The 126,131-nt window shown below is 39.7% G+C and overlaps 1 protein-coding gene and 1 long non-coding RNA gene across 5 annotated transcripts; both read right to left on the bottom strand.

Moving 5' to 3' along the window:
* Positions 1 to 4,592: 4,592 nt before the first annotated feature.
* On the bottom strand, positions 4,593 to 99,521 carry EPSTI1 (epithelial stromal interaction 1). 4 transcript variants are annotated; one of them, XM_028103650.2, is made up of 11 exons: positions 99,222 to 99,519; positions 81,847 to 81,905; positions 79,991 to 80,074; positions 76,677 to 76,750; positions 75,934 to 76,017; positions 65,863 to 65,936; positions 41,644 to 41,737; positions 30,434 to 30,517; positions 15,768 to 15,841; positions 11,567 to 11,666; positions 4,593 to 5,116 (listed from the first exon to the last, which is right to left on the bottom strand). In XM_028103650.2, exons 1-11 carry the CDS (start codon positions 99,398 to 99,400, stop codon positions 5,108 to 5,110), a joined length of 915 nt encoding a protein of 304 aa, XP_027959451.1. In that variant the 5' UTR covers positions 99,401 to 99,519; the 3' UTR covers positions 4,593 to 5,107. The 4 variants fall into 4 exon arrangements, with proteins under 4 accessions (XP_027959451.1, XP_027959467.1, XP_027959473.1 ...); XM_028103666.2 differs by lacking the exon at positions 30,434 to 30,517 and having other exon boundaries at positions 99,222 to 99,520; XM_028103672.2 differs by lacking the exon at positions 75,934 to 76,017 and having other exon boundaries at positions 99,222 to 99,520.
* Positions 88,285 to 90,514, bottom strand: LOC114209583 (uncharacterized). Its single transcript, XR_003609365.2, has 2 exons — positions 90,048 to 90,514; positions 88,285 to 88,479 (listed from the first exon to the last, which is right to left on the bottom strand). It is a non-coding gene; the product is annotated as an uncharacterized LOC114209583 (long non-coding RNA).
* Positions 99,522 to 126,131: the final 26,610 nt, after the last annotated feature.

Raw genomic sequence — 126,131 nt, 5'->3', positions numbered from 1 at the left:
GGAAAAAAGAAGGGTTAAGATCTCAAATGACACTTTTTGCTCAGCATATAAACAGTGATTTACAAACCACAGACAGTATTAAGGATAGGGTATGCTTCTGGTGGTAATAAATATTTGTGCCACCTTTTGGGAAAGTAATTTGACTATATATATATATATATATTAAAACCTCTATAAATTCTAATTCAAGGTGTTTGTCCTAATCCAATCATTAGACAAGTAACTATAAGGATTTCTATTGCGGGGACTTTGATATACGTACAGATAGAGAAATATCTGGAAGGGTGCATACCAAAATAATAACTGTGGCTGTCTATAAATAATACCTGAAAAATCACTGTTTTTTTTCCTTTTTATTACTCATCTGTATGTCTAAAGTTTCTATAACAAAGACCTATTTTGTAACAATTTGTCTCATTTTTATTCTCTTTTTTAGAAGAAAAAAGCACTTCAAAAGCATAGAAATTGTGATGGAAACTTTGAGATTCCTATCCAAAGTTATCCACAAGTCAAAATTGTATTCCAATTGATTCAACAGGGCAGATTAAATGTGCAAAGCAAACAGTAGGCTCCCTTACACAGCAACTCTTGCTTCTTTTCTGCTTACTTCCACCTACATAGAGAATTGTTCAAGAAGATGTTTACAACACCATACATATTCTAGATAATTTTGGCCATGAAGTCACAATTTTCCATACCTGCACAATGATTTTTTTTCCTTTTTTAATGAGACCAGGTACTTGAACAAAATCTTTGTTTTGGGGAGGCAGGATACGGCAGGCAGTTGGAAGGAAATTAATGCCAACTGTCCTGAGATCCACTAATGTAAAAAGGCATCCCTTTCCCCTATATCAGCTCTTGATTACACACTGGGAAATAGCAGCAAGTGAGGAATGCTGAGCCTAGACACGACAACCAGAACACAACTGTGGACTTTGAGGTAGCTAGGCTGGCAGGTGTAAGGCTGAAAGGGCTTCATGCCACAGCAGTAAAATGCCTGCAACATTCACACATTTAGTCATTCTGGTGATGTTTCCAATCCGGGCGGAGGGATTTCGTTTTCCTCATATTAGGCAACGACAAAGATTTCCAATGGACCAAACATTTTATGTTAGTGTCAATAGCACTAACGCAGCTTCAGCTGGCAGAAGAGCGGAAAACCAAGCGTATCGGCATTGTTTACTCCAGAGAAGCTAGCTGAGTGCCATCTGTTCTCAGCCACCCACCCCCACCCAGTGCAGCCCTATCTACACTACACCTTTGTCCTGCTTCTGTGAGACCCTTCAGTCTTGGCCCCGGAACCTCAAGTCCCAAGGCTTCCCTGAATACACATTGGGAAAGTTCATTTCAACAGAATGACTGGTAACACAGAAGATCTCTTAATGCTGCAAAGTGTTATTAGTTTGGGGGAGATTTCCACAAGATGGTAGCATAGGGAAGTCCTGAACTCACTTCCTCCCAAGGACACACCTACATGTGGATCGTTTTTCTCTGAAAAAGACCTGAGAACTAGATGAACTACTTCTCCACAACAAGGGATTAAAAGACCAATATTGAGATGGGTGGAAGTAGAGGCACAGTCTCACCAAAAACCCCACCCCCAGCCTGGGACACACAACAGGGATCTCACCAGTCTGGCCCTTCTGCTGGAGAGAGGGGTTGGTGCCCACGCCAGTCACCCCAACCCCTGGGACCTGCACCAGAGTGATGAGCCTCCCAAACATCCGACTTAGAAAGTCCACAGGGCTGACACCCAAGGGACCCAAAGTGCTGTAGGAAACTGAGACTCCCCTTTCAAAGGACTTGATATAGTCTCATTTGTCCCAAGACCCAGCAGAAAAGCAGCAGTTTGATAAGCACCTAAACTGTATGTGAAAGAGATTCATTTACTAATCTAAAAGCAGCAGCTAAAGGGGTAGGGGACAGCCGAAACTACCCCCCATCCCAGAGATGGAGGTACTAGCCGTGCCATTTTTGGACACTCCATCTAACCTGCTAGCACAGGTGGGTGCGCCTGGACACAGAGCCCTCCCACCACTTTGCTAAGACAGTCAGGGGCCAGTGGTAGCAGCACCGTCTTGCTGCCTCGCTGAAGCCAGCAGCACACAGGTGGCAGGAGCATTCCCCTACTTCCCGGCTGGGGCAGGCAAACTTCAACAGTGGCAGCATTCTCCTGCTCCCTAGCTAAAATCCATGAAGTGTGGAAGGCTGCAACACTCCCCCATTCCCTGGCTAGGGCTAGCAAGTGTAGCGGTCATGGCATTCTTCCACTCCCAACATAAAGCTGGTACACTCTGCTGCTGCATTTTTGAAGCTCCTGGGCACGTTCGGTCAAGATATTTTCCTGCTGCCTTTCTGAAGCCAGAGAGTGTGCCCCAACCCCTACACTTTCTGCCCTGGCTAAAGCCAGTGGGGACACACAGGAAAGCCCCTTAATCACCTGGCCCTGGTAGCCAAGGGGGCTAGCATTTGTGAGCTCCATAGGAATGTAACAATCAGAAAGACAGTTCTTGGAAGGCCACCAACCCCAGGGCACTACATAGACAGAAGATGAAAACACAACCGCAGTCTTCCTGTGAAAAGGTTAATTTTCTTAACCTGGAGCTTCAGCCCGAGGGACAGGCTTCCAAAAAAAATTCGAGAGAATACTTCCAAACTCATTTTATGAGGCCAGCATTCTCCCGATGCCCAAACCAGACAAGGACACCACAAAAAAGCAAAATTACAGGCCAACATCCCTGATGAACACAGATGTAAAAATTAACAACAAAATATTAGCAAACCGAATCCAACAATACATTAAAAGGATCATATGCAATTAACTGGGATTTATTGCAGCATACAAGGATGGCTCAACATCCACAAATCAATTGCAATATACCACATTAATAAAATGTAAGATTAAAATATGATCATCTCAGTAGATGCAGACAAAGCATTTGATGCAATTCAACATCCATTCATGATAAAACTCATTAAAGTGGGGAGAGAGGTAACATACATAACCCACAGTTAATATCATACTCAGTGGTGAAAAGCTTAAAGCTTTTCCTCTAAGACCTAGAACAGGAAAAGGATGCTCACTCTCCCCACTTTTATTCAACATAATATTGAAGTCCTAGCCAGAGCAACTAGGCAAGAAAAAGAAAGAAAAGGCATCCAAATTGCAAAGGAAAAAGTAAAACTGTTACTATTTGCAGATGATTTGATACTATAAATGGAAAACCCTAAAGATGTTGCCAAAAAACTATTAGTATAAATGAATTCAGTAAAGTTGCAGGAATAAAATTAATATATAAAAATCTGTTGCATTTCCATATACTAATAATGAACTATAAGAAAGAGAAATCAAAAAAAGCAATTCTGAAAAAAAAAAAGCAATCCTGTTTACAATTGCATAAAAAAGAATAAAATACCTAGGTATAAATTTAACCAAGGAAGTGAAAGACCTGTACACTGAAAACTATAAGACATTGATGAAAGAAATTGAAGGTAATACAAATAATTAGAAAGATATTCTGTGCTCAGGGCTTAGAAGAATTAATATTATTAAAGTCATACTACCCAAAGCAATCTACAGATTCAGTGCAATCCCTATAGAAATCCCAATGGAATTTTTCACAGAAAACAAATAATCCTTATATGGAATACTACTCAGCCACAAAAAAGAATGAAATCTCGTCATTTTTGATAAAATGGATGAAACTTGAGGGTAATATTCTAAGAGAAATAAGTCAGACAGAGAAAGACAAATACTGCATGGTTTCACTTATATGTGGAATCTAAAACAAAACAAACAAAACCCAAGCACACAGATACAGAAAACAAATTAGTGGTTGCCAGAGAGGTTTTAGAGAAGTAGGGGACTGGGTGAAGGGGATGAAGAAACACAAACTTCCAGTTATAAAATGAGCAAGTTATGGGGATATAACGTACAGCATGGGGAATATACCAAATAATATTATATTAACTTTGCAAGGTGATAGATGGTAACTAGACAGCGGTGGTGAGTTTGCAATGTATACAAATGTCAAATCACTATATTATACACCTGAAACTAATATAACATTGCATGTCAATTACATGTCATTAAAAAAATAGTATTAGTTTCCCAGCTGCAAAAACTATTTACTCTTCCAACCTTCATTCTAAGACGAAATGCAGTGCTCTCCTATATAACATGGAGTTGGGACTAGAGCATAAAGCATGGAAAACCAATATTCTTGCACTCTAAGGTCTATGACCTGGTTAAAGGGCATAAAAGTAGGACAGGAAAGCCTACCGAATTAACTATAGAACATTTTTCTCTATTGTATAGAGAAAAGACAAGTTTCCAAAACACCTAAAAACCACACATTGTATCCATATTTGTATCTAGTTGACTTTTATATAAACAATGGCCTTTCAGGCAATTAACTGGCCCACTATGAAAAACCAGAGGAACAGTATTAGTAGGTAAATCAATACCAAAGGCAGATCCAATAGTGATTGCAGTCCTACATTTGATCTACATGGACTATAAAGAATATAAAAATGAGACCCATCAAAAGAGAAAAACTTCAGAGATTTTCATTAAAAATAAAAACAAACCATTTATACAGAAGTATTTCAAAATTTATTCATAAATGCATTTAAAAGAGTATAAAAGATTTTTTCTTTTGCTCAGGTTTGTACCCCAGATTAAGTAGAGCTTAAAATTTAAAAAAAAGCTTCCCCAGATGTGATCTGAGACTTACATAAGAATTAGCTGCTTTGAGAGACAAGCATGCAGCACCCATAGGTCTTGCACACCTGAAAATATCAAATGATTCCCTCCTTTTTCATCTTACTAACATTGCTGTAATTAGGCTTCCAATAAGATGTGAAACCAATGAGAGAAATAGTGTAACATTCCAATGGCAGTAGAAATTAAATATGAGCTCAGCAATCAGCTCCTACAAACATGCATAAATGACAGGGAAAAACCGGTCATCCCCAGTTGTTCAGAGAAGTGGGTGGGCAATTGAAATCAAGGTAAAAACCGTGAGGATAAACAAAGGAGCGTTAAGGAAAATCATCAAGTGAGGTTCTTCAAGATCAGTTGACAAAGGACAGATGTAAGTATTTCTCATACATCCTGGAAGAAAAAGAAAACAAAAATGAATATAAGCAGCAAAACAAAATTCAGGGCCTCCGTTAAGTACAAAATGAAGTTCCCTGAAAGAACACTATTATATTGGGCTTAAATGCCTATTCTTTATTTAATGATTTGTCCCAGTGACGTGTTTTAATTTTCAAGTCCCATTGCATTTGACTCAGAAAATACTCTCTATCAACAATGTAATGGCTTCTTGAGTGACAGCTCATCAGCTGTGTTCTTAGAAATAGGTTAACATAGGTCACAAATAATAGTGTTCACAAATACTGTCATCCACCTCCATAGTTATGGCAAGGACAGGACCAACACAGTGTGAAGCAGAGCAATTTAAATGGAAATGTATGGAGTAGAATGGCATTGTATTATGCAGCAGAAAGTTGACTTCTAAGGGGACCTCCAGGAGGGGAGCTAGACTAAATGAGTCCCTCCACCACCCCCCCCCCCCGACCCTGCGCAAAAGGTCAAGAAGTCTCCATCAAGCCTCCCAGAATGCTGGGCAACGTTGCACTTGGGATTCAGACCATTGCTGTTCTAACATTCTGGGAAACTAAAATCTCAGGTTGCCTCATAGGTCTTGGCAAACGTGCAACTGCCCTTGAAGACACAGGATTTAGAGTTTCCACAACATGTCAAAGAGTCACACCTACTGGTATCAGAGAAAACAGAGCTTGAAGTGATTCTTTCAAAGTCCTACCCTAGTCACATCATGAAAAGTAGTAGGGGTCTAGAAAACCAAAAAAATTTTAATGTAAAAGTAATTTTAATTTTTCAAAGAATGTATCTATATATAGATAGATATAAAGGAATATGAGACTAATGTGATTTAAATTTAAAAAGATTGAAAGATAAAGATCAATCTAATTTGTCTACCCAAAATACACTTATCAAAGACCTATTACTTAAGTGTTCATATGATGTTGCAAGAAACAAGTTTTTCTCTCTTTGGCTTTCATCATTGTTTTGTTGTATTTTCTGCCCTCCTTCTTTTCTTCTTCCTCAGCTTTTTATTGATTCCAGTAGTTCCTCCAAGCCCCATCTGTGAACTCTTCCCTCTCATTCCTGGGGGAGCTCAGCTGTTATCTATCAACTTCTAAATAAATGACACAGTTTAAATACATTCTGTATACTAAACTTTTGTCCACTTGTTATTTACAAAACATGTCCAGGATAAAAATTTTCATATATGGCTTCTCCTCTTTTTTTTGTATGGTGTTCTTTGATGAACAGATGTTTCATTTTAATGTATATTTATCATTTCTTTTTGGTTTATACTTTGGGTCTTACAAAATCTGCCCTAGTTCAATTTTATAAATAGTCTATTTTCTTCTAAAATTTGAAAAGTCTTCTTTTCTACTTATAAGCCTTAATCTACCTTAATCCACCAATCCATGTGGGTATTCAATTGTCCCAATAGTATTTGTTAAAGAGTACACTTTCCCCCAACGATGTACTTTGCCTTCTGTCATATGTCAGAATTCCAGAAAATGGTTGGGTCTGCCTGTGCCAATTCCAGGCTGTATTAAATGTTTAATCAAGTCTCCATACACACTTTTTATTTTATTTTTAGTAGTGAATTGGTTATTCTTGGTTCTTTGCTTTGACTATAATTTAATTAAATCTATAGATTATTTGAGAGCTCCTTCCTATTCCTGTCTATTAACAAGGTATAACTTCATTTATTCCTTAAGATTTTTCTATAAAAAATTTTTTTAAAGGTTATGTCCATTTTTGGTTTTGTCTTTTTATTAAATTTTTATTTGCAATTTATAGAAATGAAGTTTTTATAGATTGATCCTACACCTACCAACATTGTTGTCCTCTTATTTAATAACTTAAATATTAATTCTTTTGGATTTTCTGAGTAGATAATTATATCATCTGTGATTTATAAATGTTTCTTTTCCTTTCAACCCTTGCATATGATTTAAAGGAAATGCTTTTGATGTATTTCTATTATAGATTTTTGCTCCCTTTATTAGCTAAAGAAATTTCCTAGCAGCTTTGAGCACAAACGAGTATTGAAATATATCAAATGTTTTCTCTGGATCTACTAAGATGATCACACGGTGTTTCTCCTATAATTTATGAGGTAAATCATCTCAGTTTTTCTGTTTTGTTTTGTTTATTCATTTGTGATAAATCAAGCTTGCATCTGGGATAAATCCAATTTGATAAGGATATATTATGCTTTTTAAAGAAATTTATTATTGAATCTGTCAAAATTTTGTTTGTGATTTTTTTAAATCTGTGTTTATGAGTGAGCCTATATTCATATTTTTTTTTCTGTATAGTCTGTGTGTGATCTTGATTCAAGTTATATTCACTTGCTTAATTCTTTGGAGATTATCTTCTCTTTTTTTATTTATCTGGAAAACTTTGTAGACTTCCGGAATAATCTGTTTTTTGAATATTTAGTAGAGCTTTTCTGCAATCTGTCTAGGCCTGGTTTTTATTTTATGCAAAGGGACAGTGACAAATTAATTTAGATAGTGTTTGTATCATTTTGAATTCCCACCAACGATGTGTGAATGAACCCTTTCCCCACAGTCTTGCCAAAAGAGTATATTGCTGATCTTTTGTTCTTTTGCCAAAATAGATGAGAAATGGTATTTTTATTTAGTTCTTAATTTGTGTTCCTTTTATTGTGATGAATTCATTGAGTGCTTTGATTCCAAAGATTGTTTCTTTATTCCTAGAAGTTCTATTTTGTTCTTTTTCAAATCTTCTTGGTTGTCTTTGTCTCTTGTTTTTGCTCACTGCTTCAAATCCAATATTTGTTCCATCAAATGTTTTATACATAGCTATTTTAAATTTAGTATCTCAGCATTTCAGTATATCAAATCATTTGGTTCTAAATCTTTGTTGTTTTGCCAACCGTCAATCACAGCCACCTGTTTCCTTGTGCCTGTGCTAAGTTCCAATCACTGTCTTATGCTTGGGATAGATCAGTGAACAAAACAATCAAAGGGCCCTGATTGATGCAATATGGAACATACATTACCTCAGGGAGACACTAAGAGAAAACAGTAAATAATACATATAAATAAATAATGTTAGAAAGGTATGTTAGAAGTTGCAGAGTGCCATGGGAAAAAAAAAAAAAGTGAAGCCCAGAAAAAGGATGGCTAGAGCCAGGGATAAGGGCACAAGTGACGGCATTAAATAGATGGCCAAGGAAACCTCACTGAGGTGGGATTCAGGAAAAGGCTTGGAGAACAAATCATATGGAGAAGAGTAGAGAGGGAACAGCCAGTGCAAAGGCCATAAGGTGCAAGAAGCCAGTTCCTTAAATTTTCAAAGAGCAACAAGAAAGCTGGTGTGGCTGGGAGGAATGAGGAAGAAGGGAAGGGCAGTGGTAGGAGAGCACCAGAGGGGTAAAGTGGGGTCTAGAGCAGGAAGCACCTGGTGGGCTACTGTACGGACTTTGGCTTTTACTCCACGTGATCTGGACAGTCATGGGAGCCACTGAAAGATTTTTTTTTTAAAGATTTTATTTATTTATTTGACAGAGAGAGAGACACAGCGGGAGAGGGAACACAAGCAGCGGGAGTGGGAGAGGGAGAAGCAGGCTTCCCGCGGAGCAGGGAGCCCGATGTGGGGCTCGATTCCAGGACCCCGGGATCACGACCTGAGCCGAAGGCTTAGGTCTTAATGATTGAGCCACCCTGGCGCCCTGCCACTGAAAGATTTCAAGGAGGAAAGTGACAGGATCTGGCTTCTGTTTCAAAGGGATAACTCATATTGAGAATAAGTTGTATGTGGCTAAGTGTGGAAGCAAGGAAACCATCTAGGAGACTATTTCAAGAATCTAGCTGAGCACTAACGGAGGTTAGGATGATGGTGGTGGAGGTAGCGAGAAGCTGCTGGTTTGTATATATTTGGAGGAGAAGTCAAGAAGATTTGCTGATAGATCAATTGTGAGTGACGTGAGATGGGTTGTACCAATATATGAAAGGATAAAGTGCAAATGGAGCACTCGGGTAGAAGGAATGAAAGGTTAACTTTTAGACATGTTAAGGTTGAAATGTCCACTAGAGATGCAAGTAGAGATGTTGAGTGGATAAATGGATATGCAAGTCTGGAGTCCAGAGGTCAAGGCTGGAATTAGAAATGTGGGAGTAATAAACACATAAATGGTATTTAAATTCATGAGAATGAATGAGGCCACCAAGGTGTTAAGTGAACATAAAGTTCAGAAGGTGATCCAAGGTGGAACTCTGAGGTGCTCCAATGTTGAGAGGACAGCAAGATACAGGGGACCCAGCAAAGGGGAATGAAAAGGAGTAGCCACTAGGACTGGTGGAAACCCAGGAGAGTATAATGCCCCAGAAGCCAAGTAAAGGGCTTCAGGGAGGAAGGGATGATTCACCATGACAAATGATGCCAATAGGTCAAAAGAGGAAGACTGGAAAATAACCACTGGACTTTGTAATGTGGACAACATTAGTGGCCATGGCAAGAGCATTATGGTTGGACTGATAAAGTCTAAATCATGGTGCTCGCTTTGGCAGCACATATACTAAAGTCTAAATCATGATTGAAATGAGTTTAAGAGAAATGGGAAGAAAGAAATTACAGACAGCTAAAGGATAGATACCTCTTGAAGTTTTGCTTGAAAAGGGAACCAAGAAACAGAACAGTAGCAAGAGGGAGAAGGGTATCAATATAATTTATATGTTTTATGCTGATGGGAATTTTCTAGTTCAGATGAACATTTGACCATTCAGGAGAGAGGGGAGTATCATTAGAATAAAGTCCCCTGGTAGGTGGATGAGAAAGAATCTGGTCCCCAAGGAGAAGCAGACATAGAGGGAAGGATGTCTGTAGGGAGGCGGAGGTGGGGCCCTGAGGAAGCTCTCGCCTTTCTGTCACTGCTTCTTTCAAGTAGGGGAAGAGCCGATAACCACCTTGGACTTGACCAAGACTATCCTACTAAGGAAACTTTAATAACCTTCACACATATCAAAAGAAAATGATGTTCTTTTCTTTTTATCCATGAAGAATCCAAGCAGAGATTTATAGCTCACTTCCGTAAAGCCTACCAGTAGTCAGTGGTGAGCTAGATTTCCAAATCCTCATTCCCTTAACAGCAGCCCACATGGTATTCATTTACTCTCTCCCACCATCTTCCCCTCCATTCCAGGTATTTTTCTAAGTACTTTCTAAATTTTGAGAGTTGGTAAGTGGAGGAGAAAATGTGCAGTTTCCAAGTCTTGTCCAAAATCCGAGTTTCAAACATGTCTCACAACTTATAAATTCCATGAACTTGGATAATGTCTTCAGTCACAATGCCCCATTTTCCACAGGACTCCTACTCATCTATTCTTATGAATAAATCAATAATTCGTAAATTATAACTCTTGATACAAAAATATGTGTTTTCTTTTCTCTCTCTTCCATGTTGTCCCTATTCTGAATGCCACAGTGATACACATGAACGTACATTATGGATACACATCCAGCATCATTCCTTGCAAATTTGCCTACATTCAATTATCTTCTATATATGTATATAGAAGATAGTTGAATATATATATATTTGTGAAATCTATTCATGAATTTTAACTACTAAATGCCTTTCAAGAAAACATGCATAAGATTTCCAACAGATTGTCTTCTCAAAAATTATCTTTTGTCCATCAAGTATTTATTAAAGGGTGATCTGTAGAGTTTCCAGCAAGCACTTGATTATTTTGTTGTATTTTACCAGTTTAAAGATTTCTATCTGCTCCATTTTTTTTAGTAGGTACATATGCGCTTGGGCTTCAATTAAATTATAAAACCGAGTGTAGTTTTGATTCTATACACATTGCAAAGCCTACAATTATACACATTGCAAAGATTCAGTGCTGGTTCAATGATATATTGTGCACACAAAACACATTAAACACATATTACAACACAGTTACAAGGTTTTCTTCACAGAAATCCATAAGGACATTTCATTTCCAAAAAGTGCCTTTTGCTGTAGGGTTTTTTAAAAAAATCATTTTGTAGTGAAAAATTAAATACTGGCTTCTTTGATGTGCTAGTTTCACTGAAAGAATATATTACTAGAGAATGCTTACTATTTTTATAACCATATTGCGCTGAAAATCCTCTTGAAAAAAAATTTAATTTGTTTTTGTTGTAGGTCTGGGCAAGGAGTGATAAAAAATCTTTACAGTCTAGGCAATCACACTGAGAACAAAGGGCAGGTGTCATTTTTTATTTTGATTGGCCAGCACTGAAACCAGGACTTTCTCCTCTCTAGAAACTATTGTGGAATTTACAGTAATCACCCTGGCTGACTGCCCATCACACAGCTGAACAGCACACCCAAAAAATAGTATCTTGGGGAGAAAGCCACAACATATTTTTAAAATTCTCATTGTTTTTACTCTTCAACTTTGAAAGCTTTTTTTTTAAGAGAAAAGAAAAAAAACTCACCCAGCTGTTACCACTATTCATATTCCAATGGCCTCCAACGTGCTCAAAGCCACCTGGTTGACTTTTGCCTTGGAGCCGGTCCAGAAAAATATTATTTACCCTTTAAACAATGAAAAATGTGTGTAAGTGGAAGGCTTGCTACAGGGCTGAGAGATTTTTGAGAACCTAACATGCTGTATGAACTGACTGTGAGGATTGCTTTCCCCCCTCAGCTTAGAAGTAATCTATAGAAAACTTCTTTTCACATTAGCCACATGACATGCTGTTAACAACCCTTTGCTGGAACTGGGGCCATTTATGGCCCCAGCCAGAGGGGGCACAATTCTGAACTTCAGAGCTTCAGTCCTTCATCTTCTACCAGTTCAGCAAGAGCCTTATTGCCCAGCAACCATACCCCTCCAGGCCATGCCAGGTGTGAACTCTAGAGGCTGAGGGGGGATGAAAGCTTCAGCAAGACCTGAAACATGAAGGGAACCAAAAATAGCTCTGTGGCACTATTGTTGCAACGGAAATGTCCCTCCCATATGCCCTGTACCCCTCTGCCAGTCTTGCTAAAGTAAATCCCATAAGTGCAAAGTAGAAGGAAAATAGGAAGAGAGTATAAGAAATGGGAAATATCAGAAAAGGGAAACTCAAACTTTCAAAAGAAAGAATGGGTATATCTTTTCCCGATGTTTGGTCATAATTGCAGCAATCAATTTCAGAAATTAAGGTTAACACATAGAAGGTAAAACCTTAAGGAAAGGCAAGAAAATGATTATCATAGAGGTCAGAATAAGGGTTAACTGTAGGGTGGTGGTTATATTCTATTTCTGGAGCTGGCTACTTGGATGTTCACTCTGTAATTAATCACTCTAAATACTTGTTTCATGGATTTTCCTGTGTGTTATAGATTATAAAAAAACAAAAACAAAACTTCCCATGGCCACCATTCTAGTCTAAATCACTATGCTCTCTCATGTTGCTTTTGCTTCCACTCCCACCCTCTGTAATTCATTCTCCACACAACCACCTTACTAAATTATAAAAGGGATCATGCCTTCCTTTTGTTTAAAACCTTCCTATGATTTTCCATTAGTCTTTTTCATTTATTTAAATTCAACTTAATTAAAATACAGCATATTATTAGTTTCAGAGGTAGAATTCCGTGATTCATCAGTTGCATATAACCACCAGTGCTCATTCCATCAAGTGCCCTCCTTAACGCCCATCATCGAGTTACCCCATACCCCCACCCCCTTCCCTCCAGCAACCTCCAGTTTGTTTCCTAGAGTGAAGAGTCTCTTATGATTTCCCATTAGTCCTAGAATAAAATCACTGGCTTACAAAATCTTGTATTTTCTGGCTTCTGCCAACCTCATTTCATCTTATTCTCTTCCTCACCATCTATAATCCAACCACTTGAGACTCAAAAAGTCCAAACTCATTCCCACTTGAGGGCCTTTGCATTTTTTTTCCTACACCTAATAATAGGGGACATCTAAGTGTATGATTTTGACCCCAATCTCTATGTGACTGGCTCTTGTCCTTTGATGTTATCTCTTCATGGAGGAACTGTCACCTCCAGTCTCTCCCCACACATACATGTCATTGTCTGAAGTACTCCTGGTGTTAACTTGTTGACTTCTATTTCTTTTCTCCAGATTGTAATTTCCATGCAGTCAGGGATGTTCTCTGCTATCTTATGCCTATTCCCAGTGCCTAGAACAAATCCTTCACGGAGTGTGTCCTGATAGGTAAAAAGTGAATAAATGAATAATCCAGGTGTACGGTGCCCACATCTGCCTACTTCTGTGACTGCAGCTGCATAATGAAACCACCAGTGATGGTGAGTATAGGCTGCAAAACAGCCCAATGTCCACAGCTGTCAGTTTGTTCACACACTGTGAAGACTGATGGCTTGTCATGTACACAGGTGATATGATTCACTTTTGAGCATCAGTTACTAAGAGGACAGCACAGTGGGTCAACGAGATCATAGGTGGTAAAGAGATTGTTTTTTCTCAATTCCTATTGCGAATTCAAAGGGAAGAAAGAGTACCAGTTTATAGATTTGTTTACTAGTCTTAGAAAGTGCATACATTTTATTGCTGTCAAACCACTGCTCTGGATTTCCTTCTAAGGGTTAATATGGATAAAAACTATTTGAGGATGGTTCAAGTTTCAATAAATCAATTCAGTTCACTCCAGTTTTCAGCTCATAGAGCAGATCTTTTCAAGTCCTTGATGCCCATGCTTTGTCTTTTCTCTTTGAAGTTTCAACTGTCTTCTCTTACTTGGAAAGTTACCATGGGTCAGGTTCAGGTGCAGCCAGGCTCAATCAATATAGGAGGCATTGGAAAAGCTTGTGAGGAATTCCACAAGCTTTCAATTATAAAACAGAGTTGAGTTGTCTGCTATGTCAACTTCTAAATAGTAAAAAGCATGTTGTCTTTTTGACTCTAATAAAATTATGTCCCTGGAGAAAACCTAACTTATGGCCTCTACACATACACACCCACAAACCCCCCCCCCCCGCACACACACACACACACAGCTAGTGCTATTGCCCTCAGCAGGAACAGTCACAGTGATTTTATTCATTAAGAGACTACTGAATGAGTATTTTCATTTAACATGCGAAAGCCCACTGTAAACTCTAAAGGACAATACAAACATATGCTCTCCTCAAAAACCGAGTGAGAACATAAAATATGTGTTCAAAAACTTGATCAGTTACCTCAAAACTGGTTACTGAGGGTTTTTACCCAGAGAGATTTCCTCTTAGATTAAATTTGCATCTATATTTAACTAGAATCAGTAAAAAGAGAAAATAAGGTGTAGAAAATAAATAGCCCCACCAATATTTAGGTATCCAGTATTATGGAAATAAAGAATGAGGGTCAAGTTTCCTACAACAAGAAATTAATCCTTTCCACCTCTAATCAAATAACTTTCATTTTTATTGGATGCCCACCGAACATGAATTTCTTAGCAAGAGGGCCTATTAATGTAACATATCACACTATCTTTAAGATGCTTAAAGCTTTACAATCTAATCAATCCTCAGAAATTCAGAGAAATAACTGGCTACTTACTAACAACCAGTGTTAAAGAAATGCACTATCAGGTTTTTTAGTAGAAATAATTTTAAAGAGAAAAACCAATAAGAGACTAAACTATTTTATATCCTACATTATTTAAAAAAAAATAGCAATAACTGTTACCACTTACCCAAAAAAATAGCCTACCCAGTGTATCAGAATTTTGATGTTGTCTTTTAGTCAGAGAAAACCACATAAATTTGACAGTTTAAAACTATTTTGACTGGACTATGGAAGCAGAATAATCCAGTCCCCCCCGCAAAAAAAATATATGAGTACCCATCCATAGTTCACAGCTCCAGCAGAATTGGGAGCTTCCATTAACACTTTGTAAAGTCTCAATTACAAAATGAAACCACCACAACTAAAAAATACACATTAGCAATAGGGAAATGTTAAACATATAAGTGAAACCACTCAGCTTCAAAAGAATTTGCTCTTTTAGATCAGGAAAGCCTTTACATTAAATTCTTCTGAGATCCTCAAGCACACTTCAATAAACTCAGATAACCCCAGCGCCCCCAGGAAAATCCTAGAATAATGATAGATATGGAGGTAATTAGCACTGGCCCAACATCAATATGGTATTTTACTGGGTACTCTCAGTGTCTGATACTAGGGATAAGAGAGTATTTACAATGTTAAAAATTGTTTAATGGTTCTATCTTAAGATATTTTTCCTAATATGTTAGTCAATATAAAATAGTTCTTGTCTGACCTTTCATATTCAAGTATGAGTATCTCACCATCTGTACGAGTTCAATTATTCTAAAGTTGTCTACAAATAGTAAAAGATTATCTCAAAGTAATAAGATTCTTTGTCCCATGGGAGGCAAATTAAGTATCTCCTAAATAAACAAATAGCTTGACAGCATGATTCCGTTTTCTAGTGTGAATTTATACCACCTATCCAGAAAAATTGGATATTGCATGTGTATGTGTGTATGTATGTAGCAGTTGGCATCCTCACATACATACCATACCCCAATAATATAGAGATTAAAAAGGTAATATAGATTCCAAAACCATGTTCAATATGACTATAGTGTTTTCTTAAAACATTGCAAAAACTGGTAGTTATTTTAATCAAGGATGCTTATCTTATTAGCCATTTATACCTCCTGTGTTCAGCTTGGTGGGTTTTGGTTCTTTCTTCCTCCTGTTGTTGTCGGTTAAATTCCAGTAATTCACTCTAAGAACAATAATAGTTTTAAAATATGGCTTTCAGTTAACATGGTTGTACAGAAGATCCCCAAATCAATTACATATTTAGCCTGAGCTGGTATAATATTTTATTTTTGAAACTTCTACTTAAGTACCATTTCCATGTGAAATTATTTTCTTATATAATTAGGTAGCAAAAATAATTGTGCCTGAGTCAAACAATAGCTCTGGGAGTATAAAAGTGTAAGATTAAAACTCCAATGTGCATGCTCAAGATATTAGACTAATAGGTACAACATACACAGAGGAAAATACAGTATGAGTCAAACTCACCTGTGTCTTCCAAAGAAAAATCACATCAGTTGTTCAAGAAATGTCACACAATACTACTTCCTGGTATTTCTCTAACATTTCTTTCCCAACAAATTTATAGCAGCTTACAAATAAATGTTGGACTCAATTCTGTAGTGCAATTCCATTAGGAAAACATTCTGCATCCTGGAGAATAATCAACTTACCTATTATTGACTAATTACTTCTAATACCAGCAGAACTTCGGACTCCCTAGAGGGGATACTTTGCTTCGGGTAGGAGATCGAGTTACTACAACTAAATCTCTGCTGCGGACATTCTTTTTTTTTTTTTTTTTAAGATTTTATTTATTTGACAGAGAGAGAAACAGCGAGAGAGGGAACACAAGCGGGGGGAGCGGGAGAGGGAGAAGCAGGCTTCCCGCGGAGCGGGGAACCCGATGCGGGGCTCGATCCCAGGACTCTGGGATCACGACCTGAGCCGAAGGCAAACGCTTAACGGGTGAGCCACCCAGGCGCCCCGCTGCTGTGGACCTTCTGATTATTTTCCTAGAAGAGGTAACTTCCAAACTTAGTTACTCTGCTTATGGTATTAAGCCAAAGAACTAGGTGCCAGGATTTCTCTAGTAGTCAAGTGCCTTCCTTGAGGCCGACTGATTTTTAACCCCTTTTCAAAGATAGGAAAAGGCAAAGGATGAGAGTTATCAGGACCGTGTCCTAAGTTAGCGCGCGGGTCAGAGGATTTTCTGGTAGGGAGAATGCTGACATATCTGGATTAAACACATGCCAACACATGTATTTTTTAACCACAAAATGTCCTGGATGCAAAATATAAAATAAATTCAAAGTTCAGGTTGACATTTTATTTTTTAACTTTATTCAAAGGTCTTCTAACATTACATCATCCCCAAAACAAAGAGGCTGGTTTAATATACTGTGATATCCCAAATATATCATCAATCCTTAAAGCACATTATTTAATTCTAATTGCTATCCAGCACCACCACCAGGAGAAAAAAATCGGAGAGTTTTCTAAATAATTGAACAATATTCACTCAACCGTTCTACAGGCATTCATGCACTAGATGCCAGGCCTTGTGCTAGAGACTCACTTTCCTGCAATGACAAAGTCATTTATTTCATTTTATTTTTTGTCACTATAATGTATGAACATAGTTAAAAGTCTACCAAGTAAGAGAGCTACTTATTAGTACTACCAAGCCTTATACTAAAATAAAAGAACCTCCTGTCCTCCCCCATCAACCTCCAAATCACTTTCAATTCCTGTGTGTGGTTTATCTTCCAATTACCTCCTTCTTAATAGTATGCGTATTCTTCTGTTTCTTAACTTTGAAAAAACATACACCTTATGACTTCTTGCAAATGAGTTCTGGCTTTTCCTGCTCTATGTTTTAGCTTCCAAAATCCTGCTGGTTCCTTTTCTTTACTGCAGTCTCCAACCTGTTCTTTTACTCTTACTGGCTTATGGCTTTGAAAAAAAAATTTTGGTGGGGGGTGGTGCAAGGGTGGTGCAGTCTGTTAAGCATCGAACACGTTTTGCACTCAGGTTGTGGTCTCAGGGGTTGTGAGATCAAGCCCTGTGTGGGGCTTCGGGCTCAGCATGGTGTCTGCTTGAGATTCTGTCTCCCTCTCTCTTCCCCCCTCCTGCTTGTGTTCTCTCTCTCCCTCAAATAAATAAATAAATCTTAAAACAAAATTTTCCCTTTATCATCTTTTCAGTGGGCTTTAGGGAGAGAGGGACTAGAGATAAGCAAATGAAATATTTTGAAGGTACAGTGTTTAACCAGAACCTAACATTTTCCAACAAAAATTTTACCAGAATTCTGTTATTTGATCCTTACAATAATTCCCAAAGATAAGCAGATAAATAAAATATTAACTGATGAGTGAAGATTATGCCTATTTTACAGATGAGGGAACAAGATCAGAAACTCAGCTTAAGTAACTTATCAAGAGCTAAATGGCTCATTAGTCGCAAAATAAAGACTAAAACTTAGACTTTTTTTTATCTAATCTCCTGAAAGATGCATCCAAAATAGGCATTTAAGAATAACTTGTCAGTAGCTCATCATACTCAAGGATAAATGCCAGAATATAGCCCCTATTTAAACTCCAAAGTTCTAGCAGAACATATCTAGCTTAAATAAAAAACTCTCTTGTCAAAGGATGCGAATTCTTCTCACATGCACTAACCCTTTTCTCCAAGGAGCAACTTCTGATATCCAGTCCATCCTACGTTTAATAACATGAACTCTGAACAAATTAAATTCTCATCAGTTCTAGATATGAGATAAAGACAAAAACTATAAAAGGCATATATTCCGGCTATACATGAATATTATTACGTATTTCTTCAAACTATTTTTTTCAGCCTTGGCAAAAGTGATCCTGTAGTTCATCTGGAAAAAATATGCAATCATAGCCATGAACAAAAAGAGAAGAAATGAGGGAGAATCAGATTCTCCAAATATTAAAACCTATCATGAAATTACAGCAATTTAAACAATTTGATTGAGTTCAGGAATCCATGGAAATGTAGTTTACCACAAAGTTGTATGCTAAATGCATGCAGGAGAGACAATTCAATGAATGATGAAGAACTAGCTAACTATTCCTAGAAAAATTAAAACTAGATTTTTTAAATATAAAAATAAATTTTATTGAGGTCTAAGATTTGAACTTAAAAGATGGAACCATAGGAGTTTTCACAGGAGGCTTGGGTAAATTTATTTATAGGGGTAGAGCAAGGAAGGTTCAGAAATCATAAAGGAAAATGATTGGTAAATTTGCATAAAAATGCAAAGCTTCCATCGGAAAAAGTAGCATAAACAAAATTAGAAAACAAACTTAAAAAAATGTGTATAACACATATAAACTAATTCGATTATTCTTTCATTCATTCAATAACATCTTAGTGTTTATTATGAGCCAGGCTTGGATCTATGTGACAGGGATACAATAATGAACAAGTTAAGAGGAGAACTTTGCTCCTTAAGAGATTCTACTCTAGAAAAAAGGAAACCCATAAACAAGTGAGAAATATATCCAGTTGTAATCCTATGTGGAGGATTAAACACACTGATGTGAAGCTCAGTTACTATTTTAGATCAAGGCTCAGGGGAAGCCTGAGGAGGTGGCCTCATATAAACTAATGAGAAAAAACAACAACCAAACAGAGAAAGGGCCAAAGGATAGGAAGGGAAAATTCACAAAGTACAGATTGCTTGTAAATTCAAGATGGTCATCATCTTCATGCACAAAGAAATATAAATCAGAACAATGAGATAAAATTTTTCTATCATACTGGAAAAAAACTAGAAAAGATCAACAGAAAAACAAGTATGGTCAAGCACTTTGGTGACATATCTAAATTAGTGAAAACTGATTTAGTTTTTGGACAATTTGGCAACAACCATCAACAGGTAAAATGCACACCTCCTTTGCAGAATTGTTCAAAGGTACACATACAGGGATAGTCACAGTTGTAGTATTGAAAAGTAAAAGTTCAAGAGAAAGTCTTAGTGCCCATTAATAAGGAAATGGACCAGTAAGTTAAACAATTTACACAATGGAATACCATGCAAGAGATACAAAGAATAAGGTAGATGGGAGAGAAAGGGAGGCACCTACAGAGGGACCTTTAAGATATATTAAGTAATAAGAGATAGGTTCAGAGACCAAACTGATGGTTGCCAGAGGGGAGGGAGGTGGGGGTTGGGCAAAATGGGTGAAAGCTTCCAGTAATGGAATGAATAAGTCATGGGAATAAAAGACGTAGAAAAGGAATACAGTCAATGATAGTGTAAAAGTGATGTATTGGGACAGATGGTAGCCGCACTTGTGGGGAAGCTAGCATAGGTATAAACTTGTTAATTCACTAAGTTGTACACCTGAAACTAGTGTAACATTCTGTGTCAAATACTCAAAAAACTTTTTCTCATGAGACAAATAAAATAAATAGAGGGGGAAAAAGATAGGTTCAGAGCAGTTTTCTTGGGACTATTCCATTAAGTAGAAAAGATACATCCATTTCAACTTTTATATACAGATGTGTATCATATTTAAAATAATTTTATAAAGAACATACACCAAAATGTAATTATCACTGGGGAGAGAAGCATGGAAGGTGGATAAGCGGGGTAAGGAGCTTTAACATCACATACAATTTTTGCTTTCTAACTTTCGATCCATGGGCATACATTACTTCCTCATACTATCAACAGAAATTTATCTGCATGGGAGGCCATTTCTGGTCCTTTATATTTTCCTCTATTTAAAAATCCTAATGAATACATAGTTTTTTATATGTAAAGATGTTAAAAAGCAAAACACTACATTCTGAAGCCAAGAACTGTCAGGGAGGAAGAAAAGAGGGCAGAAGAGAAGTCACACGCATCCTCCTACGACAGAGCAAGGACAGGGAGAGGAGAAAACACAGAGCAGGAGGGAAACCGAGACAGAGCTGATGAGGCATCACCATGCAGGAACATCGCTCCAGATGGCAGAGGGGAGGCTCTGGCAACGCTGCACTCAGGATTATTATTCTATATCTATCAAAGCGTATTTACTAGAGAGAGGCTGGTTTTCCTTTGGTACCACGAAGGATAATTTCAACTAATTAATTTGTTCTGCTGAATTGACAGCCATTGCAGATGCATCGGCAAGCCTTATAAGCATATCCTTGGTTCATTTACTGGTTTCTCATCCAGAAGTGCAATATCTAGTCGGACAGATACAAATAAGTTGTTCTTATTCCAAGGACTGAGCTTTGGACATTAAGGACATCAAAACACTTTTAAGCAGGAGGAATATGACACACAGCGTCTGAGGAACCGTCAAGCCTGTCCCATTCAACACGCATTTGTTAAGTACCCATTGTTTTCCAGACACCTGGATTCAGGCTGAAGGTACGGATGCAAATAGACACAGCTCCACCCTGAAGGAAACCATAGTGTAACGAGGGAGACAGGCCAGAAACAACCATGAGACGAAACACAAAGAGATGTGTTGCGGAACACCAGTTTAAGCAACAGGACATGGGGCTACGAAGCAACGGGTGCAGAGAAACAAGGAGCAAATATTGCTGGATGTTGTTCAACAATATACGTGGGTCGTGAAGGCTCCCAGAGGAAAGAGAGCATATCTTCTCATTGCTTTCCACATCTCTCTACATTCAGATAGAGCTGCATACACAGAGAGCACTGAAGAAATAGGATAAATAAAATAACATCTTGGAGATGCTAAGAGCAGAACCTGCTGTAAACATTGGCCAGAGTGGGGTAGGTAAATGCGGAAAACACAGCAAACCGTGCCTCTGTCTTTGCTCACCCTTCTGGTGGGGTTGCTCTTGCCAGGGACAGGCTGCTTGGCCGGGTTGCTGCAGAAAGTGCCAAAGATCAGCCGGGGACCCAAGCTAACAACAGAAAGTAGAAGGTTCACCATTTCCTGCTAGAGGATGTAGAAGTCGCTCCTCTGTGGTCCAATGTACCAAAGGGTCAACCACACGACAGCCAGGTGTGTGAGCAGGACACTGGAGAAACCTGAGGTGGCCAGAGTGAAAGGGATGCCCCAGAGCAAGGCTATCGTGCAGTCACTGAAGAGTAAAATAGGGTCATTTTGAAATCATGTCTGAATCCCAGTGAGGCATGTTCCAACATGGTTCAGCTTGACCGCTTCATGTAAACATTAAAGTGCCGTCGCCTGGCCAGGACAAACTTCTCCCAGGAGAGGGTGTTCTCTCAACTCAAGAGGGAAAGGATAGTGGAAGCAGGAGAGTTGATGACACGGATGTTAAAGAACCCCTTCTTTTGAATGCTTTTTAATACAAAAGAGGAGCTGTATGGGGAGGGGACAGTTTAGAGAGGTCCTGGTTTGGGGGCTCCTCACAGCAGTACCTTTGCCCAGAAGGACAAATACGGCCTTCACTAAGGAAAAAAAGTGGAAACCACTTCAAAAAATTAAGAGGAGACAACCAAATCAAAAGAAGTAAATATTAATGGGTAAAGTAGGGGAGTCAAAAATGCATTAATAATGTGTATTCTCCTTTCACTAATTATTGTTAGTTCTACCATTTTAATATAAAGAGAAATGGACTTCCGGCTATAATAAGCATTGAATCACCAGCTCTCTTATCTCCCAATCCAGAAATATATCCTATCAACGTTCTTCTTTTAAAAAATATTTCTCATAAAAGTTACGTATTCATTGTGGAAAATGTAGAAAGTGCAGAAACTATAAAGGAAGACACAGAGGTGCCTGGGTGGCTCAGTCAGTCAAACATCTACCTTCGGCTCAGGTCCTGATCCCAGGGTCCTGGGATGGAGCCCTGTGTCTTCGGGCTCCCTGCCCAGTGGGGAGTCTGCTTCTCCCTGTCTCTCTCTCTGCCCCTCCCCCTGCTCATGCTCTCACTTTCTCTCTCTCGAATAAATAAATAAAATCTGTTTTAAAAATAAAAAATAAAGGAAGACATAATAATCACCCATAAAATCTCTCTACCCATGGATAACATGTCAGTGTCCTTCATTTCTTGATTTATACAAATAGATTATAGCAGCTCAGGTCACATTTGTAGGGTTACCACATGCCAGGCATTAAGATAAACTTTCCACAAGCTTTTCTCTCATTTGATCCCAGAAACAGTATCACAAGGTAAATAACTGTCATACATAATAAAGCTTAGAGGGATGAGGTAATTTGCACAAAACACAATAAGAAGAGGCAGGTTTCAAAACTTGCCCCGAGTCTATTTTATAAATTTTTTTTTCATTTTTATATAGGTGATCATATTCCCCATATCATTAAAACACAGTAACACTTGCTGCATGGTATTGCAAACTCAAAATCCTCAAATCCTCTATCACTGAACAAATTATTTCAAACCTTCCAGTAATATTAAAAAAAAAATGTTGTACGTACATCTTGTATACATCTCTGATCTCTGATTATTTCTGCAAAACAAACTTATACCTTTTATATCTAATAATTTCACATTTTGGAAACTCTAATTTGATGTTGTCAAAGAGTCCTTCGGCTCACCTCTTACGAGCAGCAGTACAAGGGAGTTTGAGGTATTTTTTAATAGCTAATTCTGTACACTCTCCTTGCCCCAGCAAACACACAAATTATTATCCACATTTTTGTAAAGCTTCTTATTCAATCTTGTGATTATTCTCATGGTTGAAATGTAGAAATAGTTTTTCAAACCACCTCTTTCCACACTGAAAATTTTATTGGAATTGCACACACCTCACTAATTTGTATAGAACTACAGTGATTACAATATTGAATTTTACCATTCAGGAGCATCATCCATCTCTACATTATTCAAACTGACACTTACGGGTCATAGGAGAGTTTGGGAGTTTTTTGGCTTTTTTTTTTTTTAATTGAGCAATGTGTTTACATAGTTGTTTTTTGATAAGGTCTTTTTATTCCATTTTATTTTCTAATTGATGTTTGCTAATATTTGAGAAAGTTGTTGATTCCTGTATGTATTTTATAACTCTTTAATTTAATTCCATTTGTTCTAACCATTTTTCAGTTGATTCTCTTAGGTTGTACAGGCAAATTGCTCTCATCCAAAAATAATTTTACTTATTTTCAATAATTGGAAAGGCTCCTTTTTTATTTTTGTCTTATCAAGTTGGTTAAAATAATTCCCAAACCTTGTACCATGCTATATTAAGAGTTTTCAGTTTAAAGAAAAAATGTTTTCCATCAAATAACTTTACAAAGCACTAGGTTAGAATTTCAGGTGCGGATACTGATTGGTGGTAGTAGGGGTTGAAGATGTCCTGATATTGTTCACTGGTCTAGTATTTCACCATTGAGTTGATGTTGGTTATTGGTTTGGAAGACTATATATATGTTAAGACAAGCTTTTAAATTTCTAGTTCACCATATTTGTTTTTGTTGTTTTTAAATTAGTAAACGAGATTAAAATTTATCAATGCCTCTTTTTTTTTATAGCTAAAGAGGCGGTCCAGTGGATTCTTTTCATGACCTATCCTGTAGTGAAAAGATATAAAAAGTTATAATATATAGTCAGTCACCTTCACATTCCTAGAATAAACCTTACTTTGCCTTGGTAAATTAAGAGAAAAAATAACTAGAATTTTCTTTCAAAGTTAACCTCTACAAGTTTCTATGTGTGTGTGTTTCTCTTTATCAGGCTGTGACATCATGGGAATTACAGTTCAATATTAATTCTAAATTACTTCATCTTTTTCCTTGCTCTGAAACAACTTTAAAGTAAATTGTTCCTAAAGCATGAGAAAAAAATTTGTTCCTTGAAAATTCCAATGAACCTGCTGGTAAAATTTTCCAAGTTTAGCTTGTTAGGGGAGAGTAATTCTCAGAAAACTTTAGAAATCACTTGCATTTTCATTTGTCTTTATGTGTTTTAACTCTGAATCATTTTAGGGTTTTATATTTCCCTGTAAAATCATTCACTTAATCCACATATTTGATTTATTAGCATAGTCTTATCTACAGTAATATAAGCTTAATCTTTTCCAGATCTATGGTTCTGGCTCCTCATTTCTAATGTTGTGTATTTGCATTTTTACTAATCTCTTCTTGATTAGTCTTGCCATAGATTTGTTCATTTTGTTGACCTTATCAGAAAACAAGCTGTTGGATTTTTATAACAGCTGTTTCTTGAAGTTGTTATTAATTTCTGTTCTTATCTTAATTACTGCCTTCAGTATCCTTTATTGTTCATGTTCTAAAGTCTTAGATTGGATGTTTAATTCATTTCTTTTTTTAGTACTGATTGGATTCAAAAGTTATGATTTTTCTTTTCTGAGTACAATGTCTGAGAATATAACTTTGCATGGCATTCCCCATAAAATGCTCTCATAATTTTTTATATATTCTAAAAGAATTTTCTCTGTCACCCAATTATTTCAGTATTTTCTTATTTTTTTTTGGCTTGTTTTTACTTTCCAAGTGACTATATAAAATCAATAAACATGCAAAATCAGTAAGTGCAACTGGCCTATTGGAAATCTGTTTAAGTTACTGAATGGTAGAAAGGAGACGGGATAAATTACACAGGGAAAAAAATGTGCAGGATAAGCTGAGCTGAGTTCGCTGTGCCTCTGAAAGAGCTCCAAGACGGAATACTGAGGTAGTCATTAAGAAGATGAGTTGGAGGGGCGCCTGGGTGGCTCAGTCGGTTAAGCGACTGCCTTTGGCTCAGGTCATGATCCTGGAGTCCCCGGATCGAGTCCCGCATCAGGCTCCCTGCTCAGCAGGGAGTCTGCTTCTCCCTCTGACCCTCCCCCCTCTCATGCTCTCTCTCTCTATCCCATTCTCTCTCTCAAATAAATAAATAAAATCTTTAAAAAAAAAGAGGATGAGTTGGAGAAGTTCATGGAGAGCAGCTTGGCAGTGGGCCCTTTTCCCTCCCACACTTGCACCACACAGCGGACAGCAGTGACATGGGGCCCTGGGTAACCAGTGAATGGAGGAGGGGTGTCTGGGCTCAGAGAAACAGGACAACGTCCCAGGTACCTGCTGACTATAGGAGAAAAAGAGGCTACTACTCCCAGAAGACAAGCTCCTAACTACCTCGCTTGGCAACATGCCCAAAGAAACAAGATGACCAAGAATCATACAATTGAGAAAGAAAACCACAGGAGATTAAAAAAAAAAAAAAATTAAAATGGAAAGGAAAAAATACAGTTAAAATAGTAAATAGAAAACCTTAATGTTTGTGTAATTACCATCAGTGAAGAGATCAGAAAGAATATGGTGCTTAAAAAGCATAATATTGCTATGAAAAAGTCAGCAATCTTGGTAAATAAATTCAATACATGTGCCAAATAAGCAGAATGGAAACTTATGAAATAAATTAGTAAGCAGGATGATCTAATTAAAGATTTCTCCCAGAATGCAATGGAAAAGGCCAAACAGATAAAAGTATAAGGAAAACAATTAAGAGATATAAGGAATAGGTCTCAGATTTCCAAAATCCATTTGATACATATCCCAGAAATAAATAACAGAGACAATATAGGAGAAGAAACAGAAAAGAATTAGAAATTTCCCTAAAGTGAAACATATATTTTGAGATTAAATAGACCAAAGGTCATACAAGATCAAAAACAAAAACACTGAAATTTATTAGCCCTAGGGAGGGGAGGGGAGAGGTAAAGAGAAGAGAGGAGAGAAAGGAGGAAAGGAAAATAAATGGAACAGAAAAAATTCAGAGGGTCAAAAAAATAGAGAATGGAAAACAAGAAAGAAAATATAGCTATAAAGCAAATTACATAGCAAGCATATGTACAAATGCACAAGTAATCACAATAAATGAGAATATATTAAAAGAAATCATGATTGGGGTGCCTGGGTGGCTCAGATGGTTAAGCGTCTGCTTTCTTTCGGCTCAGGTCATGCTGGGATTGAGCTCCGCATCGGGGTCCCTGCTTGGCAGGGAGCCTGCTTCTCCCTCTCCCTCTACTGTTCCCCCTGCTTGTGCTCTCTTGCTCTCTCTGTCAAATAAATAAATAAAATCTTTAAAAAAAAAAGAAATCAGGATACTGGGTAAAAGGAAAAACAGCTACTTTTTGTCACTAGAAATATAATTTAAACCAAATAACACAGGTTAAAAATTAAATGATGGAAAAAGAAATTGCCATATAAATTCTAACAAAAAAGCTAAGAGCAAATATTAGATTAAAAAAAGGCAAAAAAAAGAAATCAAGCTGAAAATCATTAAATGGGAAGACTAGTATATTTCATATTGATAAAAATCTGTACTGAAAGACAGGCTTCCCTTAAGTTTCATTGGTTGGAACAATTTCCCATGTCCATATCTAAACCAATCACAGTTGATGAGACTGGAATTCCCAGGAGCAGTTAGACCCTTTGGGATTAGATGCCTGGGACTTGGATATGCCTGCCTTCTCTGAAACACGGGCTATGCCAAGTAGGATGTATACCTGAGGGAAAAAAAATCAGGGTTTTAGGACAAAGGTAGGCAATCAACAGTATTCAATACACCACGCTGAAGTTATCACAATGCACAATTTCCTTCTTTTGCAGCATTAATTACTACAAAGTGATTGATCACCATAAATTTAAAAATGCAGTGTTTTATTTCTTTGTCTCCTTTTAATTGTCTATCTCCTCCACTGAGAAGCAAACTTGCGGGGGGGCGCCTGGGTGGCTCAGTCCTTAAGCGTCTGCCTTCGGCTCAGGTCATGATCCCAGGGTCCTGGGATCAAGCCCCATATCAGGCTCTCTTTTCAGCGGGAAGCCTGCTTCCCCCTCTCCCATCCCCCTGCTTGTGTTCCCCCTTTCTTGCTGTCTCTCTGTTAAATAAATAAAGAAAATCTTTAAAAAAAAATAGAAGCAAACTTTGGGAAGTCAGGGATCTTGTCTATCCTGTTCTTCATTGAAGCTCTAGCATCTTGCAGAAGGCTCCGAATATAATAGGAGTTCAATACATGTTTGTTGATAGGATGGATGGATGGATGGATGGATGGACGGATGGACAGACAGATACTGGGATAGATTACTCTGAGACAGATCCACCAGGGGAAAAAAAAAAAAAAAAGCTAGAAAAGGAAAGCTTCAAAGTGGTATTAAATACTGTTACAGAGTTACAGGGAGACAGGATTGCAAAATGACCACTCAATTGAAGGAATTTACCTTTGGAGAGGTTTTGGTACGAGCATTTCTAAATATAAGTCAGAACATAAGGAACGAAGGGCAAAATGGATAATAAAGATGTGATTATAGTAAAATTACCTTTGTCTTTTTTTTTTTTTCCTAGTAGAAGCAGAAGAGATAGTATCTCTAAGGATAGCAGAGAAGGGGTTACTTTAGAAAGGCAAGAGTGAGTGTACTTGTTCCCCCAAAAAAGCAGTCAAATGAGAAGAATATATTGAGTACATAGGGGAAAAGGGGAATTAAATAAATTTCTATAAGAAGAGGGAACTGAATTAAATGTAAAATATTGAAAGGTTAACTTTAAGGAAGAACCTACTGTGTCCAGAGATCAGAGTCATGAAAGAATGTGAAAAAGACACACAGAGCAAAATAAATGTACTATCACCTCAACTTAACCTAGATTATCTGCTCATGAATCACTTCATCGTGGGTATTCACTAAAGATTTGTTGAATGAATGAAATGAATAAACACATGAATAGATGTGATGTTATACATCTGGGGGTTTTTTCTGTATCTTCTTACCGTAAACATGATCCTTGTTTTCTTAAGCTAAATCCTAGAAGTGATACAGAATGAGAGATTCTACCAGGCAGGAAATGCCTTCATGGACATGTAAACAACAGATTGAACAAAAAGGAAGAGAAATAAAAATAAGGTAAATATCCTTCTCTATCCTACTGTTATTGAAAACTCTAATGATGGGATTATGTATATGCCAAAGTTATTCATTTTACTGAAAGCTACAGTAAGTAAAGGGAAATAATTTATGCAAAAGAAACATATGCTCAATCAATAACCAGAAAATATGTATCAATATTTGTCTAACTCTAGAAGAAAAACAAGATTAAGAAATAAAAAGCTTAATTTTCACTGTTTAAAATAACTGCTCAACCTGAAAATTAAATCCCAGATCTGATTTTCTAATCTGTTGAGCATTCTCTTTGTGAAATGTTCTACTTTTAATGGTTTTCATGTTGCAAGTATTCCACCAAACTTTATAAAGTACTATTTAAAATTCACTAGAAGTTATTTTTATATAAATCGTATCTTAACACTGGCTTCACAACATTCTCCCCAGTATCTAAGTACCTCAGAACTTGATATTAAGTTAAAAGGTCACAGAAATAGGCCAACATTTACACGTCACTTGACAGACATTATTGAAAATACAACATGAGTGTATATCAGACTTAGCTTCTACATGCTAATTACTACAGAATCTGATGAGTAAGGGGTTGACCATTGTTGGAAGGAGGATAGCACTCAAAAGGATCAAATTATAGCAGTGACATTGCCTTCGCTGAGCCGCATCTGAATGAAGAGAACTCTGCGGGGCACTGGTCAGAATGACGGTGTCACCAGCTACTTCAGTAGATTTTTTTTTAATAAAAGTTCTTCTACCTTGATCAATCCCTGCTCTTCAATTTAGAGCTGAGATTAATTCTCCAAGACACATTATGGTACAGTATGAACACTTGAAATCATCTTAGAACTGCTTGCTTTCATATTTGGCATAACTATTGTACCACCTTAGAAACTGCTTCTATTGACCTTTAGATTAAAGCTATGTTGGATTATCAAAAAAAAATTATAGCAGTGACAATTAGTACATACAGTCTATTTCATAAAGTGATTTTACACACAATTGCTATAATAAATTATGTTGTGCAGCAAAGACATAAAGAAAAAATTTAAACCAGTTAACTCAAGGAAATCAAATGAGAGTTAGAATTCAAGTTAATTGTATAATAAAGGAATAGATTTGAGAGATATTCTGGAAGAAATTACAGGATTTATCAACCACCAATACGGCAAGAGGAAAAGTTGGGAAAGGAGAATGCTGGGGAAGATAAGGGTGTCCAACTAGCTAAATAATTTATTTTGTTCTTTAAAAGATCTGGAATGAAGTGACACCTTGGAGCAAACCACTGGTCTTCATTCTCATCCCATGCTGAGGAGCTTCTGGCCCCATCTGAGCATACGTATAAAGGGCAAGTATGACCATCAAGTCACAACATTGAATGTTTTCGGTTATCATGCCAGAAATTTTATATTCTAACGAGAATTACCCTTTAAGCACTGTTCTTAGGAGGCTCTGCATTCATTTCACTGATTTCTATTTCAAAACATTTGGAATACCTCACATATTTGTATACATGTGTCGAGTATCCTTGCTTCATATGTGTATTTTCAGGTGAACAGTTAAGCTAGTTTCATAACTTTTTATGGCTATTTGTTATGCATTATAGTATTCTCTGAACACTATTTATAATTTCATATATCTTTGGTTTGAAAAATGACAGTGACATTGATATATATTGTAGATCAGAAGTTCATGAGTGTTCTGTTATCTCCTGAATTACTGGCCCACCTACAGCAGATACACTATAGCCCCCTGTATGAAGCTAAGTACCATGAGAGTTTTGAACAGAAGTTTTGACCACACCCCATCATACTCTTAAAATACACCCAGATCTCACTTTTTATTTTTAATGCTTGTTTTTTCATAATTTTCATGTATGTAGATATTTTTGTTCAGAAAACCTTCAAAATTATCTAGTACTACAAGCAAATAATTAGCGGTGACTAAGAGGGTCTCGTGAATACCTTCTGATGTTGTTCCTCCTTCTTCTTTTGCAATTTTTTATTTTCTTCTTCCTTTAAAGAATCCTTATAAGCCTGGCTTCTGGCCTATAAATGTATAGGAAAAAAAAATCATAGGAAAAAGCATCACCACAATATACTAGTCCACCTGCCACGGGACTGGTTCTAATAACTCAACCTCTGTATCAAGCATACAGTAAGCTCTCCATACACACTTGCTTATTGAGTGATTTATGCATATGTCTGAAGATGTCCCTGGGGATATAGAAAAACAAGGCTCCTATAAGCATAATCATCCAGCACCTTTTAAAGGATGATCTAAATGTTTGTTTAATTAAAGCTTAAAAATATCCCCTCAGAGATAATCAACATAGTTTATTCTTCTAGTGATAAGGATTTGAAAAACGTATTTAACTTTCCTCTATTCCAAGTATATCCCAACTAACTAACAGCAGTTCTAACTAGACTCTGGTAAGGAGAGAGAATGGAGATGAAATTGGACTAAGAATAAGCCCATCAATGAGGAGGAAAATCTATAGTTTTTACCACATTTACAATAGCATCAATGCATTAAATTGCCAGGCATTTATTGCTATTACTTTATTTAATGCTTAAATTCTATGAAGTAGATATTATCCTCATTTTGTGAATAAGGAAATGGACTTGGGTATGTGAAATAACTTGATTGGACCACAAGGCCAGAATGGATCTCCAATTCCAGGTGATCAGACTCCGAAGCTCTGAATCTACCATTCTCCTCCTTGCCTGGGATATCGCTCCTTGAACACTTCCTACTCCTTTGCTGCTCAGCTAAAATGCTGTCATATTCAACATATAGGGAATTCAGCTAATGGCTTACACATGTAAATTCTGGAAAGTGGTCCCTGCCTAGGAAAGATATTGCTCTCAAATAAAGCTATATTCTTCTGTAAATTATATAGACTCTAAGTAGCTGATCAGTTAATCTCAGAGACAAGCAATAGAGACAGTGACTTTAGAAGCACTGATATACCTACTGCTCATTAATGGTATCCTATTAAATAGCCTGTCAACTGGTGATTGATACCATAGAATTCCAGAGATGCATTTCTTTCTAAGTCTTTGCATCCTTCATCGGTACCTGAAGGTCATTTTTATTTCTGAGAAGGAAAACAGAGGCTGTTCAGGAACACAAGAGTCATTACTTCTGGCTGAATTAGAGCCTCAAGGGGCAGTGTTAGGAGAACCAGCACACACAATAGGATGCCCTCCAGCCCCACCGACCCAGCACGACAGGGTTTCACACACTGGCATAGTGACCATGCGTTCTGGAATTTATGAGATTTCAAGTATTTTTGTCTGTTCATTTGTCCTATACTTTCTCTGCTCACGGTGATTTGTAGCCTACCCTCTGTGAGGCAGAGAGGGCAGCTTGATAAGCTAATATGTAGGAAATGCCATTGTTCCCATAAAACTACCAGCAGCATCATGGCAGGACACTACATATTTCAGGCCTAGTTCTTTGGACTAATAACCCATAAAGCTTGTGAAGGCTGGTTCTCTCCCCCCACTTTCCTTACTATAATTTTTCTCAAGCACTTCTTAATTCATTCCCCCATTTCTGTCACTATAAAAACCCACATTCCATCAAACAATAAGCACTTGCCAGGAAGGGAGAGAGGCCTTTGGAATGGTATCATCTACAGCACTACTAATTGGAATAGTGGAACTCCAAATGTGTTCAGAAAGCGGTCACATATTCAAATCCTGCTTCATTAAACGGGCAAAAATGTCCTAGGATTTTCTCTTCTCTAAATCCTAAACGCAAGAGAACTGTGATAAGACACTGAAGGTGAAGAGTTGTTCTCTAATGACCCCTTCTTTTCACATTAGAGAAGGCTAGTCTTTATCACAAGTATTCCATATAAGACCTGAAAGAAGGAAATGGACCGAGGGCACACATCTTCTACTCAAGAGATTAAAAGGAGTAATAAAATATTTAGTTAAAGCAGATATGATGATTGAGTGAGAAACCTAAATTCTATCTGTATAACTTCCTTTTAAACCTAACCACTTTATTGGTCTTTTATCAGAATATGGGTCCTAGTTTTTTACTCAGAAAAAAACACAGTGATTAGACACAAAATGTCATTTAAAAAAGGCTACAGAAATTGGGAAGTCACATGGCTCCTCAACTATGAAGAATTCAAAGTTACTTGCAATCCTAATTCTTGCTTAACCCAGCTGTCATTCCCAGGCAGGACAGGAAGTTTCTGTTCAAAAATAATGGGGGGGGGGGACTTTTGATCACAATTTTTCTTAGTTCTAAATCCCAGCAATTTCTGTCATTGTATTCACATGATTTTTCTATCACTAAGTATTAATATAATATTAATACTAAATTTTTGTTATTCAACCAAAATATACATTTTTACTCACCCTGCCCCAAAAGTTATGCTTATAATATATACATTCAATAAATAATATTGAAGCCTCTATGTGCAAGCAGTTTGTAAGACATGCTCTCAGACCTCAAGTGCCTCATAGCCTAGTGTGGAAGTCAGACAAGATGACTGATGATTACGGTACAGCATGATGGGTATTATGACAGAAGAAGCTAAAAAGCACATTTAATTAAACTGGATCAGAACACCTTCTTGGGGCATCTGAGTGGCTCAGTCGCTTAAGCATCTGCCTTCAGCTCAGGTCATGATCCCGGGGTCCTGGGATCGAACCCCACATCAGGCTCCCTGCTCCGCGGGGACCCTGCTTCTCCCTCTCCCACTCCCCCTGCTTGTGTTCTCTCCCTCCCTCCCTCCCTCCCTCCCTCACTCTCTGTCAAATAAATCAATAAATAAAATCTTAAAAAAAAAAGAACACCTTTTCAAAATGGGTTGACACTAAGTTGCATTTTAGAGAGTAAGCATGAATCAGACTAAGCAGGGGGAAGGGCACTGTGTGAACAAATGAAAAATAGCATGGCATTAGTTTGTTAGGGCTGTCATAACAAAGTACCACAGTCTGGGGGGTTTAAACACACAGAAATTTATTGTCTCACAGTCCTAGAAACTAGAAGTTCAAAAATAAGGTATCTGTAATGTTGATTCCTTCCGACGTCTGTGAGGGAAGGATCTAGGATCTCCTTGGCTTGTAGATGGCCATTTTCTCCCTGTCTCTTCACATCATCTTCCTTGTAGGCATGTCTGTCTCTGTGTCCAGATTTCCCCTTTTTATAAGGACACCTCTCCTGTTAGATTACAGCCCGCCCTAATGACCTCGTTTTATTTTTATTATCTCTATAAAGACCCAATCTTGAATACAGTCACACCCTGAGGTAAGGAGGGTGGGGACTTCAACAAATGAATTCTGAGGTGGGTGTGGAGACCACAATTCAACCTGTGATGAGCAGTTAAGTTCCCATTTCAAGATGGTGGAGTAAAAATGTTTCTGTGCCATCCTTCTCTCAGAAATTACCCTACACAGAGGAGAAAATGAATCAAACTCTACATTCAGAAACCAAGATACATCTATATTCCCAGACAAAAATCTAGGAAGACGAAGTAAATGAAGAAACAGTGACTAAGAGGAAAAGAGTGAAACAAAAGACATACCCACAAGAAGCTGGTTTTCTCCACAGAGCAACATGAGGGCCCAAGAAGGACGTGACAGCTGTTGAGGACAACAGATGGAAGATGGGAAAGTGGCTATTCCTGCTCCCACCCTGAAAATTCAGCCACTAATTCTCCCAACCCAGACAGTAAATCAGAAGTGTACTTTCTGGATAAACTAAACAGGCACACCTAGCATGGAAGGTCATGGTGGTCAAATCCCAGATGGAGAGTGAAAGGACTGTATAAAATCCTGCATACTGAGTAGTGAGCCTCTGGGCCCCCTATTTTGAAGTTTTCCTCTGCTCCCTGCACCAGGTCCTCTGAGGGCTAGAAGGTGATATTTTATGCATGAAACAAGAACAGGCTGCTAGGGGCGCCTGGGTGGCTCAGTCGTTAAGCGTCTGCCTTCGGCTCAGGTCATGAACTCAGGGTCCTGGGATCGAGCCCCGCATCGGGCTCCCTGCTCGGCAGGAAGCCTGCTTCTCCCTCTGCCACTCCCTCGCTTGTGTTCCCTCTCTCGCTGTGTCGTGGGAGAGGGAGAAGCAGGCTTCCCGCCGAGCAGGGAGCCCGATGCGGGGCTCGATCCCAGGACCCTGAGTTCATGACCTGAGCCGAAGGCAGACGCTTAACGACTGAGCCACCCAGGCGCCCCACAGGCTGCTATTTTTAAAAAGCAACAAAGAAGAAAGAAGGTCTTGGAAAATAAATATATCTTCCCTCCCCCCACAAAAAGGCGGCCCGTAAAATATTTAGAAGATACTCAAGAAAACGTGTGAGATAACAGAAAAAATATGTGTACGCACACACACATGTGTGCATCTCTGCCCCCGTTCCTGGCACAGACATCCTAAAACCTTCGTAGTTTCCTAAGTATTTCCTAAGTGATAAGAGCATTAGGAGCATCTCTTGGTTTCATATTTGTCTTTGACCCCATCCCTCATACAGGGCTCCTAAACCCATATGAATTCCTAAGTGTTAAAAGCATTACAGCATCTTTCGTTCTAATGAGTCTTGCTGGATGGGCTCCAGGATGGGAACTGGTCACCAGAAAGACCAAGCCATGATTAGAAGCTTGGAATTTCCCGACCAGTCCCCTCCAACCCTCCAGAGAGGGGAGAGGGGCTGGATATGGAGTTAATTATTGATCATGCCTACATGAGGAAGCCTTCACAAAATCCCGGAAGTATGAGGGTTCTGGGAATTTCCAGGTAGATGAACTCATCCACACTGGGAGGGTGACCCTATCCCAACCCACAGGGACAGAAGCACCTGCACTCAGGACACTGCCAGACCTCACTCTATGTATTTCTTCATCTGGCTGTTCATCTGTATCCTTTATCATATCCTTTAATAAACTGGTAAACATAAATGTTTCCCTGAGTTCTGTGAGCCACTCTACCAAAGTAAGGGAACCCTGGAAAGGAGCCAGGGGAACCCCTGATTTGTAGCCATGTTGGACAGAAGTTATGGGTAACCTGGGGACCTACTACTTGCAATTTGGCATCTGAAGGGAGGGCAGTGTTGTGGAACTGAGCCCTTAACCTGTGGGAACCTCCAGATAGGTAATGTCCGAACTGAGTTAAACTCTGGGACCCCCAGCTGATGTCACAGAATTGGTTGGTGTGAGGCAAGTTCCCACACATCTGTTGTCAGAAGTGTGTGTGTGCAGTCACATGACAGGAAAGGAGACACTCCGGAGGGAAAGGATGGGGGATTTGTCCAACCCAATACGCCAAGAAGGAGAAAAAAAGGTCAAAGATGAATTAAAGGAGAAAAATACTTTTTTTCCACAAAGAAGAAAATAAATCCAGGAGGCCTAGGATTTCAATAATAAGAATTCCTTAGAGAAAATGAAGGGAAATAAATCAAAGAAATAACACAAGAAAATCACCCAGAACCAGAAATGAGTTTCCAGACTGAAAATGAATATAAATGACCCTCATACTAGGGTAAATCATTACAAAATTACAGAATACCAGGGGAAAAAGGAGCTACTAAAACATTTTCAGGGAAAGCGGGATAAAGCCCTTATGTATAAGGAATGAAATTCAGATTGCCTTGGATTTCTCAGGAACCAACACTCAAAGGTAGAATAGCAATGCCTTCACAATTCTGAAGGAAAATTATTTCTAATTTGGAATACTTATTAGAAAATTACAAGGTAAGTGTGAGGGCTCAATAAAGATAGTTTCAGACATGCATCTTCTCTTGGGAAGCCACTAAATAATACGCTCCATCAAAACAAAGAAATAAAACAAGAACATAGAAGATAGGAGACCCAGAAATCAGGAGACCCAACATAGGAAAGCAAATAAGAGCAATTCCCCAGATGACCTTAAAGCAGCGAGCCTCATCCTAGGCTGCACATTAGAATTACCTGGGGAGTTGTAAAAGCCCTGAGGCCCAGGCCACAATACAGCAGGATCTCTGAGGGTAAGACCCAGGCATCAGTGAATTTTAAAGCCCCTCAGGTGATTCCCATGTGTAGATGAGGTTGAGAACCACTCAGTGAAAGGAAACTCCCAGAACAGCAGCTGTGAAGGAGCCCAAATGAACAACCAGCCCAGGTTAAGGCAGAAGACTGCTACAAAAAAGGCTGTTTCCTGGAGGGAAAGGAACCCGAAACTGATGAGTTGTCTCACAGGCACAAAATGGAAAATTTTGTGGAAATTTGCATGAGAGACACTTGGTAGAACAGTCACAAAATCTGAAGGAAGGCATTCAAATAAATGTTCAGAGGAAACTAGACCAATGTTAGCAAAATTTTTGAAAACTTGTAAAAGAAAAAATGTAAAGTATACTAACTAGCTTGGCAGTGAGAAAAAATTTATGTAGTCATAGTAAGAGAAAGCGTGAAATACTGAATAGTTTTATATTAGGAGAATGGAGGGGAATGAAAAATTAACAAAATCTAAACTTGATTAGTCAAGCAATAGCAATATATACATTGGGTAGATGAATCCAAATAACAAACAGCTAGGAGAGTGTGGTGGGGAGAATAGTGGCCCCCCAAAGATGTCCACGTCCCAATGCCTGGAAGCTGTGAACGTCACCTTACATAGCAAAAGGGATTTTGCCGAAATTGAGGATTCTGAGATAGAAGAGGATCCTGGATGATTCAGGTGAGCCCAATGTAATCACAAGGGTCCTTACAGATGGAAGGCAAGAAAGTCAAAGGGAAGTGATGTGAGGATTAAAGCAGAGGGTAGATGCAGCCACATGCTGAGGGGCCAGAGTGTTGACAGCCAAAGGGAAGCTAGAAGAGGCAAGGCAAGGGATCCCCCCAGCCCCCACCTAGAGCCTCCAGGAGAAGCCAGCCCTGCTGACACCCTGATTTTAGCCCCTTCATACTCAATGGTGACTTCTGACCTCCAGATCTGTAATGGAACAAATCTGTGCATCTTAAGCCACTAAGTTTGCAGTAATTTGTTACAGCAGCAATGGGAAATTTTTTTATAGAGGCATAACTGACACATTATATTAGTTTCAGGTGTACAACATAATGATTCAATGTTTGTGTATATTGCAAAATGATCACCTCAATGAGCCTAGTTAATATCTGTCACCATACATAGTTACAAAATGTTTTCCTTGTGACTAGAACTTTTTTTTAAAGATTTTATTTATTTATTTGACAAAGAGAGACACAGTGAGAGAGGGAACACAAGCAGGGGGAGTGGGAGAGGGAGAAGCAGGCTTCCCAGCGAGCAGGGAGCCCGGTGCGGGGCTCGATCCCAGGATCCTGGGATCACGACCCGAGCCGAAGGCAGACGCTTAACAACTGAGCCACCCAAGATCTCTCTTAGCAACTTTCAAATACACAGTCGAGTGTTGTTAACTAGAGTCACATGCTGTGCCTTACATCCCCAGGACTTATTTTATAAGTAATGGGAAATTAATGCAAGGAGTTTAAAATATTGGGAGTGGGAATGAGGTGGAAAGGGTGCAAGGGACACAGGTCTTTAAGTGTTGACTTTTTTTTATTATGTTCAGTTAGCCACTGTATAGTACATCATTAGTTTTTGATATAGTGTTCAATGATTCATTAGTTACATATAACACCCAGTGCACATCACAACACATGCCCACCTTAATACCCATCACCCTGTTGACTTTTTATTTATTTTTTTTAAGATTTTATTTATTTATCAGAGAGATAGAGAGCACAAGCAGGGGGAGTGGCAGGCAGAGGGAGAGGAAGAAGCAGGCTCCCCACTGAGCAGGGAGCCCGATGTGGGACTCGATCCCACGACCTTGGGATCATGACCTGAGCCGAAGGCAGTCGCTTAACCGACTGAGCCACCCAGGTACCCCACCCTGTTGACTTTTTAAAAACATGTGACACATGGATAAAAGTTAAACCAAACTGCTCTAGGGCTTCTAAGGAGCGGAAGTGAGAGGAAATGGCTGGAAAGGCATGAGTTATAGAGCAGCGCCCCCCCAAACATTAATGTGTACACAAGTCACCACAGACTATGTTACAATGCAGCTTCTTATTCAGGTCTGGAGTAGAGCCTGAGATTTGTCTATACCTCTATAGGCTACCAGGTGATGCCCGTGCTACTGGGCCACAGACCCCCACTTGGAGTAGCAGAGACCTAGAGTCTATGTAGAGAAAGGTATCATGCAGGGAGTGAGGAGGGCAGAGGGCAGAAAGGGCTTTGAGCTTAAGCTAAAGCATTTTGACTTTATCTTTGAAGATACAGGGAGCCACTGGGCAGTGGAACCACAGAATGAGATTTTTTACATTATTCTTCTCTGTAGAAGAGGAGGCAAGAGGCAACAAAGTGGACTGGAAACCATTTAGTGTATAACCAGAAATATTCAGTGTTAATGATTAGGGAAGGCATGATGATGCTGGGACTTCTGACTACACACACACACACACACACACACTATAGAGAACTGTATCAATCCATGTGTAAGTAAACACTGCATCGTTTGTCTGAAGTTCTCTTATGTATCACTTAAAGGAATTTTCTTGTAGTCTTGATGGAATTACATAGTATTTATTAAATTCCCATCTGCCCATGGAAAATCTACATTTAAATAAGTGTGATAAGAACAATTGTCTCAGAAAAGTTGCATTATGTTAAAAATTTTTTTAACTTGAAACCTTGCAGCTCATCACACCCCATATAAATGGGTACCACACAGTGTTCATATTCCATACGTTGACAATAATTGAGGCAAACTGCTAGTGTCTTCTTTCCGCATCACAAAAAGTGCCCTGTATATGTGGGACGTTCCTAAAGTGTCAGAAATGGTTCTGCAGAGCATTCTCAGAGCCATTCTATGCATATGGATTAGACAGAATGAGAAGAGTACAATATGGGGGAAAAAAGTCACTTAAGTATATTGAACACCAACAAATTATTAATAAGTTTGGTGTTGAAAGGGGAGCAGCCATTGAATGCAGCTCATCAAGAACCATCCTGGGTCCAATGCTGCCCCTTATTTTCTATTAATAGCTCTGAGGATCGTGTGACTAATGCAATAATCAATCCATAGAAAACACAACTCTGGGAGAAATGACTCATGTTTTGGACAACAATATTAAAATTCAGGATGATCCTGTTAAATTGAAGAAACGAGCCAAAAATCAATTGAGCAGGCACCCACAGTTCTGCCAGGTGTTTCAGACCATACGATTCAGGAAGCCCTCAACAGAATCAAGCCCATCCTGGCAGCCAAGCACCCAGTTGATAACGCTTCCAATTCCTGTCTTCCCTCCCGTCCCTCACAGCCACAGGATATCTGGACAGACGTCAAGCACTGTCCCTACACAGGATTTAGCTCTACTACCTACAGCTTCTCATTCCTCTAGTGCCCTGCAGTGAGGGAAGAGATAACAGATGTGACAGGACCTGTGGCAAATCTAGACTTTAGAACACATTAGAAGTGGACCAAAAAAATACGGAACATTTAAAATTTTGTAAGAGCATAAGGACCTTTTCCCAAGGAGTGTCATAACGTGTTCTTGACATTTTAAAACATGGTCACTAAAGAGAAAGAGGGATGAAGGAAATGAAGATCAGGTTTCTCTAACATCTTATTTACCTACCCAAACTCTGGAAAAGTGAACACTCTTGAAAACTTAAACCCATCTTTTCTTTCAACTACAACCTGTTCCCAGAGGCATCCTTAATTACACTTACTTTCTTGTCCCCAGTTGGCTAGTCAATAACCAAGGCCCTGCCAGTTTCACCTTCTAAGTGGTTCTTTGACCTGTGCTCTCATTGCCACCCTACTACCCACTGCCCTACCTCATGCTTTCATCATTCCTCGCCTGGACTAATACAGAGCCTCTTGGAGGGCTCTCTGCCTCTCTGTTCCTTTAGAGCCATCCTTCACATGGTTACCAGTGTGATTCTGCTAAAATACAAGTCTGACCTTGAACCTTCCCTAAAAATTTTTAGTACCTTCAGCACTCACAGAATGAGGTCCAAGTTCTCCAGTGCATCATACAAATTTCTGCAGTGGTGTTCTGCAGGGAGCACCACAAGCTTCACGTGTGAGGCATTTCTGGAAGTCCTGATGGTCTGGGGGATGCTACTAGCATTTTGTGCCCAGGGGTCAGGGTTGCTACACATCCTGCAGAACCCAAGACAGCCTACACAATGAACTCACCCACCCAATTGCCACCTGCCACCCGACTCCCCTCATGGTTCTTGCATCCTTATCTAGCCTTCTTTAGAAAAAGTGAGCTACACAACTTTTGTTCCCTAACATAAGCTGTGAGTTTTCTTGCCATTATAACTTAATTCTTGCTTCTGTGTTCTAATTCCTGACACCCAGAATGACTCTTCATTTTACTGACTCATCCTTTAAGCTTTAACTTTCTAATTGTTATATGCTCTACACTCACCTGTTCACTTTATAGCTATGGTTTTCTCCTTCACTTAACTAAAGTCCTTCCAGGCACTTATATAAACATAAAAATTATTAACAACAAATTATTAATAAGTTTGGTGTTGAAAGGGGAGCAGCCATTGAATGCAGCTCATCAAGAACCATCCTGGGTCCAATGCTGCTCCTTATTTTCTATTAATAGCTCTGAGGATCGTGTGACTAATGCAATAATCAATCCACAGAAAACACAGCTCTGGGAGAAATGACTCATGTTTTGGACAACAATATTAAAATTCAGGATGATCCTGTTAAATTGAAGAAACGAGCCAAAAATCAATTGAGCAGGCACCCACAGTTCTGCCAGGTGTTTCAGACCATACGATTCAGGAAGCCCTCAACAGAATCAAGCCCATCCTGGCAGCCAAGCACCCAGTTGATAACGCTTCCAATTCCTGTCTTCCCTCCCGTCCCTCACAGCCACAGGATATCTTATATAAACATAAAAATTTGAAGGATAGAAAAATAGGTGGATGACTAGGTGAGATGAAAAGGCTTTTCAGAGGCTGAAAGGTGCCCATAATGTAGATAACAAAGTACAGCGTTGTTTTATAGCTGAAGAAAGCAACAGTTGAGGTCAAAGTTTCAGATCAGGTCATCTGCCTTTAGTCCCAACAATCTACAATATAAGGACACTCTATGCCCTTAGTCTTCATTCACTCAATGCCTCTTTATAAAGTACCAGATGGCAACCCTGCATGGCATTCCACTTACCCAAGCTGAAGACTGTGGGACACGAAGAGCAGTTTGACAGGTACTTCTGTCTGGCAACTCTGCGTCCAGTCTGCTCAGGAACTCAGCAGTTTTGCTAGCAGGAACACAAATATGTGTTAGTGCCTTCATGGAAAATAGAAATATTATTTATTTTGCCTTTGGATACTAGCCTAGACTTTTATTGGCTGATGACTGAAAATCTCCTGAGCAGAGAACAAAAGGTGAGTTGAGAACAAGGTAGTGTAGAAAACCAAAACAAAATGCTATTGCAAGACCACATTCTTGAAGAAAATTAGTCTGAAAAATATAAAATTGTCTGTGAAATGTGAACCTATGATTTCATATTTTCTACTTTGTGTACTTTGACATGGAGATAAATGCTCTCTCAGATTCCACAGTGTGGGGTCCTAACTTCCCTTTTGAGCATCTAAAGCTTGACACTCAGACGTCACGACAGAACTGTGTTACACTGCATCCCCTGTGACTTTCATTCCACACTGGTTTCACATGGCCCTTCACCTACTTTCTCCTCTCATTTCCCTCATGGCTTTGACTGCTCTCAGGATACATAGCCCCTCCAATGCAGTAATTCTTTACCACATATGGATCATGGCCCACCTCCCCTTTGAGGCAATGGGCCCTCTCTCTCCACACAGACAGACAGACCCACACACCTTTGCATTTGATTTGTACCTCCCATGGAAGTTAAGAAGTGCTGCTGGTCTGGCCTGCATTTCTGACATCTCTTTTTAGCTCAGAAAGATTGGCCTAGAAATATCCTCAGTTCTAATAAGAAGTTCTTTGATTTTCCCTTAAAAATTCAAACCACTGGGGGCGCCTGGGTGGCTCAGTCGGTTAAGCATCTGACTCTTGGTTTTGGCTCAGGTCATGATCTCAGGATCATGAGATCCATCCCTGAGACGGGCTCTACACTCAGCGGGGAGTCTGCTTGAGATTCTCTCTGTCCCTCTCCCTTTCTCCCTCCCCCTGCCCTCTCTCTCTCTCTCTCTCTCTCGCAAAAAATAAATTTTTTTAAAAAGAAAAAAACACCCAAACCATCACCCCTCCTCTCCTCTATGTCAAGCAAAGCACACTAGAATTGTTTCCTAGCCCTTACTTCAATGACTTTCCCATGCTGCCCACCACTGATCTCTATTCCTTTGTCCTTTCCTCTTGTAATTTGTGGGATTTTTACCTCTTTATTTCACATTCACAACCAAATACCTCATGGAGGCCTAATTTATATCGCACCAGCCCCTTGCAGCCTGCTCTCTGCCTGCCTCCTTCCCTCAGTTATCCCTCTTCTTCCCCCTAATATTTTAGTCCTACTGCTAGGATCCAATTCATCAAGCACTTAGGATGTGGGCATCAAAGGAAACACAACTGGTCTGGTAAAAATAAATGGTATCCAGCGGAGGTAAAATCAAAACAAGGAATTCAAAATTAAACAGAGATGCCCACATCACTTCAAATAATTACTTAGATAGAACATGGCATTTGAACAAGGTCAGAAGCTTGAGTTAGGAAAGGAAGAGCAAAAAGTTAAGCGATGTACATAACCCTGAGAAACATAAGGCTTCAGCAGTTGAGACAAACAGCCTCTCCATTTGTCTAGGATTGCTTATCTTGCCCAGAGTAGACAAGGAGACTAATGAAGTCGCAGAGTCTGGAAGCTGCCCCACTGTCTGGGGCTTTATGAAGTCATCAGTCAAAAGTGTTAAAAGAAGAGAGTTGCCAGAAGTTGGGATGAGATTCCTGAATATCCTTAGCTGAGTTCAGACATAGGAAAAGCAGTGAAAAAGAGACACCATGATAAAACAAGGAAGGAACTTCAGGCCAAATTGACCGGCAGCCCTGCATTGTGTGCTGACGGTTGCTTCTTAACTGCGGAGCCAACCACTAGCCATGGCCCTTCTGCCTATTACCACTGCCCCACTTATGCCACAGGATTAAATCATAACGACGGTCACAGGAATACAAGTATGGGTCTGTGCAGAATGCGGATTATTCCCCAAGATTAAGTACACAAACAAGCCAAGTTCCAAGCTACTAAACTAACTGGTATTTCTCTACTATTTGTACAGTGCCTCGGTATATACTCTAATTTCCATATATTGGTTAAACTGAATTGGGATCCTTGTAGGCACCTGTGGTCATATTTAATAAAAATAAAATACACAACCTCCCTGAGGGCAAAAGTAGGAGAATTTCCTAGTGGGAAGTCCAACAAGACTAAGAAGCCCAGACTGCAGCACTGAGTCACCTTCCCCTTGGAGTTTCTTGCCCTTTGTCATCCTGTGACTTTGCCACCTATTGAGGGGATGATCCTGTTTTGCTTTATCACTCTAACCCAAGCATCAATAGAGGACTCCTTCCTTTATTCTCCACAGAACTGATGAAAGGATTATCAATAACTCAGACTTGGTTTAGATTTAGTTCACTCCTGTCCAGCTTAAGATCTTCAAGGGTCCTTCCTGCTTGTTTTTAGGGTGATTCCTATAGCTTATCCTAAAAGGTGTCTTCAGGATACCTCACTTCAATATAACCCAGTTGCAGCAGAGAATTGCTAAATGTCCAAATTCATGTTCTCCTCTGCTAGTCACACAACTTGACTATATCTCCTGGCCTCCCTTGCAGTTGAGGTTGGCCGCAGGGTCGAGTCTTGACCCCGAACATGAAAGGGAGTGATGCATACCCCTTCCAGGACTAACTAATTATAAACTTCCCACACATGCTCCTCCACACGTTTTTCTCCTTCTGGCTGGCTGGAATAAAGATAACCCCCAGCACAAACTTGAATGTTGTATATTGAAGTTAGGGAAGCCTATATTGGCTTGGTGCCTGCCTATATGAGTAGAAGGGGCCTCCACTCAAACTTGTTCACCCATGCCTTAAATGAGGAAGAAGAAAACCCCATATTATTCAATCTATCTCTCTATATATATATTTTAAAGTCTATTACAGCTCCTAGTGTACCCTCATAACACAACACAAAGAAATATATACAAGAGAATCATTTCTCAATTCAGGTGATCAATTCCAAAACTACAAGAGGTAGCCAAGAAGAGTTGAGGAAGAAGAGAAAAAAAGGATTCTCAAGGATTCAGCTAGGCAGCTTAGGTATTTCAGAACCTTAGTCGGGGAAGGGGAAGGTGGGAAAGGGGAAGAATCTGTTCATCCTTGAGCTTTGTCTTCCTGTCAGTTCTAGAAGCTACCTAGGCCCAGAGTATAAAAAAGTATGATAACCTTCCAGATGCTAGGGAGGGTGTCTTGCAAAACTGGTCCCTTTATAAATTGCTAATGGAAGGGAAAATTGATGTTACCGCTTCAGAGAGTATTTGACAATACTTGGTAGAGTTGAATATATGTATCATGTCTAGGTGCCTACTCTAGAGAAAATCTTGCATAGGTATTTAAAGACACCTGAACAGGGTCATTTAATCCAGCACCATTTGTAAGAGTCTCAGAGATGGAGAGAAGGAAGATAGAGGGAGCTGGGGGTGGGATAGGGGTGGAGGAGATGAGAATGGAAAGGAAGAAGGAAATGAACTAGATCTACATCAAGAATCAATATGGTTCAATTCCAAAAAAACAGTATCCAGTGGGGGGAGGGGGGAGTTGTGAAAGTATGATACAGTGATCAAAATATCTGAAGGACACAAACAACAGTCTGAATATATGAGTAGAGGGGGTTGTGTGGTTTCATATATATGTAATAAAATTGGAAAAATGTACGTGATGAGAAAAAGGAAAGCAGCCCAAAACATCTGGGAACTGTTCTGACACATCTACACCTCAATGTTATTACAAACTAATCTGACTAAGCCATGTTGTTCTACTAATGGACATAAATGATCCCACAGAGCATCCACTTCACACAAGTACATCTCACAAATTACCAAATATCCCCCATCTTGCTAAATGAATGGTGACTTCCTTACCAATTACAGCTTTATACTCATCTAGGCTGTCCTTCCTATGGGTAAGATTTATTGAGACACCCAAACATAGAATTGTCCCCACATGCTGACAATGCATAATCCAGAGCAATCCCCTGCTTCTTTAGACCCTTCCCAAAATTACCCAACCAAAACCTAAATCCCCATCAGTTATTCCTAGCAGCCTTACTGAGCTATCCCTCCATTTCTTATGGTGTGTTTTCTTTACCTGCAACAAGTAATAAACACAGCATGTTCAACTACAGGTGTATCCCTGGTGGTCTTTGGCTGAAGGGCACTGACAAGTGTTACATACCAAAACAGCTGTTACTGCTAGGAGAATGACAGAGGGATGGGGGCGGGGGGGAGAGTGAAAGGGTTCATTCATCTCCAGGCCATCTGAATTTCTTTTTAAAAACGAACCACATGTAAGCAGAATCTTAGGTATGACTTTAGTGGTTGATACATATTTTCTGTGATTTTGAAATGTTTCTCCAAAAGAGAAAAAGCATACACACCATTGTGGGGCATACTGGGGAAAAGCTTTACACATGCCATTCTAGGTTCCTTTGAACAGTAATTTCCAAAATGCCAATAGGAAGACCTGTGTGAGGCTGGAACCATGAGAATCATCTATGGTGCTTCTTGGAAATTACTGTACTCAAGACTTGGACTTTCTAATTCAGCATACCTGGAGTAGGATCTGAGAATCTATGTTTCTCAAAAGCACCCCTGTTGATCTTGAGAACTACTATAGTCATACAGATGGATATTTAATATGCATAATTCTCTTAGGTCCATGTGATTCTGACTTAAGATTAAATCATGCTATAACACTCATTTGAAAACAAAACCTCAGTGTGTCTTAGGAGCCCTTCTATATGAGTACTATCTAACAATACATTCTTCCTGTCTTTCACAATAACTTCACAAACCTGAACTTCCCCATCATGAAGGTTAGGTGAGCAAGTAATCATTCTTACATTCACACATGCATTTGTGCAGGCAACAGATACTTCTTTAGTCTCTGCTTTGTGCTTAGCAATATGGGTTATCAGATAAACTGAACAGATACTGTTTTGCCTGAGTTAGTTTCATGTAAGTGGGTGTGAACAAAAACCATTCATACATTTGTAAGCACTCAGAGCTAAATCAGTAGGGAAAAATTTGAGGGTAACAGGATATTAGAATAGTCCTAAAGTATCTCCCACAATTACAAAGGGAAAAAATAACTTTACAGTGGAGATTACCACAACCAAGTAATGAGTGTTAACATCACCAATAATGAGGACATCAACATCATGTACCCTCTGATATGATGCTCTGAGGACACAGCATCACTTCTTAGTATTCTGAAAATTAAAACCTCAGTTTGATCATAAGAAAACATCAGATAAACCCAAATTTGAGGTACATTCTACAAAGTAACTAACCAGTACTGACTGAAAGTGTCAAGGTCATGAAACATAAGGCAAAAATGAGGCACTGTCACAGACTGGAGGAAATTAAATAGTCATGACCACTAATTATATTATGTGATCCTGAATCAGATCCTAAAACAGAAAAAGAACATTGGAGAGAAACTGGTGAAATTCTGATAAAGCCTGTAGTTTGTAGTGTTATATCAATGTTAATTTCCTAGCTTGATAATTGTACTATGTTTATATAAGATAGTAGCATTAGGGGAAGGTAGGAGAAGATCTTACTGCAAAACACTGTACAATTTTTGTGACTTTCTCTAAACTGAAAATTATTTCAAAAGAAAAAAAATCTCCCTCAGATCTCTTCCTTACCTGAAACCAAGACTATATCTTAAAGACAGTGCTTTCCTCCAAGTTCCCTAAATGGAGGCATTTTATTTCTCATACTACATTGTCCTCAGTGCCTAGTGGTGACACAGGCATCTTCTTTGCTCCCCGGGCTACTGCAGACCATTACTTCTCCCCCTCATCACTTGCAAAAAAGAATGTCTGTTCCTGTAGTGCTCCTGACATCAGTATACCCTAAGTTCTTACCCTCTTTGCTCCTGCCACACTCCAAACCGTCTGGTCAACCAGCTCTCAATTCATTATGACTAGCCTTCCTCCTATCTCAACTAGTGTCAGTGACATGGAAGTCCTTGATCTCCTCCCTGTCTTCCAGCCCCTAGGCTGGAGGGTTTTGGGGCTTTTTGTTTTGTTTTGGTTTTTGGTTTTGTTTTGTTTGTTTGTTTGTTTTATTTCCCCCTCTCCAGTAGCTCTTCATTCTGCCTCAGCAACACTCCTCGAGTCCTACCCTAGATTTTATCATCATTAACAAATATCCTCCCTCCAACATATGAAATGACAGATCTCACTCTTGGACAGAACTTTCTGTCATTCCATGTTCTTTGCACAAACATCCTCACTACAATAATCTTCTAGCCTCTTTGAGATTTCCAAACCCTTGTTTCCTCCTTTCTCACCATCAGTTCCCATCCATCTTTACTTATTGGGCAGCTTAGAGTCCACAGTCCATTTTTACAATCTTTCCTTTACAAATGCCTTTAATTCTCTCCCTCCTCTTTCTCAGATAAAGTCAACCATCTGCATGTGTACCAGAGCAAGTGAATTAAACTTGGGGAAAAATAACATATCAGGTGTTTGGGGATGGTAGACATGGAGGAGGATGGAAGAGTGGTGGGGTCAATTGTCTTCACTTGAAATTCACGAACACTGACATCACTCTAAACTGAGCCAACACCAACTCCTACCTAGACTCCGGCAGTAATGTTGTCTCTAGCTTCTCCATTTCCATTCTTGCCTCCTCGAATCTATTCTTGACACAGCAAACGGTAATCACTTCTTAAAAGGAATAAACAAGCTTCTGACGGCTTGCCCCCTCCAGTTAAAAATAAAATCCAGATTCTGTGCCGTGGCCTGCATGATCTGTCTGGCTCCTGCCTATCTTGGCAAATTCAAGATCTCTCATTCCCCACTTCAACCCCAATATACCAGCTTCCTTGCAGGTTATTGAATACACTATGTGCTGATCCCTCAGCCTAGGACCTTCTCCCCTAGTTCTCAGCAGAGCTCATTCTTTCTCATGCTTTCATCTTCAGTTCAAATATCATTTTCTCAGAGACTCAGGTCTTCCTGATCATGCTAAGGAGATTCTCCCTCCCAGTCCCAGAATTCTTGATCACTGGTAGAGATCGCTATCTTCACCACTATGTTCTCCCACAGGAATTATAGTCTGTTATCCTATATATTTCTTGGTTAGCTTGTTTATTATCTGAATTTCCACATTTGGTTATGGGGCTATATTTGTTTTATTCATAATACATCCCTAGAACCTAGTAACCTGGTAGAGTGCTTTGCCAATTTTTCTAGAGTTGTCTTTTTCTTATTACTTTGTAGAGTTCTTTGTGAAATTAATCCTTTGTCCATTACTCTTGAGGCAGATATTTTCTCCTAGACTCACTTGTAATGTTGTTCACCGTGTCTCCTATCATAAATTTTTTCTGTAGTCTGTACTTTTCCTTATAGCTTCTGAGTTATGCGCATGACTTATAATTTCTAAAAACATTCTTCATTACATTCTAATTTTGTGGGTTCAATACAGTTTGTCAAATTGTCTTTTTGATACCGATTTGAAAGGATACTTTTATCAATAGCTGAGGTCCTAAATACTAAATGCCCATATACTCACAGGCCTACTTGTAAATTCTCTTTCGTTGAATAGATTTATTTACTACAATGCCAATAACACTTTATTACTGCCATACTTTTATATTACATATATGATACCTGGTACATTAAGCCTCTCCCAAGTCCCTTCAATTTTTCATTTTTAAGTTTATCTACTTTTTTAGTATTTTCTCTTTAAACTTGGTTTATCAAATTCCACAAAAGGCCTGTTCAGGAGAAATATCTTTATAATATTGATTTTTTCCTCTTATAGTAAATGATGTATATTTATGTTCATCTTCTTTTAGGTATTTCATTTATGTAGGGTCTATTTATTAGACTTATAGCCACCTGATTTACATTGTGGATGATTATTTTATATGGGATTTTTCTTTCAATTATATTTTATAATGGGCTTTTGATGGTATATAAGAAAGACAAATGTTTGCATCTTGGCTTTAGATCCATTCATGTTAGTTGAACTATTTGTACCAGTTCTAATGATTTTTTAGTTGATCCCTTTGGGATGTTTTAGACGGACAATCAGAGACACTTACCCCTTTTTGAGCCAATATTGAGGCTCTTTATTTCTTTGTTAGAAATAGAAACAGTCTCTAGTTGCAGGTCAGTAATAACAAGCACTCTTGTCATCCTGTTCCAGACTTCACTGGGGAAGCTGGCTTTCTTCCTAGAATTTCAAACAAAATCTAATACCTTCCTTGAAGGTTTAGTAAAACTCATTGGAAAAGACCCAGCTGGGCCTAGGGTCTTTCGTAGGTAAAAGTCAAACTACATTTTCTCTTCCATTTATAGTTTTTATTCTATTCAGGCATTAAGTCTAACTGTATATATTTTCCTTGTTTAGTAAAACTAAACTCCTTGAAGGTTTAGTAAAACTCATTGGAAAAGACCCAGCTGGGCCTAGGGTCTTTCGTAGGTAAAAGTCAAACTACATTTTCTCTTCCATTTATAGTTTTTATTCTATTCAGGCATTAAGTCTAACTGTATATATTTTCCCTGGAAATACTTTTTTTCACCCAGATTTCCTCATTTAACAATTAGAAGTAAGACATAGTATTTTGCTCTTCCAGAATTTTGGTTATACTTCCTTTCTTGTCCTTGCAGTTTTTTTTTTTTTTCTTTTAAAATCAGACAAGTTCTGGGGTGCCTGGGTGGCTCAGTCAGTTAAGTGGCTGCCTTCAGCTCAGGTCATGATTCCTGGGTCCTGGGATTGAGCCCCACATTGGGCTCCTTGCTCAGCGGGGAGCATGCTTCTCCCTCTCCCTCTGCCTGCCGCTCTCCCTGCTTGTGCTCTCTATCTCTCTCTCTCTGTGTCAAATAAATAAATAAAATCTTCAAATAAAATCAAATCAAATCAGACAAGTTCAAAATTTGTCTGAAATTTTATCAGAATTTTAAAGACTCCAGTTTTGGGGTTAATTTACAGATGATAAATACCTTTTCTACCTTACTAAAAAAAACTTTTTCTGTATTATCCTCCCATCTCTTCCATATCTTTGTATTTATTTTATGGTTATAATACTAAATAAAATGCTTTGGTTTTTTATTTCCATTTTTACCAAATGCTTTTAAAACTCTACATTTTCTAAATAATTTTGTAGCCACATTCTGTAGATTTTAACATGAAATACTTTAAAATTTGTATTCTTTTATCCCTAAATAATTTATAATTTGAGTTTTGGTTTCAATTTGTACCATAACAGTCATTTAGAGAAGTGATTAGAAAAAAAAAATTAAGTGAATAGATGTTAAAGCTTCTTATTACTTAATTTCTAACATTATTAGATTTTTCTTAGGAATGGTGGCTTTCTAGGATTTGGGAGTGTTTGGGGGATTTTCTGAGAAACTTTGAAACCTTAGTCAGGGCCAATTGTAGTTACATCAATATTTGTAAAGAATATATATATATTTTTTTTTGAAGTAGACTCCATGCCCAGTGTGGAGCCTAACATGGGGCTTGAACTCACGACTCTGAGATCAAGACCTGAGCTGAAATGAAGAGTCGGACACTTAATCAACTGAGCCATCCAGGCACCCCAAGAATATGTATTTTCATAAACTAGGTACAACACTTTATAACTGTCTATATAATCATACTAAGCCATTGTTATTCAAATCTTCTATTCCTTATATTTATTTTTAGATTCATTTGATGTGTTCATTTCAATGGAAAATTAGCTAAATTAAAAGGAAAATTTGACAAGCCCATTATCTATATTACAGACTTAAGCAGTTTGCTGTATAGATTTCAAATTGATAAAGATTCATAATTCACATTATCTTTTGGGTTACATATTTTATCTCCAGAAAAGACCTTTATCCTGTTGAATGATTTTCACCTTGAATTCAATTCTGTCTCCTACTAATAGTGATATTAATTAATCTGCCTTCTTTTGTTAGCATTTATGGTTATATTTTCCATGCCTTTACTTTCAACTCTTTTGTTTTGCGGCATCTCTTGTAGTAGCGTATAGCTAGAGTTTCATCTTTTTATGTGATCCAAGAGCATTTCTTTTAATAAGGAGATTTGGCCTATATACCTTTTCTGTGATTGCTGACTTAAGATTTAATTTATTTGACAGAGAGAGAGAGAGCATAAGCAGGCAGAGGGAGAAGCAGGCTCCCCACTGGGCAGAGAGCCTGACAGGGGGCTCGATCCCAGGACCCTGAGACCATGACCTGAGCCAAAGGCAGACGCTTAACCGACTGAGCCACCCAGGCGTACCAAAAAGTGAAGAAAGTGCCTCTGCCTCTCAGAACCGCTAGCTGATGCTTTTGTCAGTAGCTATCTGGCGCTGCTCCCTGCATTTTTTTTTTTTTAAGATTTTATTTATTTAAGAGAGAGAGAGACAGCCAGAGAGGGAACACAAGCAGGGGGAGCAGGAGAAGCAGGCTTCCCACAGAGCAGGGAACCTGATGTGGGGCTCGATCCCAGGACCCCGAGATCATGACCTGAGCCGAAGGCAGATGCTGAATGACTGAGCCACCCAGGCGCCCCACTACTGACTTGTTTATAAAACTTCCACCCTCCTTTCTGCCTTCTGTTGTAATGATCAAATTTTCATTATATTCATTGTATTTCACTGCTGTATTTTTTTCTCCTAAAGTTTTTATGTTATATGGCCTATATATCCTGTTGTGTATCTTATAATCCTGTTACATTTGTACATATAACAGAACACATAAAACACGTATCACTTAGTCTTCTATCAATATGTAGAATTCACAAGCCTTTCCTCATGCAAAGAAAAAAATGCTTATGTTACTTCCTATCTCCCTCTCTTTCTTGTGCCTTTTCTAGCGCTAAAATCCTCTTGATACTAATTTGATCATGCTGATTCTTAATTAAAAAAAGATAAAATCCATCATATACTTGACTATAAATGTCACTATCTTCTTTGTTCACAATTATTCTGATATCCTCTCTCTTCCTTTTTCTTGGATTATTTGTTCATTTTGTGGTAATTTTTTTCAGTAAGGATCTTAGAACTCACACAGAAGTGACAAAGTTGGCTCTGCAGGTAGCTTGTCTCCAAGATGGGGGTGGGCCACATATGACCCCAGGTACCGTATATTTACCAGAACCACTTTCTGGGCCCCACAGCCTTAGTAAATCTTATGTGTCAAAAAGACATTCTTAGGGTCTATTCTTGGGAACAAAGGCCAGAATCAGCTAGTCCCTCTCATACCTCTCCTTGTGCTGTCCTCATTTGCAGTTACTTTGAACTTTGTTTAGTTTCTCCCTCCAAACACGATACTAGATGTCTTACATGGATTATATTGATTAATCTTCTTTTGAATTAGCAACTTTTACTAGTCCCACCCCATGCTCTCCACGAGGAAACAGAGGCTCAAGGAGTTAAATAATGCTCAGCTAGTGAGCAGACGGATTATAGTTTGAGCCCAAGTAGTCTGATCCCAGATCTGCCCGCACAAGAAGAGAACACTTGACCGGACCAGCTTCCAACGATAAGATAATTAAGTGAAACTAGTTTATAAATAAGACACTAGTCAACTTTTTTCTTTTACCAGTTATTAATTACATATCGAGAAGGCTAGACGCTGCCCCTGACATCCAGGAGCTGGCCTGGCACTCAGAGCTAGGCCTTGGTGTTCTCCTGTTGGAAGCAATTTCACACAGTATCAACGTCAAAAGAGGTCACTCTGTGACTGTGATGGACCCTGACAAACAGAGGACCACTCGTTAACATGTCTGAGCAAAGATACAAGAACCTCGTCTAAACCAAAGTGACCAAATACCCCCAATTCCTAGCTAATATGTGTGACTGCCACTTCTTTATTAATTACATTACCATTACAATTAATCAGTCAGGTCTTCCCTCCTTTTAGATAAGATTAAGATACCTAGGGGCTCCTGGGTGGCTCAGATGGTTAAGCATCTGCCTTCGGTTCAGGTCATGATCCCAGGGTCCTGGGATCGAGTCCTGCATCGAGCTCCTTGCTCAGCGGGAAGCCTGCTTCTCCCTCTCCTTCTCCTGCTCCCCCTGCTTGTGCTCCCTCTCTCTATCAAATAAATGCAAAAAGTCTTAAAAAAAAAAAAAAAGATTAAGATACCTAATCACAATCACTCCTGCCTCCATTCAACCCAGAACAAAGCCCTGCTTCCTCAAAGCCTCCTCCAATCACCTGACACAGACCCAAATCCTAGCATGGTCTGATATCTTCTTACCAAGGTGGCCACAGTTCCCCCACGGTATGGTTAAGGAGTTTGGAATTCATCTGATAAGAAATGGGAAATAATTGAGGGTTTTAGAAGAGGGTAGAGACATGACTAAAGTTGTGCTTTAGAAAATGAAATCGACAAAACACGTGAGGCAACCAAAAGAAAAAGACAGTGCGCAAAGATGGTAATGAAGCCATCCCAGCAGTCCAGGGGACAACAAGGAGACAGAAGCCATAATGCAGGTGGCATGTGATAAATACCTACATGAAGGTGGTAGCAGCGGGAATGAAAATGAGTTAACGTGCACCAGGACATCTGCAGAAAGAATCAATAGTGGGTAGAGATTTTGATACGGTCTTAACCATCAGCACAATTTAACATTCACTAGGCAGGGATTCTCCCAGATCAGATTTCCCATAAAATATTCAGTCTTATTCTGAACAAAATAGGGGATTTTTCTATCTATAAGTCCACTTCATTAGCATAAGACAGAAAGTTATGTATAGGATGACTTTGGATTCACCTTACTTGGATTATAAAATGTGAAGTTGGATTTAATCCTACTGTATGGATAAGGGATCGATTTAGCCCTTAAGTGTCTTTTGGAAGCTCCCATGAAGGGCATTAGAAGTTTTGTGAGCGTATTAGAAGGCAAACTTGGGCCTAAGTGTGCATATTCAGCAGACCTGCCTGGGTCCTCCACTCTAGGAAACTAAAATAGATGAAAATGTGCCCCCGAGGAACTAATCATACTATTATTTAAATGGAAAAGAGATGCATGGTTCTGATGGTGGAAACGAAGTAAACTTCCCAACCTTGCAACCGAAAGGCCGAGCTCAAGGTGGTGCTTGGCACTTTAGGAACAGGAAGGTCCTGTTTTGGAATGAACATGGTTGCAAGAGCTTTTTCAACTGGGGTTTCAAGAATTGAGCCCCTTCTCCCCTAGAAATATTAGAAACAGTATCTAGGAATAGAGTACAGCCCAGAGAGGTCACAAAAGCCCACAGACCCTACAGTAAGTTTAACTGCGGAACTAACTCAATGTCAGACCTGGAAGAGGATGGCATTCATATACGATGAAAATCAGAGGAAGCACACATACTTCCTCAATTCTTCTTTCACCTACTCTAGGCAAAATTTAGATCTTGGTAGGAAGAAACGCATCTGTTTACTCCCATCCTACGTGAGCCGCCCCCCCCCCCGCCACCGATTAAATAGGCTCAAAATTCAAACCTATCTCTCCATCTATCCAAAAGACATTATTAGAAAGATGACTACAACCCTCAAAATAAGCTACCATTCAAAATTCTAAATGCTGAGATTTTACTCAAGTGTTTTAAATCACCTAAATCCCAACATCCTCCCTTTGATTTTTTTTAAAGGCACAGCCAAAGGTTCATTAACTATTACTTCAAATGCTCAAATCCACCAGTAATATTAATAGAAAAGACCATTAATAGAAAAGGCCACATTTTATAAGTACAGAGAGTAAAAATAATGGTGAAAACTACACCAGGGTTAGAGGCCTATTTCTACCCTCTGCTTTCATGCTCAAGAATCCTAGAACTAATTCTAAATTGTGAAATGAATCTGTCCCCAGCCAGAGTAGCAGACTTAATGCACCATTAATCTGGTCTGCTCTCAGCTGCCAATTGAAATAGTCACAGTCATTCGATTTTTAAGGAAAAGACAGTACTGCAGAAGTACATTCCAGAGGTCTTTTCATAAAAGCCATCCTGTGTGCTCCATCTGCACACGCAATCTGCTTGTGTATTTCCAGCCAGCTTGCATGGGCAGATTAATGCGTACAATTAGAAAGCAACCTCACAGGCATTCAATAAACTGCCTTCATTATTACACTCAGGAGAGTCCCTTTGGATGTCAATAAAAGCCTAGTTTTCTGCCTGTTAGCTAAATAATTGACAACACTAAAAATAATCAGAAGCAAATGAACGAAGTCAGGAATAAGGTGTTAAGAAAGAGCACATTAAGATTCTCATGGTGGTGCCCCAGGATGCTATCATGAGCTTTTTCTCCAGCAGCTTGGATTTACAGTCTGCTCAAGTCCATGGATGCTCTTCTGCACAAAACAAACAAACAAACAAACAAAAAAAAAAACAAAACACCATTCCTGGTCTATTTGAACCACATATCACAGCATGCTGAAACTAGCAAGGACGTGAGGTATTGACTAGTTTGAAAGAATTTCTTACCTGTGTTTCTATTTTGTGTTACTTGGTTTGACAGCTTCAGGAGAATCTAATTCTTTTGGTGGGGGAAGGGGGCATTGGAGAATGTGAAATAGGCTGGTGAAATCTTTGTGCTATTAGAATTCTAACAGCTCCCCTAGACAATTTTTGAACTATAAACCAATTATAAGAAGGTATGATAGAGGCTTGTTATGCCGAGGATCCATGTTTTCCAAGAAGTCCCTTTCATATTTCTGGCTATATAATGATCATTCATTTCATGAGCTATTTGTCTTTTAATTTCAAAAGTAATTCAAAACAAAATAATCTTTAAAAAAACTCACATATATTTTATGTTCCTCAATAGGCTTTAAAAATCAATTTGAGATACTTCTCATTTTTAGTCAACTCCTTTTTCCTGGTTAACTGGGACTTTCATGATAAGTAGAAGAAAGAGCAAGAGTGAAATGTGTGTGTAATTGAATTAATCTCCCCTGATGGTATAGGAGGTGGTTGAGGGTAAAACTCTTTTTTTTTTTCTTTCAGAGAAAAGGGTGCTTGATCTCTAGTATTTAGTAAAACACAACTCAAGAAGCTGGAGACTATGAAAGAAAGGCACGTGGGTGACATAACCTCCCATGTCCTTTAGACTCTAAGAATCTCTCATCCTTCACCTTACCATGCTTAAAAGACTCCAGTAAATGGGCTTGTTCAAACTCCTAGTCCTTATACCTAAGACCCTTCATTGGTAAGCAGCTCTTTACTTTTCCAGTGAAGCTAGAATGACACAGGATAAATACATTTGTCTTTATTGTCTCTCTAGCCTACTGCTGTCCCCATGGCATCCCCTTGTCTCCTTCAACTCCTCTGGCTGGCCTAGAAATACTTCCATCCATCCTATACCAATGAACGGAAAGGCAATAATATATTAACACCCTTGATCTACTGCCTCTCTTCTGCCATCTCTCTGTCTAAGACTGCTTCTCCTTAGCTTCCCACCAGCTCCCTCAGCCCCATACCAGTTTTAGAAGAACCGCAGGGAAAAGCAGGCTATGGATTCTATGACTCAAATGAGGGCAACATCTATTTTAACTTAAGAAAGATAACGTCACTCATTGGCACGTCTACCCAACCCGTTCCATCTCCCATTTTTCTGACCTGGGTAGCAGAAGACAACCAAGTACCTCACTTGCTAAGAGGCAAAGTAAAGCATTGAAAAACTCCTTCCCACTCCTCCCCTCGGAGACTTAAAGCAAGAAAGAGCTGCTTAGGATAGAGGCAGGATAATTGCCGTGAAATGAGAAAACCAGAGGACGCAACATACTTTAGGGTGTCACATATGCTCACCCCAATATGAGAATGATCTTAAATTCTAAAAATGAGGTACAACAATGGGAAGAGAGAAGAGGAGGCAGTCAGATAACAACCCACCTGAAAGTGGAGGCCAATTGCCAGTTCTGGGTGGGACCATAATAGTCTCTACATAATAGTGACTACAAAACAGAAGTTGTCTGATGCACTCAGCAAGGACCTCTGTACATAGTTCCATTTCCATAAAATTCAGGCACTTGTATGCCATTTATGTGAAATATTTTATTTAATCCTTACAAATGGCCTATGGGAGAGATACTGTCATCCCTATTAAAAAAAAAAAAAAAAAGAGGTTTCGTACTCTGTCCGAGGTCACAGTTGGGGAAGGGAGCTAGGACTTTGAGTCCAGATATGCTTGGTTTTAATTCTACCAAATTTGGAATTAACCTAGGTTAATTTCTAGGTTATATATATATATTCCTAAGTTATAATAAAAAATATGGTTTTTGGCTTTTTCTATTCTATTAAGCAGCTCACAGGTAATCTAGCTACTTAGAGTTAGGACAGGAGCCTATCTTTAAAGCCTATATAACAGAGTAGATTACCTACAATACAGCACATAGTAGTTGCCCTATACATATTAGCTGCTGATATTCACAAGTCCTACTAGAAAAAGTACCTTGGTGGATGACCACCAATTGGGAATTTTGCCAATAATTGCTAAATTATTTCTCAATTTTTGTCTACAAAAATACAAGTGTGACTAGTCCCCAGTCCATTAGATAAACCCCTAGTTAGTTTAGATTCTGCTTGGGTCCTTCTTTTCAAATATCATCTTCTTTATATCAGTGTTTTGAAAGTCGACATTATCAGAAGTACCTTGGATCACCAAAGAATCAGCCCTCCTAGTTATTTGGAATGGGGAATTTCTCAAATTTAGCAGTATTACTTCCTTTTTTTTTTAATTTTTTTATTGTTATGTTAATCACCATATATTACATCATTAGTTTTTGGTGCAGTGTTCCATGATTCATTGTTTGTTCATAACACCCAGTGCTCCATGCAGAACGTGCCTCCTCAATACCCATCACCAGGCTAACCCATCCCCCTACCCCCCTCCCCTCTAGAACCCTCAGTTTGTTTTTCAGAGTCCATCACCTCTCATGGTTCATCTCCCCCTCTGACATACTCCCCTTTTCTTCCTCTCCTGTTATCTACTTCTTTTTCTTTTTTCTTAAAATATGTTGCGTTATTTGTTTCAGAAGTACAGAACTGTGATTCAACAGTCTTGCACAATTCACAGCGCTCACCGTAGCACATACCCTCCCCAATGTCTATCACCCAGCCACCCCATCCCTCCCACCCCCAACCACTCCAGTAACACTCAGTTTCTTTCCTGAGATTAAGAATTCCTCATATCAGTGAGGTCATGTGATACATGTCTTTCTCTGATTGACTTATTTCACTCAGCATAACACCCTCCAGTTCCATCCACGTCGTTGCAAATGGCAAGATCTCATTCCTTTTGATGGCTGCATAATATTCCATTGTGTATATATACCACCTCTTCTTTATCCATTCATCTGTCGATGGGCATCTTGGCTCTTTCCACAGTTTGGTTATGGTGGACATTGCTGCTATAAACATTGCGGTACACGTACCCCTTCGGGTCCCTACATTTGTATCTTTGTGGTAAATACCCAGTAGTGCAATTGCTGGATCGAACGGTAGCTCTAATTTCAACTGTTTGAGGAACCTCCATACTGTTTTCCAGAGGGGTTGCACCAGCTTGCATTCCCACCAACAGTGTAGGAGGGTTCCCCTTTCTCCACATCCCCGCCAACATCTGTCGTTCCCTGACTTGTTAATTTTAGCCATTCTGATGGGTGTGAGGTGATATCTCATTGAGGTTTTGATTTGGATTTCCCTGATGCCGAGCGATGTTGAGCACTTTTTCATGTGCCTGTTGGCCATTTGGATGTCTTCTTTGGAGAAATGTCTGTTCATGTCTTCTGCCCATTTCTTGATTGGATTATTTGTTCTTTGGGTGTTGAGTTTGATAAGTTGTTTATAGATTTTGGATACTAGCCCTTTATCTGATATGTCATTTGCAAATATTTTCTCCCATTCTGTCGGTTGTCTTTTGGTTTTGTGGACTGTTTCTTTTGCTGTGCAAAAGCTTTTTATCTTGATGGAATCCCAATAGTTCATTTTTGCCCTGGCTTCCCGTGCCTTTGGCGATGTTTCTAGGAAGAAGTTGCTGCGGCTAAGGTCGAAAAGGTTGCTACCTGTGTTCTCCTTTAGGATTTGGATGGACTCCTGTCTCACGTTTAGGTCTTTCAACCATTTGGAGTCTATTTTTGTGTGTGGTGTAAGGAAATGGTCCAGTTTCATTCTTCTGCATGTGGCTGTCCAATTTTCCCAACACCATTTGTTGAAGAGACTGTCTCTTTTCCATTGGACATTCTTTCCTGCTTTGTCAAAAATAAGTTGACCATAGAGTTGAGGGTCCATTTCTGGGCTCTCGATTCTGTTCCATTGATCGATGTGTCTGTTCTTGTGCCAGTACCGTACTGTCTTGATGATGACAGCTTTGTAATAGAGCTGGAAGTCCGGAATTGTGATGCCGCCAGCTTTGCTTTTCTTTTTCAGTATTCCTCTGGCTATTCTGGGTCTCTTCTGGTTCCATACAAATTTTAGGATTATTTGTTCCATTTCTTTGAAAAAAGTGGATGGTATTTTGATGGGGATTGCATTGAATGTGTAGATTGCTCTAGGTAGCATTGACATCTTCACAATGTTGATTCTCCCAATCCATGAGCATGGAACGTTTTTCCATTTCTTTGTGTCTTCTTCAATTTCTTTCATGAGTATTTTATAGTTTTCTGAGTACAGATCCTTTGCCTCTTTGGTTAGATTTATTCCTAGGTATCTAATGGTTTTGGGTGCAATTGTAAATGGGATCGACTCCTTGATTTGTCTCTCTTCTGTCTTGTTGTTGGTGTATAAGAATGCCACTGATTTCTGTGCATTGATTTTATATCCTGCTACTTTACTGAATTCCTGTATGAGTTCTAGCAGTTTTGGGGTGGAGTCTTTTGGGTTTTCCACATACAGTATCATATCATCTGCAAAGAGTGAGAGTTTGACTTCCTCTTTGCCGATTTGGATGCCTTTGATTTCTTTTTGTTTTCTGATTGCTGTGGCTAGGACTTCTAATACTATGTTGAATAGCAGTGGTGATATTGGACATCCCTGCCGCGTTCCTGACCTTAGGGGAAAAGCTCTCAGCCTTTCCCCATTGAGAATGATATTCGCTGTAGGTTTTTCATAGATGGCTTTTATGATATTGAGGTATGTACCCTCTATCCCTATACTCTGAAGAGTTTTGATCAAGAAAGGATGCTGTACTTTGTCAAATGCTTTTTCTGCATCTATTGAGAGGATCATATGATTCTTGCTCTTTCTTCTGTTAATGTATTGTATCACGTTGATTGATTTGCGGATGTTGAACCAGCCTTGCAGCCCAGGAATAAATCCCACTTGGTCCTGGTGAATAATCCTTTTAATGTACTGTTGGATCCTATTGGCTAGTATTTTGGTGAGAATTTTTGCATCCATGTTCATCAAGGATATTGGTCTGTAATTCTCTTTTTTGATGGGGTCTTTGTCTGGTTTTGGGATCAAGGTAATGCTGGCCTCATAAAATGAGTTTGGAAGTTTCCCTTCCATTTCTATTTTTTGGAACAGTTTCAGGAGAATAGGTATTAATTCTTCTTGAAATGTCTGATAGAATTCCCCTGGGAAGCCATCTGGCCCTGGGCTTTTGTTTCTTGGGAGATTTTTGATGACTGTTTCAATTTCCTTAGTGGTTATAGGTCTGTTCAGGTTTTCTATTTCTTCCTGGTTCAATTTTGGTAGTTGATACATCTCTAGGAATGCACCCATTTCTTCCAGGTTATCTAATTTGCTGGCATAGAGTTGCTCATAATATGTTCTTATCATTGTTTGTATTTCTTTGGTGTTGGTTGTGATCTCTCCTCTTTCATTCATGATTTTGTTGATTTGGGTCATTTCTCTTTTCTTTTTGATCAGTCTGGCCAGGGGTTTATCAATCTTGTTAATTCTTTCAAAGAACCAGCTCCTAGTTTCGTTGATCTGTTCTACTGTTCTTTTGGTTTCTAGTTCATTGATTTCTGCTCTGATCTTTATGATTTCTCTTCTCCTGCTGGGTTTAGGCTTTATTTGCTGTTCTTTCTCCAGCTCCTTTAGGTGTAGGGTTAGGTTGTGTATTTGAGACCTTTCTTGTTTCTTGAGAAAGGCTTGTATTGCTATATACTTTCCTCTCAGGACTGCCTTTGCTGTATCCCAAAGATTTTGAACAGTTGTGTTTTCATTTTCATTGGTTTCCATGAATTTTTTTAATTCTTCTTTAATTTCTTGGTTGACCCATTCATTCTTTAGTAGGATGCTCTTTAGCCTCCATGTATTTGAGTTCTTTCCGACTTTCCTCTTGTGGTTGAGTTCTAGTTTCAAAGCATTGTGGTCTGAAAATATGCAGGGAATGATCCCAATCTTTTGGTACCGATTGAGACCTGATTTGTGACCTAGGATGTGATCAATTCTGGAGAATGTTCCATGGGCCCTAGAGAAGAATGTGTATTCCTTTGCTTTGGGATGGAATGTTCTGAATATGTCTGTGAAGTCCATTTGGTCCAGTGTGTCATTTAAAGTCTTTATTTCCTTGTTGATCTTTTGCTTAGATGATCTGTCCATTTCAGTCAGGGGGGTGTTAAAGTCCCCCACTATTATTTTATTGTTGTCAATGTGTTTCTTTGCTTTTGTTATTAATTGCCTTATATAATTGGCTGCTCCCATGTTAGGGGCATAGATATTTACAATTGTTAGATCTTCTTGTTGGATAGACCCTTTAAGTAGGATATAGTGTCCTTCCTCATCTCTTATTACAGTCTTTGTTTTAAAATCTAGTTTGTCTGATATAAGGATTGCCACCCCAGCTTTCTTTTGGTGTCCATTAGCATGGTAAATGGTTTTCCACCCCCTCACTTTCAATCTGGGGGTGTCTTTGTGTCTAAAATGAGTCTCTTGCAGACAGCATATTGATGGGTCTTGTTTTTTAATCCTATCTGATAGCCTGTGTCTTTTGATTGGGGCATTGAGCCCATTTACATTCAGGGTAACTATTGAAAGGTATGAATTTAGTGCCATTGTATTACCTGTAAGGTGACTGTTAACTGTCTGTTGTCTGTGTTCGTTTCTGCTCTTTGCTTAGAGGACCCCTCTCAATATTTCTTGGAGGGCTGGTTTCGTGTTTGCAAATTCCTTTAGTTTTTGTTTGTTCTGGAAGCTTTTTATCTCTCCTTCTATTTTCAATGATAGCCTAGCTGGATATGGTATTCTTGGCTGCATATTTTTCTCATTTAGTGCTCTGAAGATATCTTGCCAGTCCTTTCTGGCCTGCCAGGTCTCTGTGGATAGGTCTGTTGCCAATCTAATGTTTCTACCATTGTAGGTTACATATCTCTTCTCCCGAGCTGCTTTCAGGATTTTCTCTTTGTCTCTGAGACTCGTAAGTTTTACTATTAGATGTCGGGGTGTTGACCTATTTTTATTGATTTTGAGAGGGGTTCTCTGTGCCTCCTGGATTTTAATGCCTGTTTCCTTCCTCACATTAGGGAAGTTCTCTGCTATAATTTGCTCCAGTATACCTTCTGCCCCTCTCTCTCTCTCTTCTTCTTCTGGGATCCCAATTATTCTAATGTTGTTTCGTCTTATCATATCACTTATCTCTCGAATACTGCCCTCGTGATCCTGTAGTTGTTTCTCTCTCTTTTTCTCAGCCTCTTTATTTTCCATCATTTGGTCTTCTATATCGCTGATTCTCTCTTCTGCCTCATTTATCCTAGCAGTTAGTGCCCCCATTTTTGATTGCACCTCATCAATAGCCTTTTTGATTTCGATTTGGTTAGATTTTTGTTCTTTTATTTCTCCAGAAAGGGTTTCTCTAATAACTTCCACGCTTTTTTCAAGCCCAGCTAGTATCTTTAAAGTCATGATTCTGAACTCTAGGTCCGACATCGTACTAATGTCCGTATTGAGTAGGTCCCTGGCTGACGGTACTACCTCTTGTTCTTTTTGCTGAGGTGATTTCTTTCGTCTTGTCATTTTGTCCAGAGGAGAATAGATGAATGAGAGAACAAAATGCTAACAGGTTTACAATGTCCCCAGCAAATATACTGTATACAAATCAGAAAAGACCTGAAACCAGGGGAAAAGAAAGGGAAAGAAAGAAAAAAGAAAGAGAAAAAGAAAAACAAAATAAAAACAAAATAAAAACAAAAACAAAACAATACAAAAAAGGCAGAATATGATCAAATATGATCAGGCTAGTGCATAGATCAGTTCCACACACTAGATTTTGGGCGTATTTTGGTCTGTTAGAAAAAAGTGCCTCCTAAAATTTTAAAGGAAGAAAGACATATATGTACAAAATAAGGGTTGATACAATGAAGGGATGGAAGATGACTGTAAAGATGAAAATTATAAAAGATTTTATAAAAGGACTTGGTAAGATAAGTTGTTTGAAAAAAGAAAGAAGATTTAAGAAAAAAAAAAGGAAAAAGGGAGAGAATGTGATCAGGCAGGAGACTAGAACAAAGCCATACACTAGTGATTTAGGGTATATTTTGATCTGTTAGAAGAAACTGTACCTCAAAATTTTAAAGAGAGAACAACTTATATATATATGCCAAAAATAAGGGTAACTACTATGAAGGGATAAAATATGACTCTAAAAATGAAAAATAAAAAATGTTTTTTTTTTTTAAAAGGGATTTATAAGATGTTGGTTGAAAAAGGGAAAAAGAAAAATAAAAAAAAAACAGTCAACAAAAATTAACTTTGATGAAATAATGAATCATGGTAAAAAAAAAAAAAAAAAAAGGCCATGAATCTATGTGCAGTATTCCCCTAGCGCTGGAGTTCTCCTATTCTCCTTGATCGATCAACTTGGTCTTGGCTTGCTGGCTGTTTGTGCTGATCTTCTGGGGGAGGGGCATGTTGCCGTGGTTTCCAAATGTCTTTGCCGGAGGCGGAATTGCCCCGCCCTTGTCGGTCCGGGCTAAGGAAGCTGCTCAGGTTTGCTCTCAGGAGCTTTTGTTCCCTGCAAGCTCTCGGTACAGCTTTGGAGGACCAGGGCAGAAATGGTGGCCTCCCAATCTCCACTCGGAGGAGCTGAGAACTCGGGGCCCCGCTCCTCAGTGTGCCCCCAGAGAAAAGCAGTCACTTCCGTGTCCCCGGTCTCCGGCCGCACTCCGTGCTCACCCGGCCTGTGATCGAGCGTTGCTATCTCTGGCACCCGACCCCACGCGGAGTCTCCAAACCCAGCAGATCCCTGCAGTGCGTTCCCGCACCGCTCCTCCCCGGGAAGGAAGGGGAGTCTCCCCGGATCTGCTGCTTGTTGGGTCCCTGCTGGGGGAGCCGTGTCCCGACTGGGCCGCAGATCACAGTTTATGGCAACCCCGAGCTGAGAGCCTGCGACTCTGCTCCGTATCTGCAGCCGGCTTCCCCGCTCTGATACCTGGGAGCTCTGGCGCACTCAGGCACCCCCGGTCTCTCTGTGACCCCAAGGGTCCTGAGACCACACTGTCCCAGGAGGATTCCACCCCCCGCTTAGCCACTGCAGCGACGTCCCTCCGCCGAGCCAACTTCTAAAAGGTCCGATTTTGTGCTCCGCGGCTCCAGCACTTGCCAGAAGCGGCCGGCGGAGGCCCCTCCCCCGCCGTCTATCCTCCCGAATATCGCCTCGGATTCACTTCTCCGCACGCCCTACCTTCCAGTAAGTGGTCGCTTCTCTGTTCAGAGAGTTGTTGCTACTCTCCTGTTCGATCTCCTGTTGAGTTCGTAGGTGTTCAGAATGGTTTGATCCCTATTCAGCTGAATTCCTGAGACCAGACGAAATCTAGGTCTCCTACTCCTCCGCCATCTTGCTCCGCCTCCCTACTTCCTTTTTTTTTTAAGATTTTATTTATTTATTTCACAGAGACACAGCGAGAGAGGGAACACGAGTAGGGGGAGTAGGAGAGGGAGAAGCAGGCTTCCCGCTGAGCAGGGAGCCCAATGTGGGACTCGATCCCAGGACCCTGGGATCATGACCTGAGCTGAAGGCAGACTAACGACTGAGCCACCCAGGCGCCCCTAGCAGTATTATTTCAAATCGATTGACTACTAAAGAATACTCTGTGAACCTCAGAACCTCACTTTCATAATGACAGAGTTTAATTACATAATTAATGTAACAGCCAATAATCCAATACCAGTGGTCTTAAACAGTTACCAGCACCTAGAACTTAAAAGCAGTATGAACAATATGCCTATAAAGGTACAAAGTTCTGAAGATACAAACTTACTATTGCTGGTGCTCTCTAAATGCTTCTCTTCTGAGGTTTTCTTGAAGTCTTTTTTTCTCCTCTAGTTTATTGCTCTGAAATTGCAAAAATCAAAATGCCACCTATTAGGGAAGCTTTAAGCAGAATCATAGTGTTAAACTTACCCAAGGTCCAAAATCCTTAGGTTCAAGTGGCCCCAGTAGTCCAAGATGGTACCTAGCAGGGCTTCCAAGATGTGCCCTCTCAACCCATGGGTACTGTTTACTGAAAGCCAGGAGCCCCAGATTCCTGCCATGGCTCCCCTCTCCCAACTTGATTGGTATAATCACAGAATCAGTATTCACATTTTTATTCTGTAGTTCAAATGATGGCAGCATTTATATTTTAAGAAGTGTTTTCAAGATGGTTTAAGGGAAATATGAAATTTCCACACCAAGTATGTTGAATGAAAATTATAAGAAATGGTTAAGTAGTTCATAAAAAATTATATATGTGTGTATGTGTGTGTGTGTGTATACATATACATATATATATACACACACAACCCACCCACATTCCATTAAAGCATTAAGAAAAAGATTTTCAATAAGCCGACTCAACTCCCTCCTTAGAATCAGATACTTAAAGCTGTTGAGAGACTGAGCAGCAAATGTCATAAAAAATGGAATGGAATAAGTTATTTTTTTAATTAGTTGTTTGGCGAATCTAGAAACAAAGGACTTCATATTTGATATTACTATCACCAAGGCTCTGGCATATTTTAATCCAACTTAAATAACCCTGGAGCTTTTTGTTCACTATGACATAACTGTCATTTTTTTTTTTAAACTTGCCTATGAAAAACAAGTGAAGTTCCCTGAAAACAAGTTTAATATGGAGTTAAAACAAGTGCTACAACACAGGGGAGAGTTGAAGTTTTAAATGAATCCAAGGGAGACAGAAAGCAGCTGGGTTTGCTTTAATGAAAGAACTGGATTTGCCTAGCAGGAAGACCTGTGAAAAGGGAATAATGGAAATCATCACTTCTAAACCCTGACATAAGTTTGGCTCCATCTTTTGAAGAAAGGGAAAAACTGTTCATGTTGTTCATTTCCATGAAAGTCTTCGTTCACACAGAACCACTTACTAGTCCTATTTTGAAAAGTAAAATGGAGGGGCGCCTGGGTGGCTCAGTCAGTTGGGCATCTGCCTTCAGCTCAGGTCATGATCCCAGAGTTGGGATAAAGTCCCGCATCGGGCTCCCTGCTCAGCGGGGAGCCTGCTTCTCCCTCTGCCTGCTGCTTCCCCCTGCTTGTGTGTGCACTCGTGCACACTCTCTGTCAAATAAGTAAATAAAATCTTAAAAAAAAAAGTAAAATGAAGGTTTCAGTTTCAGAAAAAAACAAAGGAGGTTTATTACAAAAGGAATCAATTATAATACAAAGCAATTGGATTATTCATGAAACAAGTTCTAAGAAGTAAACTAATAGAGAATTGTGAAACCAAATCAACAGGCTCTCAACCTAGAAAAAAAAATCCTGATTCATGAGACCAACATGATCAATTGTAATGAGTCCCTACATCTCTGGAAAAAAGTGGGGGGGGGGGCAGTAAAAGACAGCAAGCAAGCAGTAGGGATTCATTAAACCACTGTAAGGAATGCTACTTTGAAAATAGCGAGAAAACCACACAAGCATCTGGAGACCAGGGCTGGGTTCCTTTAGCAAGGTTGAAAATTGGAAACCCAGTTTTGATCTCTTCACTAATAGATTATCATTGAATTCAACTCATGAAAAAGTTACTCAGTAGCTAAATTCTGTCCAAAAAGTCTGTTTATCCCTCAGAAGTTGACAGAGAAGTATTTTGCAAAATAAGAGTATTTAAGAAATTATATTCAATACCTATCAATGTAGGAACTGTTTATTATGCTAATCTGAATACTTACATTTAGTCATACTATTTATTTCTTTCCAATTAACAGAGAATTAAGGAGTCATCCAACCATACTTTATATATATATATAAAATGTGTGTGTATATATATAGAAATGTAAAATGTTTAGGGGCACCTGGGTGGCTCAGTTTGTTGGTGTTCAACACTTGGTTTCGGCTCAGGTCATGATCTCAGGGTCATGAGACTGAGCATGGGGCTCCATGCTGGGTGTTGAATTTGCTTAAGATTCTCTCTCTCCCTCTGCCCGTCCCCACCCGGCTCGCACATGCACACACACTCTAATTAAATAATTAAATATCTAAGAGCATGGGGTCTAAAAGAAAAAATTATGTAACCAGCTCCAGATCCACCACCACTGAGTAACCTTAAGCAAATCATTTAATATTACTGAATCTCATTTGTTCAAACATTTATCAAATGCCTATTATAAGCTTGGTACTATGTTAGATGCTGAGAATGCAGATACGAACGGAGCAGTGCCTCCTCTGGAAAATTTCAGAGGCTAGCTGGGAACACAGACAAGAAAGAAATGATGGCAGTGTATAAAATATGTGGGGGGATAGAGGTTTGCAAACAATATGACCAGAGAAAAAGCATAGAGTAGTGCTTTCAACAGTTCCACAAACATTAATCTAGTGTCCACTAAGTGGCAGACCCCATCCTGGGCACGGGAGCCAAGTTGATTAACATTCAGAATGTGGTTTCTAACCTTGGGTTCGTGAGTAAACTCTATGTTAAGAGGATGCTCATTTTTACAGAGAGTGGGTTCATCCATAGCTTTCTTCAGATTCACCAAGGGGCTGATGACCAAATTTAAGGATAAGAACCATGGTCTAAATTCGAAACAGAGATCAATCTTAGCAAGTTTTCCAGCAGGAGGAGCTGATGGGAGCAGGGCTACTTCACTCCATTACACAGGTTGCTCACTACTCAGGGGGGCCAGGAAAGGGGTTGGGGAGGCTAAAAGAGGGCTGGCATTCAGCTCACCAAGCCCTATATCCCAGCACGGGGTGTCTCAGCACAGCGCAGGTATCTTTTTCTCTGTCCCAGAAAAGTACTATCAGTCACCAACCTGAGCACCCACAGAAATGACTGCCTGCATGAAGAATCTGCTTCTAATTTGCACAAAGGCAATGACGGGCTATAGTAGGGACCTATAGGGAAGGGATATTCCCATAACTTACAATATTTGCAGTAAACAAAGGCATGAGAGATTAAGCCTGTTTAGGGAACTCCAAGAAGCTCATGGATAAATTGAAAGGTGTTTGTAGTGAAGATAAGGTGGAAGAAATGGGAAGGGGTGGTGAGAGAGGAATTTATATGCCAAGTAAAGGAGTTTGGACTTCATTAAAGGCAACGATGAGCCATTATGTTATTTTAAGCAGGAGAGTAAGCAGCTCACTCTGAAAGCAATGTGGAGAATAAACTGCAGGAAGGACCACAAATATAAAAACCAGTGGAGTGGTTCTCACAATAATCCAGGCCATAAATTATGAGTCCCAAATTAAGGCAACGGGGACAGAGAAGGATGGGCAAACTCTAGAAAAATGCAGAGAACAGAAATAATAGAGGGGGAAAAAAGAAGTAATAGGAGGTAGACTATATCAATGAAAGATGAGTGAGGCAAGGGGCAATAGTACAGGAGGATGGCCATTAAGAGCATCAGAATGAGCAGAAGTTTGGCTTTGAACCTACTGGATTTGAGATCTACTTGTGGCACATCTAGAGAGAAAGATCAAGCATACAGTAGAATGCGTGGTTCTGGGATTCAGGAATATGGGCTAGAGATACAGATTTCAGAAATCACCAGCACAAGCAATGGCTAACCCTTAAATGTGGAAATGTGAGGACGTTCACCCAAGACTATGGTTGGATAGGTACAGGGATGGGACCTAGATAGAATATCGATGGTAGAAAAACATGTGGGGTGAGGGGAGGACCTGGAAATCCAGAGAGGTGGAATTTGAAGGACAAAGTACTTAATAGTTACCATATTACAAAGAGTTTAAATAAATTAGAAATTAGAGTCTCCATGAGGTTTTTTAAATTAAGAGCACCCTTGGTGCTCCTAGCTAGATCAGTACCAGTGTGGTACTGGAGACAGAAATCAAACTCAGCCCGCCAAGGAACAAATAGAGATGAGAACTCAAAGAAGGCAGGTCCCTAAGCCAGCTGCACTCAGCATCACCTAAGGGACATTTTTAAAAACAAGAGATTCTTTGGTTTAGGTGATTGCTAGAAGTCGGTCCACAGACTGGCATTTGGGAACCAAATGTGGTGGAAAGGCTTTCAAGCAGTTGGGCCATGACACTTGGCAGGGAGGAGTTGAAAGCAAACCAGAACAGAGAAAGAGCCTTTGTTTTTAAGGGGACTGAGTAGGATTATGTCCCAAGAGACAGAAGGGGTGGGGGGGACAGGAAAGTAACCAGAAAAAAGGGGGCTTAACTGATGGAGCAGCAAGGTTCCTGACGAGATGGGAGGGAGGAGGGGATAATAAACCCAAGCGGAAGAATCCATCGTAGCAACAAAGAAAAGCACTTTCTTATTCCCTCTGAGATGGGGTGGGGGTAGAAACAGCAAAGGAAGAGTACAGAAACAGAAAAATAAAGGTCCTTATGGCCTGATGGACTTTATTTCCCAGAAGGTGAGAGAGGAGATCATAAGCTGAAAGTGAAAGAAAAGGAGAAAAAGAGAGAGGAGGAAGATCTTGGTAATGAGAGGTGGTCCAGGCCTGCAGAGTGGGGCGCCACAGGGTAGGCACTGTTAGAGACCCAGATGGCAGGAAAGCCCACAAACCTGGTGGAGCAAAAGAAGAAAACCCACAAAAGCATGTGTGTTTGCTTTCTCGAGCAATCTCATTCATGGGGGTTTCGTAAAAATGAAATAATTGAACCAATTCACGTGTAAAATAATGCTTTGCCTTCCACGCACCAGCCTGAGACAACAAAGTCAAATGAGATCGTGTTAAAGCACTTCTCTACAGCTATAATTAATTAGGTTAGGGCACCCCAAGTCAGTGATTACCACGTGCTAGGCATTGTACTAAGGGCTTTCCACATATTGTATCCTTTAAGCCTTCCGTTCTATTATATTATTATACCCATTTTACAGATAAGGAAATGGACATTTTTCCTAGTTTATAAAAACAATATTGCAGTAAGTACCTCAATGTGGTTTTACCCTATAATCTGTCTTAAACGGTTAGCCTTTGCTACTACTTGCTTCCTAGAAATAAGCAACAAATGTGATTCCTTAAAAAAGAATGTATATGTATGCATCTCTGCATCTAATATGCATACCTTATTTTCTACTGGTTAGTTCCTACTTCACTTTATAGCATTAAAACTAACTAGCAGGGTCACCAGGGTGGCTCAGTCATTGAGTGTATGCCTTCCGCTCAGATCATGATCCCAGAGTCCTGGGATCAAGCCCAGCATCTGGCCCCCTGCTCAGCAGGGAACCAGTTTCTCCTTCTCCCCCTGCTCATTCTCTCTCTCTTGTTCTCTCTCTCTCAAATAAAATCTTAAAAAAAAAAAAAAACACTTTAAAACTAACAGTGCTTCTCAGTGTCTGCATAAAAAATGGTGACCCCCAGTGCTCCAAATAACTCTCAGCTTTATGACTTTATAGTTTACTAGAAAGAAGAAGGAAAGTCATCAGAGGCTACCCAGATCTCTGGCTGGTTTCCTGCCGTTTCTGAGGTTATAAGACCACAAAACGTTCTGAGTATTAAATGAAAGTATTTATAAACTATATACCACTGTGTAATATCATTTCAAACATAAGTAGATCAAAGGCAGAAGAAGAGGAATCCAGGAGGTAGGGAGGGTCTTTAACATGGAATTGGAAGATTTTCATGTTTCAAGTGTGTGCGTATTATGAAAGCCTGGGGGAGAAAAAAATCGAATTATTACCTAATCCATCAATGGAATTATGAGGGAAAATCATGGTGGAGGTTTACTCTCATAGCACAAAATTCAGGCAAAGGCCTTGTTGTGAGGATTTATGAAAACCTGTGTACTTATCCTGCAAGAGCCAGTTGGCAAAGAAAGTACTTATACCTGGTATGCTGCCTTTGTTTAACGATTTTCTTTCACACTGCTGTTCTAATAGTTTAGGGATATTTTCTCTGACTTATAGATTTCCAGAAAGAGAAGCTAATACATTATCATGAAACCACATGAGTTGTATTAGTTTCCTATTGTTGCTGTAACAAATCGCCAAAACTTAGTGGCTTCAAACAATGCAAGTTTACTCTAATAATCTTACAGCTCTGGAGATCAGAAGTCCAAGACGGTGTCATTGGGTTAAAATCAAGGTGTCAGGAGGACTACTTTTCTTCTGGAGGCTCCAGGGGAGAATCTTTCCTTGCCTTTTCCAGCTTCTAGAGGCCACCTCCATTCCTGGGTTCATGGCCCCTTCCTCCATCTTAAAGCCAACAGTGGCAGGCCGGATCTTTCTCCTGCTGCCATCTCTTCAGCTCTCAATCTCCCACCTCCCTCTTTCAATTTGATTACATTGGAGCCACCTGGATAATGCAGGGTTCTCTATTTGAAGGTAAGCTGATTAGCAACCTTAATTCCACCTGCATATGTAATCCCCCCCACCCTTTGCCAGGTAACATAATATATTCCTAGGTTCCAGGGATTAGAATGTGGAGGGGCAGGGAATGGGACATTATTCTGCCTACTACATGGGTTATAATCTAGTTTTATATCAATAAGCATCAGACATATAATATGCCAGATACTTCACGAAATCTTTGCCCTTCTTAGCCCTCAGAGGCTTGGCTTTGGAATGTGTGTGGTAGGGGAAGGTGAGGGAGGCCCTCTTTCACTTAGGGCTAAAGCAGTGGTGTGCTGATAAACTTAGCAACCAGCTCTAGCAAAGAGGAGGAGGGGAAGGTTGACTTGTAGCATTTACTGATTTCTGTGGTGAAAATATTCCCACAATGGTCGGTTTCAAGTTACCAAGATGAAGTCCAGGAGGCTCTAGTACACACCAGGGGAAGAACACATAACATCAACATACCCTAGTACAGAAAATAAAAGTTTGATTGGAGTATCCAAGTGCTTCCCCTTCACCTATAGGACTAACTCTCCCTGAAGCCATTGACATGACCAGATGCTAAAGAGCTGGCTGCTTTTCACATCCTTGTGCTTATTAAAAATCAAAGACCACTCACATGTGCTAGCAGGGAATATAGTTTACTCTCCCCTCACTCACACACAGGTGGTGACCATTTAGAGACCCCGTGTTCCATGGTGACCCTGCCTGGGAGAGAGGGAGAACTGAAGGGCAAGGGGGGTTAAGACCAGAGGCCAAGCTAGGGACTCTCAGGTGGCAATAGGCTGCTTGGTTTCTACTTGACTTAGAGTTCCTGGACAGTAGCCATTTGCCTGGAGAGGAGGATGGTATTTTGCAGGCTGCTGTCCATATGGGTGTTTGCTGTGCATTTTAAAGAATAAATGCTCCATGAGCACTGCCATTATTGCTTCCCTTGGCCATTTCCACACTGGCAATGTGAAGTATGCCATTTCTAGATGGCTAATGTCCATTTTTCTTTTATCTTACACAAGCTACTAAATAGGCTCACATTTAGTAGGAAAAGCCACAGATTTATATCCAACAGGAAGAGCTAGGTCCTGGTGGCAGCACAGGGCAATTAACCAGAGAAATCAAGTCTATGGAAGGACCAGGGCAGGCTGCTCCTTATCTTGTTCAGTAGCTTACATTAATGCTCCTCAACTTTTCTATGCACTAAGAATCAACTGGGGAGCTTATTAAAATGCAGGTCCTGGTTCAAAAGGTTTCAGGTGGGGTCTCAAGATTCTGCATTTCTTTTTGTTTTAAAGATTTTATTTATTTATCTGACAGAGAGAGACAGCAAGCACACAAGCAAGGGGGGAGCAGCAGAGGGAGAGAGAGAAGCAGGCTCTCCGCTGAGCAGGGAGCCTGATGTGGGGCTTGATCCCAGGACCCTGGGATCATGACCTGAGCCAAAGGCAGATACTTAACTGACTGAGCCACCCAGGTGCCCCAAGATTCTGCATTTCTAACAAGTGATGCCAAGGCTGCTGGTTCAAGGAACACATTTTGAATGGGAAGGATCAACATATCAACGTTCTCTCCCCATCTTTCACTTTTGGACAAAATTATACCAATAATCATTATAGTTATCACATTAGAAAAACCAATCCAATTAAGATTTCTGTAGTTAATGATTGCGATACATCTAGTGTTACAGTACAACTTGGAAAGAGAAAAATGCTGCTTTTACTCAATGTGAAAGAAAACCACTTCAGCCACCAGCATTTCTGAATAGCGTACATTATTTGACCCCGGGAAGAAATGAGCTATAAATAACCCATAAGCCAGCCAATTATGGGTATTAAATGACCACTAATACGTGGCTTTTAGAAGAAGAAGTTGCAACACAGTAATTCTTCAGGATCTGCAAGCCTCTTAATTCAATTCCTGGTGATGGCTGGATGATCTTCTTAATTCCCCCTGAAATGCAGACTGACTATGTAAATGGGACACCTCCTCTACAATCACAAGACCAAAGTGTGAGCCTTCCTTTGAAGAAAAAGAAATGAAAGGGGGGAGTTGGATGAAAAAGGATAGGGAATAGAGAAGTAGAAAAAGAAACAAAAAATGTTTTAAAGGTTAAAAACGAATTATTGTAATAAAAATCTTTTCAGTGAAGGTGTAGTAGCTGATCAATTGGAAACAGATTGCCAAATCAGATTTTGCAAGCAAAAGTTCTTATACCCTTCTGTCTTACACCTCCAGCATTTCATTAGAGTTCCTCACGTAGAAGTCCAGTCTTATCTCCACGCCAGAGCCCACATCTCCATCTACAGATGCTCCCAGCCACGACAGAAGAGGAGGAGGTGGGGCTTAGTTTAGGGGCATGGCGGGGAGCTGCCCAAGATCATACAACATAACCAAATACCTTATAAGAAAGACGGTCTGCTCACCAGCCAGGTGGACAGCAGAAAAGACTCATATACTCGCCTGTGTTTTATAAGCCATCACATTTGGCTTCATTAACTCCAACTGGTAAAAATATCTATTGCTTGGTAACCAGGCTTAAATTTTGACCAACACTCAGTCTTTAAAAGAAAAAAAGAAAGAAAGGGAAGGAGGGAGAGAGAAAGAGACAGGCAGACAGACAGGCAGGCAGACAGCAAGAAGAGGAACGATGTTTCCATGACTTATACTTGCAGCAGGTGCCATGCTCGGTGGTGAGTATCATGAGCCAATGTCCCCATACCTCCAGTACTTTTTTTTTTTAAGATTTTATTTATTTATTTCACAGAGAGAGACAGTGAGAGAGGGAACACAAGCAGGGGGAGTGGAAGAGGGAGAAGCAGGCTTCCTGCCGAGCAGGAAGCCCGATGAGGGGCTCGATCCCAGGACCCTGAGATCATGACCTGAGCCGAAGGCAGACGCTTAACCAACTGAGCCACCCAGGCGCCCCACCCCCATACCTCCAGTACTTAAAACCTACTACAGCTTAGGACTTTGTGGAGAATGGGAGGAGGAAGGAGAGGTGGGGGTAGAACACTACATTCTTCATTCTTCTGTAGCAGAAAAACATTTTTAAGAGATTTTTTCTGCCAAGCCCCAGAAAGAGTTATCAAAATGAAAAACATCGCTTTCGCTTCAAGATTTTGCATAGATCCTGTCAGTAATACTGAAATGCAAATGCACACTTTTTCTTTTATCAGGAAGAGAGGTATGTTCACCTATTGAACACTCACCCCAGAAAATTCAATATTTGGATATAAACATGGCAGTGCCCCAAATGCTATCATTACTAACTACTTTGCCTTCTGGTCAAATACACAGCCCCTACTTGGATCGCTTGCCTGGGAGGTGAGACAGTGTGGTCACTAAGAACTCTAGCTTGGAGGCCAGTCTGCCTGGATTTGAATCCTACTTCTTCTGCTTACTGGCCATGAGCCCTTGGTCAAGTTATCTGTCCTCTCTGCCAGTTTCCTCATTTGTAAACTGAGGTAATAAGAATAACATATACTCGTAAAGTTATTGTGAGAATTCAATGAATTTGTGTATGGGCAGTGTGGAGAAGAGAACCTGGCATGCAGTAAGCCTTCCGTAAACGGTAGCTCATCATTCTTTCTACTGTCCTACCTTCTCTCTCTGAATTGCCTTCATTTTTTGCATTTTGGCTTCTTCCGCTTCCTTCTTGATTCTTACAGATTCTTCTCTTTTTAGCTAAATTGTATTGAAATTACAGAGGACAAAACACAGTTACTATTTTTCAGTCTGAACCTCTGGAACACAAAATTATGATGAAAGGCAAATTACAGTATTGTTTGTGCTTTACCTCACCATGATTATAGGTTGGCACTTCCAGCTACTTAGATCACAGAGAATGGTCAGGCTGCATCCCCTGCCCATGAAATTAATCTCTTGTGTTTTTTCCTTGGTCTCTGTCTGTCTTCCCACCCCCACGCCCAGGTTGAGGAGAGAGAAAGAACAGATAATATTTCCTTATTATAAAACTCATAGAGTTCATTATTTTAAAAAAAGTCACTGGCATCTTAAATCTTTCTCTACTACTTTCATGACTGGCATTAGGTAAACAAATCCATGTTCTTGGAATAAAACATTCAAAACATGGTAGAGTTAAGCTATAAACAATAAATCCCTTTATCAAGGGTCCTCCTGATTGACACATATGGCTTGGATAAGAATTCTAGATATCTGTCTCTTCTTTTCTCGCTTCCTAATTTCTTTGATTGTGAGAGTCTCCTGCTATCGATTTAAAGGTTTTACGTTTTTGGTAAAGTTACTGTATTATTCCATGGTTATTGAAAGTGCTGGTACTCAAATTCCTTGCCAAAATTAAACTAAAAAAGATGGAATCTGACCTTTTGCTGGTATTTAGATTGCATCAGTTGGAGTTGTTGTTTCTGCCTGACTTCAGCCTCTGATTGGCTTCCACCTATGGAAAAAAAGTCAAAATGTGAAACATGAATATTAAGCTGAAATGTCAGCCTTCAAAGACTAATTAATACATGATAAGTCTACACTGAATTTCTTTAACATTTTCATATCCCTGGAAATAAGGATATAACCAGTTTTCTTGCTAAGACATTAGAGAATGGTAATTTCTTAAAAGAGAAACAGAGCTGGACAGAATATGGTGCCATATTCCTGAAAGAAGAGGACAATCCCACTAAGGTTTTCAGTTATGTAGGTATTCAAGTCTTTACTTAGACTGAAATTATACCTGAAGGTCCATGCTTAATAATAATACTGCCTGTCTTAGAAATTCTAGAACATTCCTCCTGCTTGAGTACAACCATTTCTTAACCTACTACGGATGATGATCGGTGATGCTTTGTTTTTCTTCTTTTGACTCTAATGCCTCATATTCTAGTAGCAAAGTGCAGGAAATCCTCAGGAGTCTTGCCACTAGACAAATACATAGTCTTTATAACCCAGTTTTTTAAAATTACAATGGGACTATTTTAGTTAGTAACTGATTGTCAATCCATACTATTTATTATCCTTTCTTTAGGTATTCAAGAGAAAAATACGGATGTTAGATTATCTGCCTGTTCTCTCCTAAACCTCTAATAATTTGGGGACAGAAATCCTTGCAGCTTGACAATCATCTAAGAATTGCCGCTTAGGGATTTCTCAGTGTTTATGCAAGCTTGGTATGTGTATTATAAAAATTCCTTTGAAATAATTCTCTGGTGCTTTGGTCACTAAAAGTGTCAGTTCTCGGCAAGATTCATTTGCACAGAAGAAGCATTAAAACAATTTGCATTCACTGTAGTTTTTGTAATTGAACTGATAAAAACACCATAGAGACATTTCTTCTGAGTCCCAAAAGATATATAAGACCTATTTGGTTTGGGCCCTTCAGTCTCTGTTGTGGGGAATTGGGGAATGGGAAAGAAACAGTGAGGCCTACTGAAGCTTTTATCTAATGTTACAGCCACTGTCAGTATCTCCGGGAATTATTCCAATATTCTAAAGGGTAGAGGAATAGGGGAGGAGTTGAGAATTAATAGAAATAAAGAAGGTCAGATGCCTACGAATTTGAAGGTTTTGTTCAAAACTCTTCTCAAAGTTTAATGCATTCTAGACTTTTCTTTTTTACCCCCAGCCTCTTCCCATGCATAGAACCTTGACCATTCCTAGATATATCATTAACAGAAAGCTACAATGAGACTCGTGCTCATATTGGCTAAGGTCCCAAGATAATAGGCAACAACTACTGCAAATTCTAAAGTGAGGGGCCTGGCTCCCTCAGCAGGATCTGCAAGGGGGTAACTGAAAAACAGTTTGGGGAACCTTAACTAGCAACCACCTTCAGCCTATAAAAGAGGTTGGATAGGTCAAAGGAAGGTAGAAATCAGAGGAAAGAAGACTTTGCAGATTCCATTTTCTCTGTGTATTTGGGGAAGAAGGAACAGTCACGTCAAGATGAGTCAAAGCGGTTTAATGAAAATCACTTGGAGAACTCAATCTGCGTGCCTAAGAGACTGAAGTACCTAGTGGACCTGTACCTAGAAAAGTCAAAGCCTACACACACCTGGCTGCTATTAGGTGGCTACTCAGGTCATCAAGAGGTGGCTGCATGGCAAAGAGTCTGTACTCCCAGAGTTTGGGGGAAGAAAGGATGCATAAGTGTCTCCTATGCTCCCAATCTGGGATGTCATGAAAGAGAACGCCAATCTAAAGCCATCTTAAAGGACTTGGCCATGTGGGCCACCTGGAGGAATAATGGAGCCCTACAAAGATGTCTACCTAGTTAAGAGCCAATGGTGAAGCCAAGCACGCCAGCAGGAAAGTATGTCAGGGAAATCCAGTGAGGGATGAATGGTAGGCAAGGGGACTCTGAAAAACTCCAAGAACCCCAGGGTGAGAATGCACAGTAAGGATTCACCAAGACTTTCAGAAACCAGGACCTGTGCAGTACAGATCCTACCTCTCTTATCTCTCTCTCCTCCTTTGACCCAGAAGGGGTCAGAATCTGGGAACAGAGGAGTCAACAGAGAAAAATTCAGCCATGTCCCAATTCCTTTGCTAGTTTTCTACCCAGAATAGGCCTGGGCTGGAGCAGGGAAGAAGCTTTAATCTCCATTAGTAACAGAGTTTTGATTAGTACCTGGGACTGAACATTAATTACTAAATGACACTGTTTAATGCCTAGAATTAGCTGGATAGCTTTCATTTGAAAAAGACCAAAAAGATCTAATTTCATCCAAAGAGCATGGGAAAAACTAGTCCCACGTAGTCGGTTTGAGGGGGTCCATTAGGAAAGACAAAGCTGTTTCTTGGTCATACCCCTCGAATGTGGCTTATTCAGCATAAAGGTGACACTTGAGATTAACCCCTTTCATGAAATACAGTGGAATGATGGTGATAATACCATTACTTTCACCCATTAAGTGATTTCCAAATTAGTTTATTTTAACCTATATCCTGGAAAAACTACTTTTCTAAAACTATTGCGACAGTAAGTAGCCCCTGACTCTAAGGCATTGGTATTAACTGAATCTGTGGGAACAGTGTATCCAGACCTTTCAGTTCTCAGATGCTGCTGGAAGAGAAAAGAGAAGAAAGGACATGAATGATTCCCATTAGGTGGCATCCCTGTTGAATGATTCAAACACCAGGCAAAGGCAGCCCACACAATTCATCACACTAGCATGCGCTCTAGAGGCCCAAAGGTCTCTCTGTCTGTAGAATGAAAACACAGGTGGTGTTCTTTTTATACCTACCACCGGGTCCCCAGCTCATTCTCATCTTAGTTTTAGAATTGAATCGCCATTCATTTTTTTCCCCATTAGCATTTAATACTGTCAGGATTAATATGCTTGTACTAGCTTTTACTCCCCTCTTGCCTAGTGCTATGACAAGGCATATGCAACGCCCCAGGTAAGCTTTCTTCAGAGCTGATCATCTAAGAGGCTCTAAATTATTCGGCAATTAAGCCATCACTTTATTCCCACATAACTGTGGCATCATACGTTTGCTTCTTGCAGAAGATCAGAAACCATAACATACCTGCCTACCTAAGAGTTTCAGTTTTAAATGCATTCCATTCCAAGCAGCACAGTGACCCAAAAACCTATTACATGCGTCCAAAGACAAGTATAGGCAAAGCAGTATCAGGTTCCCTGGGTGGCTCCGTGCTCCCCGATTCAGGCACTTGCTGGGTTACCTAACCGCCTTGGCTCCAGGTTAACGGGCTTCGCTCCATGTTGCTCCTTCCATTTCTCAAGACTCTGTAGCTCTTGCTCAGCAACTAAACCAGGTGAGAAATGTCAAATCATCAATTATTAGAATGTGAAAAGGAAACAGGTCGCTTGAAAGCCTAAGGAACAAACATCAGAGGGCAATTAACTACATGCAAGCACAAGTGGACAAAATATCCAGGAAAGGAAGCCGCCCCTTGGAGTCACCCTGGGCTCGCCCCTCCCCCTCGCCCAGGCACTTCATCTCCAAGTATGAACTGAAGGTTCAGATTTGAGGGAAAAAAAAAAAAAAAAAAACCTGAACTCCTACTAAAATAAAGGAGTTTAGTTTTTCCTCTCATTCTGGCGTTTTTAAAACCCTACATCAAATTAATTTTTTTAATTTCCTCTAGAGAATGTGTGCAAAACAAGAACACTCTTATGTCGATAAGTACTCTTCACACACAGTAAACATATCCCCAGAGAATTCTGATGCCCATATTAACTGTATTTTAAAGTCCCCCAAGCTTACTGCAACTAGGAGCAGTGAGGGTTCGTGGGTTCCTTGTGCTGGATACCACCAGGCAGAAAGCCTCCTCTTGGTGGAGCGGTGCTATTTCCCCAAATATACCCTCTATGTGACAGCAGGGGGCGCCAAAGATACTAATACCGTCTTCCAGGGCACGTCTGAATCTACCCCTTAGACCTGATTGTTTCAAATGTCCATATATGGTAGTTTTTAACTATTAAAGAATAGAGAAAAAAAAAACAAAACTTCTGAAACATCCCAAAATTCCAGACCACACTAAGGCTTAAATTCCTGGAAAGTATTTAAATCAAAAGCTTGTAAAATGCTTAAAATCCTTAAAATCTTTTAAGCATTCCTCTGATTACCTGCGGCAGTACCCACAATCACTCTGCATAGTTGTGATAATTGTATTCAGCACTGATGCAGGTGTACCACCCAGGGTGCTACCTGTCTCCTGGAGACCCAAGTCTCTAATTTAGGGACCTGCCTTCCTGTTGTGGCTGTAGGTCCATTCTCAGCCACAATATTAAATTTCCTACCAAGATCTAATAAAGGAGAGCACAGAACATCAGGGCTAGCCCCACAGTTTGACTTGAACAAGCCTCATAACTTCTTTGTGAACTAGTGGAACTTCAGTTCTCCATCCACCTCTAAGGTATAATGCTGTAGCTTTAAATGCCAGCATTTCTTTTACCATACAATTTCAGCCAAATATGTTACACACCCACTAGGTAAAAGAAACACAAAAATGAGTAAGGTGTAGTCCCTGCCCTCAAACAGGTTGTAATCTTACAAGGAAACTGAGGTACACAAATAAAAACAGCTTAGGGTAGACTCTGATACTTACAAAATTATGGGAGCACAAAGTTAAAGAAAAATTCTATTAAGAAGGGATGGGGCAGGACAGATCAAGAAAGGGACAAATTAGGTCATGATCTGTTTCATATATAATTCATCTGCTCCACAAGTGTTCCTAGTCCTGTAAAAGTATCTGCACTCAGCCCAATTTCCTGGGAATTAGATAGATTTATTGGCAATAGATGTGAAAAAGTTTAGGCCAATGGAAATCTTAGATTTACAATTGCACTATGAGTTCTGCTATTAACATAGAGAAACAAATTTAGAAGCACCAACAATAGAATAATTTTAAAAGGTACAATTAAAGCAGCTAAAGTTAAAAAAGAAAAAAAAAACTTGATAAGATCTAGTAAGTCTATACAAATGAGAAAATAATACTACAAACCTAAGTAAACTAATCCTACTCTATAAGAAGATGAGAAGAATTCTGAATGTTGATTGAATAAATATACGTACTCCTTTGTATCTGATTTCTTCGGTTTTCATTTGGTGCTATCACAGTATATGCGCCTGGGCTGGAATGAAGAGAAAAACATTGATTACCACGAGAAACTACTAATGCATATAAACCTCCAGACAGTCTTCCTGCTCATATATTTATGATCGTCACCACCAAATAGGTACCATGGAAGATAGTCTTCTTAAGACCCAGCTCTGTTCTCTGGGAGCGTACAATCTAGTTGACAAAGTAAAACAAATGCACATGGCCAAATATGGAAATATAAAGCAGCTGGTGAAGACAGACAGTGACTGCCTCACAGTTGGCTCTTGGTAAACTGTCTTTGTAGGGATCCATTGTTCTTCCTGGTGGCATTTGTGGGAAAGCCCCTTTGAAAGGGCTTTAGATGGGCATTCTCTGCCATTGTGACCCACACTGGGGGTACAGAAAACACTCCTGCATTCTTTATTCCTGCCACCTGGAAATATAGGCCATTTGCAAAGCAGCCACCTTCTCTTCATGACCCATCTGAGCGGTCGTCTGGCCATAATCTTATGCTTTGGGGCTTTGACTCTTCCAGGCATGGGTCCACTAGGTCCCCTGTTCTCCTGGGGACACAGGTAGGACATAATCAGAGAAGGATCCTTGAAACATTTTAATTCATGGGGTGGGGATCTGGGAAGACTTCATTTAAGCAAAAATACGCAACACTGAGATACCAGGAAGCTGTGAAAATATTGTGAGCTTTTGAGGACCCAGAAACTTGACTGATCTGTACACACCCAGCCTCTGGCACGATACCTGGCACAAAGTAGCTGCTTGATGAATGTGGGCTGAACTAAAATGAAATGATGCCACAGACCCAGTCTGTAAATCTGGGCGGCGGCGGGGGGGTTGCTCTTCTTTGAGATGATGCATGTAGTCCCACAAGAGCACAAATCCTTCACAGAGCAGAAATCTAGGGTGGCAACAGATTGCAGCATATGTGTGCGTCCAGTTTTAGGGGAAATGCATTGGATAAACACTATCATCTTATAAATGTAGGATTTAAACCAAAACACACCCCAGATATGCTTAGAATTCTGTCTCTTCAACACAGAATGTACAATTTCAAAGGACAAATTAGCAAAGATTGAACAGTAGAGGCCAAAGTGCTGATTAACAGAAGTCATTTCTTCCTTATCTCATTATTTTCCTAGCAGCAAGACTTCAGCCTGCTTCAAACCGGGCTTTAATTTTAGACTTGTAAATGGGAAGTGTACAACCACCTTTGCATGCAAATGGGGCTGCAAGATGCCCAATTACCTAATGTATATCAGCAGACGTTGCATTTGTAGCCTCACCATGCATACGACATTATGAATACAAAATTAGGAGGCTGCTACTGGAAATTAATCCCTTGTCCATTGTATATTCTTTGTTCACCTTAGAACTATTTTTCACTCCTCAATTGCCAGCACTTCATAGGAGCTTGGGAGCTGCAATTCTGTTGGTAATAGCTGCACACTTGAATATGATGCAGTGGTGAGCCGTTGTACAGAGCCTTAAAGATGAAACACAGGTACTGGATTTAAATGCCAGCCGTGACATGACTGCATAATCCTCAATGTCCACGAACATTATGATACAGAGCTTCTCGCCATACCAGGGATTTGACTCTACAAAGATCAGTAGTTCTCAAACTTCAGCATGCCTCAGAATCACCTGCAGGGTCTATTGAAGTGCAAAGTTCCTGATTCAGGAGGTCTGAGGTGGGGTTGAAGAACTTGCATTTTTAACTGTTCCCGGGGAATGTCCCTGTTCTCACACTGTGCGAACCATTGCTCTAGATCAATCAAGTTATCCTTGAACCCTTGGACTTAAGGGAATTTAGGGATTAAATCCCTGATAAAGACAGACATTAAATCATCTGCCAAAGGTCATGAGGTTAATTAAGTGATGGTGCTTAGACTCAAACCCGGGACTTTTGTCTTAGACCAATTGCGCATCTGCTGCTAACTCTTCTGTTCAATACAGAAAGCATACAGTATGATTGTCATTTATCACCACCCTCTTGATAGACTTCCAGGGTCATCTACTTAACTACAGCACCTATTTATGGACTTGTGTTAAGGGGCTTTTGAAGAGTGAGGGGAAATATGAAAAAACAGACACCAACCACTTTAACGGAGCTTAGGCTTTAGTTTGGAACAATTTATGAAGCCACAGGAGCACCCCACAAGAATACCCAAACAAGGGGCGCCTGGGTGGCTCAGTCGTTAAGTGTCTGCCTTCGGCTCAGGTCATGATCCCAGGGTCCTGGGATTGAGCCCCACATCGGGCTCCCTGCTCTGCAGGAAGCCTGCTTCTCCCTCTCCCACTCCCCCTGCTTGTGTTCCCTCTCTCGCTCTCTCTGTCAAATAAATAAAATCTTAAAAAAAAAAAAAAGAATACCCAAACAAATGTCAAAGTAGGATGATGTTAAGTAGAGATCCAAGGTAGGGGAGCATCACAGAGGCCCCAGGGGTGTAGAAATCTTTAGAGAAGTATAGCAAGCTGAAGTTTAAAAGATAGGATCCCAAAGGGCAAAAGAAGTGTTTCTTTGGTAGGACTTTACTAACAGCTGCTTCAAAGAAAATTTTCCAAGTTCCACAGGCCTCCCGTATGCAAATTTTGTGAAAGATTTGGAAAGAAACATCAATCCGTTTGTAAAAGATCTTACTCTACAATATCTCATCTGGAGACGTTTAAGTCCAATAACATCATACCACAATCTTTAGTTTTAGGACGAGAACTGCAGTCAATCTATTGCAATACGTGTAGCCTACAAGTATCCAGACACAGTGCAGGACCATGAAAAGAGGGAAAGATTTATCCAACCCTAAATTCAGAGCCTTTTAAATGAAAGCATTTTAACATAACCCCAGGCTCAAGGACAGAGGTCCCAGGAATAAATGTTTCATGTTAGAGAATTCCTTAGCAACCTTCTTAGTAACATTTTCTTGGTTGAACATACCAAATCTGAAACATAATATTCAGAAGAAAGCATGGCAAGTAATTGAGCTTCTATTCCTCAGACTTGCTACATAGGAAGAGGAGCCTACATCTGACGATCTTTTTTTTTTTTTTTTTTATCATGTGGCAGAAGTAAGGCCTTGGTAGATACAAATATTCATCCCTCCTCTCCTCTCTTGCTCTTGACATGAATAACAAGTATAATTTATTCATGTTTTCAGCCAATTAGTTTCCACCCACAGCAAAGGCCTCTGCTGTTTTAACCTGCATGTCTTCCCTTTCAACAATCTGACTCTCAAAGATGCTAATCTAGACAAGCCCAACCTACCTATATTTAGTATTCTGGGCATTTCCTGATTAAGCAACATTCAAGTCACTGAAATAAATGTATATCTTTGAAAATGAGTTTCCTTAATTACCTCATTGAAATTTAATGAAATATCACAATTTGTAAGATTATTTTCATTTTCCAACAGCACACATCCATGAGACATACTAAGGGAGAATATATAAAGAATAGTGCAAGAAAATGTGTTCCTGCACCATAAAAAATAAATATATAAAAGAAAAATATATGTAAGGAATGTTTTTCCTGTGAGGTCTCTCCTGAGCTACACAACTGCTTCTGTCATGTCCATTCTTGCACAATTTTTACAACGTGTCATCAATAAGCACTTTATGAAAAAATGTTATGCTGAAGTTATGAAAAATATCTTGGCTGGCTAAAAGTATTACATAAATATATCCCCTGGTGTGTACAAACTGCAGCAGATGTAATTTAAATTTCTAATTAGGAACAACAGTGGTTTGACTGAAAAAGAAACGTAGTCAAGAGCAAAAATTCAGAAAGAGGTAGAAGATTAAGTAACAAATAGATCTTTCCAAGCAGAATAGTAGACATGTAGTCTACCATCCTACAAAAAAAAAAAAAAATTAGTTTGAGATTTTCATAGTTCAAGAAAATCTTAACCTTGCATGAACTTGAAAAACAAGGATTTTTTGGTTAATCAAAAGCACTGGATAGAAATTTATTTTCTAGCTATGGCTTTCCATATTGGTTTTTGTTTTGTGACCTTAATATGGGCATCTGAAGCTTAGTGCTTTTAGCCAAATTATAAGTCAAAACTTTTGAGGCATTCAGGTTGCCAAAAGTTCTTTTATAAACAGACCATATTCCCAAGAAAAACAAAAAATGACAAGATCAGGCTGAGTAAATCATCCTTAACCACTAAACCTATTACACCAACTCTGACCCAGCACTCCACAACTCCATTGTGGAAGGGCTCATGGATTCTCTTTGGTCTCAGAACCTGCAGAGTCCAAAACATTGTCTACACATCCAAGAGGCTGATGTGAAGCAGGTCAGTTCTTTAATTCACAGCTTCTGTTGGACAGTTGAATAGATCCCCAGAGGGCTGAAGAGACACCCAGGGAGAAAAGATAAACAAGGGATCACAGGTCATCAGTACCTTTGTCCATAGGATAACTTCATGGAAAGTCTAAAGAGGTATATACACACACACATCCATCCATCCCAGTACCCCTATGTAGGCTCATGACTTAGTGAGATGTGGTAAATTTATGCAAATTAGAAAAATGTGCCCCTTCTTTCAGGTGGAGGTAACTCTACACTAGGCCACATGGTTTCGCATGTATTTCAGCTCCAAATTATCACTTGCAAACTAACTTTAACCTAACAAGCTACCCTTAGCCTGTTACTGTTTCATAGATACTGGCAAAAGCCATGAGACCCCTGGGTCAGAAACTCAGACTTTATTACTCATGGCACAGCACACAGCATGAGCATCAGTGTATTTATGTCTGCTCTCTCCCACCCCATGTCTTTTGGAGGTAACATGATAGATGCTGCACACACAGCATGTTTGCATGGCAGCTGAGGAACACAGCTGAGGAATCCACTCTTTTTACAGCAGGTAGTAAGCAAGCCTGGTCTTCATTCTGGGGAAAGCTTACCTCATCTCTCAAGGTTCCCAGCTACATAACAACCTTGAGGAATAGTCCAGATGAAAAAATGTCTGGTGTGCTGTCTTGGCACACCCAGCAAGACATACAAGGGTGGAAGAGGCCCAAGCAGGACTGTCTTCCAACAAGAGAATATTCAGGATAAACACTCTTTTAAGAATAGCTTAGTGATAAGGAAATTTGCATTTGCATAAAAACCACATATTTACCAATGGTTGTACATTTTCTTTATATATATGTGTGTGTGTATATATATATATATATATATATACATGTATTTATTTGTGAGAGCGAGCGAGAGAGAGAGAGCGCACACACAAGTGGTAGGGAGGGGAAGAGGGAGAGAGAGAGAAGCAGGCTCCCTGCTGAGCAAGAAGCCCCATGTGGGGCTCGATCTCAGGACCCTGAGATCATGACCTGAGCCGAAGGCAGATGCTTAACTGACTGAGCCATCCAGGTGTCCCCATTTTCTATTATTATTATTAATAGACTAAGATCTGTTTATGTCCACGTCTTAAGCATTGCTCCTCAAGATTATCTGTAACTTAAAGGACAAAACCAGAAATATAAGGTATGAGGGATTTATATCTAAATCTCTGCATAGAACATTTAAAAACAAAATTCATCTTTTATTTCTGATTTAGATTTTGAAAGAAACATGCTTATACATGAAAATGCACAAAAATATATTTTTTAAATATTGAAAAGTCGCTCGTAATCCCACCCCTCAGAGATCACAATTACTTTTTTTTTAGTATTTTATTTATTTGATAGAGAGCAGAAGCAGGGGAAGCAGCAGGCAGAGGGAGAGGGAGAAGCAGGCTCCCCGCGGAGCAGGGACCCTGATGCAGGGCTCAATCCCAAGACCCTGAGCCAAAGGCAGATGCTTCACCAACTGAGCCACCCAGGGACCCCCACGATTACTTTTATTTGAGTGAATTTCAGTCCAATCTATATTCTGTACCTATTATTACACAGCCGCAATCATATCTTAAGTCCAATTTTATGTCTTCAGTTATAAGTGATTTTCCCAACTATTCATGTAACAAGCTTGATATTAAAGGGCTATATAATACTTCAGAACATGGATGCAGCATAATATAACCTCTCACTTAACTATTTCAGTTGTTTCAATTGTTCAGTATTATAAACAATCCTGCAGGATGTACAAAGCATAAAATAAAGCTTTGTGCAGAATATTATCCAGAAGATAACTCTAATAGTCCTCTAAAATCAATACTCTGAACAGGAATGTGGACTACATTTAAGTTTTTCTTCCTTAGATATCCCATTTGCATTTCTGAAATCCCAGAAACAGTTTGAATGATTAATGTCTGCTCTTATGTTTGACTCTCCTCAATTCTCAAACTAGGAAAGATGCTGACTCTACCCATTCATTTTCACCTTCTCCTTCTAATGGCACCTTTATATTATTCAGGTTGACAATGTACCCAATTAAAAGACTACAGTCCACAACCTTTTTCATAGCTAGGTATGACCATGTTATTAAGTTTGGGAAATTGAAATGTAAGTGGAAGTGATATAGAAGGATTTCTAGGAAAGCTCCTTCAAATGGAGACAGAGAGAAAAGCCTTTTCTGTTGCTTTCCAATCTTCGTGGAAGACTGAAGTGGTAGCTGGTGCTCAAGCAGCTATCTTGGTCAATGAGGCAACCTGAATACAGAAGACATGTATCAGAAATGGCAGAACAGAAGGACAAAAGCCATCTGGTGCCCTGTGACTATAAAACCACCACATTAGTGGTAATCTATTGCCAAGCTGCCTGGTTTTAAACCTTAATTCTGTTATTTTCTAACTACAGTTTTGAGCAACTTACTAGTTTTTCTATTTTTTCACCTGTGAAATGGGGATAACAGCTATCTACATCTTAGAGTACAGATACAAAGTCCTTAGAACAATGCTAGAAAATAAATGTTCTGTTATGGTTGCTTGCTATTTGTACTACATCACCCAGAGACTAACTACCTTCAGACTTATTTCATAGGTGAGAAACAAATAAAGCCATCTATGCTTAAGATACCTATTTGCAGATATCTATTATATGTAATTGTAATATGAGAATTATGTATAACATACATATATGTCACCTCTTTCACCATATGTAATAAAACCTAGCCCGAAATCACAGTACATCTCCTTTTTCATGCTGTGACTGAATTTCTTTGCTCCATCTTCTTCCACAATGTATGCGATTTAGTTTTTTTAATTGTCTTTTTACAACTCTGGTTCTGGCATTGTTCTCTAACATCCATATCTTAGTTCCTGATTCTTTTCTTTGATCTGTGTCTTAGGAGTAATAAGAACCACTGCATGAAACAAAGCGGTGTTGATAAATAGTTCATTAAAGATTAGCAAATAGTCATCTGCAAAAGTAACATGGTTCTGAGCCCAGGTTTTTTCCCTAAATTATTTATTGAGCTATAATATACTTAGGACAAACTGTACAAATCTTAAGCATACAGCTCCATGACAAACTTCCTTTTAATTTCTCCAGATTCCAAAAGAATAAAGGAAAAGAGAGGCACAATGAACTTTAGAATATGATCTGAAATTACTTTGTCCCCAATTTTTTATCTTAAAATTTAAGCCTACAAGCAAAATTAAAATATTAGTAAAATGAAAACCCATATACTATTTACCTATATTTACCAATTGGTAAATGGTTGGCCACACTTCCTTCACTTTCCTCATCTTTGTTTTTTCTGAATTATATGAAAGTAAGCTGCAGTCAGTAACATAACCCTGAACACGTCAGCATGTATCTCTTAAGGAAGAAAGACATTTCCAGGGCACCTGGGTGGCTCAGTGGTTAAGCATCTGCCTTCGGCTCGGGTCATGATCTCAAGGTCCTGGGACCGAACCCCGCATCGGGCTCCCTGCTCCGCTGGGAGTCTGCTTCTCCCTCTGCCACTCCCCCTGCTTGTGTTCCCTTTGTCATTGTGTCTCTCTGTGTCAAATAAATAAATAAAATCTTAAAAAAAAAAAAAGAACAAAGACATTCCCCTACTTACAGGTTTAAAAAAAAAAACTATCACACCCAAGGGAATTAATATTAATATATATTTATTCTATATTCAAATTTCTAAATGGTTCCAATGTTTAGAATATTCTTCCCTACCCCCACCGCATCCTGGATCCAATCACAGATTACACCTGCCTGTTGTTTGACCCGTCTCTATAGACTTCAATGATCCAGGACCATTTCCTTGACTTTTTCCTACCTTTCATGACTTATATTTCTGGAAAGTCCAGGTGTGATGGTTAATTTCTGTCTCAGCTTGACCTGGCAAGAGGGTACCCTGGCTAGACGTGATTTCTGGGTGCGTCTGTGAGGATGTTTCTGAAAAATGTAAGCATTTGAATCCATGGTCTGAGTAAAGCAGGTGGCCCTTCCCATTGTGGGTGGGCATCATCCAATCCACTGATGGGCTCAGCAAAACAAGGAAGGCAGAGGAAGGTTGAAACCAATGTTGACCTGATTGGCTGACCTGAGACATCAATCTTCTGCCCTTGGTGCTCCTGGTTCTTGGGCCTCCACACTTAGAAGGGAATGTACACCATGGGCTCTCCTGCTTTTAGGTTTTGGAGCTACACACTGGCTTTCTTAGGTCTCTAGCTTGCAGATGACAGATCATGGGACTTCCCAGCCTTCATAATTATGTGAGCCAATACCTTATAGCCTTATAATAAATTTCTTTATATATATATATATGAAATAATCTCTTTATATATAAAAATATGTTATATGTTATATATTTATATAATTCTAAAATGATTTATAATATATATTACAAAATATTATATATATTTATTACAATCTCTTTATAATATGTACTTTTATATATGCACATATATTATAAATTAGATTATATATATACAAATATATATTGTATATATTTGTATCTATATACAAATATATAATCTCTTAGTTCTGTTTCTCTGGAGAACCCTGACCAATACACCAGGTAAATTTTTTTTTTTTTAAGAATTTATTTATTTGACAGAGAGAGACAGCGAGAGAGGGAACACAAGCAGGAGGAGTGGAGAGGGAGAAGCAGGCTTCCTACGGAGCAGGAAGCCCGACACAGGGCTCGATCCCAGGACCCTGGGACCATGACCTGAGCCGAAGGCAGACACCTAACAACTGAGCCACCCAGGCGCCCCACCAGGTAAATTGCCTTATAGAATTTATAGAACACCTCACAATCTGGATTTGAGAAAATGATTTATTCGTGATTAGATGTTCAGGTCAAATATTTTGGGGAAGAGTACCACGTAAAAGATATTATCCAAAAGTCCACTGTTAGAACAAGAGTTGTTTCCTTGCACAGTTAAATAATAAACCAATGTGAAAACAGTATCTTCCTATAGGATAGTGAGCAATCACACTTTAAAATAAAGATTAGAAAAAGAACATATCTTCTCCTGCCTGTCACCTTCTACTGGCAATAGAAATCAAAAAGTGTAATGGCTCTAAGACTTTCTACTTGGCACAAAGAATCAACGAGCACATTTACACTTTAAAAATAAAGATGTCTTCCTATCAAACTATTTGAAGTGTTTATTTCTAAGGATTTGAATTGCAGGGGACTTTTACTTTCTGTATTACTTTTGTAATGTTTGAGTTTTTATAAAAGCAGATATAACCTTACTTTTACAATCGGGGAAAATATTCTGAAGATTTTTAATGAGGAAATATTTAAAATAAAGACTTCAAGCAGGGGCTCAGGTTTTCTTACAAGATTAGGTAGCACAGGATTTCCACTCTCTCTGGTGCCACAGTAAAACAGACACTGGGCCATACTAGCCCTTGAGTTTTAATGATGATCAATATCTTTAGTTTTTCTATAGGACTTTAATGGATTGCCTTTTAAGTGTTCATATTTGGGGGGGGAATTACAAACATTACAGAACAAAGGAAGATCATCATTAGCTGATTCTCTGATATAGAACAGACCCTTCAGTTGCAGTCTTCTCCCTTTGATGATTTTTTTCCTGTTAAGCTTTTGTTTCAGATTCAAATAGATTCTGAATAGATGCAATTAACCTTAACAATATGTATAAACTTACAGCACTCTACTGACTTTGAATTAAATAACCTTATTGTGTAATTGAACTAAGTTTCTTTTTTCTCATTTCTGCTATGCCTCTACTGATTATTATAGGTATTATGTTTTTTCATGCTTTCATCATCCTGTTGATTTATTGTTTCACTGTTTCAGCTGTCAAAGACTTTTTGAGAAATGCCCACTCATTTTTGATATTGTATTTGAGCAAAAATGATTGCTCCCTAAGACTTGGCAGACTGCAAATGCATTCCATACAGAGGAGTGAAATCTAGCACAGAAAAGTTGGAAATTCATTCTAAACAGAACCATAATTTCTACTCTCCTGTATAAACAGGAAGATAAATTGGATCTAAGCAAACCAAAATGTCTTTTCTTTCCATCTACTCCAGCAATCTCTTCTGCCATGCACAGAGCTATGTTTTTTCACACCATACATGTAACCCACTAATGGGTCATAAAACCAACTTAATGGGTTTATTTTTAATGAATGAGAGTAGAAAATGTCAGAGTGCATCACACACAGTAAGGGTGAGAGTTGTGAATTTTTTTTATATAAACTCATATATACCCACACATGTCCAATATCATGAATGTCAAATGAATTGCTTACTCTGGCCTATGGTCAGAAGTCTGAAACATCACCAGGAGGCGGGATGTTGTTTAAGTTGCTCATAAACAGGGATGGTGAGGGGATGGTGAGAGAATTGTTCAAATGCAAGCCCGCCAAACCATCATTTAAGAAAAGCAGCAGAGACAAGAGAATCCCCACAGAAACTTGACTCTTGTAAATTACTTCCCTATCCAAAGAATTTTAAAGCTGTAAATGTCACATCACTGTTTCTGTAGCATCACTCCCTTTAGCCTATAGAATTTCTATTTTCTTGATGTAAAAATATGACGATTGATGGGAACTTAGCCAGCTATACTACCACTTTCTACCTCCAGCTCCATCTCATTTCAGGATCTAGACTTTGGTGGATAGACTTAGGTTGGAGTGCTGGTTCTATCATTTAAAAAAAGCCCTGAGACCTTGGGAAATTATTTAATCTCTCAAGACTCAGTTTCTTCAACTGTAAAGTGGCCAAGTGTTTATTGTGATGAGAAAAAGGAATTATATGACATGTGTAGTACAAGGTCTAGCACATGGTTAAGAGTCCAAGATGTAAGAGTTCCAGCTATTAATTGTTATTTTGGTTTTATTCTCTCGGGGTACCCAGTTTGACTATTCAAGGTCACAAGTAATTTACTTTAAGCTACTACAGTATTGGCATGCTTTGCCACATTTTTTGTTTCAAAAATAAGTCAAATAGGCAGAGTTCTACTGATTAGGCTGCTAGTAGAATATAGTAATCACTGAGACACCTAACAAGCTCATCGAGCCATATAATTATCATTAAGAGTTAAATACTATCTGTATTTTACAAACTTTCTGAATGCTTATGAGCCTTGTCTGAAGATTGAGTTATAGTCCTCTAATGAATAGCCATCTATATTAAGCTGTCAAGAAGATTACTCATCAGAATCAATCATAGATTTTTCTCTTCCTATGTACTATTATTTCATAGCATTAAAAGGAAATTCGTCATTATTCAGCTCACTAGCCCCAGGGAGGAGCGATAGCCCGATGCTTTCATGCCATTTAACATCTATGGCAAAAGCTTATTTTCTCACACTCATATGAGGATTCAGAAGAGGGGCACTGCAGTGAAAAAGAAATAGTGAAAGCAGTTCTTATAGGCTGTCATAAGTTTGTAAAAACTTGCACTTAATTTAAGACTATTTTATGTGGCTAGTTTGGATTGAAATGAGGTGAGTCAAGAATGACCTAAGAAGTTTTTGATGATCTGTCTTGGACATAAGACATTATACTTCAGGACTCAGAATATAGTCAACGATTATTAGATAGTGATGTTCACAAAAATTGAACACTATAACTTAATGATTATGTTATCATATATTCCACTTTATATCCCACCTTCTATGTATAAAACACTTAATACTAATGTAACACAGTGTTCTTGAAGAGGAAAAGAGAGAAATCGGGAACTGGCCATTAATAAGTGGTCTGACCAAGCCATCTTTATTCTCCCTTCACTGTCCCTTGAGACTTCGAGGATGAAGGGAAAGAAAAGTATCAGTTACCAGGGTTATTCCCTTCCCTGGAGCACAGCAAACTGGGAAAAGTTTTGAAGATTGAGTAGGGAAATAAGGAAACTGGAGCCCCAAAGGGAGGAAATAAGAAAAAGGAGTGGGTTTCCCCAGTACAGTTACGTAGCACTTCAACAGATGTAGTGTCTAAGCTATTGTAATCAGGGGTCTGGTGTATCTAAAAGGCTGTGTCGGTTTGGGTTCTCCAAAAAGAAGACATCAAGACAGGATCAGACACGTAAGAAGTTTATTGGGAAGAATGCTTGTGAAGGACCAAAGGGGAATGAGCAGGGGTAGGCCATGAAAGCCTTAAGAACAACAGCGGATGTGATACCTATGAAAGCAGATTGAGGAGGGGAATTGAGTGGGAAAAGCCTCTGTACAACTCTGAGAAAATCTTAAATACGTCAACGGGGAATCTTCTGGTAAAAGTTGCCCATTAGAGGAGTCCCACCTGGGCCAGGAATAGGCTGACACTACCACCTTGGAATGTTCAGACACTGGCTGGAAGAATGCAGAATCAGCGTGCTCCCAGAACAAAGGGTATAATGGACAAAGGGGTTGCAGCTGGGACTGTCAGTGGACTATGCTTCCCACAGTAAGTTCTTTTGAAGGAGATCTGGAGAGCAAGTTTCCCTGGCTGCCACAGAGGCAATATAAACTCCTGTGGCATCACAAAAATATAAAAACTTAGTCTTTGTCCCTGGTTCCTGGCCCAGAACTCCAAAAATCCTTGGGATTCCAAGTGATAAGAGTGTTGATTGTATGCTAATGAGATGACCCCAGAATGCTCTAAGATGGAAGCTATTTGCCAGGAAAACCAACCGTATGCTTAGAGGGTTACAATGTTCAGGTCTGCCCCTCTGACAGCTCTGGGGAGGGGAGAGGAGCTAGAGATTGAGTTCATTGATGAACTCAGTGGCCAATGCTTTAAATCAGTTACGCCTGTGTAATGAAGCTGGAATAAATATTCTTGAATAAGGACTGAGGACCTTCTAGATTGGTGAGCACATCAAAGTGCTGAGAGGGTGGCCCACCCAGACAGGGTATGGCAGTTCTGGGCAACACCCCACCCCCATAGCTTGCCCTATGCATCTCTTCTATTTCGCTATTCCTAAGTTGTAATCGTAAGTATAGGAGTTTCCATGATTTCTGTGATTCGTGCTAATGAATTATCAAACTGGGGGAGGAGAGGTCATGGAAACACCCACATTTGTAGTCAGCCAGGCAGAAGTGTGGGTAGTTTGGGGACCCCATTTGTGGCTGGTGTTTGAAACAGGGGCAATCTTGAGAGACTGGGCCCTAATCCATGGGGTCTGTGCTAACTCTGGGTAGTGTCTGAACTGAAGTGAAGTTGGTTGGTGTTGGAATAATGTATGATGTCAGCAAAAAACACACAACTCCCAATTATCCTGTTGATTGCAGCTCGAACATCACTTCTTGGGAACACTTCTCAGGCTCCCAAGACTAGCTCAGACTCTGGTTTTCCTTTATAGTGTATATGAAGAGTCATTCCTGTAATTATCTAATCACTGTCTGCCCCATCAATTAGACTATAAGCTACCTAAGGGCTTATCTTCTGTTGAGTAGTTATTTGTTCCTAAATTTTTAATTAAATATCCAGAGCTAGAGATCCTCTTATATGGTTCTTGTGAGGCCGGAAAGAGACAATATATACAATGCACTTTCATATACTAAGCATTTCATGTGTTTGCTATTATTATTGCCCATCTTTAAGTCTCTTCAGTTCTTAGTGTACAGTAGGCTGCAAATATGTTAATTTATATACAAATTCAGTTCATCTGATGTAAACTGTATAGCAAAATTCCACATTACAGGTTCATTTTTAGAATATCTTTTTATTTCCTTTAAACAGCATCAAGCTAAAGGACCACTTCCAGGTATGATTATAGGCTAGCCTCTGAATGAAATGAACCCTGTGTTGCTATCACAGATAAGAACCTGTTGCCCAGAATTGGCTAAAGTCAGGTGAAAACCCCCTTCCAGAAAAACCCATGCTTTATTCTTATATTTATCTAGATATTATAGAAGTGAGTGAGATATTTACCAAAAAAAAAAAATCAAAATATTGAAAGGGAAAGTGTTACTTTGGATTTGAAGTATATATGAGCTTTTTTCTCTTTAAATCTGTGTAGATGGCTTATAATATTTAGGGACAAGAGAAAAATCACCAACTAAAAATAATTGGGAAAGCCTATATGAATTAGCACTTATAATTACTTAAATCCAAATATAGTCAGAACACAGCCTTGCCTTAGAGTCTATTAGAGATTCTCAGAAGTCATTTTAAATTGTAAAAGATTGCCTTAAAATCTCTATTTATATTTATATGTAAGTAGGTGTTTTAAATCAGTGTATTTTTACAAGGTACAAACACTCCACTTCAGGGTGACAGCATGGCACTTGATCAGTAAACATTTGTTAAGTGAATTCAAGGCTATCAGCACCCAACACTTACTGGACATTTCCTTTCCGCTAGGCATGACACTACATTTTATGCATACACATATGCAAAAACAACGAAACCCTAAGAGATGGGTATTATATCATTTTAAGTAATGAGGAAACTAAGGCATAAAGTAGTTAAGCACCATATTGATGCTCAGAGAGCAATTAATGGTAGAATTTAGAATGTGGACCCAAGTGCGTCTGTCCTCAAAGCCCATGCTCCCATGCCTACACTGGCACTTCCCTAATGAATTAATGGAAGGATGCACCCAATACAAGGTTATATCTCAATCCTTTATCATCTAAATAAGCTCATATTGAAAGTGAACAAATGAAGCTTATTAAGCACTTAATACTTCCTTTTTCTTTATTTCCCATCAGAAAATGCTGTAATTCCTCTCCAAAAATTAAAAAAAATGAATAAATTAAACTCCTTTTTAAGGTGTTATTTATTTATTTGAGAGAGAGAAAGACAGAGATAGTGAGAGAGAGCACGAGCAGGGAGGAGAGGGAGAGGCAGGCTCCCCACTGGGCAGGGAGCCCAACGTGGGACTCTCCCAGGACCTTGGGATCATGACCTGAGCCAAAAGCAGATGCTTAACCAACTGAGCCACCCAGGTGTCCCAAATTAAACCCCCTTCTTAATGGCTTTAGTGTATGTGTGAATTTTACTAAGATGTTATTTACCAGGCAACAATTTTCCTTGGTTTTCCAGTTCCATTAAAGGAGACAAGTGGGAATAAACAGTAAATAGAAGTGATTAATGGAGATGTAAGAATTCAGAGTGGTCCAAACAGGATCTTAGATATTCAACACCTAAAAGGGATGGGGCGCCTGGGTGGCTCAGTCAAGCGTCTGCCTTCAGCTCAGGTCATGATCCCAGGGTCCTGGGATCAAGCCCCGCATTGGGCTCCCTGCTCAGTGGGAAGCCTGCTTTTCCCTCTCCCACTCCCCGTTTGTGTTCTCTCTCTCGCTGTCTCTTTCTGTCAAAAATAAATAAAATCTTTAAAAAATAAAAATAAACACCTAAAAGGGAATGTCTCTTATAATGCTCTACTTATTGCAACTGGTTCACATTTTAAAAATAAATAAATAGGGGCACCTGGGTGGCTCAGATGGTTAAGTATTTGACTTTTAGTTTCAGCTTAGTTCATGATCTCAGGGTTCTGGGATCAAGTCCCACATCGGGCTCCACACTCAATGTGGAATCTGCTTGAGACTTTCTCTCCCTCTCCCTGCCCTTCTCTCTCTCTCTCTCTCTCTCAAATAAATCTTTTATAAATAAATAAGTCAGTTCCAGGAAAACTAACTGAACTCTCCCATGTGCACTCTAATGGTCTATTAGCAAATCTTAAAAATCACAAAATGCGAATGCAGTGAGGTCTTCAGGTATTGAGTTCTGGACAATTAATTAGAAAACTGCCCCTTTCTGAGCAATTTCATCCAGCAAGATTCTGGGGTAATTTACAATCAAATAAAAACAGATAGATGCAACCACTAATATTTATGAGTTGTTAAGAGCTTGCAACTAAAGGGTTATATCCAAGCAGATGCTCTTTAATAGAACAAAAAGACATAAAGAGTGTTCATCATCATGAGACTGTATGCCCATGATCTCTACTACATTAAATGCTACAGCTTACTGAGATGTAGATTACTTGAAATTAATGAATGTCTATTGTAGCAAGACACCTCTCATTCTGCAAAGGAGAGAAATGAAGCAATCTCCAACTGAAATCATCTGGCTCACCCACCCCATCTAAGGGTAACCCTAAGCTGAATAATATTAAAAGCCCAATACTTATGAATTCTTTCAAAAGTTAAGGATGAAAGAAAATCTACTGTTTACCGGTCCTAAGGTCAAATACGGTTCCTTAGCAACCAGCATGTCTTTCGTGTGACTGGGAGTTGATGGAAAGGGGGGAAATGAAAATGAAACCACCAGGACAATTACAATTCACAGAGGCAGGGCTTCGAAAGCACTGTGTATGTACACCATACTATTGTGTTAAAGAAGTTCCTTCCATTGGGAAGAAAGAGGATCCCTGACAAGGCATAGCAAAATGTTTTGGGGTACCAACTGGAGACCCTGAACCGAAGACCAAGATAAAAGTTACCTGTAACGGTTCTTGCATAGAGAACCTACCCACGCCAGGACAGGAAACCCTGTAGCCACTCTCGACCTCACCCAGCCTCACGGCTCTGGTCCTAAGAGGTGGTTTATCTGGCAACTTTGTTGAGATGCAAGCGTGCTCCCAGAGGCAGCATTTGGACCCTCTACCCCCTAACACATTCCTCTCCGCCCCTACCCTGGCATCATTTAGGGCCCGGATTTTTTAAGACAAGAAGGAAAATAATTTTTTCATACTAGTTAAAGAGTGTGAGTTCTGGAGGTATCTGGAAAGTAGTAAGAAGCTCAGCGATTTCTACATACATCTTTTCAATCCTGTAGCCAGTCACAAGAGTCAAGAAAGCAGTGTTCTTGAAAGGAACTGGAGCTCAGACATTTAGTAAAGACCCGCAGACTGGCACGCTCAATTTATAAGGTAATAATTCCTGAAGGCTTTTGTGTAGGCAAATAAAGCTGCAGTCTCTCAAAAACCCACTTACTGGGCCCCTGTGGTTTCAAATTCCAATGATCAAGAGAGTGCTTGTGAGTATGTTTGAGGTTTGGGCTCCCGCCCCCGAAACAGGTTGTTAAGTACTTACAGCCACTGACCCGCGAGCCCGGGGCTCTCCTGCGCAGGGCTCTGGGGCGCCGCCTCCACCCCGCGTCTGGGACCTTGCAGCCTTCCTGGCTCCGGGTGCCGCCCAGGGGGGTCCTGGGCCGGACGGGGGGCGGGAGAGGCGCCGAGCCCGGAGCCCACCACCCGAGTGCGGGTGAACATAGCTCTGAGTCCGCGGGTCCCGGGCGCCCACTGCGGGAGGGATGCGGGCTGGGACTCTTAGCGAGTCCAAGATGCGATTCCGAAGGGCAGGGGCAGCGGTTTTAACAGCTTGAGTTTCGATTTCCCGCTACCAGCTGCAGCTGCGCCCGCCCCAAAGGACTTCCCCATTGACGCTCTCTTCAGGCGCCCTCTGACCTTATCCCCGGTAACAGCTCCCGCTGCGCCGCCCCGGCCCCGGGTGCGGAGTGGAGCTGGCTTGGCCGCTCTCAGTGAGTCGGTTTAAGGTCCCATAACCACCTTAGAGCATAGTAAAGAGAACTGTCATCAGCCGCCGACACCTTGTGAGCGAGCAGCAGGGAACGAGAATCCTGAAAGATACTTTAGGGACTGTTGAACAGGTAACCCTAATTTGTGGTTACTGCTGCATACCTGAGACCTTGAACAATATATTAATCTTCGGACTCCAGAGATCGGGTGAATAAATAAAATCATCCAAACAAAATTTTGCCTTTATCAGTAATGATTGCTGTTTGGTTGTTGTGCAAATACTTTCAAGTTAAGGAAACTAAAGTGAAATCAAAAGCCAAAGGAAAACCACAAGAGTAGAAGCAAGCCCTTGTTACTTCATCTGTTACCATGGCATTACCATTTGCTTACACGTCTCCTATAATGCAGGTCTGGGGAGGCAAGAGACGTCTCTCATCTTGTATAGCAGGTATTATGACAGTCATGATCAACCCAATGCACATCAGAATCATACGGGAGCTTTTTAAAAATATGGATGCTGAGACTTACTCCCAGACCTACAGATACAGAGTCTTGCAAATCCATATTATGAGAAAGTCCCTACGCCATAGTTGAATGTCTTGCACAGACCAGCTATGTAATCAATATTTCTTGAATGTCTGATCGATTACTTAGCAAGGCTGCCTGGAGAATCATTTCTGCCTACCGCTCAGCTTGCCCAAGGATTTGCATTTCTTTTTTTTTTTTAAGATTTTTATTTATTAATTTGACAGAGAGAGAAAGACAGCGAGAGAGGGAACACAAGCAGGGATTGGGAGAGAGAGAAGCCGGCTTCCGGCTGAGCAGGGAGCCTGATTTAGGGCTCCATCCCCAGGACCCTGGGATCATGACCTGGGCCAAAGGCAGATGCTTAACCGACTGAGCCACCCAGATGCCCCAGGATTTGCATTTCTAACAATTTTCCTGGAGATATCAATGCTGCTGGTCTTTGGACCACCCTTCAAGACTTTGAGAGGGCCGCTATGGGCAATGTGGAAGGCACAGAAGGGCCAAAGGATGGGCAGTTATGTAATAACATGTTTGAGAATGTTCTACCAGCAATGTGAAAAGGAGATTGAAAAATGAAGAGACTGAAATCTAAGATAAATTAAGAGCCTGGTTGTTATAATCTAGGCAGGAAATACAGATCTGAACTAAGGCAATAGCAAGTGAAACAGGAAGCAGGGAGCAAAATCAAGGCATTCTGAATGAAAGGTTAACATGGTTAGATAAAAAACTAGATGCAGGGGCGCCTGGCTGGCTCAGTCGAAAGAGCATGCGACTCTTGATCTTGGGGTTGTGAGTTTGAGCCTCACATTGGGTGTAGAGATTACTTAAAAAAAATAAAATCTTTAAAAAAAACAAAACCTTAAACCAACAAACACAACTAGATGCAAAAGGGAACTGAGCTCCAGAGGTAGCAAAGACAGATGGGGAGACAGTTTTTACAGTACTCTGAAACTCAGCTCTGCCACATACCAGCCCCATGACCAAGGATGAGTCACTGATTTCCCCAGAGGCCCAGTTTCCTGATCTATACTATGTGGAATGAAGTTACAATACTTACCTTGTGGGGTACTGCAAGGAGTAAAGAGATGATCCACATCAGTGCTTCTCAAATAGAGCTGGAGTTGATTTTGCCTCCAGCAGACATTTGGCAATGCCTGGAGACACTTTTTATTGTGAAGCCTAGAAGGGGACTGAGGTATATCTCCTGGTATCTAGAGGGTAGAGGCCAGGGATGCTCCTAAATATCCTGTAATGGGCAGGACAGCCTCCCAGAACAGAGAATCATCCTACCCAAAAAGTCAATAGCACTGAGGTTGAAAAATCCTGATCTATGTAATTTGCCTAGCTTAGAGGCCCAGGAATTTAATGGTTCCTGATTGATGGTAACTATAAGGTTTTAGTTTTGTATGTGGGTAGAAGGCAGAACCATTGATCATTAACCAGGAGGAGGGACAGGTTTTTGGCAAAGGTGAAAGACTTTGATTTGGAAACTGTTGGGTTGCGGGTGCCTGCAGGGTGAGACAGGCAGTTCAGGAGCCCACCGAAAAGTGGATCTGGGTGGTCTTTCTGGAGGCCATCATCTTCAGAATGTCATCTGCTGGAAAAATACCACTGGAACTTTTGTTTCAGAGAAGAAAGCAATTGTTTTGGTGACTGGATTCAATTGAAAGGTTGAATAAGGGAAAATCAGTTCTTCTAAAGGAGCTAGTAATAGTAATGCTGACTTCAAGAATACACTTAGTTGACCGTTATTTATTTTATTACCCAACCATGTAGCACACCAAAGTTTCAAACATGAGATAGATGGGACGCTTGGGTGGCTCTGTCCGTTAAGTGTCTGCCTTCATCTTAGATCATGATCCCAGAGTCCTGGGATCAAGCCCCACATCATGCTCCTTGCTCAGCGGGGAACCTGCTTCTCCCTCTCCCTGTCGCTCCCCCTGCTTGTGCTCTCTCTCTCTCTCTGACAAATTAAATAAAATCTTTAAAAGAAAAAAAAAACATGAGATAGAAATAGAGGATAATAGGCCAAATCTAAATTGCTTAATCTGTTCATTTCTCATTTTGCTACATTCTCAAAGTATTAAAAAATGTGACTATGATTTATTACTGCAACAGACATCTACAGGCTCCTTTAGGATACTTGAGAGTGGGTCATCTATTCATGTATCACATATGCTTTTACATTTCATGTATTTGTGTGAGAATGTAGGCTGGCCTTTTACTAGGGTTGCTCAAGAGTTTTGTGCCTCTGAGCAATGGCTGGTGGAGAGAAGCATGGTGAGTGGAGAAGGTTCAGGATCCCTACCACTGCCTCAGCCAGAGTACTTGAGCCCTTATTTCTTCCATGTACCAGATTGCGGCCTGATTTTGTTTGTACAAGGGTTCCATGGCTTTAAAAGTTCAACAAACCATTGTACTAGACAATTACCTGTATGTTTTAAGGGCTATGGGGGAATCCCTGAAATCCAGTGAGATTGTTAAATTGCCTGAAATTTGGCCAATTAGAGATTCCTTTAGGAAATGGTTTTCTTTTAAAATGTAACAGCCTCCAGGAAATAATCATTTATTCATTCCTTTAGGTAAAGGAGTTTAATCTAAGCAAAAGACATTTTGGTTGGGGAAGAGGGAAACTGAGTGGAAAGAAAGGATTCAAAAGGATGTACATAGGAAAATGTTGTAAAATGAGACATTGATAGGAAATGGCAATTGGGGACTGCAATGAGCAGTTTTAGTCCAATGCGCTAGGATAAGATTAAAGATAAGGGGCGCCTGGATTCAGGATTCAAAAGGATGTACATAGGAAAATGTTGTAAAATGAGACATTGATAGGAAATGGCAATTGGGGACTGCAATGAGCAGTTTTAGTCCAATGCGCTAGGATAAGATTAAAGATAAGGGGCGCCTGGATGGCTCAGTCGTTAAACGTCTGCCTTCGGCTCAGGACATGATCCCAGGGTCCTGGGATCGAGCCCTGCGTCGGGCACAGCGGCGGGAAGCCTGCTTCTCCCTCTCCCACTCGCCCTGCTTGTTTTCCCTCTCTCGCTGTGCCTCTCTCTGTCAAATTAAAAAAAAAAAAAAAGATGAAATCAAAAAGGAACTTCACCAACTTGGGCTAATGCTAACATGTCCGGGTATGTCCTTTGTCTTCCAAGAAAATAAATGAGAACATGTATCTGATTTTAAAATTAGTTGCCTTCCATTACTGTTTCATTATTGTGAATAAATACATAGACAGAGATTCTCAGCTGTTTCCTGTCAGAAAGTGTCTCAATGAAAATCTTAGTTTCTGAAAATTCTAAAAAGCCACACTTCCTTAAATATGATTCTGCAGTGAAAAGTTAGATTAATCCAATAGATTGAGGACAGCAGTTATTTTAAAGCTTTGATTTCTCTCTTCAACAAAGGAACTATGTAAACCTCACCTACTACTAGGCATCTCCTCATTTTAAGCATGAGTGTGTGTGTGTGTGTGTGTGTGTGTGTGTGTGTGTGTGTGTAAGCTGATTTGTGTTGTGCAATTTCATATTCTTTAGAAATTCTTTAAATTTATGCCATAAAATCATGGAATGCTACAATTATAAGTCACCTTAGGTTCATGTAATAGATGTTTATTGAATGATAAGCATAAACTGTTCACTTTGTCAAACCCAGGAGCTATGGTGGGGAACAGACAGAACCTTGTTATGCTAACTCCATGTTTAAGATCATCTAGCCACCTCATTTTAGATGGGAGGAAACAGAAACTTAGAGAAGTCAAGTGACTTGCTAGTATTTTGTGACAACTTAGCAGCAGAACCAGAACTTAAATTTAGGTCTTCGTGTTCATGTCTAGCTTTCCACATTTTGGAAGATGATTGTGACAATATATATCTTTTGACAAAATTCAGAATTTGGAATGCTTTTCATTTGTTATAATTTTCCCCATGAGCAGCTGTGTATTATTTTCCCAAAACAGTTATGTCAAAGTCTCTAAACCTATTAGAATCAACATTAATAAAAACCATTGCGCTCCAACATTCATCCCTATAATTACATGGTCAAATAGTCTTTATAGTGACAGTGCTTTACACAACTTGTCAAATTTTCATGAATAGCAAACATGCTAAATTTGGGTTAGAATTCCTTTTTCTTTAACAGCATTAAAATAGTGAGCTTTATAGTGTAGCATAAAGAATTCTACTTAGCAACAGAAAGAGGCAAATTTGTTCGCTCTATTTTTCTGATGACAATGAGTACTGTCACTTGGGGAAATGAGGAGAAATATGCTTTCAATAATATTTGCTATCTTCTGGAAGGTGGCTGCATTTCTTTGTTTGTAAACTCCTATCTGAAGAAAGGGTAGTGTCTTCTGTCTCTGGGTTCTAACACTGTATAGTAGGTGTCACAAGACCTCTGCTGGCTGCAAGGATGAAAGGAATTTCCCTTCACTGGGGAAAGTTCTGAAGACTCTGTGGCTTGGGAGAGAAATTCCCCTGAAGGGTTTCTTTAGCTGTGATAAATGAATCAAACACAAACTTTGCACGGCACTGCTCATTTTAAACCCCACCACTGTGTCTTTTCCAAAAATGCCCTCTCTTAGGGAACTCCTAATTGTCCTGATGTTTGAACTCTAAGCCAACTCCCTTGAGTATTCACATCCTTTGTAAATATGGCCAGGTATATGTAAGAGAAAATGTAGTGTAGGGGCAGAAGACCTGAACTTGAGACTTGGTAGAGCCATTTAAGAATTTTGTGACCTCAGGCCAATACTGAAACTCTCTGAGTTTTGGTTGCTTCGTTTGTAAAATGGAAATATTAATCATAATAAGACCATCTGTCCAATCTACCTTCAGGGGTTTGTAATGGCCAAATGAGATAACATATGTGAAAGTGGTTCCTAAATTGCACCTTGATGCCATATAAATGGAAGGTTGTGTTGTGGATTTTTCTGAGCTGTCAGCACGAGCGCTTTATATATGTTTTCTAATAATACTTAAATTTGTCTTCAAAGAGTTCTTAACGTCAATTCCAGCAGCTCTTGGCTCTCAATTGCTAAACATTACAGAGCTATATCCTCAGTGTGTTTTATCTTGAAATCCCTTTCAGAATAGAAATAAAGCAGTTTGTAGTTTTACCTACCAATATATAAATGCCTGGCATAAGAGTACAGTCCCCAGTGAAGTGGACCTTGGTTGTCATAACTGGAAGGCACTGAGTACTCCCTAGACATTTCATGATACTGTTCCATCCCTAATACCTTCTGGAAACCAACAAGAGTTCCATTTCTGTGGATTAAACTTAAGGTTCTCCTATTTGACTTGACTTGTAAAAAGGATTCATATTAAAAATTCCCTTGGTCTTGTATGCTTCCAGGAGGGTGATTTGGGGTTGGGACTCCCCACCGGCATACCGTAGAGGTTAGAGTTCAAGACTCTCCTGAATAGTCCTCAGGAGCCAGTCAACTATATGGCTCTTCTCCCTGGCGTTCCAGTAAAACAATCTCTGACAAAGGGAGGGTGATGAAAATGATTACAATAATGAAGTTACATGCAGTCTGAAGAAAGGGAGGTTTCCCATGTTATCCACCATGGGTTTGTCATGCAGGTTCAGCCTTTGTTAGATCAAACTGTGTTTAGATCTTGACTCTATCACTTATAACTGAAAGACCTTGGGTGAACTACTGAACATCTCTCAGGGCTTCAGTTTCTTCAACCGTAAAATGGAAATGAGTTATAGCCCCACTGAACATTGTTGTTGTATACATAAAGTAAGCAAAAAGTGCTTAGTATCATGTATCCAACAGAGTATACTCAATAAATATAGTGATCAATACTATCTAAATTCTCAAAAAATAAAGTGAGCTGGGCAAAACACTTGAACAAGCACTTTACATAAAAAAGATATCCAAATGGCTAGTAAATATATGGAAAGGAGCTCCACTTCATCTGTCTGGGGAAAATGCGAATTAAAATTATAGTAAGATACCTCTATACACTCAACAGAATTACTAAAATGAAAGGAAAAAAGTACCATGAGTAAGGATGTGAAACCAAAATTCTCATGCCCCACTAGTGGGCTTGTAAATTAGTACCTTTTGGAAAATTGGCAGAATCTTCTAAGGCTGAATATTTTCTTATCTAGCCATTCCACTGTACATGTGTTCACCAAGTCCTGTACAAGAATTTCAAATGAGTATGATTCATAAGAGTATAAAACTAGAAATGACTTACATACCTATCAATAATGGATGGATTGTAAATCAAACCATCATGCTGTATACTTTAAACTTATATAGTGATGTATATCAATTATATCTTAAAACTAGGGAAAAAATAAAATAAGGAAAAGAAATAATAATAGAAAGGGGGACCTGGGTGGCTCAGTCATTAAGCATCTGCCTTCAGCTCAGGTCATGATCCCAGGGTCCTGGGATCGAGCCCCACATTGGGCTCTCTGCTCGGCAGGAAGCCTGCTTCTCCCTCTCCCACTCCCCCTGCTTGTGTTTCCTCTCTCGCTGTGTCTCTCTCTGTCAAATAAATAAATAAAATCTTTAAAAAAAAAAGAAATAACAATAGATGGTGGAATATTCCTACGATGTAATCCTACATATGAGGAGTTTTGTATTTGTCATTCTCTAAGTGCTAGTTGGCCATTTATTTTACTTCCTCAGGCTATTTTCAGGCATGACTGTATTTCTATCTAGCCCCTCTCACTCATGTAACATATTAGTTAAACTACAGGCTCAGCTGCAATAGTAGAGACTCAAAATAACTGCGGTTTAAACAGCTTAGAAATTTGCTCTTAGGTACTAATCCCAGTATATGCAGGCAGGGCTAGTACAGTGATGGTGTTACTCTATTACAGTGTCAAGGGTCCAGGCTTCTACTGTGTTGCCCTGCCTTCTCTAGGATGTTTCTCTTATCTGCATCAAATGCATAAATAATCCAGCCAGTGAGGAGGGAGTAAAAGAAACTGCAGGGCAAGTTTACCTTTAAGGGCACAATCTAGAGATTGCATTCATTACTTCTGCTCACATTTTGCTGGTCAAATTTAGTTGCATAGCCACACCTAGTTACAAGAGAAGCCAAGAAATGTGGTCTTACTTCAGTCATTTAACACATATATATATTGAGTACCTACTATAAACCAGGCACTGGGGATAGAGTAGTGAATAAACCCATCAAAAATCCCTCTGCCACATGCTTTCATTCTAGATGGACAACTAACAAAGCAAATAAGTAAGATATGTAGTGTGTTAGATATTGTTAAATAAGGGGTAGTCAGATTTCAATATGGCCTCCAGTGATTCTTGCTTCCTACCCCAAATTTGGGATAAACTGTAAGGCAGAAGTTAACAACTAATATAGATGATAGTACCTGGAAGTGTGGCGCAGTCTAACAAAAACTGAAAATATGGGCTTGGCTTCGAAACTGGTCAGAAGGCAGAAGCAGGAAGGACTCTGGGGAGAATGTCAGCCCAAGTTGAGGAGCACTGTAAGGGATCTTTATTGTGTGGCTGTAGATAGCAACACTGTGACCTGTGATAATGCAGGAAGTAGAAAATGTACCTAATGAAGTGAGGGAACCAGCTGAGGAGATATCCAGGCAGAATGTGGAATATCCTGCCTCTTTCATTTTTGCTGCTTATAGTAAAGTGTGGGAAGAGAGAGAGAGAACCTAAACAGAGGGTTATTAACCTAAAAGGAGCTAGGAATTGCTGGTTTTGGAAGTTCCCAACCTCTCTAAATGACAAACTATGCTAACATTTGGCTTAGTTTCACTTGCTAAGAAACGGCTCCAGGAAGAGTTCAAATCAGAGCACCATCATGAAAGCCTGATCTAAAGTGGAACATGAGAGAGTGGCTATTAATTCCTTTGTTAAGACATCAGAATGATCTAAGGAAATAAATATCTCTAGGAATCATTCAGTCAAATAATAAAACTTTCAGAAGCTTAAGAATATTGTCCTTAAACAATCTAGCAGAAGCCCAAAGTAGACAAAAGCCAAGGTGTGGTTTTTGTCCAACGGGATAAACCAAAATGAAATTTGTAAAAAACTCAGATTTATTTATTTATTTATTTATTTAGAAATAATCTCTGCAGCCAATGTGGTGCTTGAATTTACAACCCCGAGATCAAGAGTCGCAAGCTCTACTGACTGAGCCAGCCAGGCACCCCCTTGCTTCAGACTTTTGAAGAGAATTTTATTATCATAAATGCCACCAGTTTGGACTGAAAGGGACATACACATGATGAAATGAAGTCTCGTACTGACAGGGATCAGGCTAGGAAAACTACCATCTGCACACATGGGCCACCTTTCATGGAAAAGGGAAGACAACTCAAAGGGCAGAACTGAAAGCCCACAGTATGTAATCAAATGCCACAAACAATTATTCCCATGCCTTGAGTCCTAATCAAGGAAGCGTCAAACTGTACCTTGTTGAATTTCAGAATCACTATAGCCCAGTGACACCCATGTTCCTCCCATTTCCCCCTTTGAACAAACCTATACTGGTTTTCCTATGCACATCCCACCATTTTATGTGGGCTATATTGTTGGCCGATAACTTGACCCTTTACTTCATAAGTCTTCAGGTCAAGAGAAACCATACTGGAGGAGCTATACCTAAGTAACTACATGTGTGGAGTCTCATCTGCACCAGACCTGATTTAGATAACAAGATTCTAGATTTTGAGCTGATGCTGTAATGGGATGAGGTTTGGGAGGAGCTGAGTATAGTTTGCATGTGAGCCTGTGGGAACAAGCGGGCATACTATGGTAGCTGTCCTCCAGGGCAGCCTCCAGTGATTCTTGTGTTCTGCTATTCTTGCCCTTAAGTAGTTTCCTCCAACTCTGAATAGGACTGTGTGATGTAACCTCCAACCCCTGTCAAGAGGACTATAACTCTAGCTGACATCTTGGTGCAACCTGAGCAAGAACCACGAAGCTAAGCTGCTCCTGAATTCCTACCTCACAGAAGCTGCTGGAGAAAATAAATATTTAATATTGTTTTAGGCCACTGTATGTTGGGGTAATATGTGATGCAGCAATGGATAAGTAATACAAGTATGAGGAGAAAAATTAAAGTGGAAAGAGAATGGGAAGTAAAATTTGTATGATATTTTAGATAGGGCAGCCAGAGAATGTCTTCTTGTGACCTCTGATTAGGGATCTCAGGGATGGGAGGGCACGGGAAGAGCATTTCAAGTAGAAGCATGTTGATACTCAAAATATTTAACAACAGTATGACACAGGCACTGACCAGTCACAGCATGTGCTCAAACCAATAAAAACTAATGTAAGTCACAAACATTCCCTAGGGCCTCATGTTGAAACCCAGCTGAATTTCAGCCTTGAGCAATCGGAATAGAGTCAAATGCCCTGGGGTAAGAAAATGTCTGTTGGATAAACAACAAAAAGGTTGATGTGAGCAGAAGAAGAGAGTGGTAGGTAATGAGGACAGAAGCATAACATGGGGGCCGGACCGCATAGGGTCCTTGAAGTCATAGTAAAACTTTTGGGTTTTACTCTGCATGAAATGGGAAGCATTTGGAGGATTTGGTGCAGGGGAGTAACATGATATAACATGTTTTAACAAGATCACTGTGGCTGGTATTTTGAGAATAGACTGAAGAAAAGCAAGGATAGAAGCAGGGAGGCAAGTTGAGAGGCAGTTGGAATAATCCAGATGAGAAATGGTAGTAGCTTGAACAACACACACACACACACACACACACACACACACACACACACACACACACACACACACACAGTAGAGGTGGTGAGAAATGCCCAGATTCTCGATATATTTTAAAAGTATAATGAACAGGATTTTAAGTGAAGGATGAACAGAAACAGATTGACTGTGACTTGTAGAGAAAGAGTCAAGGATGATTTGAAGGTTTTCATCTTTAGTTGCTGGAAGATGGAGTTACCATCAACTAAGTTGGGGAAGGCTGCAAGGGGGCTGTTTCTGGTATTGGTGGTGAGGAAGGGTATTGTCATGAGCTCACTTTTGGACATGTTGTTTTAAGAGCCTACTAGACATCCAAGTAGAGTAAGTTATTAAAGTAGAACTGTGGGTTCAAGGATGATGTCCAAACTGAAGATATACATTTGGAACTCATTGACTTATAGAGTGTATTTAAAATTAAAACCAAGTGGTTGGATGAGATTACCTAAGAAGGGAGTTTAAACAGAAAAGAGAATTTGGGTGTCCTTTTCCCTAGCTTTAAGTGATAGAAGCAATTTTATCACTACAGAAGAAGAGAAGCAACCATATCGAAGAAGAACTAGAATTCTCTCCCTGCTCACTCCAGGTTCAGGCTGGTCAGTTATTTAGAATGCATAGGTATCCAAGGATGGACATTACTGAGCCAGGCCAATGTTCTGGTTGTGTGGGGTCAACACTGAGAGTATAAGAACAAACAAACAAAACTCAAATCAGGAACACAGTCCCAGACAAGGTAGAATAGCTATTGACTGACTAGCAGCTGGTGAACCAGCTCTTTATATTCTAGCTCAGTGGTTCTCAATGTTGGCTATCTTTGGAACCACTGGAGCAGCTTTAGAATCACTGAGGCTTGGGTCCCAGCCCAGAATTCTGATTTAATTGGTCTGGGGTACAACATGGACACAGGGAGTTCACATGCTTGCTGGAGATTCCAGTGTACAGCCAAGGTTGAAAATCAGCACTGTAGATGAAGCACTACAGTTAATAAGTCAGCATTATCAGTTCTTTTAGGAGCAGCTCTTAGTTTCCTTTTTGTCCAGACAGACATTAGAGCAAAGATACTAAACTATAACAAAATGACAGCTTAGAAGGCTGAAAAACAGACAAAGTATAGGGAGAAGTCTTGAACTTAAATTTTACATTGCTTCTAGTAGGTCATTTCTCAGAACATTAGGTCTAGACCAAATAAATGTTGGCTGCAAGCAAAACAACAATTTGGGCTTTTTTTTTTTTTTGTAGTTTGTGATAGAGTAGGTGTTGTTAGGTGTAGAGCAGAATCATCAGCTGGACAGGATAATGAAATATGTACACAGAATGTACTGAAACAGAGGCTGTGGCAATGAATGCAATACCTGACACTTTTTAGGAGAATGAAGAAAAAGTAAGGATATAAAAATTGTTTATTGATGTAAGAAATTTCTAAATGTATAGACAGTGCTTTCAAAACTCCTTCTGAACACACATCTGGTAAGTCTGTTTGTCAGAGTATGGTTCTACTTGGACCCCATGCAGCTGACCCTGAAGAGGTCACCCTGCTCTTCGGGCTGGAGTATGGGGACATCACCTCAATGAGATGAGTTTTGTGGCACAGTGTTGTGAAAAATAAAAGTATTTTGAAGAGTAAGCCCACATCACTCTTAGTCCCTTTTGCTTTCAATAAATTTTCACAGCTATAACGTAGGAAGAACAAGTAAAATGCAAGCAAAATAGTACCGTTTGTACTCTGTCAGTATTAGATAGAAGTTCTTTGCTACTTGGTGTAGGTTAAAACAACCCAATAGACATTGTCTCAAAACCTCACATATCCACGCAGAATCTGCCACAAAAACAAAGTTGAGACCCAAAGAAACAACAAAAAAGCCCCAATGTTTTCTATTTCCTTGTTGTGTTTGTCAGCAATGCTTTTTGGATCATCATGCTATTATTCCCTTGTAGGGGGTCCTTAAAATCCAAGAAAAAACATGCTCCTGGGCTATGGAATGCCAAGATGAATTTTCAACCCACTGGGAAAATAAATGAAGAGCAATCAAATGTATTCTGTTATAAATAGTAATAGGTGGATTTGTTCTCAGGTACCATCAACAATCTATGCTTCAAACCAGATGTTTACTTCTGGCTAAGCTGTGTTCTAAAGAGATGACTGACAGCAGTATTTTAGGAATTTTAAATAAGGAAGTTACCCATGTTGTCTCTTCTTAAAAGCTACATAACCTTGAGTGAATTACATGACTCCTCTGAACCTGTTTCCCTCTGTAAAACCTCTCCTACCCATTGGCTTTATATGATGTCAGGGCCAAATGTGATCATGCCACACTGAAATTATAAAGGTGTTTTTTTTTTCCTAGTTGTTATTTAACAAGTTAACAATGGCAAACCTGATCATCTGGATCTGCAAATAGTAATTGTAAACATGTATTAGTGTGATAGTAACATTTTTACAGATAATGTAAATGTTCTCTGCAGGAGGGTTTAGAGGTTAAAAAGAAATTTTACATTTATTATCTCATTATTTATGCTGACATAACCTGTGAAGAATGTTAGTTTCTCGATTTAAATTTAAAGCAAGCTACTCAGAATTATTGCATAATAATCCTCACGCGCACACACACACACACACACACACACACATTTATATATACATTTACCGGATGTATGCTACTGTGTGTCAGACATTGTTAGGCATTTTTACCTGTGTCAGGTCAGTTCCAAAAGCAGGCTTCAGATCTAATTCATCTAATTCTCTACCACTCTCTCCACTGCCTCACTCTGCTTTATCATATTGGCCATTTTAAAGGAGACACTATCCAATAAGGAAATAAAAATTAAAAGATAGTATCATAGTCCATTTGGGCTGCTATAACAAAACACCACAGACTGGGTGGCTTATAAACAGAAATGTGTTGCTCACAGTTCTAGAGGTTGGAAGTCCAAGATCAGGGTGCCAGCATGGTCAAGTGAGGACCCTCTTGGGGGTGACAGACTTCTTGTTTTGTATCCTCACATGGCAAAAGGAGCTAAGGAAATTCTACCTACCTCTTTTATAAAAGCACTAATCCCATTCGTGAGGGTTACACCTACATGACCTAACTGCCTGTCAAAGGCCCCTACCTAATAATACCATCACTTTGGGGTGATGGTTTTGAGCCTAGCGCATATATTCTGACCATGGCAGACACAGTGACATCATATGCAAGACTCCCATAGGTATGTGAATGAAAGCTATGTGCATAGAAAAATAACAAATATTTTTTATGTGTACATAGAAATACATTACTATACATTACTATATTGCTCTTTCAGTTGCTCTTTTAAAATATTCAGAAAATCATATGCATAAGATGCTGGTGTTAATAACAAGCAAGCGATTTGGTTTGTCTTAGTTTCCTAGGGCTGTCATAACAAAGTACCACAAACTGGGTGGCTTGAAGCAACAGAAAATTAATGTCTTACAGTTCTGGAGGCTGGAAGCTCAAAATCAAGGTGTCGACCAGAGTTGGTTCCTTCTGGAGGCTCTGAGGGAGAATCTGTTCCAAGCTTGTCTCCTAGCTTCTGGTGTTTGTTTGAAATCCTTAGTTTACAGCTGCATCACTCCAACCGCTGCCTCCACTATCACATGGCCTTTTTTCTTGTATCCCTGGGCCTCCCAATCTCTCTCTCCTTATAAGGTCATCAGTCATTGTATTTAGGGCCTACCCTAATCTGGTGTACCCTTATTTTAACCTTGATTCCATCTGCAAAAGTCCCACTTCCAAATGAGGACACATTCACAGGGATGAGGTTAAATCTTCAACATTATCTTTTGGGGGGGCACAATTCAACATTCAACAGGGTTTTTAAAACTTATTTTTGCTGAAATATTTGAGTGTAAGTTATAGACACATAGCCCCTTTACTCCTAAATACTAAGGTGTGCATTTCCTAAAAATAGAGACACTCTTCTACATAACCATAGTATCCACATAAAAATCAAGAAATTAACATTGATACGTGCTGCCATCTAGGCCACAAATTCCATTCACATTTTGCCAATTGTGTCAAAAATTTCTTCATAACAAAAACAAACAAAGAGCAAACTTCTTCCCATTTCCCCCTTTCTTCTTGATCCAGGATCCAATCTAGAACCATTTAGTTGTCGTACCTCTGATCTCTTTCAAGCTGGAACTGTTCCCAATTTTTCCTCGTCTCTAGTGACCTTGGCATTTTTTGAAGAGTACAGCCTAGTGATTCTTCAGTATTCTTTGCAAAGGTTTGTCTGTTGTTTCCTCAAGATTCAAATAAAGCTATGCATTTCAGCAGAAATACCACCACAGGGATAGTCTGTTTTCCTCAGTACATCATATTGGGTAACATACAGTGGCAGGTTGTCCCATTATTGCTCATGCTATTATCACTTGGTGAAGATAGTACATGCTTGATTTCTCCACTGTGTGGTTAATGAATAATTAATAAACAATTGGTATGTAATTTGTGGGAAGATACTTTGAGGCTATGTAAATATCCCATTCCTCATCAGACTTTTACACACTGGCTTTAGCATCCACTGATATTTTTTGCCTGAATCATTTGTGATTGCAAGACAGTAATTTCTAACTCCATCATCTCTTCAACCTTTATTAGATGACATTCTGCTTTAAGGAAGAGCTTTCCTCTTTTCCCTTATGTATCCACTTATACAAATAAGGACTCATGGATATCTATTTGATTCGATAGGTTATAATCCTTACTATCATTATTTAAATTGTCACATTTGGCCAATGAGAATCCCTTCATGCTGGCCCCTGATCTTTTTGACATGACCTATCATTTTTTGAGCACTCCTTACTTTCTGTTACAACAAGGGCTTTCATGCTTTCCCTGCTTCAACCATAGGATTATCCAAGAAACCCTATTTCCATTTAGTGGGGAATGGTATTTAGAAACCATTTGAGTGCAAGGTGTATTCATTTTTACTGGGGTATCATTATTTCTAGGCTCTTTCCAAAGACATGTATAGGAAACACACACACACACATGCAAATATTTCTATATCTTTCTGTACAGATATTTATTAATCCATTGATAACATGGGAAAAAGAATTTAAAGATAGCTTCCCTAAGATTCTTGCCTCTCATTTATTCAATCAAACACTAACGTGGATACTGCTGTGAAGAGATTTTGCAGATATAATTAAAGTTCCAAATCACTGGACCTAGAAATGAGATGGCTCAGGTAGGTGACTCCTTTAAAAGCAGAGAGTTTTCTCCAGCTGGAAGCAGAAGGGAAGTCAGAGATGGGAAGCACAAGAAGGTTTGACATGCTGTTGCTGGCTTGAAGATGAAGGGACAATATGTTGAAGAATGCAGGTGGCCCCAAGTGGCTGAGGATAACCCTGTCTGACAGTCAGAAGGAAACAGGGTCCTCAGTCTTACAACTGCAAGGAACATAACTATCAACAACCTGACTAAAACAGATTCTTTCCCAGAGCCTCCAGATAAAAGCCTAGCCTAACCCCCACCTTGATTTTGGTTTTGTCAGACCTTGAGCATAGAACCCAACTGAGCCCCCTTGGATTTCTGACCTACAGAACTCTGAGCTAATAACTGAGTATTGTTTTAAGCCACTAAATTTGTGGTAACTTTATAGCAGCAATAGAAAACTTAAACAGATGGGCAATGATATAAATATAAAACTGAATTTACACTGATTCTAACTGAACACTGCAGGGGTTTTTTCTAATTTTCCCTTTTTCATATCTGAACCTTTAAAAATTAATAACCAATTTCCCTTATCTTCAAGGTATTTACTTATTTGCCTAATAACCTTAGATATAACCAATTGCTTCACCTGTGGACCAACCATTTCACGGGTGGGTCATCTACTCAGCCTTGACCCCACAGCACAGGGGTTGTACTGGTCGAATTCTCACCACCCGTGACCCCATTATACACACTAAACCCAGACCTTACCATCCATGGGGGCCATGCCAGCCAAGTTACGACACTTGGCCTATGCTCAGCTCCTCCACTCTAGAGGATTTTTGTTTAAGTATATTTTATTTTTTTTAGCATCATTTTAGAGACAGTTCTTCTCTTTTAAAAAATGGTGGTTATGGTGCACCTGGGTGGTTCAGTGGATTAAGAGTCTGACTTTGGCTCAGGTCATGATCTCAGGGTCCTGGATCGAGCCCCACATAGGGTTCCCCGCTCAGCAGGAAGTCTTCTTGTCCCTCTGCCCCTCCCCCCGCTTGTGCGTTCTCTCTCTCTTTCTCAAATAAATAGATAAAAATCTTTAAAAAAAAATGGTGGTTATGTACCACTTCCTATTCTAACAACTTTATTGCTGCCATCAACATAAACAGCCTTGACTGAGTACCATAGTACTCACTGCTGTGTTAGATGTTCTGAAGCACTTCTAAACGAGGAATATGATGCCTGCTTTCAGACTACCATTTTATAATATAACTATGGAAGAATTACAACCCTGAATTGATAGCTGAACTTTTACTTTGCCTAATATTTTTTTTCCAAAAGATAGACTCTGTCATCTAATTTTGAGATTTTTTTTTAAAACAGTCCATGTGTTTATTAGTATAAAGGAAAAAACATGCCTGTGTTTCTCCTTTACTACTCACACTGAACACTTCAGACACTCCTGGTCCCCAAATGTATGTGTGTGTGTGGGTTGGGGGGGTTCTTCCCCTACACCAGGCAATTCTGCAACACCAGCTGGGTGTTCTATAATTCAATTTTGACGTTGCCTGGAGATAGCATTAGATCTCAGAGGTTAAGGGCTCAGACCCACAGGACTACAACCTCAGTCTCACCTCAGATGTCAATTGCAAGTCCAGGTTGTTACCCGTGCTTCTGACTGGCTAGAAATGGGGGGTTTCCAAGACTGCCTCCTTAGGTTTGATGAATTTACTAGAACAACTTACAGAACTCAAAGAAACATCTACTTAATTTATTTTTTTAAAGATTTTTGAAATTTATTTATTTGACAGAGAGAGACGCAGCAAGAGAGGGAACACAAGCAGGAGGAGTGGGAGACGGAGAAGCAGGCTTCCCGCTGAGCAGGGAGCCCGACGCCGGGCTCAATCCCGGGACCCTGGGATCCTGACCTGAGCTGAAGGCAGATGCTCAACGACTGAGCCACCCAAGCACCCAAGAAACATCTACTTTTGTTTACCACTTGACATAAAGGATATTATAGAGGATACAGGTGAACCTCTAGATAAAAATGTACATAGCATGGTGTCCAGAAGAGTGCCAAACACAGGAGTTTCTATCACCTTAGAACTGGGGTGCACCACCCTCCCGAGTTCACCAACCTGGAAGCTCATCAAATCTCATAGTTCCAGAGTTTATTTTATGGAGTTTAATGCGCAGCCCCCAGCCCCTTTCTCCTTTCCAGAAGTTGGTGGGTGGGGTTGAAAGTTCCAACTTTCTAATTACTTGGTTTTTGTGATGGGCCCCATCCTGAGGCTGTCCAGGGACCCCACCTTAAGCCACTCATCAGCGTAAACGCAGGCTGCTCCAAAGAAGCTCCGTACGAATAATAAGAGACACTCCTATTAATCAAGAAATTGCAAGGTTTTTAGGAGATTTGTGTCAGTAACCAGGGACAAAGATCAACTATATTTCTCATTATACCACAATTAGGAACGCATCTTCCACACATTTCTTCTCTTTTGGAACAGAGCGAAAAGGGATGGGCTAGATTTGGGAAAATGTACATCATAAATTTTAATTATAATAGGCAGGTAATACAAAGAACTTGTTTTGCTATCCGGTAGAAAAAGCCCTCCTCTCTCAACTCGAAATCTGGCTGAGAGACAAGGACAAAATAATTATATATTCACCTCAGTCTTTCAATAAAGGCAGAAAGAGCTTTCCATTTCAAATTTGTTTTGTTTTGTACCACATGTGGGTTAATTAGATAAAACCATGTCATGTGCCAGATTCAATCAGCCTGAAAATAATCAGAAAACCGGGTTTGGCATTGTTTATGCTGTTCTGGCTCAGAAAGACAAAAGCACAAAATGTAAATTGGCTCCAGAAAATAACATATGTGTGCTGGTGCCAGGTTTTGTTTCATGGGATTATCTCGAGCAGGCACCCGCACAGCAGACGTCACTCTGAGTTACCAGTAGACAAACCGACACGATGTAGATCCCCATTTTCCACGAGTGGACACCTCCATGAAGGGCACTTGTTTTACTGCCTTTGACATAGGCCAAAACCAGCTTTCCAGCCATTGGCAGCAAGTCAACTGAAAAATCATGTTGAAGTTAAAAAATGAAAATGCATTTTTGTGTGGCTTATTCCCTCATGACTTCCTTTAGGCTTATTTCTTTGTTTTTAAAAATCTCCTGTAAGATTAGAACTACAGTCCTGACACCACTCCTCAGCTGTATTTCTTTGCTGTAGATAGTTCAGTGAATATAAGGAAGGGGAAGAAGGCAGAACATCTCACTGTTTTCCTACTTGAGTTCCAAGGGATGAACATTTTAGCAATTATCCAATCATGGAATTGATGTGGTTTTGGAATATAGGTGAGGTTCAGTGGAGTGAGGTCCGGAGCCGACGGCCAAGAAAGAATTCTTGAGACGTCTTTGGTGCAAAATGGTGGTTTATTAAAGTACGGAGACAAGACCCCGGGGCAGAAGGAGCAGCGGCAGGGTCTTGAGGAATGATGATTATATACTCCGGAGGGAGTTGGGGGAAGTAAGGAAAAGGGAGGTTTCAAAAGAACTTTCATATGCTAAAGAGGACCAACCTACAAGATAACCTACAAGATACCAGAGGCCTTGCCATTGTCAAGTTAAGGCTGTTTTCCCCTCTAGCAAGGTATTAACATTAAGACAGTTGGGAGATTCCTGGAAGAATATCACACAGATCCCACCCAGGAGTGGGGTGTAGGGGGAGTTTACAGGGTGTCAGTTTATGCTCTGTCTTCAGCTAGCCTTCTGCTCCCTCATCAGAATGACAGTCATTTTAAAAAACTAATCATCTGATGGATGATAGAATCCAAATTAGCTAGTTTTTCCTTCTCTTTGTGCTGTATAAACTATCTGATATCAATGCACAAGGGAATAGGATTCCACATTGCTCTCCTTATACTTTTTTTTTAAAGAATATTTTTTAGAATATTCTAGAATGTGTGATGGGTGGCGATCACTTCTCCCAGTATGGATGAAACTACATTACTCAGGTCACCAGTGAGTACCTGAGGCAGGGAAACTAAAGGGACTCCATGAAGAATTGCTTTCTTGCTCCTTTTCCTGCTTCTATTTTTGCTAGGACCTGTGCCCCTGCCCTACACACGCCTTATAATATATCCTCTTTGTAAGAATCAGGGAGTTAATGATTTCTTTGGAATCTTCAAGCACAGTAGGTAACATCTAAGGAGTGACCATGTGAGATTATCATGTATGTTTTCCAGATCACTGACTCCAGACACCTTGATACCAAGACAGACCCCTAGCTCCAGGGCATAAATGACTTATGGAGGAAACCTGGACACTTGTCTTTGTTTAAACCAGTTCCTGGATGCCTGAGAGGACGTGTACACCAGACCAGAATCCTCAATACAAACCCAGACCCCAAGCAAAGGAGAGACTCACCCTCCCCTCAGAGTCTTCCAGACGCCCGATCTGAATCTGCACTCTCTGTATCTTCAGTAAACTCTGCTCTCACTTCCTTCTGGCTCATGTTTGTTTCTATCCTGGGTGAAGCCAAGAACTCTCTTGGCTGGTCCTGCGGGACCGCTTCTGGGTCCTCAAATCTGGCCTGCGTATGTCATACCTACTTGTTAAATTCAATGAGCACATTTTATCCTCATCTTACTTGGTTTATCTGCAGGTATCCGGCATTTTTCACTATTTCATCCTTTTTGAAATTTCCTTGTTTTCCATGACCCCATCTCTCCTGACTTCTACCTCTTTTACTTCTCTGGCTTCTTATTTGTAGTTCCCTTTTCTTCCCCCTTTCCTCCATCCACTTCTTGAGTCTCAGTGTGCACAGAGTCTAATCTTTTTGTTTGTTTGTTCTATGTGTTTTTTCCTAGTTCTGTAGTTGCCAATGGTAGAAATCTAAGCTTTCTTGGATTCTTCCCTTTCCCTTATCCCTTCTATCTGCTCAACCCCATGTCTTCTTCATCCCTTAGATTTCTCCTCTTGGATTAGTAACACTACTTTGGTTGCAAATACAGAAAATCCCACTAAATCTGGTTTAAAAATAGGGTGACGGTCTCTTCAACAAGTCACTGGGTGATGGACATTAAGGAGGGCTCATGATGTTGATGAGTGAGCAGAAGACAAAGCATAAGCTGACACTCTGTAACTTCCTTTTACTCCCCACTCCTGGGTGGGACATGTGTGACATTCTTCCAGGAATCTCCCAACTGTCTTAACTGCTAGAGGGGAAAACAACCTTAACTTCACAATGGCAAGGCCTCGGGTATCTTGTAGGTTATCTTGTAGGTATCTTGTAGGTCGGTCCTCTTTAGCATATGAAAGTTCTTTTGAAACCTCCCTTTTCCTTACTTCACCAACTCCGGAGTATATAATCACCACTCCTCAAGACCCTGGGGCAGCAGCTCTTTCTGCCCCCAAGGTTCTGTCCCCATACTTTAATAAACCACCATTTTGCACCAAAGATGTCTCAAGAATTCTTTCTTGGTCTGGACCTCACCCCACCAAACCTCACCAATATTCCAAAACCACGTCAATGTAATGAGCACTGGGTATTATATAAGACTGACGAGACCCTGAACTCTTCCTCTGAAACTAATAATACATTATATGTTAATTAACTGAATTTAAATTTTAAAAAAAGAGAAAAAAAGGTTTTTTGTAACAGAGAAATTTGGGTAAGAACTGGATATTAGATGACACTGTAGGGGACAAGGGCGGAGTGCCCCAAGATGGACCACATTGGCATGAACATTATTTTGAGTTAAAAGTAATCAAAACCCAGCAAATGCAGGAAAATCTCTCTTCCTGGTCCTCAATTGCCTAAATTTTTATTGGAAAGGAGAGCCTATACCAGGAAGAGAGCTATTAACAGAGACTTCCCTTTGCCTAAGTACTTACCTGCACAATAGGGCAAACTTTGTGCTTCAAAACATCTCCTTTCATCTTCCTGCTAATGGTCTTCTTCCCCTTTGTATCCTCAGACTCTATCCCTCTTATTAGCTCATATAAGCTTTCTGTTGCCTCATTGTCTTTGGAATTTTATGTCTCTGTGGACTTCCCATATCTAGGCCTATTAAATTTGATTTTCTCCTGTTAATCTGTCTCATGTCAATTTGATTCTAAGTCCAGCTAGAAGGACCTTGAAAGGCAGAGGATGGTCTTCCCCCTGACAACATATAAAAGCTTATCAATAATTTTTGTTAGGTTCACAATGGTGTGATGTTAGAAAATGCCTATACTGAAACACATGCTGAAATAATCAGAGTGAAATGACATGATAACTTGATTTGCTTGAAAATACTTCATCAAAAAAGGAAAATAGATGAAGAATTGTGGCAGAATCTTGACAATTGTTGAATCTGGATTTTGGAATGTGAGGGTTCATTATACCACCTTTATACTTTTTAAATACTTAAAGAGAAATTAAAACAAAGGGAATTTTTAATTCATAATGAAGTTCAGAGAGAAGGTAAACTTTAAGTGAAGCTTGATATACTAGTTAATATTATTAAGGATTCAGTTTCTTTTTAATCTCTTTGTGGCTTTCAGTGGTGTTTGCTTCATCCTAAAGTTAACATAATTATTTATAGTACTGACTTTTTTTTTTAAGATATTTATTTATTTATTTATTTATTTATTTATTTATTTATTTGAGAGAGAGAGAGAGAGAGAGAGAGAGAAACAGCATGAGAGGGGAGAGGGTCAGAGGGAGAAGCAGGCTCCCTGCTGAGCCGGGAGCCCGATGTGGGACTCGATCCCAGGATTCTGGGACCATGACCTGAGCTGAAAGCAGTCGCTTAACCAACTGAGCCACCCAGGCACCCGATATAGCACTGACTTTCCTTTAACTGTGACCTAGTTTGAGATAAGTTAAATGGTCACCCTAGCCCATGATTGTCAAATGATTGCCAACCACAATGAGGGCTTCATGCTTCTCTATTGTCCAGCTGCCTAGAGAAAAAGCTCCTTCCCCAGAAGCACCCAGCAAACATTTTCTGTAACCCAATGTCCAAGAAGGGCTATGTGCCCATCCATGAAATGAATCACCATGGTTAGAATGATGGGATACCTTGGTTGGCTTAGTTTAACAGAGCCCATCCTGAGAGTAGGGGGCAGAGTCAATCCTTAGGTCCTTGTTGGGTGGGGCCAAGAGGGATTGAATGTGGGGAGTAAATCCATAAATGTCACTACACCCATCCTTGCCATCTCCCTGCCACTGTCCTGGTTTAGCACCCAACATTTCTTACTCAGACTATTGAAATAACTTTCTTGCTGATTTCCCTCCTTTAGTTTTGGCCCAACAGTCCCACATTACTAGCAGAATGATCTTCTTAGCATGTAGATCTGATCATGTCACTACCACATTCAACATTTTTTTGATGTCTTGGCTATAAGATCAATTCCAAATGCCTTTTCTTATTAAGTAAAGCTGTTTAATATCCAGCCCTTTTCTGGTTATCTGTCCACTTTCATCTATCTGTATTCTCTTCTCTATACTTTAAACTTTAGCAAAGCTGAATTACTTGAAGTACTGTTCATATGCAATGTTTTCTCATACCTTGTTCCCCCAAGTCTGCCTCAACCTTATCAACCCAGCCAATCTGTATTCATCCTTCCACAGTTAGCTTGAATGCTATCTTCTCTAATTCCTTTCCTTTCTTTTCAGACCCATCCTTCTTTATGCCCACTGCACTTGCCACACAGGAGAGTCCTCTTTTCTGATCAGACCGGGATAGTGGTTGATGGGTTAACTGAAAAACTACTTAAATCGGGGATTATAACAATAATGATATATACTTTAAACATTATATTTTTAAGATTTTATTTATTTATTTGAGAGAGAGAGAGTGTGTGGGGATGGGCAGAGGTGAAGGGAGAAAGAATCTGAAGCAGACTCTGCACTGAATGTGAGCCCAATGCAGGGCTCAATCCTACGACTGAGATCATGACCTGAGCTGAAACCAAGAGTCAGATGCTTAACCAACTGAGACACCCAGGTGCCCCTAAACATTTTTTTTTTTAAACATCACTTACAAATCACTGTTTCTTAGTAAGGAGTGTTGTTTTGTTATTTATTTATTTATTTATTTATTTATTTTAAAGCAAGCTCTATAACCAATGCAAGGCTTGAACTCACAAGTCTGAGATCAAGAGTCACATGCTCTACCAATTGAGCCAGCCAAGCACCTATTACTATGCAGCTCTTTTAGGCTTTTTCTAGTAACACCCTTCCTCCCATTCCCTATGAAGTTTTTTTTTTTTTAAGATTTTATTTATTTATTTGAGAGAGAGAGAATGAGAGATAGAAAGCACGAGAGGGAAGAGGGTCAGAGGGAGAAGCAGACTCCCTGCTGAGCAGGGAGCCCGATGTGGGACTCGATCCCAGGACTCCAGGATCATGACCTGAGCAGAAGGCAGTCGCTTAACCAACTGAGCCACCCAGGCGTCCTCTCTATGAAGTTTTAATACCACAACAGACACACACTATATCTATTCATGTTCTCTATGTATGTCTATAGGGTCAAGGCCTTGTATTTGGATGTGGGTCCTCTGCCTCAGATTTCTTCTACGTTGATAATCTATCCTATATGATTCCTAATTTAGGTTTGTTTAAAATGAAGGGGAACAAAACATTTTAAAAACAAACTGAAGGTAGAATCACACTCAATTGTTATGATTTTATTCCCATGCCTACCATTTGACAACTTTTTTTTTAAAGATTATTTATTTATTTGACAGAGAGAGAGAGCACAGGTGGGCAGAGCAGCGGGCAGAGGGAGAGGGAGGAGCAGGCTTCCTGCGGAGCCGGGAGCCCGATGCAGGATTCGATCCCAGGACCCTGGGATCATGACCTGAGCCGAAGGCAGACGCTTAACGACTGAGCCACGCAGGCGCCCCCCCCATTTGACAACTTCTTAAACTGTGTGTGTGTGTGTATAAAACTTGCTTTTATCAAGTCTTTCCAAAGCATTTAATTGAGTTTTCATAAAAATAACTTGTTCTCTCCCCGCAATTACACTTTGTCACTATATAATGTCTAATCGCATTTTATTATTTCAAAAAAACAAGACAACCACTTGGGGATCCAACACAACTGTTGGCAGGGGGCAGCAATAAGAAAATATACAGGAAACAAATAGGTGCAAGAAGTAATATACAGAAAAAATAACAAATGTTTTCAGAGAACTTACAAGGTATCCAGCACTGTTTTAAGAGCTTTACAAAAGTCCAGGCGCCTGGGTGGCTCAGTAGTTAAGCGTCTGCCTTTGGCTCAGGTCACGATCCCAGGGTCCTGGGATGGAGCCCCGCATCGGGCTCCCTGCTCAGCGGGAAGCCTGCTTCTCCCTCTCCCACTCCCCCTGTTTGTATTCCCTCTCTTGCTATCTCTCTGTCAAATAAATAAATAAAATCTTAAAAGAAAAAGAGCTTTACAAAAGTCAACTCATTTAATCCTCACAACTAAGGTTCCATTATTATCCCCCATTTTCCTGATGAGGAGACTGAGGTACACAGAGGTCAATTATTTTTTTGACCAAAAGTCTTTTTAAACAACAAATGTTTAAAACATCTTTTACTGAGATGTTTCTGAGATATATTACCAACATCTGCCTTTCTTTCATAAAGTCTATTGAACCTAATGTAACCTCTCTAAAATGGTGTAACTAATAAAAATAGGCTAATGAAAATTTAATGTGGCTTCCCTCTTGGTTTCACAAAAGCATTCCTCTTCATTCTCAGGGAAACCAGAGAAGTGAGTTTAGCTAAATCAGAATGAGATCTGTGTGAGGAGAAAGAAGACTTAATTGCTCTTGTTTCCATCCTTTCTTAGGAGGGGAGGGTGCCTTAGCAAAGAACCAAAAGCTGAGAACTGATAGTCTTTATGGAAGGTTTTTCTTTAAAACTGGCTACTGCTGTAGGAGCAGAGGCTCCAGTCAGCAGTGGGACTGGGGCAAGGCTGCAAGCAGTCAGCAATCTGCTTTCACTAGGTTGGGGTTTGAGCTGAGGCACAATCCTGCTGAGCTCACCTTCCTATAAGCTACCATTCTCTCCTTTCCTGACTTCTGCTCTGGAAACTTTCCTCTAGTTCTGGAGCAGGGGCAGCAGCTTCCCTGAGGGGAGCTGGGGCTGACTTGGGTCTTGCTCTAATTGCTTGTTTGCTCTAGGCTAGTAGCCTGTGGTAGACTGTGAGGACCCAGCTGCTAGGGGACACCAGAACCCTCCCATTGTGTGGAATGCAAGGAATCAGTAATCTTATTTGCTTACTTGACACTGTAGGCCCAATGCTTAGAATAGTGTGTAAGACCTAAGAGATGCTCAGTACTTACTGAAGAAATAAATGGATGAATGAATGAATAACCTGTGGACCCCAATCTAATTCATTTGCTTAGTTCACCAGTGTCCTTGATAGTTGTGGATCAGTCTAATGAAATTAATTTTTGTAATAAGATTGAAGTGGGAGAGCTAGGTTCTTGTCTCACGGAGTTGAAGAATGAATTTCATGGACAAAGGAGAATGAGTAGAGTGATAGAGTTTTATTAAGCAAGGATACAGGACAAAAAGCTTTCAGGAGTGAGAGGCATCCCGACAGGGTTGCCACTGAGGGCTTTTAGGATTGGTCTTTTATAAAAAGCTTACCATAGGAACTTAAATCTTTTTGACTTCTCTATTGGCAGCACCACGGATTAAGGACTAGTGATAACATCTTTAACGGCTATTTCTTTCTAGGGTCTGGTTTTCTGTTGACCACAGGAGACTGTCATAAATAAGACTTCCGCCTCGGACACCTAGGGCAGGGTGGTCTGGGGTGTTCCCTTATCTCTGGTTTCCTTACACCTCTCCATTTTTGGGATTTCCATGAGTCTGATCCCAGAGCCCCTTATCTATCTCTCCTCACCTAGCCCGGCCTGTCCTTTATTCAAGTTCATGTCTCTGAAGAGTCTTGGCATGCTTTTTGGGTTTTTGTTTGTTTGTTTTTTAACCCAGTTTTACATGCCACCTTCATCATTTCTTTGCATTTGTTTCCAGCTGAAATGTTCAGCCCTCC

This window comes from Eumetopias jubatus, unplaced genomic scaffold (genome assembly GCF_037043125.1).
Source record: "Eumetopias jubatus isolate StellerSeaLion01/CBP00866 unplaced genomic scaffold, mEumJub1_p1.0 scaffold_3, whole genome shotgun sequence".
NCBI classification, from domain to species: domain Eukaryota; kingdom Metazoa; phylum Chordata; class Mammalia; order Carnivora; family Otariidae; genus Eumetopias; species Eumetopias jubatus.
This window is presented reverse-complemented; position numbering and strand designations above follow the sequence as displayed.

What these genes read in the sequence shown, in the direction of transcription:
- EPSTI1 (XM_028103650.2), bottom strand. Translation starts at nt 99,400, where the DNA reads ATGTTCACCCGCACTCGGGTGGTGGGCTCCGGGCTCGGCGCCTCTCCC. An exon ending in GGGCTCGCGGGTCAGTGGCT is followed by an intron (nt 81,906 to 99,221) that starts GTAAGTACTTAA and finishes TCTTCATTCCAG; the next exon opens with CCCAGGCGCATATACTGTGA. An exon ending in AATCTAAATACCAGCAAAAG is followed by an intron (nt 76,018 to 76,676) that starts GTCAGATTCCAT and finishes AATACAATTTAG; the next exon opens with CTAAAAAGAGAAGAATCTGT.